The 144,179-nt window shown below is 42.1% G+C and overlaps 1 protein-coding gene across 4 annotated transcripts; it reads right to left on the bottom strand.

The window, feature by feature from the left end:
* Positions 1–2,045: 2,045 nt before the first annotated feature.
* Positions 2,046–91,600, bottom strand: TAPT1 (transmembrane anterior posterior transformation 1). Of its 4 annotated transcripts, none has more exons than XM_090035637.1 (15): positions 91,309–91,600; positions 87,400–87,530; positions 64,775–64,893; positions 36,529–36,691; positions 34,419–34,526; positions 29,800–29,935; positions 27,900–27,997; positions 27,576–27,645; positions 20,928–21,008; positions 19,344–19,453; positions 15,882–15,941; positions 14,466–14,534; positions 11,241–11,317; positions 9,301–9,461; positions 2,046–4,726 (listed from the first exon to the last, which is right to left on the bottom strand). In XM_090035637.1, the coding sequence occupies exons 1-15, from the start codon at positions 91,550–91,552 to the stop codon at positions 4,497–4,499; spliced, it is 1,857 nt and encodes a 618-aa protein (XP_089891763.1). In that variant the 5' UTR covers positions 91,553–91,600; the 3' UTR covers positions 2,046–4,496. The 4 variants fall into 4 exon arrangements, with proteins under 4 accessions (XP_089891763.1, XP_089891760.1, XP_089891761.1 ...); XM_090035634.1 differs by lacking the exon at positions 34,419–34,526 and adding an exon at positions 59,636–59,659; XM_090035635.1 differs by lacking the exon at positions 34,419–34,526.
* Positions 91,601–144,179: the final 52,579 nt, after the last annotated feature.

Consider the following 144,179-nt stretch of genomic DNA (forward strand, 5'->3'; position numbering starts at 1 on the left):
CAATAAACTTTATGGTCTGTAACTGAGAGGTAGAACTGCTGTGCTCTTTTGTTGTTCACTTTAATCATTATCTGTGCTTATATATATATATATATATATATATATATATATAAAAAGCATGAGACCCATAGGTTAGAAAAATGCTCTTCTAGGAGCAAAATACCTGAAGCAAGAAAAGCAGAAGGAGAGGAAGAGACAATGAAGAAAAAATAGAAGCTGCAACTAGAATACAAAGTTACCAGGAGGTTTTCGGTAAAGAAAAGGAGCAAAGATAGAATTAAAAAATGAACGCTCGAGTAAAAGGGAGGGTGAGGCAGGTAACAGGGGAGGAACAGAGAAAAAGTCCTACAAGTAACACTTTGTAACAATAGCTGACCTTTTCTACTAGTTTTTAAAAAACACAAAGGAATGTGATGGGAGGGATGTCAGGAACAATCTACACCCACCTCCAGAATCATCTCCTTTTCTCTTCATCATGTAGGGTATAAACCCACCCTATTCAATACAGGCCAATTCACCTAAGCACAGATGTTAACTCAAGCCTCAATACCAGGGATCATGCACTGAAACCTTCACTTGGTCTCATTTTCGCCTGTCTACACCGTGGCGCTCAGGCTATACAGTCCCCAAGTCTAGTAATATTGAGTGATCTGATGCGTTTGGAAAGGACAACTTGATAAAGGGTTGTGTAGAAGTGTAGCTAAGGTCAACTGCAGCAGGGCAGTTAAAAGGGGTTGAGGGATCACAGAGGGATGTTCAAGTTGTAGAGCACTGCCTGTAGTACACAGTAGAATGAGGTGTACTTGTGGGTGGAGAAGAGTTATGTCCAATTCCTACTTCCTGTTAGCTTATTCTGGTGGGGGAGGTTGAAAAACATACCGTATCTATAGCAACCGTAACTGCTTTGCAAGGGAGCTTTAATGCGTTAATTTCCTAGGTTTCTAGGGAATACTTGGGAGTGGGGATATACCAATGGGGGAGCAGATCTTTCAGCCAGCATGCTGTTGTAGGATAAAATCTAACATAAAAGGGTATGTTTTGACAGCGATTTGACACATGGCTCCTATCTGATTTGCATGTGTACCACAGCTACTCAGCATACACCTCTCAAAGGTTTGCATGGAGAGAGAATATCTGATAGAATCAGTCCGCAGGATCAACCAGCCCTCTTTCAAAGGTTTTCTAGTAAAAGTAAATTTGAGAATTCAAACAGATAATTCAGACATCAGAACAACTACATGAAAAGTCACCAGCAATCATCCAGCCACTTGAGCAGAACAAAGGACTATATGTATACCTTAGTGGTGCCCATGTTGTGGGCTGCAAAGTCACTTAAAAGTGCTTCACAGCCAGTTGTGAATTGTACCACATCCCTCACCATCTTTTCAATTAGAAGTATAATGATATGGGTGGATGTGGATGGTTGACTGTGAGAATTGTTTAGATCTGCCTGTTGTTTGCAAGTCCAAGAGGTTTGGTAACCAGTGGTATACAGGTTTCCCTCACTTTACGTGGGTTCTGTATGTGCAAATTCACTCTTATGCGATGTCCCTTTTTATACCAAAAATTCATAACATGCAAGGTAAATTCACTCTTATGCCATCTGTGCGCTGGAAGTCTGCAGTCAGCTGCTTTGTACGGTGCATTGTGGGAGTGACGTGCACCAAAATATTGTCTCCTGTATAAATCTACGCTCCTCACTTGTTGTCTGCAATGTGTTTCTATAACTGCCATCCCCATTTATGGTAACATTCACCATCACCCTGTGCTTGTGTGTACTGTCTGCTGTTGGCGAGTACGAAAACTGTCTTGTAAAAGTGGTAGAAATGGGTCTGGGAGTCAGTACAGTCAAGGTCTTGGAATGTATCCCTATTTGTTACATTGTAAAGTGGGTTCCCTTTATGCGAATTCGAGTTATGAACCGTTTGCCAGGAACACATGTATCGCATAAAGCAAGGAAAACCTGTACTTGACTTCAGGCATACCTCTCTATATATAGACACACACACAGACACAGAATAAAGGAGCTAGAGTAAGTTAAACAGTTTGACATTATTACAGGTTGGTAGGTTTATTGAACTGGCATATATCTGCAATCTGTCATTCTATATGACTTTTTAAAAATTCTATTATTGCATAAAAGATTTTTTTCAATTAAGAGTTGGGGAAAACAGTATTTTTGTTTACTTTTTACACTTGACACTTTGTATATGTGGTTAGATCCATTTGTTTTTGTGGGTCTGTCATGTATTAGGGGAGAAGAAACATTGCTTATGGCAAAACACAAGAATAAAACTACAAAAATTAATACGATTTCAGTACACACGAAGCAAAAACCTATTTTTTCCCTAAACCGAGCGAATGTCAAGTGATTGCCTCTAAACAACTACAGGAATCAGGCTTCAGCATTTCCTCTAGCTTTTCTTCCATAGGTGAAAGCTAGTTGCCATTAAAAGCAATGTCATGAACACAAGATATCAGTTGTACTATGGGTTGCTTGTCCTTTGCTTGAAAATGTTAGTCCTTCAGAATAAACCAAAATTAACAGGTAGATGTCACATTACTCAAAACCAGCAACATTAACAAAGAAATCCAGTCTATTCTTTTCCTTTTTTAAACAAAGATTACAAAATTGAATTTTATTGAGTTTCACACAAGATGCACTTATAAAATTGGTACAGAATGTCATTTAACAGAAGAAAAGAAAAAAAATTCCAAGCTTCCTTTAGCAACTGCTAAATAACTGAAAAAATTTACACCAAATTCACAGATAATCTGAATTTAAGTTTAATGTTTAAATTGCTCAATGAATATAAAATACATCCAAAATAAAAGAATTTTATAGTTTATTCCCCCATACAATCCTCCCTTAATAGTCTCCAGTGATTTTGGCCATTACTTCAGGTGCTGTTGGTGGGAGCAAAAGATGGAGAGTGCAGCAACAAGCTCCTTTTAAAGCAGAGAAAGTTGCCCTGTATGATAAACCCACCTTGCACTGCAACTTCTGCTCAGCCTCATAACACTCCTGTACATTCATTTCCACACTGTCATAGTAATAGTTTTAGGAAGTAGGTACATATTCTGAACTTCCACGTCCTTTTCATAAACCAGCCTTTAAACTCTGGCTTTTCCACTCTGTGACGATTCTAAATTAGACCACTTCTGTCATTTGTTCAGTACTGAAATATTTGCATTGTTTCCAAAAACCAAAATAAATCCCAGTCGCTATAATTTAACTGGAATTTACTTAAATCTTTGAAAGATTTGTGAGGAGATGTTAATGTTGTATTTTAATAACGTATGCATGTTTCATTAGAAGATAAAGATTGTCTTGGGATGCTGTTCTCTAGCTCAGTTGTTGAGCTGAAACGTAATTCATTCTTAATTTAAGGACAAAATGTGTTCTAGATTTCACCCCCCAACCCTGCCCCCACACCAGAAATTAAGATGCATTTAAGCACTTCATAACAAATGCTATTCAAATCCATTTAATTTTGCTTAACATTCCTCAGTTAGAATGGGCATGTCTGATTTTCCATACAACTATATCTATTGGCATTTTTCCAGCCAAGTTAATACATATCAAAGTTTAAACCAAAGGCAGTGTAGATCTTCTGTACTAATTCCAGATAGCTCCAGTGCACCAGCAGCAGAAGTTGCTGCAAAATTAACACTGCCTTTCCTTTCAATGACATGCCACTTTGAAACTTTTCTTAAGTGCAATGAAAACCCTCAGCTTATATAAAAGCCTTTGTATAATGTTTATAAAAACACACGGAGTTTGCTTTGCAGAACACACCATAACTGAACAGAAAAATGATAATGCTATTTGCCCAGTTATGCAGAACCTTCACTTTTTTATATTTGTGATCCATTTTCCTCATTGGTTTAGTATTTATATAAAATGCTATGCAGTAGAGGTCTCTTCATTTAAAGATAGTATTTTATTCTGATTAGTTCAGATACATCTTCAAAGATTTTTCCGGTGACAAGAATAATCATCTTGACTTACTGTTTAAACCTGCCAGTGCTGCTTTATGCATTGGCTTTTAAGTATACTGTTTGCAGCTGTTTAAGAAAATAACATGACTGGAAAGATAAGCTTCCTGTTAGAGCCGTCATACATTTCTTGGTGTATCCTTATACTGGAAAGACCTTCAAGAAAAGCAATACGTTCTGGAAGCACGGTGTCACAATGCAAATGGGATTTTGATTTTTTTCAGTCTATATCCAGGAAAGGGATACTGTAACTGTCAAATTGACAAGAGGCTCTCATGATCCATCACATTTTCCACAGAGCCAAGTTAAATATTTGTTACTTGATCTGACCCAGCTACCAAGCCAGGTTACGTGCAGAAAGAAGTTACTATCTGTTTGCCATTAATAATTTAAGTTTTTTAATAAATATTTAAGTGCCTTTTTTGGCAACTGTCCATAGTCTGGTAGCATCTGCAGCCCCAGTCACTCAGTATCCATGGAACATCTATCCATAAAATCTAGTCAATTCTGTTTCCACAAATGGTAAACCTGTCTATCTCCAACAAATCTTTCTTTGAAGATCTCTGTTTCAATTCTGAACTGTCTTGGCTTATATCTTTTTCTTCTCCATCAGGAGTTGTCAGGAATTGATCAGAATTGCTTGTGACAAGTAAAGATGTAGTATTTTCTTTCTGATGTACAGGTTGATTGGTAACTGATGTAGATAAACTTTCGTCTGTAGAAATTCCTGTTGGAACAACAACAACAACAACCAGCATTTAAAAAATCTATTAGTTAATGGTATAGGCAGGTCAACACACTCAAAACAGATATATCTTTTATCAAAGATGTGTTGAGGGCTGATGAAGTTAGGCACAGACTATGTAAAGCAACAGAAAAGCAAATTAATCATTTTTGGAAATCAGGTAATTTTACACGGTCAACCTATTTCATTTTGTTACCACCGATACAGATTCTTAAGCCTCTCCTAGATGTTACATTTCTGAAACGTGTTCACTGTGTAATGAACACAAAAATGCAGAAGTCCTCATGGGTGTTTTGCATCATTCTTTAATTTCAGTGTGGCACTAACAATTGGATATCTGGGAGTTCCCAGCTTCCCACATCCTAGATGTAGTAGGCAGCTGCACAACTGAAACCAGACAAATTTATCCCCAAAACTGCACTTCATGTCATGCACATCACTCATGGCAGGACACTCAATTTTTGGAATCCAGGATAAAATTTGTCAGGTCTCAATCAGGTGACTAAATTAAAAATTTGCTTGGGCTCTTAACTGTCATTAGGGCCCATGGCTCTTTAAATGCCCTCTATCCAGCAAGACATCCATATCACTAATGCAAGAAATAATTTGCACATTAATTTAATAGAAGCTCAGGTAGGGCAAAGTGAATCAGCAAAGTGATCTACTTTTAAAAGTATATCATATCAAGGTACCATAAGAGACTATAAAAAGCACCTGCTTTTTAGAGTCAGCCACTGCAAGTGGTACTGGAAACCATATGCTCATTTGTTTGGTTTTGCTGATTTGTATAGTACTTTGTCACTCCACCAACTGCATGGTAAAAGTCTGTTTCTAGTAAACATTAGCATCAGATCCAATTTCTATAGAAAAATCTAGATGCATGGATGCATTTAAATCCTAGATATCTGTACTGACAGCTGGATGGCTGAGCTTTATCCAGCAGAGAAAACAACATGGTAAATAGGAACAAATACATTGAGTTGTATAACATTTGCTCTCAAAATAACTCTATGAAAGCCCCCGATTCGCTAGGATTTCTAACCGCTGAATAGTGGCTTTATTAATGCAATTCTTAACACACGCCATTTGGATACTTATATTGTATTTATTAAAATATATTTTTGAAAACAGGAAGTTGGCAAAGAGAATGTCAAGCTTTTTTGGCTTTTAGAAACAAGATAATTGATGTATTTTCGGGGAATTTTTGGAAAACATCTGGCATAGATTGAAAAGATGCATCAAACCCAGCCAAGAGAACATTATCCGACAGAAGCAATAAACATCAAACTAGGAGTTTGCAGCTGAAATGTTGCAAGCAATGTATAAATTACTAGTACCAGAGGCATTATAAAGCATTTCTTCATCATATTGCCTCTTATGGTCATTTGTAATATGCTGTCTACTGCTTTTAGTCCAAATGTTTGAAGTAATCTATTCAATTCCTATATAAATAAAACAGTGTACACACATCAAGGAAAAATACATGCATAAAAATATTTTTCCTGAAAGGTTTCAATGTGAAGGTTAGTATCTTCCTTCAAATTGTTTCTCTGTGGAAACTGTTTACCAGTTTTTACCAATGCAGTTAGTGACATGATTTAGGGATAGCTGACAGACTACTTAAGGCATCTACATACCATATTGACTCAAATACAAGATGAGCCCCTCTTCTCCTCCCACCCCAAATGGCATGGGGAAAAAAGCTCTTCATCTTGCAATTGCATTCAAGGACATTTCAATAAATACAACGTCTATCATTAAACTGCTTCCAAAAGCAGCACGTGCTCAGCATTGAAAACTAACCGTAAAGTTAATTAAATGCAGCACTGGGTATGACTATAAAACACGCATGGCCCACGTTATGCAAACATGCTGACTGGAACCTACCATAATGATAGGTTAGTGCAACCCATCTGAATAAGATGTATGGTAGCACCCATTAAGTGCAGTCATCCTCTTGGCTAACACTTTTTCAAGTCATGGCAAGCCACAATATTGCACACCCAGAAATCCTGTCGGCCCCTTTCCCGGGCTGGTTCATATTAGTGTGGCCCTGCCCTCCACAAACTGAAGCCAGACAAGGTTGCCCTACACCTCATCTGCACATACATTTTTGGGGCATCCCAGGACTTTTAACAAGAACACTGGTTTCAATCATGAGTGGGGTCTAACTACATGAATCCTCAGCACTGAGCAATGCTGAGCTGCGGGGTCACTGCAGAGGGCAGGGCCACATTAATCAAATTAGTCAGAGAGAGGCTTGACAGAGGGATTTTGGGTGCACAGTATGCAATGTCATGGCTCACCATGGCTTAAAATGCTGTTGACCCTAATGAGGCCCAGCCCAATGAACTATATGGTAAATCATGAACCTTTTTGCCTTTGGACTAATACAATACACAATTTATATTACATCTAAGTAGGTGTCAAACTGCTGTTGAAAAGTGTTTATGGAGTACCTATGCCAGAACTTGAAGTGGTTTGAAAAAAGGTAACAGGCAATTTTGGATGAAGTGTATGGGTACTATATGCAAATTGCTATAGCCATGTTTAATTTCAGGGTTATTGTTTTCAAATGTGCTCCTCACTTCCATGTGCTCAGGGAGAGCAAGGTCTGACAGTAAGGGGAGGGGGAAAGGGCTGTCGGGGGAAGGGGTTGGGGGGAGGGAGAGGGCGGGGGAGTGGAGAGCGAGGGGCTACTTGATCTGCCAGATTTATTTTCCTGGCTCTTTCAGAGAGACTAATTCAAGGCAAACCTTTAATAATTAGATTCTATACCTTGAAAATTATAACAGAATTATAAATTTTCCATATACAGAATCCAATTACTGGGGGGCAGGGAGGAGGGTTGTCTTATAATCCGGGCTGTCTTCTATTCAAGTAAATATATATGTTCCTATGAGAAAAGTGAAGACAAAAATAGGATGCCCTTATACAATAATTTAGCCTCATTTCCATCAGCCTAATTTCTTGACACTAATTTTGCTGACAATTGTTCACAACAGATGCTGTGCAGTTAAAAATGTTATAAACATGCATAGGGATTAATCAATACTGCAGAATCTAGTAGTAATAGTGGAGGGAGACTGGAAAACTGAAGAAATTGTTTATAAAAGTCATTGTATTTATAAAATGAAGTCATGGGTTTTACAAAAAATAAAGCTTCTCTTTCACCTTTGAGTATGTGACAGAAGTTGGGGATATTTTGAGAGAAATTTGCAGGCCTATAAAGATCTTTGCTTCTTACGAAACTGTGTCATTTGAGGCAGAAGCCCTTTGCTGACTGACCTGCTAAGCCTGCTAGTGCTTCAGCTAAAAATAGTTTTCAAGATTTATTTACCCCAGTAAAGCTACTTGTAATCTTTAAGGCCAATTTTAAGTAAGAATTATCAAGTCCTACATCCAAATGTAGAATTACAATGTTCTATTATTAAAAAGCTAGCCCAGGTATTATGCTAACATTTCCTTGTGTGATTTTGGCAAAAGACATCCAGGAGAACTATATATATATAAACAAACAAAAATGTTATGGATTTGAACCATTTTACAATAAATGTGGGCACAGAGTTTCAGCCCAATGTGATTTGACACAGCTGAGATGCAGGGTTTTATAATTGAAATGCTGACAGATTCTTAACTCTAGTATTGCTGGCGAGACACTGTGACGACTAATAAGCACCTTAAATTTCATGCTGTTCAAGACTTTGGCAAGCCACAAAGTAACACAATAAAACCTCACTGTTAAATTCTCAGGGGCTTTCATTGAATTCTTTACAGAAAAGATAAACAATCCAACTCTGTTGATCAGAACAGTGCAGGTTTGTTTCTCCACCTCCCAAGGGTCAATGGGGATATAAAATGTAACACCATTGCAATTATTTATTAATGAAACAGTATAGTTCTTTTTATAACCCCTGATATTAATGTGCTACGAAACAGACTACAAACTAAGAAAGCTAAAAACAGGGAGAGGAACAATTTTAATTCCTGTTAGACTTCAGATACCTTTTTAGTACCAACACTCATGCCAATTTCAAGTAACTGTACTTGTTGCATGCCTTACTTTACCTGTATTCTTGTAAAAACGTGAAACATTTCTTTATAAAATGTCAATACGGTCAGTGCAAAGCCAAATGTGAAACAACATTTTACTTCTCTAAATGACTGCATTTGACAGCCACAGACGGTATAGTAAGTGTTCCCATTTTTATGTTCCTACCTCCTCTCCATGCCAGGATAAAAAACTTATTGTGGTGGAGAATATTTACGTTTAAAAGGATAAAGCACTGAGCAATGGAAAACAAATTCCAAAACTGTGATCCCTTTTGTTAGATGGCTGCTTCAAGGCCTAAGGTGTGAATCAAAGCATAGATATGGTGTTGTATAGGTAATGCCACAGTTACTGTGTGGTATAGGTGTGCAGTAAACATATTGACTAACAGCTGAGAAGAGAACAGATGATTAAATATTCAAAGTTTAATCTGGAAACAAAATTTCCTTTTCACTGATAAGCAAGGGAGGGGGGCAGGGGGGAGGAAGAGAGGAAGAACACTCACCTTGAGTAGATTTAAATTTGCCTTGGGGTTTACTGAGTGGTTTGCCTGGGGTGCTAGCTGGGGGTGGGTTGAACAATTTCTCTTCCATTTTTGCCTCTTTTACATATTGACATGATTTTCCCAGTAACACAATGCTATTAAGCACTTTGAGTGATATTAATCTGGAAAATTAAAAGGGTACACCTTACACATTTTGCATTACTGAATGCTCATATTACAACAGTTTGGGATACGGCTGCTGTTCTCTTCAAGAACTGTTATTTTTTAGCTACCCCTTTCAACTGTAAGATTACATGTAGCTTCCTTTTCTTACAGTTGGCAGACAAAAAACGCACACTAAGATGGTTGCAGTGCTCCTACAAGTCACTTAGACCCAGATAAGAATATTTTAGTTAGTTACATTTGTTTAGGCATTTAACATTGTTTGCTTAATAAAAAAGCATCGGCCTAAATTTAATATATTAAGTATTTAAACACATAATAGGGAAGGGATATTGAAACTAACAGTAAATCCATAAAATACATTTTACATGACACCTTCAAGTTTTCTCAACTAGGGGTGATCTTGGCAACTTGCCAGGAACTCAAAAGAGCTCACTCAGATTATGGTAGCCTCCAGTTTCACAAGTGATGGTCCATGGACTCTACAAGTCCTACTTGTAGTAATTCACCTCCAACATGTTGGGAGTAGTGTGGTCCAGCAGAGATCGAAGACCTGGGTTCCTTTCCTACATCTGTCATTGATTTGTTGTGAGACCTTTAGCAAATGATGACTCTAGTTTCATCTTACCTGCAACACGGAATTAAGCTTACCCACCTTTGTAAAGGGCTTTGAAACGTAAGCATTAAGTACTACTACTTGCAACAGAATATTACATATTCGTTTCTGTAACATTTTCAGACCAAAACCTCCAGGATGAACACAGCTGAAGACTACAAAATAGGAACACAATGGTATAAGGAAGTCTGATTTTCTCTAGATAAAACCTAAGCAATTGTCTACGTTCATTTTAACCTGCAGGACAAGCCAAGTGAACTTTTAAAACAGATTCTAAAATCTATTCATTTTTCAGCCCTAAATCAGGTTGACTTTGATTTTTACAAAGCCAATTCCAACCAGCCTGAATGTGGGTCCGGCATTTCATATAAAGGAACTGTAGTACCCTGGTAGAGGCTAGATGGAACCTTTCACCACAGTTGAACATTAAGATTCTTGTAATAGCAAACAGGTAGGGAAGAATGTGGGTACAACTAATGAGGCCCTGAAAATCTATTTCTTTAGGAAATCTTAAAACATTAAGACAGTCTAAACACAGAAACCTTACTGAGGAAAAAATGTTTTCAGCAACTCAACTATATCACAATGCCTCAATACACTTTGACATCCTCTAAGGAACAAGTAAATCGCAAAAAGTTAAACCACATGTAAATACAAAATAATAAATATTTTGTCATTTTTATAAAAAAAGTATTCTTTTCATTCTGATATGAAGGAAATTCAACAATGATACTCTGAATGCTTGCTCCCTTTGTCTGAAAGCATCAGTCACACCCTCTACGCCCACTTACTCATCCTTCCCAGTCACAGCAAGTGATTGCTAACTGAACAGAAAGGCCCTGTAGGAGATGCAAATGTTCACCTGCAGACTGCTGAGTGCTGGACACAGACTGCAAGAATTACTGTTATACTATTATTCTTTCATACTCGAGGAAAAATTCAAAGTCTGAATGGAGGTATGCACACATTTAATTGCATACCACAGCCACCTAGGATGGTATTACAATACATTTTATGCAAACTGCACCCATGTTAAGCATCACCAAAGGGCACCTGCCTTCCTTTTGGTCACTTTTTTTTAACCTTAAAGCATCAAACAAGCAAGTTATTTTTTACAAAAAACAACAGCAAATGCTTTTCAGTAATTGCTTCTCATGCTTACCCACAATAGAAGAGCACAACGCAGGCATAAGCCAAGACACCCTGGACTTTTATTGAGCTTGTTACGACTCTGATGAGCTGTTTTGAAAATAAACATTAAACAGTTAAAGCACATTTCATACAAATTAATAGGAAAAAAACTGCGTTTTTCATATCTGAGCAGGTTTGTGACAAAAATGGGAAGGTTTCTACTGAAAACACTACTCTGTATTCCTCTTGGTATTGCTAAGTATTCAAAATTTTGTATTTGAATACACTAGCATCTGTTCATGTATGATTTTGCAATGCGGTCGCATCTGCCAGCATGACAATCTGTTAATATATTAACAACTGGTATCAAGTTCAGTGTTATGACTTCACTGAAGAATTGTAAGAGAAACAATGGCTGGAAGTGGATGCCAGTTGTTGACACACGTCTGAGGGGAAAAAAGAGAGTTTCATAAAAGAGTGATAAAACAGAAGTGTAATGTTTCATTTTGAAAAGAAAGCTAGAATATTGAATTGTTTGATGGACTCAGTTGTATAAACTGTGAAATTTCTCCGTGTAGAATCTGTACAAAAGGAAATTTTAGGTTTGCTTTCAATTTGTAGCAGCTAATGTCACAATTCAGAAAAGCATTTAAAAGGTGGTGTTTAAGACTCTCCAAACTCAGGACAGCATTTAAGCACTTGCTTAAATTTAGAAATATATGCTGGAATGCACGTTTTCCCATTTCAAGGACAAAGCAAATAACTGTTGTGAGCATAGTAATTTCTGCTCCTGGATAAAAACTCTATTAAACATAAGTCAGTATTTTGTTCCAGCTAGTGGGGTAACACCATAATAAAAATCACACTATTTCACATTACTATTATGAAAGTCTGCTGGCAGAATTGGTGCTTCTTCCCAATGTCATTGGCTAGGGACAGAATTTACACATAAACCAGTATAAGTGATCAGAAACTGGTTTAAACCTATAACAGAACAGAAGTTCAGTGCACTTAAACTGCTTTCAAAATGGCCAAAACTGTTTTAAGATAAACCTGGTTGGATGAAGTACAAGACTGAACTGATTTAGGTCAAAGAAGTTTATGGAGCTTCTGTCCTAGACCCCCCTCCAGGTGTGGCCTGGCTTCCCATTCAAGGTTAAGGCAGGGGGTGGGGTAAATCCCTGCCCTGGCCCACATGGGACTGTAGTTGGAGTCTGCATGGCTGGTGGGGGGGGAAGGGGGGAGGAGCAGCCCTTCACAGGCTTTTCCCCCACCTCCCCGCTCAAGCAGGTGGAATGGCCAGGCCCTAGCCCAGCCCTGCAGGCTGAGGCGGGGGGGGGGGAGGGCGGGTGGAATTAAACCCCCTCCCTGGCCAACACCAGACTGCAACTGGAGTATGCCTGGCTGTGGGAAGGCAAACCCTCCCAGGATTTTTCCCTCCCACTCTCTGCTTGAGCAGCATGGCCAGGACCTGGCTTTGGGCCAGTACACTGAGGTGGAGAGGGGTTTAAACTCCCTCCCTAGTCCATATGGGACACCCAGCTGGGGTCTGCTGGGGGGAAGGGAAGGGAGGGGGAAGAGAAGCCCCTTCCAGGCTCTCCCACTGCTCAAGGGGGGTTTCAACCCCCTCCCTAGCCTGCACAAGAGATGCTGCCAGGAAGTGGCATCCTGACTCAAGGAAAGCCTGGGAGGGGCTGCTTCCCCCTCCTGGCAGACCCCAGCTGGGGACCCGCACAGGCCAGGCAGAGGGCTGGAAACCCCACCTCGCCCTCTGCCTCAGCTGCCAGCCTCAAGTTGGGGCCTGGCCACATCCCCCATTCTCTGTTCCAGTGGGGTGCGGGGGAGGCTACCCCCCTCCCTCCCTCAGCTTGCTAGCCATGGCCAGGGCCTGGCCATAGCCCTCACTTGTGGGGGGAGGAGGGGTTGGCTCCCCTGACAGGAAAGACTCTGGCTGGATTCTGGTGAGGGCTAGGGAGTTGGTTCCAACCTCCCATCCTGCCTCAGCCTGTGGGGCCAGGCCAGGTCCCTGGTCTAGCAGGGGAAAAGCCTGGGAGGGGTTGCCTCCTCCTCTCCTGCCAGGCAGACCCTGGCTAGGCTCAGTGCGGGCCAGGGTGGAGGTTTAAACCCCTCCCCTCTAGTCATGGGGCCTTATCAGGCCCCCGCCCCCACCTGGCCAGGCCCACCTCTGCTCAAGGTGGGGAAACCTCAGAGGGCTGCTCTCCCAGCTTCCCTCCTTTCCCTTTGGCAGTGGCCAACAGGCTGGGAGGCATGCTTTAGTGCCCCTCCCCCAACTTCTGGCTTGGGCCACTGCAGGTGTGTGGTTGCATTTCTAGAATCAAAAGTGAATGTCTGTTCACTTGCTTCTCAGTTCAATCTATGCACCTTAGACTAACCTGGAAAGACTGAATAGATTCAGCCTCAGGCTTTTTGACCGTCTGTATTTAGCCATCATAACTAAGTCTCATCTACGCATGGAAATTCACCATGATAGATATGACAGAAACAACTATACTGCAAGTTATTGCAGAATAGTTCTGAAAAGCAGTTACAGAATCAATCATAAAGGAGGATCCAGTGGAAGCAATTTGGGAATGGCTTTATTTTGCAATAGTTATGTTGGTCAATTTTCGCATACGGACAAGTCCGAAGTTACTGAATGCACCACTGCATTGAAGACAAAGGAACCTGTAGATTTTTTTAAAAAGCTTTCCTACCAAGATTTTTAAAAAGACTTCATTACTAATAACCATCTGGTAGCTAGCTGCTTTTACTGTTCTGACTGAACAAACAAGATGCTTGCCAAAAGCAATAAAAAAGTTTAATCAACATGGTGGTGGCCTATTCCACTAAAATGGTCCAAGCACTAATGGATCTATACATTAGTGCTATGGAATTTACCCCTTTGTATTGGGATGGTAATCATTAACATTTGCATTATCTCATTTTTTTTTAATCAGGTAGTTAAACTCAGACTTGTAACTAAACCTTACAAATTACAAAGAGGTGCTTGCTCATTTAACACACGTTATCACAATAAGCTACTTCATCTCACAAACACAGGCATATTAAAAATAATTAGTTCTTCTGTACAAGAGTCCTAGTCAAATCTTTTATTAACCTAGTGTCCACCTTCTTCCCAAGTATTCTTACGTGTGGAAAAAAGCCCCAAAGAAGCAAATTAAAGATATTTTCGATGGAGTGGAAAAAATTCTGGAACTGAGGAACCTTATGAAGCAGGGCTGTAAAAGATACTTACTAAAACAGCCAATGGGAGAGGAATAAACCCCATTCTCCTGGAAACAGAATCACTATAATCTGTGTATGCCTGGGACAGAGGGAGGTAAGGGGGAAAAAAAAAAAAAATAAAGCCTTAGTTCTTCTCCCTGGTATATGAATCATCAATCAACAAAACAGAACAAGTTTACCTTACTTTACATATACTAGGAAGGTATTAATCACTTAACAAATATTATAATAATAAATTACACAGCTAGCTTGATTTAGTAAACAAGTGTTGTCAGAGAAATTTGCAGGGTCCCAAAAATACAGATCCCCATTTGTGCATGAATACTATTAGCATTAATATGACTAGCAAAATTAGCCAGAGAGTTCTAAATCAAGACCAGCTAGGTCTTTGTATTTGAACAGGCCAAGGCACTTCATCTGTGCTCTACTGTCAGTGTTTAGGGAGAGACTTCTGTTATCAACTTAGTCTTGATTCCCCAAATATCACATACAAAAATTCAGAAAAGAATAAAGATGTGATTATCCAAAGCACCAGAGAGGCAATTTAAAGTAATTGTAAATGCTTCTGTAATTAGGGTCTAGACAACCCTTTTCATTATTAACTATTTAAAGCCTATATATTCCTGCTTGCAATCCCTCATAAAATAGGCCTATTATTATGAATAAGAATTCTCATATACTGTTGACACATCTTTCTTGCTGAAGAAGGGTAATAGCAGATAATCTCCTTTTTTCTCAAACTGCCATCACTCAAAGAAATAAAAGTTTCAAGATAATCCAATGCATTCCTAAGAGTACAAATATTGAGATTCCATTAGTAATTCCAGTAACTTAACTCTCTGCTCTATGAGAAGGTTTGCTTATGATCTTTTGTTCACAACCTCAGGTAAAGGAAGATTCCAAGTTCTTGGAATACACTGCTTTTACACATGTATATCGTAGGAGTAACAAGCAAGGCATACGACTGCAAAAGTAATTAATGAAATGACAGTATAAATTACCAACAATCACTGTACAAGTAATTGATCTAGCATGGGTAAAACTGAAAGGAAAGAAAGCTAGCTCAAAATTATTTTAAGAGAATCCGGAAAAATCTAGTTTAGCCAGCTTACTACCAACATACCACAGACAAGATTGTAATTAGGGAAACTGTTATAATGCTTTCTGTTATAACAACTTTCTCCATGTATGTAACACAATTTACTTTTAAAGAACAAAGGCAACTGACTGCAAATTACCTGAAGGACTAAATGACCTGAAGAAAAGAATTAAAATTATGTGACCAGATTATAGGACACTATAATCTTTCTTTTCATCTCATGACACACTATTTTGCACATACAGTTTCAACACCGTAGGAATAAAACCAATTTTAGAACATCTGCTGGCTTTAACACAAGAAAATAGTCTTCACTTTCTCACTTACATTTTTCTGCCGACTGCTAACAAGGTCAAAAGCAAGACTTGCCCTGTACTCGCTGTAGACCTGGAAAAAATCCAGCACATTGAATATGCGATTAATGTGTTTTGAAAACGTATAGAAAGCAACATAATTTTAACAATACAGTGTTTCTGTAAAAAAGGAGTTTTAGAAGGCTTGTGCACCAGCTGATGGATTCAGCCCTATTGTGTAGCATACACTGCTGTATAACCAGGAATAGATATTGTACAAATTGGGACAACTACGGTAACTGGTTTTCTAAAGATATACAAGAATGCATTGATACAAATTAGGGGTGCAGCGATAAAGATCTTCTTTGGACAAAAATGATGACTCATTATTAACCAGCCATGATACCAATCTCACAGCCAACATGCAGCCTGGCAGCTTGGAGATCAGCGTTGGACTGGTAAATTGCGGGGGGATGGAACAGATTGAGGCCCCCACAGTGAGGAAGAGAGTGGAGCTGGGGAAGGGGTAGTTGGTGGTCAGCCAGGGTGAGGCAGGGCACAGGACAAGAGCCATGAATGGCTCACCCAGAGCATGTGGGGAAGGGTAGGATGGGAAGGGGGAATGGCTCCCCAGTGCTGCATGCACCCATGGGGAAGGCATGAGGGGCATATTTCCCTCAGATTTCATAGTGCTTAGGGTCAGAAGGGACCTAAACAGATCATCAGGTCCAACCCCAAAGCCTGGGCAGGAACGAGTGCCAGGGTCATAACACCCCAGCCAATATCTGTCCAGCCTTCTCTTGAAGGCCCCCAATTTGTGCACGGGGCAAGGACAAGCTGCCCACTGTGGGCTCAGGGGCTGTGCTAGCCTCTTCCAGGGTGGGGGGCAGCAGCGCTGGCAGGGAGGCTAGAGAATTCTGGGGTGGCTACAGCCCACCCCGTAGCACCCCCCTCTCCCCACAATGCCAATGCCTCCTGCCCCGAGTACAGCCCCAGCCCAGCCTCTACACTAGGAAGAGGCAGACACAGCCCCTGGCCCCAAGCCCACAGCGGGCAGCTCGTCTCTGCCCTGCACACAAATCTGGGGCATACATGCCCCCATCTCCCCCAGGGGTGCACACAGCAGTGGGGCGCCACCCCCCTCTCTCCTCTTCACACTCCCTGAATGACCTGTCTGTGCCTCCATCCCTGCCCTGGCTGGACAGTGCCTTTCCCTAACTCAGTCCCTCTCTCATCATGGGGGCCTCCATCTTCTCTGCCCCATGCCCTCCCTCTCCACAGACTTACTGGCTGCTCTCCAAGCCGTCTGGCTAGATTCCGGGCTGTGTGCATGCTGTGGCTGCGTGCATGCTCATGGCATTTATTAGTGACATTATTGGCTATACCAGCTAAAAAAAGCCAAACGCCAATAACGTCATTTTTCCTTTTATCAGTGCCGATCCGATATAGACTGATATATCAGTGCACCTCTAATACAAATGATATCTTGTCTTGTATGTTTTTCCAGAATTGCATGTTTGAGATTGTTGGTGACAAGGTATTTGGCAGAATTTATCAGATCTGTTGGAATCTGACAGGGGTTGCAACATGAATGCTTCTATTATGGCCACTACGACAGTTATATACAAATTTATATGACGGTGTTGAAATGCAAACCTATATAATTCAGTGTTTGTATTTCAGTTTCACCAACTGGGGACTAACATCCAGTTTAAGCAAACTGGCCTCCTAAACTTCACTAGGATTCTGATCACTGTAAAACTGTAAGTGCGACATCTGTAAGATGCAACATCTGCAATTTTATCTTCCTCACTTCTCTCCTCCATTATCCTGACACAATTCCAAATAGGCAGATTAATTCCACTTAACAACTCTTCAAAGTCAATCTGATATTGTATTCTTCATGTATATTTTTTAAAGTTGTTATAATGTTTTATCCTGCTTAATGATCATGTCTTTTTATGTAAGTAAAATCAGTGCTCCACAAGTAACTTTTGAGTTTTGGGGTCTTCCATGAATGACATTACATGTCATGCACAACAAAATGTTTTGCATTCAAAAGCTTGTCTACCTTTATTCCAACTATACAGTCAATCCAATAAAAGATATCACCCTAAGAAATCTTTGCCTTTAGTAAATCCAGCATTAGCACAATGAAGATTAAAAGTATATCATCTTTATGGTACATAACATTTATTCGAACCGCAAACCTGGATCAAGATTGCCAGAACAAAAGTATGAACCTGCTGTATGTGGAAGGCAAATTATTTTTAAAATTTATTTAGTAACTGGAATTAGAAGTTATATCAAATCATAACACTCAAAAGGAACAAATAATCAAACCCCTGGTTTTATATTAAGCAAACAAAAAAATTGTAACAGGAAAATGGGAGAAAAAGTTTAAGAAAGCTACTTAAAATGTATTTGTTATGAATGGGGAATGGTATCTATTTTGAGGATAATGAGATTGAAAACTGCAGCTCTGACTTTAACTTGCACCCCAGGTGGTCAGCCCCTCCAAAAAGTCAGGCTCAATAGAAGGCTACATAATAATAAAGGAATTCCTTAAACAAAAATCTCACAGGGAACTGTCCACCTCCCCCAACTGATTTGGCACACTGAAGCATGTTGTATTTCTGGCTATCTTCATTTCACTATTCCTCTTTTCTATACTCTTTTACACAAAACTAGGGCATGCATAAAATGCCTCTGGCATAAGGGACCTTATTAAGTGTATCTATTAAAGTTGTTTCTAGACCACACAATCTAGTTACTTCATGGAGATACTGAAAATGATAGCACTTTCAAAGTTTTGACCTCATTTCCTGAAAAGGGGATTTTAGTAGCTACAAAGAAATGCTAACCCATCTCTTCTCAAATTTATAAAGTGCATTTGAATACACAATATTTTTAAAAGACAAATAAAGAAAACATCTGTGTCACATTAATATACAATAAACAATTCCTTCCAGTGCCTTAAAGGACTACATACTTTATATGCCCCAGGAAATTACAGGAATGGGAAACTAACAGCCAACCTACTTAATATTCAGTGCTGCAGGGACGGGAGGAATAACTAAAATATTCTGACTCCAGATTCCATCTTTAAAACTGTACTCAATGCAAAGATCCAATAGATTTGAAAAGAAATAGATTTTTCTGAAACTTTCATTGCATCTCATACCTACTTTGTTTAGGAAGAGGACTTTTTCAATAAATGATCTACTACTGTGAACTGTGACTGTTACACAAGAGTCTCACCTCTAATTTATGGATCTAGAACTATTAATTTAGAAGCGGAAGTATTCATTCTCAGAAGTCTATTAACAGGAAAATAATTACAAATTTACAAAATGACACTCATTATTCTTAAACAACAAAAGGATTACAACACTTCCTGCATTAAAATCAATCTTATTTAACATTCTGTAACACTTTTTAGGAGAGTAAACTACTACAACTTAAAAATTATTCAGCAGTTCAAACATATACCTACATCTGCTGTGATGTCATTAAATTTTGTTATAAAGGCATGTTTCACAATATCTACTGCAATTTCTGATCCAATCACCATGCAAACATCTGGCAACAATACCCAAAGGTGATCTGAAGGGCAGAAAAATATTGAAGTCAGTTATACTGTCGAAGTAGATATCATATAGACAAAAACAACCATATAGTAATTCTGCTCAGTGAAGCAGCTTTAACAAAGTATAGGTCAATCAGCTATCATGTACTAAAAATACTTCTTCCCACTGAAAACAAGGCCGTGGAATCTAGCCTGATATCACTACATGCATTGCCAACCCGCTACATTAAAAGAAAAGCTAGTGTAAATTCAGTAAGAAATTGCCGAAGTAAGAAGTAAAAATGATACTACAGTCAGAAGAGACGTATTTGCACTCTTACAGTGGGTTACAATGAATGATTTTGGGGTTCACTGCACTTGTTGGATCTGGAGCTGAGGCCTGCAGGACAAGGAGTTGTTCTAGGGCAAGCCCTGGTTTGTTCCTCAAGACAAACAGTGGGACAGTAAGGAAAAACTTGGTACTCTGCAGACATGTTTGTGACACCCACCTTGCCAGTTATAGAAATATCTATTTCCTAGCATGACCTCAACGTGATTTATCTAGTGCTATCTTTACAATTATTTGCCAACAGATCTGCCTGTAGGAGTACAACAGAACCTGGGTCATTCATACTGGGGCTGTCTGTAATCTTAGGTAACAGTACTATTATGTCAAAAAGTGCTGCTTCCCAGTTCAGCTGGAGCTCACCCATTTCCACATAGGTGCTAAGATAAATCCACAGCCATAAGCTGGAACACTTCAGCAGTCTCACAGAGCTGTTTGCTCCAACTCTATACACCCACAGTTAGTTTGTAACCCCTATTTTAGCAGAGGACAAGGAACCTAAAGCCATTATGGAATGTAAGCCGTAGCCTGTCAGTACACAGTATATACTGATATATCCTACTGTATAACTGGATTTGATTTAAGCCTGCCTGCTACTTTGTGAGGGAAGAGCCTGAGTGAACCTCATTAAGGCTCTTTATCTTCTTAGTCATAGCATCTACTCAGCCTCTGCTCAGATGTTTGCACCCCGTCACCCTTATTCAGAGAGGCTTGCTTCTAAAGCTAGGAATAGACATTGCATTTGTCTCTGGACAAGTTGTACCTGTGTGTGTCCAGGATCGGCATGTACACACATCTCCTGTCTAATCAGGGTTTAGTGAGGAGGAACTGAATGCATTGCTGGTTTTCTGTTTGCTTCAATGATGCGATCCTGGGATAACTCCTCAGATGCATTTTGTGATGTCCCAGGATAAACCGTTAGCATCTCTTATCTTGTGAAATGTTTAGGATTTATCCCAAGACAAATGTGATGTCTGTTTGTAGACTAACAGAAGCCTTCAAAATGCAGGACCCAGTCAGTTAGGTAGCCTCAGGGCTACAAACAGCCAGCACTGACATTAGCTGATTTTTTGACTGTCAAATCATCCTGCTACATACGGCTTAGACTATACAAACAGTTATACCATTTTTAAAATCTCTCACATTTTTTCCACTGTCTTAATTACCTGGATTCCATGAGAACTGTTCCATGTTTCTTAGACACACTATTAGTAATAATACATAGTTGGTGAATCTTTCCTTTATATCTGGGGGGAAGGAAAAAAATTAAAGGTAAATTCCAAAGAAATGGCTTATTTATTTATATTACAGTAGCATCATTATAGACAAAGACAAAATCCTTCGCTTATTCAATCAGAGTCAAAGAAAACAGTATTAAAAGAAAACTGGAAGAAACTATCAGTTCTTCTGTCAGAAAGGTAAAAGAGGCATCTCCAGAGCAGTCAACCTTGATATAGAACCCTATAATTTGCCCTACCAAACAAGACCATTTGTCCTTTAGCTTGGTGTCCTCCCAAGAGCAACAGACAATAGCACTGACTTAAGCAGCAGCAAATTCCCCCAAATTTAACCTCCAATGAAAAAGTACAGGCGATTTGGAGAGCTGATTTTATTTCTTTCATAAGAAAGCATATTTATTTTTGCTGCATGCAATGCTGACCAATCTTGTAAGCTGTAAATCAACTCCAAAATTTCAGGGAATGGTTTGAGACTTCAATAAGCAGAACCCTTCTAAATTTGGTGAGAAACAGGAATTTGAAAGGTGAAATAGGAGAAGGGAAGAAAGAGGACAGAGCTTCTGTCATCTATTTAGTATAACTGACATCTTCAACAGTATCCACAATGATTTCTTAATTAATGACACTGCTGACAGCAGCCATTAATATTTTCTACCACAAGACCTCTCATTTTAGCTCTTCCCATCCTCAGTGAAAGAGCTATCATAGGTTACTTTCATTTACTGTGGGAGCATGCACATGCATTCGGACAGCTACTTGGACAGCTGACACATGGACCTTTCCTTGCTTTACCTTTGTTAACTTATTATACACTTGCCCTAACTTTCCACCCTTGCTTACATATACCACTGATCTGAAACCTGGTCACACAGAATACCAGTGACTCCACTATGATATTTTTAACTAGTTGCTTTGAATGGTTGAAGTACCACTGCTGAATCTACTTTTGAATCTATATTGTTCTGTGCAAACTCACAAACCCATGCAACTATACTGCTGTGGGGACATCAATTCTTTTTTCCTTCAACACCTAAACTTTTACGTATTGGCACCCACAGGAAGTATCATATATTCCAAAATTTGGTGCATCATGATATCATCTGGCTCAGTGATTCTCAACCAGGGTACTGGGGCAGCCTGGGCTGCCAAGATATCTTTTGAAGAGTGCCACAATGTGTGAGGAGATAAACAGGTAAGTGCAGGCTTAGGCTTGTCCCTGCATGGACATTCCCCTGTCCCCACTGCAAGGAGGTAAGCAATGTAATCAGTAAGTTTGTTTTCAATTCATAGGTTATGGAGGGGTGCCTTGAATTTAAAAAAAATTGAGAACCACTTATCTAGTTAATCATCACCAATGCTGAGATAATGAATTTAAAGCATGCTGGCTCCAAGGACTGCACTTGTTATGTATTTCAAAGCACTGGGTATTTTTCCTATTCTCAATGTAGTAGAGAAAGAAAGCAAGAAATACAACCATTTGTTGTTTCTAAAAACTGTAAGTGGCTGTATTGACCGTATTGCCTCTAAAGCCAAAGTGCAACAGTGCTAAACAATGTTCCCAAGTTGGTCAGAACAATGAAGCATGAGCCTTAGAAGGTCAACCACCTTTAAAAAGAACAGAATCAAAGTGCTCAAAGTACAACTTCTATATTTACTACTTTGTAACATATTCCTTGAACCAGAGAATAGTGTGCAAATGGGACTGAAATTTCCAGCCATGCAGAGATCCCCCTAGTTTGACTTATGAGAATTTCCAGCATTAGGCCTAAGCACAGGTGCAAACCCCAGGACTGGTACTTCTTTCAGATAACTATCTTTAGCAAAATAATCTCTCAGGACGTTCTGTGTAATGCATCAAGCAAGCCAATAGAAAATCATCAGAATAGAGAACGAGAAAAACAAACCAAACCAAACCCATGCTTGTTGAAGTAAAGGCAAAAAGGTGACGTTTGCAGCATTAGAAAGAAGTAACAAATATCAGAATAGGGGTCCTTTGGATTTAGCTAAGCTAGTTATTAACAACCCCACTGAGGGCTGTCACATTAGAATGACCAGGAAAAAAAAAACAGCTTAGAAAGGATCAAGAACAGAATAAGGAATGAAATGAAATATCAGACAACAAGCAGCCATTTCAAGTCTTTTCATAAGAATGAAAGTAGTATGGTGTCTGGAATGAACAACAGGATTAGAAGAACGCCGTGAAAAAGGGGAGCAGAAAAAAGTGGGAAATTACTTTTTCAGAAATGGAAAATACAGAATCCACACTAAAAGGGCTCTTCACGTATTATAACGAGACAGAGAGACAGAGAAAAGAATGGAGCAGTGAAAGTAAAAATCAACAAAAAAAGTGAAAGAATGATAAAGAAAAATGAAAACAGTAGTTAAAAAGTGGTAAAGAACAGACTGAGGTGTTTTTGAAATAACAGCTTTTTTCTAATAAATACTGGACACATCTGAAAGAAGAGATTTAACATGGAAGAATTTGGAATTCAGTGAGCTAAAAGAAAGAAGCTACAGATTCATATAAGCTTCACGTTACATAGATGTAAAGCTTTTCATGAAGAAACCAGTTTAACAGAGCAGAGCTCAAAAAGAAGATAAAGCAGATTTAAAAGTATATGAGAAACTACCATTCTGAGTTTCACTAGTGGTGAACCATCTTCTCTTTACAGACAGTTTTCTTCTCATTTACTAACTCCTGAACTGTATAAATGCAGTGATCATTTACCCATTTCTATAACAGAACATATTCTTTAGATTTACTACTTTTTCTTTTACAGCAAAAGCTGTGTTAACCGGCACTCTATTAGCTAGAAAATTCTACTAACTGGCATCCGAGGGATGTGGCAAAAACGAAACTGGAAGTACCACTTCTGGTTTACTCTCCATGAACCAAACTTTTCTTTGCCACTTCTTCAGCCCACGGCTCAGGGCAAAGCAGCCTGTGCAGGCCCCCCGTGCAGGCCCCCCCTCAGTGGTCCCCTGGCACACTGAAGCTGGGGAATGCACCAGATGGTGCACATTTGAGATACTGGCATATCTGATTAACCAGCATCCCCCATTCCCAGGTGATTTACTGTAATTAATTTTTACTTAATTCTTAACCTTTTTTTATACAATTGTAACTACAGCCAAAGTAACTACAGTCCAGATTCACTGGGGAATGGTCCTTGAGAAACTCTTATTCCTCAGAGAGAAGTACAATAGTTGCTCTAGAGGCACAGAACAACAGTCACACTATGACTCTCCATATGCTTTTATGGAAATGGGAACAAGTTTGATGCCAGAAACATGATTCTCTGGTTGTAGATGACAACTCAGGACTGCAGTAGATCCCATGGCATCAGAAAATGTAATTACAGATCCATTAACTCCAACTGCAAGGCCCTGACTAGCTGCAATACGTTGAGCTGCAATGTTTTACTGCTAGCAGATCTTTGTATGTCTGGAGGGGTGAGCAGGATTTGGTGCAAGTTAAATTTTCTGAAGCATCCAATTCTTTTTTTATGCAAGACATGGTATATCCATCTTAAAGGACCTATCCTTTCAGATTACTGTTTCAAAACAAATGTCCTAATATAGTATTTGAAATACAAGACATACCATATACACTCAAATCCAAGACAGTTTTCCCCCACCATTCAACACTGGGGGGAGTGGAAGCCTCAGCTTGGATTCAAGTACCAGGGCAGAACAGGCAGCTGCTGGCCAAAGCTGCCACCTATCTTGGGCTAGGGCCAGAGCTGCTGTTGCCACCTGGAGTCAGTGGCCACTGAATCAGCTGCAACTATGGTGGGTCTCAGACCAGCTAAAGGTGCAGGTTGGGGGATCAGTAGGGGTAGGTAAGCAGCAGGGGCGTAGACACTGGGGAGTCATAGGCATCAGGCCTCCTGGTCTCCGATCCCCCCACCCAGCTCCCCTTATTGCCTGCCCTCTGCTGCTGCTAGCTGACAATCAACTGATTGTCAAGCACCTTGCCAGCGCAGGTGGAGCCCAGGATTATGATTTTAGGCTCTCTCTGCACTGGCAAGTATGGCGTGATTTGGATCTGAATCACAAACCCCAAAATTCTGCCTTTTGCCATGCATCTGTGGCACATCAAGGAGATGCGATTGTTGGAACAGTTCTAGCTGTTCTGTTTTGAAAACTGAAATTTCAGTGGATCATCTGAAGGCCAGGAGCACACTGCTAGCAGCATGATTGCCCTCAGAAAGATTAAGCTTGCTTCGTAGAACATCAAAACCATTGAAATGAAGAGACTACCTTAGAGTGAAGAATGATGGGCAATTAAGTAAATTGATTCCCTCAGCTGCCTGAATATTAATGCAATGGCTAATACACTGTGGAGCAGGAATCAAAGCACAGTAATTTATTCTGGGGGGGGAAAAAAAAAAAATCAGTTTCCTCACTTAATACATGTACTTGAATTCTGTGGGGTTGATTTCTGGAGGAAAGGTGTATGTTGTATGTGAGAAAATATGGTATCTTAAATTTCCCTCAAGATTTCATAAAAACTCTCCCTTATTTCTAGAACTAGTGTTGATCTTCTACCATTTTAGTACTACAGGACCCTGATTTTACAGTATGCCAATGCATTTTTGTATACTACATGCAAAGGAAGTATGAAACCAGTAGAAAGGGGTTACTACTGTATATATAAACAATCATGCCATATTTGCAAGTCACAGTGCTTATCTTCATGTTATCTTTAATGCTGGAATAGTATTATTATACCTCAAATTTAAAAAAACCCATGAAAAAATCCCAATTAAATATTGCTATATTCTATGCCTAAAAAGATAAAATATTGTGATTTGTGAGTATTCTATAAATTGTTCTAGCAAGAGTTAGTTACTAAACAAACTAACTTGCTTTGTGCATTCTTGCATGTGCTCATATTTTCATAACCATCTGGTATAATGCATGGTCTCACGTTGCCCCACAGCAAGGATGGAAAGTTTACATTAGAGACTACAACTAAGAATACCAAAGAATAAAAGGTAGAAAATATAAATTTGCCCTCTTTTATCATGGTACTGTTGGTCATTAATCACAAAAGAAATGAGAAGTGACTGATAATCATAGCCTCCAGTCATTTTAAGAACTAAATTAACCCATGAACTAGAATTAGCCTTATGATTTTATATGGTACAAAAAAGTAACTGAATGAATATTGCAAATATTTACAGTGAATGTTCCCTCAAATTTAAGAGTCTGCTTTAGCCTCTCAAACCCTTTCTGTGAACTTTCAGGTAACCAAATTTTACCTGTACCAATGTGATTACATTAATTATCATTATATCCCACATTCTACTGTTTAAAAATTTAACATTTAAGGTAAAACATCAGAAATTATCCCAGTTTCAACTAATTAAAAGTTGCATTTAGTATACTGATAGTATTAATTTTCTGGCTCTTGCAGACTTCTATAAAAAGATAAGATTAATATAGCATACTGTAAAAGGATACGTATTTTTAAAAAAAACTTGTGCTCAAATATGCACCATGAAAACACTGATCCCTTCAGTTATATGCAGCAGCATCACACCAAATTTATAGAAGAGTAAAGTGAAGTAGATAGAAACAATAGCTTTGTCCAACAAATGCAAGCCAGATGTTCAAGCACTAAAAAAGTTTGCTTTAGAATCTGGCTTTAGAAACTATCAAAACTATTTCTTTATATACAATACATTTCTATAGGTAATTATTGGCCTAATTTAGATGGAACTGCCTGTTCTTTAAGTAGAGTCCCAGTGAGAAAATGAGAGCTTATTTAATATTTATACACTCCCGTGAAAATTAAGTAATTTTTGCCTATGATGTCATATACCCCATAATATTTCAGCCCGTTTTTTTTTTTGCGCCAAAGGTCTGATAAGAAACCAGGCATAAAGAACCTTCGCTGTTGTCTCAACACAGTTCTATAGCTCAAGGCATCAAAACATTAAATAACAAGGTACTGGAGCCATTATCTTCTAATATTTAGTATAAACAAAATATTCCAGCCAGAGGCTATTTAAAGCATCTTTTCCTAGAGGAGCAATTAATCTAGCTGATAATTTTTCCAAATTTCTATACTAATATTCCACAAAATGGCCATGAGAACCAAAAGCACAAACTTTGTATCTTAAAGCCTCTTGAAGTTTTAAGTTTGTCTAATTTGTAAATAATTTCTCTGTAACATGTTCTAAAAAATGGCAATAACCAACTTTTCTCCAAGACTATTTATTGGACTACATTGTTTTATTTTTGTGAGCAAACATGCTATTTTAACATTCATATATGCCCTCAAAGTTCACTAACATAACAATGACCCTACGACTTCTGCCAACGTCATTGTTAAACAGTGTGGAAGGATATTCTGAATAGTCACTCAAGCAAATACAATATTTCTGACCCAAAGCCCTATTTTAGCCCTGTTAAACAATGCAGTTGCAGAAATACAGAATTTGGGGCAGAGTGCTCACACTTCAATATAAAGCTTATACATTTACAACTATAAACATAATGGAACAATTTTCTAAAAACAGTAAATTTTAAATTACTACTTTGTCCAAACCATGCAAATATACATACCACTATTTGACATTTGAAAAAGATTGTTCTTCTCAAATTTCTTGAAAACACTTCCTTTTATTTCAACAAACTGTAATTTTAAATACCGACAGTTAGTTTCTTTACATGTATGGAATTGATATTTAATATATACTTTAATTAAAAACGCCAATCAAGTCTTTATACACTCTGTGTCTTGGGTTATTTAGGATACATAAGTGAAGTTAGTCTACTCTATAAACATCAATTTCCATGGAACAATAACACTAAACTGTCATCTATTATAGTCACTCAACATTTGAATATTTGTCTGAAGTACATATTCAATTTACTCCATTTACTTACATTATTAGACATCATGATAGTAAGCAGTGACTTGTTGTGGGAGTTGAAAGCTACATTAAGGGTAGTTGCTTGCACCATTATAAGAATGGCATGCAAGACTGAAGACAACAATGTTAAGGTAAATGACATTTGAAAAGTGCACTTTTGTAATTAAGAAATACCAGTATTACCCCAAATGTCAAAAATATTCTGCTTCACTTGTCCTGGACTACATCAAGGTTTCCTGTTAAAGGAAGAATTATTTGAGAGAAGAGAGAGATTATTGTCATTCAATGTTACGGGTACCTAGTAATTCTAGGACCATTACTTTAGCTGCTAGTTTTTGCATCCTTTCCCAATCAATATTGAACTATTAGGGGCAGTATTCTTGCTAGAGAGAGAAAAAGTTACTTATCAAATGGAGGGTCTTTGGAATATGCTGTCCCTGTGTACAGTCTGTTACAGGACATGCATAAGCTCCATCTGCTGAAGATCAAAGGTTCTGCTAACTGCTGTGTGTGTGTGTATGGTCTACACAGATACCCCTGAACACCCTTACACACACCACACCAAGGCACATTGAGAGAAGTGCAAGACCCATCACTACTTCAGTTCATTCTTTGCCACACGCATCAATGTAAATGACACAGGAATGCAAGCAGAGGAAGAAGCAGGACACAGGGAAATATGCAGGCACAAAATCGCAAATAATTCTTTGTGTACTCGCCCCTGGGTATTTTCCATTGTGGGAACCTTTTAACCTGCATATCAAGTAATAGGTGGGTGGATGCTCAGAGCCTTGCTGTAGAACTGACCACAGTACTGCCCAAATACATGACTCAACAAAAGCAGATGCCTGTATTGTACACTGAAAGCAGGAATAGAGCCCCACTTCGCTATCCTAACAATGGGGATATTTTTAAAAGGGAAACTGCCTTGGACCTTAGTTTAATTATGAAGAAACATTCATATTTTTAGGAGTCAAGAGTATCAGAAAGACCACAAGAATTCAAAACAGCTCAAGAACCAATTCAGAAGCTGTAAGAGGAAAAGACATGCAAATAATCTAGGAAAATTACCTGAAGGGGATCTGTTCTGTACAAGTAAAAAAATGAAATAAATTTTAAAGACTCTTAACAGCCAAGTAATGAAGTACTGCCTTTTCCCAGCTGGCATGAGGTTTCAGAAAAATGAGCAACTAAATAACTTAAAGGTGAAATTCCAAAACTATACTAAACTAGTCTCCCAGGCATTGATGTTAATATCACATTTCTTCAGATTGGCCTTCAAGGTGTCCTTGAATCTCTTCTTTTGTCCACCCCTAGAGCTGTGTTTATTGGCGAGCTGGAATATAGGACCTGTTTCAGGAACTGGCTGACAGGCATCCTTATGACGTCCTGTCCAACAGAACTGGTACTGTATATAACACAGCTTCTGGTGGTGTCTGCTTGGGCCAGAATGCTGGCATTTGTTCTTCTGTCCTTCCAATTGATATGGAGGATTTTCTAAAGACACTGGAATGCTACCATCAGCCAGGCTTTCAGGTGTTTCCAGTATGTTGTCCAGGCTGCACACCCATACAACAGGGTCAGGATGACAACAGCCTGGTAGATGAGAAGTCTGGTTTGGGTCCTAAGGTCATGATCAAAGACACGATATGTAAGATGTGTAAAGGCAGCACAGGTAGATTTTATTTATGAATATTACAACCCTGAATTTATATTCTGACAGGTTAAAAGCTTTTCAGTCAGCCATTAAAATATGAAGCACTGGAAATGTTTTTTTTGTTTGTTTGTTTTTTTATAGTGTTAATACATAATTTTAGGAAAGCTGACATCTTGAAATATAAACTATATAGTAGTTGTGCTTTAAAGTAATCAACGTGAATATATTGCGAATATTTTGTAACTTGAAAGGATACAGACATACAGCACTGCCATGAAGAAGTGAGGAATCACACCTATATGAGCTCTTTTTCTCTCCTTAGGTTCTGTAGCCGTCCAGTAAAGAGCATCCAAAATATCTTGTCCAAAGGAGGAAAACAGACGATCAGCCACCTAAAGACAGAGAACTTTTAATATTTCTAAATAATATTGTTCTGGCAAAGTTATTTGCATACATTGCCATAATTAATGTCCAACTCACAAAACAGTCTTTAAAATTTATTTTTCATAGCTCATCTCCTCTCCTCATTTTGACTCTATGATTCTATTTCCATTAAAAAAAGTTTCCCAAGTCTATTGTAGTTGTGGATAACATATAACTAACAGTGTTCTTTCCTCTCAAGTCAACTACCACTATCTCAGCAGGACCTGGACGTGAAATCCTGGACCCTGGATAGCATGCTCAGCTATGACAGCCTATGTAAAAGTACATCAGATTGAGTTTCAAACTTTAGTCTTTCATGAAGCAAAGTATATCGGCATGCGTCACCTTTTATACCCCAAATGATTTAAAAAGGTCATGATAAATAGCAAACTGTAAGAAAGAAGGAAGTATCTAATAGGGTGCTGCAAGGATTAGTGTTTGGTTTGGTTGTTTAACACCATTGCTAAAGATCTGGAAAAAGGAACACAAATTAAAATTAAATTCACCAAAAAACATCTAATTGACAGAAACAAAAAACCCCAAACCCACAAAACAAACAAACAAAAAACCCAGAAAGGAAAATGACACACTGACCTAGGCAGATTAGAAACATAGCACAGAAAATGAGAACCGATTTCAAAAACTACAAATATCTGAGGAATTGTAATCCAAAATACACATGCAATGAGGCAGAAATCAAGAAACTGATAATGCTGAAAGGAACATAAAATAGTAGTGGTTAGCAAATTCTGACTGTCTGTAAATTCAATACAGCAGCAAAAGAGTCAGTGGGACTATATGCCCTATGTACTCAAATCCAAGATAAGGTTTCCCCTTACCCCCAAAGTCAGCATGGGGGGTGGGGTGGAACCTCATCTTGGAGTTGAGTACCAGCCAGGGGAAGGCAGTTGCTCAGCTCCAGCTTTGGCCCTGGGCTCAGGGCTGAAACCAGAGCTGAGCTGTTGCCTATCCTGGGCTGGAATGGCTCATCTGACAGGGAAGAGGGCATGCAGTGGGGTGGGGGGAACAAGAGGGAGACCACAGAGCGGTGGTGCGGAAAGGAACCTGCAACCTTCCCTCCTCCACCTCCTCCCCCCCTTTGCCTGTGCCTGCCTGCTTCCTCCCCCCACCCTCTGCTCCCTCTTACCTTCCGTTCCAGGTCAGATCCCTCCAGGCCAGACTTGACCTAGGCTAGGAGCTGACAAAGCTTCTCTCTGGCAGAGCTGAGCTGGGCCTGGGTTGGATCCACTGCTGCAGCTAACTGCGCCAGAGGATCAGAGCTACAGCACATGGTAAAGGGAGTTTGGCAAGCAGCAGGGGGCAGTGAGCAGGCACAGGGATAGAAGGGCAAGCAGCACGGTGGGGATCAAGGATAAGAGATCTGGCCCCTTACTACCCCCACTGCTGCTTTCCCTGCCACAGCAGTGGAGGAAGGAAGAGAGAAGGGCACTTCCACTAATTATATACATGGAAAATTAAAACAAATGATTAGGAAAGTGTTGTCTTAAATTCAAAGTTTTCTTGTATTCTGGTAAATATGGTATGTAATTCTCAGGACTGCATAATTAAATATCTTGCCCAGCAAGAGGAAGATCAGAGGAAGAGCAACGGAACCCTGAATTCTTGATGAATTTTCCTCTTACTTATGAATCTGACCAAAGTAAAGAGATGCATATGATAAAACTATTAGCATCACTTATTAACCTGTAGTAATTAACTTTCCCTTTAATGCTTATTTTGTAAATTAAGTTAGACGCAAAAGCACTATGCAATGGATATCAGAGCAGAATAGAAGATACAAGCAAATACCGCACCATTTCACATTAACTAAAAAGCTTTCTGCTTCACAACAGTTATTCTGTCATCAGTGCTAAATTTTACCTGCTGCTAGTTAAAGGGTCTAAATTTTCAAGTTATTGAAGAGCAATTTCAAACAGAAATGATGAAATTAAGCAAAACTCACTCAAGCCAACATCCACTCAATTATAAAAGCTTTAAAAGGTACATAATTGACAAAAACAACAGAAACAGGAAAGTTAAATACTGAATGCCCAAGTATGCTGCCTAAGAATAGCATTTAGCACACCATCAGCCGCTTTTATAGCATTATAGGAAATTTTACCATTTCCCTATTATAACTTCTAAACTTTATATTAAGAAGAGTAGTACTTGAAAAGCATATTTACAATGGCATTGTTTTCGGCTATTCACTTGTCAAACAGAAGATAGTTACCACCCATTGGCTCCTGCTCAGTGATACCCTACCATGCCTGGTGACGCACACCCTTTATATAATGCTTAGAGAGTCAGGTAAGTTTGGTTTTCTCCACAATATTGCGAGGATTTTAAAAAGCTTTTTTTTTTGTGGTTATTTTAAAATAAGTGCTGAGATTGGAATGATTAAAAACACCACGCAATATTGTTGGTTGTTTTCTCAAGTCGACTTACCTGACCCCTATATGCCGGCTCCAGGCTCCAGCAGAGTTCCGTGGTGAGTGAGGTGTCACCAGCATAACGCACGCTGGGTGTTCCTAAGGAGCAGGAGCCGGTGGGTCTGAATCTAAAAAAAGAAGAGTGCCATTTTAAGCCAATGGTGCTGAATGCGTCCCTCAGCATAGTTACTTGGGGCATTCAGCACACAAATGGAAAGTTTTTGCATTTTTAGCATATCCATTTTTCTCTGACTCAGAGATAGCCGAAAACATCAAGACATTGTAAACATCTTTGTCAGTTTAATCATTTTTCCATATTAAACACTCCAACTTCTGAGTTTGAAATTAAACAATTAGGATGCATTTGTGAGGCTAGTTATTCCTTTCTTTTAAACTGAAAAATACTGAATTGACTACAGTCTGGAAGGCATCTTTACCCAGACTACAGTGGTACAAGTGTTTAGATGTCCTGAAAGCAACTATTTTATAGGACTGAAGCATTGTGTTTTCTGCCGACATTATGGATGTGACGATGTGCAAAAGGTGCTGCAAGAAGTACTCTGCTCTGCTACTAGACACTAAAGCTTTTATGACAGATCAAGCAAATCAAACGGATTTTAGCTCGATCCCGCTGCACTGATCTCAAATAGATTTTTGACAGTGGTTATGAGTAGTATGAGACCTGCATTTTTTGTCCAAAAAGCTGAACAGAGAATTCCAGGCAGCAGACACCTTCATTGCTCTGCAATATTCAGTTAGAAAATGGTCATTGGTTCTGCTTGGTCCTGGATGAAGGCAAATCTCAAATGCTTCCCCCAGTGATTCACATGCCTTTTAGTCCACCAAGATAAAATTTTGTAGATTCTTTAAGACTGCTAGAAAAATTCCTTACTGCATTTGCTCTGCACTTGGAAATGGTTACAGACAGAAGGGCTATTCTGAGTAGCATTAAGCTGTATGGCTTTAAGCATTACTCATTATGTGATAATCATCCTTATCATCATAGTTTAAAAATGGCATAGGAACGAATTACCCCTAAACCAGGGGTCAGACTCATCAGGCCCTGGGGCTTCATGAATGGCACAAGGGCAGTCCAGGATGTTGGCCCCAGCGAGTGCTTTGTGGTGTAGGGCCATCTGGCACAGCATGTGGGTCAAAGGGGCAGAGCAGGGACTGGATTATGGGGCTCCACATACCAGATCTGGCCCATGGGATATAGGTTGGAAACCCCTGTCCTAGATCTTTAAAATGCACAAGATCTTGCCATTCTAATTCAGCAAGCTGATTTCTCAGTTCACTGGAAAATGTATTAAAAAAATAAATCGGACGCAAAAAACTAAGCCTTCACCATTACATATCTGGAAGTGGCTCAAATGCAACACATTTCAGGAAGTGCATTAACTTAGTATGGTCATAAGGTATGATCCTTATATTCCATGTTTTCAAACAACATGAGAGAATAACTAGTGTTTAGAATCAAAAATCTCCATATTATAGACAAACCATAGCCTACCCAAAAGAGCCTAACCTATGGTAAAATATTCACAGCTCTCCTCCTTAACACACAAACAGAAGCACTGTAGTAACCTGGCTTCATAAAAGATTAAAGGAGTTGGGATAAAATTAGAGAGGAGACAGAATGACAGAAAAGGGAGTTCCAGCTCTCCAGTTCAGGTGTATGTTTTGGTTCCTAGGTTGCAGTGCAAAGTGCAGGTTGTTTATCCCAGGCAACTAGTTCCCACAAGGCCAAGCAAGATTTTTTCCCCCCTCCTGTTACTACAGATGTCAGTTTTTTCCTTCCCTTCCCTGCACCCCACTCAAAAATATTGAACGCTGGTTGCAGCCAAGGCTGAGGATTTTGACTGGGGTGTGTCAATGCTTCTGCTGGAATCCAGATATTGCTGACTGGGGCAGGCAGCAGTATTGGGGGGAAGGCTTAACTCCTCTCAGAGTCAAACCAATCCCCATATCAGGATTTTGGAAGGAATTTTAACCCCCGCCCCATCAAATTGACATTGACTGGGGGGTTTTGTCTTCCTGTGTAGCTGGGCACATGGTTCTCTTCCTGGACCTCTTGAGGGTTGTTGGTTGTAGCTGTGTTGGTCAAAGGACAGAGGCAGACAAGGCTCTTTGGGGAAATGTGATACAGTATCATATCATAGCTAGGGTCAGAAGGGACCTAAACAGATCATCAAGTCTGACCCCTGCCTTGGGCAGGAACGGATTCTGCAGTCATATGACCCCAGTCAGGTATCTATCCAGCCTCCTCTTAAAGACCCCAAAGACAGGAGTGAGCACCACTTCCCTTGGAAGTTGATTCCAGGTCCTAGCCACCCTAACCGTAAAGTAATTCCTCCTGACGTCTAGCCTGAACCTGCTCTCTATCAACTTGTGGCCATTATTCCTAGTTACCCCGTGTGATGCCTAGGGAAACAGGACATCTCCTATTCTCTGCTGATCCCCCCTGGTGAATTTGAAGATGGCCACCAGATAACCCCCCCCCAGCCTTCTCTTGTGGAGGCTGAATAGATTTAGGCCCTCTAGTCTCTCTTCATATGGCCTGCCCTACTGCCCCCTGATCATGTGAGTTGACCTCCTCTGGATCCTCTCAATGCTAGCCACATCTCTCTTGAAGTGCAGCACCCAAAGCTGGATGCAGTACTCCAACTGCAGGCTAACCAATGATGCATAGAGGGGGAGGATCATCTCCCTGGACCCACTTGTGATGCATCTGTGAATGCATGACAAGGTGCGGATAGCCTTACTGACAGCTTCCTCGCATTGGTGGCTCGTTCATCCTGGAGTCAACAATGACACCAAGATCCCTTTCCACCTCTGTGCCAACGAGAAGGGTGCTCTCCAGCCTATAGGTATGCTGCTGGTTTCTTCTCCCTACATGCAGTGCCCTGCACTTGTCTGCATTGATTTCCATCCTATTCTCATCTGCTCCTCTCTTTATTAGACCATATCTTTTATTAGACCAAGTAACTAGTTGGAAAAGATTGTTCTTTGCAAGCTTTTGGGTACAAACACCTTTCTCCAGGCACAGGGAGAGTTTATTGTTCTTGAAAAAGTGTGTTTGTACTCAAAATCTTGCAAAGAACAATTTTTCCAGCTATTTTGTTGATCTAATAAAAGATGGACTTCGAGTACATTTTTAACAACTACTTCCTGTTCTTGCAATGGCAAAACATTGACAGTGCCCTCACTCCTTTTCTTTATCTGTGACAAGTTCAGGTGTTTTTATATTTTGGGGACTGTATCTGGTAGTTGTGCAAGAGGCTGTTCCTGAATTTTTTAAGAACACATTAGACAGCACTTGTCTAGGATAGTTTAAATAGGGATAATCCTGCCACGAGAGGGTAGACTAGAGCAGTGGTCTCCAAAGTGGGGTGTGCATACCCCAAGGGATGTGCAAGATGATCCATTGGGGTACGGGAAGAAAATATTAGAACTTCTATTTATGCACTGGTGCCCTCACTCGATCTGTATGTCAGACAGTCACACCTCGCGTACTGTACGTGACATATCCTGAGGGAAGGAGTGGGAGTTCCACAACGCGGAGGGGTTGACAGTGGCGCCCTCAATCGTATACTGGGGGCGGATGCTCAAATTTTTTTTTACTGATAGGGGTGCACAATCAAAAAAGTTTGGAGACCACTGGACTAGAGGATGATCCGAGATCCCTTTCAGTCTACTTTTCTGTTTTTTTCCTATGAATTTCTTGACTCTTCCAAAGACCCTTTATTGCTATTTAAGCAAAATGTCTCTTTGCAGCTCTTATCTGGATTTCCCCCTCTCCCAACTATCACATTCTGACTGGCAGTTAAGATTTCAGGAAAGGAATTATTTTAAATGATCTCTCTCAATTTAACTTAATTAACTGAACTTTCTACAGAAAACAGACTGTATATTAAGGTATTTGTGCTATTTTAATGGAAGCAGCAATTAAAAGATATACATATGAAAATATCTTGAACAACTTATTACACTTCTAGGTGTATATTAATTTTTTTTACACCGATTTCATTAAAGAAATGTACCAGACTCAAAATACAAAAAGCAGACTAATACTAGAAAACCCAGAGGAAACATGGTTTGACATTTAATTTTGATAAAAATGCCCTTACCTCTAGCATGTTGTAGATGATGTATAGCTTTATGACAGACTGTCCTCTTATCAGATGGTACATCATAGAGTAGTCAACATAGTGCATCATGAAGTAGCAGATGACCAATATAACTCCTTTGAAAATGTCACATACCTGAGCAGGTTGCAGCAAACGCCTATCACTGAAATATAAAGTATAAAATCAATTCTATCATACGTTATGCAGCCACAAAATACAAAAGCCATTAAGTTGATAAGCACTGACACAGACAGTTGGCTAAGAATAAGTATTGTTTAAAAATCTGGTTTACTTAAAAGCCAAAAAGTGTACCAGGAATAATTATACAAAATTATAGATCATAGGCTTGCAAGAGCTCTTTTCTCTCAGAGCTGTCAAGGCACCAGACATTAAGGTAAGAATCTAGCCACATTTGCTTTTACTTAGCCTTTTATTCTAGACTACTCCACATGTTAATTTGATCTCTTCCATTACAGAAGTAGCCATTCTTGTTTGACTATATGAAAAGGAAATGAAACAGCTTTCAGACTGCACTATGAAGCAGATGCTGGGAGAATGGAGCAAATCTTACTCCTATTATACCTACCTAATTCCATCCCTTCTTTTGGTATTAGGATTCTATAGCAGTCTCAAATGCACACAAAACCCAAGAGCCCTGAGGCTGCTGCTGCTCCTGGATATACGTAGGCTCATACATACAGAGCACAGCAACTTTCTTGCCATCTTCTAGCTTACAAGTATCAACCATTTAGTCTAACTGTACAAACTAAAGCTATACGATATACATCAATTTCCCTGAAGCTCAAGCCACAGAAACTTTGTGTTTAGCATGATGAAGTTAAGAAACTGGAATGTAGTAAGTACTTTAGTCGGTACTTACAGTAACTATTTAACACCAATTGGGTACTAAAGATTTAAGGATTTTTACAAACTGAGCTATAAGTTATGCATTAGAGTGCCAAATACATTTAGGAATATATTTAGGAATATATAGTGCCAAATATATTTAGAAATAATTGCTGCCCTAAAATTAAATAAGCCTATTTTTAATAAGTCAGGAAAACTTGAGGGATTTGCATTCCATTTCTCAAGTTAAAAAAAAAAAAAGCTAAAATTGATTTGAAGGATAAAATAAATTTTCTTGAGGTTGATTTTTCTGCACTGATTTAAAAATGGTTCTGGAACAGAGCTGGAGCTAACAGACTTAATACTGGAATGAAGAGTCAGGTTTTGTCTACATTAAAGAAGTTTAAAATAACATGCCCTTTTCCAAATGAATTAAACTGAAATCAGAAAAGGCACTCTTGATTCCAGTCCAGTAAGGACCTTTGTCAGGCATAATAATTCTGGAAGAACTATTCTGGTAGATTTCCAAGCATATACCAGCCTTTGCATACTGACTTTAGAGTTTAACTGGAAGTAATGAAAATACCAGGAAGAGAGAAACCAATTAGTAAAATGCATATTCGTGCATAGATAAGTCATTCTGTGCCAAAATAACAGAGAAACTATGATTGATACATTAAAAAAACCCAGCTAGAATGAACTGGTACCTTATTATACTCAATTACACAGTGCAAACAAACACTCCCCCTTTGAATTTGCATGTTTGACTTTGAATAAATTAAGGGAAAGAGTTGCAGCTGCTTTTGTTAACAAACCTAAGCAAATTTGGTATATTCCTACAAAGGTTAAGGAATGATGAACCAGTTAAACTATGAGGCTCCTCTCTGTTCTCATGTCATGTCTACACCAGACTTAAAATTGGATAATATTATAGCTCATTTGGATTTGTTAAAGACTGTTATATGTCTCAGAATATTCACAAGTTAAACTGAAAAAAAAAAGTGTATAGTGAGACAAACTCAGAAACGGTCTTTTTTTTAAATAAGGCATTTATAAAAGCACACGCAGTCTGCTATTATTTACCGATGGATTAACAACCTAGTAAATTGCTCAGCAATGTATGTCAGCTTATTCAAACTCATATTTCCATTTCTGTTACTATCCTTTCTTTCCCCTCTACTATTGTCCCTCACCTGTTACACCTTGTACTGAAGTAGCCTGTGAGCTCCTAGGAGTTTGACCATTAGTCAATACCATTAGTAGTGCCAGTACAGAATCTAGTGGAAAATAACTCCAAACCTCATTTGTGCTTTTGGATGCTACTGTAACATAAAATAAGGTCACAATGAACATCAATTCAATTTTAAAATAAGATACCCTGCTTTTGTAGAAAAGCACTACTTACCACAGCTTTAATATATTACATGCATGAGGCAAGGCATTGGCACCTTATAGACTAAACAATTCAGAGAGACAACAGCTTTTGTAAGCAACAGCTTACTTCATCAAATGCTATGAACGACCTGCAGGGAACAGAGGGTTTGAAATATACATAGTATGTATAAGATAATGCATATTTTATATAAAGCTCTGTCCTCCTCAAAACCCCCCTATAATTATTGCTGTTTCTGCTGAGTGTTCCCATGGATTCACGTTCTCAAGCATGCACTAAGGCTGCATGCACTTGGCAGCTTTAATGAAGCAGTGGTTAACTGGAACCACTTGTCCTTTTTCATGACCTTCTACTTCTCCAGTCTGACAGCCTATGACAGTTACACTAAAACTGCATTAACACAAGATTTTGAAGATGTGTAAGCAGTGGGTGGCCTTAAATAAATAAATAAATCCAAGAAAAACTCTGTACTGTCTGTACTATTCTTCACCAATTGTTGATATCTATTATTGATATCTATATCTGTCTATAGGTATATCTATCTATATTTATATATATTCCCTGTTTCGGGGCATTAAAAGACAGGATTACCAGTGAGCAACTTGAAGGATCGCTCTTAAATTAGGCTTTAAACCTGGAGACCAAATCCAGGGCTGTAAGGAGCTGTATGCAGCATCTCTGGCCATGTAGAAATATTCAGTTTCTCCTAGTGCATCAGTTGGACTGGATTCTACTACTCCAGCCAAGAAGGGAGCAGAGTAAGTTCCCTTTACAATCCTTCACTGTACAATGGACTGAATGAGCAGTCTGGGTCAGCTAATCAGGGATGCTCTGTGCAGTTGCTACCTGTCACCAGGCAGACTTAGGAAGCCTGCAAGACATGCTGAGATGTACCCACAGGGGCCACCTGGCTGTACAGCATTAGCACTACAAGCTCTCTGCCTTTTAAAGGCTTAGCACTTGAATGTCTGTTGAGGCATCTCCTGGTACATTTTTCCACCAGGAGAACAAAATAAGGAGAATTCTCTCCCAGGTCATTTCAACATATATATGCAGCCTGCATGTCTACTTCAATGACACAAATATTGTGAGGATGTATGGTAAAAGACTAAGGAAGCATCAGTCCAGCTCAATGCAAAAGCTGTCCAAAAGTCTCAAAGTAAATACATTTGACTGCTTTGACTTGGCAGGAATTCAGTTGCATCTAATACTAGGAGTATATTCAACTAATATATTCAGGAGATTAAGTCCCTTTTTGTTCATAGTAATTCATAGGTTCATGAATCTGGTTTTCATAAATTTGTAACTAACTAGTATCTGGAAAGTTGCTTATATAAACAATTAATGGTTTGTGAATGATCCACTAGGAACACCTGCTATTCCAAATGTTCTATTCAAGTTGTGAGACTAGTCATCACAAAATAATACAGCATTTCTGTCTTGGCACTGAAATACCTGGGGCTTTATAAAAAAAGAAATCATGCAAAGAAATTATGATGGCTATAAATTGTCTCAGGATTTTTCTTGATTCAGATTTAAAGGTGTCCCAAAAGCCTCAGCACTCCCAATATACCCTTAAACCCTAGTCAATTCAAACTGGGTACACTGGTGAACTTCAGAAGAGCACCTTTTTAAAAGACCCAACAATAGCAGTCATTCCAGGGCATTAGAAATGTATTCCAATGTTCTATAACCAAGAAATAACTTAACTGGTTACATACACTGACCCCAGATTTATAAATAGTTGGATTTCATACCGAGACAAGACTATCTGCTTTGCACCCAACAATAGTGTGTATGCTCATATGCAGTCACAGATGCAAATATTACAGCAGACCACCCATTTAGTTCATTTTAATCAGTTCTGGAAAGTGAGTTTGGCGAGTGGTTGTATATTCAATGTGGGACATGGAAAAAATTTAAATTCTTCTGTTACTTTCAGGGGAAAGCATGGCAGACTAAGCTTACTGTGGAGAGCTGGCTGTTCTGCAATAAGCAGGCAAGTGGCAGTCCCCAGGCAGGGAAGGACTAAAGACTGCAAGCAGATGGGCTAAGCTTCAGCACAGGAGGCTGGCCATCAAGCCAAAGCAGAAACCCCTCACAGCCACATGACAGGAAGGGGTGAGGCTTTGGGACACACAAGAATAGTGCCTTCTGAGACCAAGTAGGCTCTGCAGTCTGAGGGAGATGGCTACAGGAGATAGGCTGGCAGGCACCCAAGTTGTTCCATAGCAGAAGGAGAGCCAAGGGGAATTTCTGGTTTGCCGTGAGGCAATAGCTCAGTGTGGGAATAACTTTAGTTGTGAAGCAGTTTGCTTGTATTTATTTCTAATCAAGTTTGACAGGACAACCAGGTTGTAGGTTTAGGGGAGGAGTAGATGCTACCCATGGATGCCTGGAAGGCACTTCAGGTTCTGTGTTCCAAGAGCAAGACAGGGACAGGCTAAGGGACTGCACACCTGAAGGGCAAGATGGGGAAGGCTAAGGGGCGAGAGGGCCAGAGCCTGCATCCCAAGTAAGCAACAGGGGAGCAGGCAAGAGCCAAAATGGCCAGAGCCTGCACCTTGTGAGAGTGAAGCACAACCAAGAATGGGCTCGGATTGAGAAGCTAGACCAGTGCAAGTGGGCTGAGGCTTAGGAGTTCATGGCTTTAGCTTCCTGGTTGTTTTAGCCAAGAGAGCTGAAGCCCATACAAGTGGGGTTTTGAATTGACAGCAACACCTGTGAGGCATGGGTGTGGCTATAGGGTAGATCAGAGGCCACAATACCATCCACAAGGCTACTGGTGCATCGAGGCAGTAATAAGACTAGAATAGCCACAATGTAGTGGCTGAAGGGCAGGCTAAGCTGAACTGGGGACTCACTCTGGGACAGCCTCCCTAAACTCTATAGAAGTTGCATCAAAGGTGTGGCAGTTGAGGTGAAAGGGAAGGTACCCAAAGGACCCAGAGTGGGACAGGAGTCACATGCCACCAGGAGGCATCACAACTGTGCCTGGAGCCTGCTACAGTATTTACATAAGGAAGTACATGAACTGAACCCATTAATTCCCATTTATAACTGCTCTATCACCATGCAACACACACAAATGCACAAAGCTTGCAGACATAAATTTCTCAGCTTGTGTTCAGCAAATTTGTTACTTTTATTATAAAATAATGATTCATGCATTTACCAACTGCAAATATTTCCACCGCCATTTTGTCCCAATTCACAGATTGTAAGGCTGGAAGGCACCTTGCAAGATCATCGGGTCCAGTCCCCCTGCACTAGGCAGGAAAGATAACTGGGGGTCAGGTGACCCTCACCAAAGTGACCATCTAGTTCAGGGGCAGGCAACGTTTTTTGGCCAGAGTGCCAAAAAAGCCACAATGTCTACCCCGGAAGATGCTGGAGTGCCAGCATGCCAGAAAAACAAAATGAGGGTAGGGGGTACATGGCAGGATGCACAGCATATTAGTATAATTCATAATCATAAATGTTGCCTTTTTATGGTAAAATACGAGATTATCTAAAAATTGTAAGCCTGGTGACAATAACTAAAACTTCAGTGTGCTGCTACTCCGGGTCACAGAGACTGCACTCCCAGCCCTGCTGCCCTCCCTTGGACCCTCTGGAGCGCAGCGTGTGCAACCGAGAGTGGCAGCGCACAGAAACCGCCTGCCGCTGTACTGGTCACACTTCTCCTGTGTGCAAGGGGGCAGCAGCACAGGGTCATGCCCCTCGCTGCTGCCCCCACCTTCAGGGGATGTGTGGCCAGAGCAACAGGCAGCTTTTACGCGCCTCCTCAGTGCCCTGCCATGCCAGGTTCCACATGCTGCTCTGCACAGGTGGTGGGGGAGGGCAGCATGGTGGGGAGCATTGCCAGCACCTGCTGCCTGCCCTGGGCTGTGAGGCTGCTGGGGCAGGGGAGGCAGCAGCTGTTTGCAGCCTCTCAGCTGAGGCTGGACCAGGCTCTGGGTAGCTGCTGCCAGCCATGGATCCTGGGCTGCTTGCAGCAGGGCTTGCATCCTCCCAGCTGCTTGCTGGGAGCAACACAGGCCTCATGGCTATCAGCAGCTACCCAGAATCTGGGTAGGCTCCAGCCAGGAGGCTGCAAACAGCTTCTGCCTCCCTGCCCTGGCCCCAGCTGTCTCCCACCCTGGGCTCTAGAAAGGCAGCAGGTGCTGGCACTGTGCCCGTTGTCCAAGGCAGGGAGGCAGCAGCTGTTTGCAGCCTCCACGGTGCAGCCGGCCCAGGCTCTAGGGTTGCTGCTGCCAGCCGTGGGAGCAGCCCAGGCTCCGTGGCTGGCAGCAGCTGCCTACAGCCCAGGCTGGCAGACACATGCTGGGCAAAATGGCCTCACATGCCATGCTCAGCAAAGTGCCAGGGGTTGCTGACCCCGGATCTAGTCTCTCCTTGAAGATTTCTAGGGTAGGCAATTGCACTGCCTCTGCAGGGAGCCTATTCCACAGTCTGGACACCCTAACTAAAGAAGTTTTTCCTAGTGTTAAGCCTGAAGTGGTCTTCCAGGAGTCTGTGGCCATTACTCCTGGTTTTCCCCTAGGGTGCCTTGGTGAACAGTTGCTTGCTGAGCCCTGATATAGTGGTAAGGTGCTACCAAGTCGCCTCTCAAGCCTTCTCTTTTTTTGGCTGAAGAGTCCTGGGTTCCTCAGCCTTTCCTTGTATTGCTTGCTGTTCAAGTCTCTGATTCTCTGGGTGGCTCTTCTCTAGGCTCTCTCAAGCTCTTTCATATCCTTGTTGAGTGTGGTGCCCAGATTCATCCATTTCCTTACTAATTCATTCCCATCCTTACAAATCAAAAACTTTAAGGAGTTATAAAAACAACTGACTACAAGCTTGTGTTGCGTCAGGCAATTAGCTGTCTCAATATGAAGTCTGACAAGGTAATTTGCAGTTCATGGAAAAATCCTGTCCTAAATCTCACTAATATGTATGCAACATTATTTCATACCTGCTACACTCATTTATTCAGTATACTTGCTTTGTCTTCTGTCACCACTATATCATTGCCATGTTATTGGCAGTAATTTAATAATGGCATTCAAACCAAACTCCAGTTTTGAACATTTTTTTCAGACTTTAAAATATTCTGTGTGCAAACAGTTTTTGAGAACTGGATCCCTTGGTATATGAATAGCGCATGATAAATTACAAATTAATAAATGCCTATTCAATACCACACTGAATACATTAAACACTCCTAGAGGTGGAAGGAAAAAAGGGGCCGTTGCCTTCTAAACCTATTTAATGACAAAGACGACGGTAGGGGTTAGACACTCACACCAAACAATGTAAGAAATGTAACCTGACAGCCTTATACACCGCCAGGATAGACTGACTCTGTCTGCTACTTGAAATTGCGCAAATAAACTGATATTTCTATGTCACCAGTACACAAAAGAAAAACTGAAAGAGCTTTTTGAAAAATAAGCCCCCCTTGCCCCCAACCACGATCCCCACCATGGAAAACAGCACTTCTGTAGCAATGGACTGTAACTACTAGCTGAGTAAGAAACTTAAAATTTTTCTTCTGGCTTTTTTGAGGAAAAGAGCTGGAAACTGGATAGGCAGTGCTCTGAAATGATCGGTTACTTGTTTTTCCTCCTTATACCACATTTTAACAATATATGTGGTTTCCTAGATTTTATAATCACCTAAAAACCATGACAAAGACATTTTTTTAAAACTATAAAATAACACACTAAAAAGATGACTTGAGAAAGGAATTAGCTGTGCAGAATTCTGTCATTCTAAACATAATTGGATAGGCCACTTTCAAATCGAGACATTTTTCTTCAACTGTAGGAATAGTTATCAGTAGCAGAGGAACACAAATACTAAAAAGTGAACCAGCTGTAAAAATGAACCCTCACAAAGCATCTATACCACACATGCATGCTGGCTGTTATAGTCTATGTTCAGCTAAGAGCAAGCTAATTATGTCTAACTCCTAAAAGGTAATAATCCAAACTGCTTGTTGCCTAAGGTTTGTTTCTCACTGAATTCCAGAAATAGCTTGTTTTATGTGAAGTACATTTCTACTAGTATTTGACATAAGATTTAAATAGAGTTTTAAGTCCTACATCTGACAAGTTAGTAGAGATCTAATTTATTGCATTTATAACTGTCCTTCAAACGATCTTCATAACAGAGGGAAGATTACAAAACACTGCCTTTTAATCTGTTTACTCTCTTCATTATTATTTAGAGCATCAACAACATTTCTGGAATGTCTTCCTCTCTGAAGGTGATCATTTTACAGTTTTATGACTGATTTGATTAGAATGAATTTAAGCTATTTACTTGTAATCTTATTTATAGGCAGAATTAATTAGAAAAGTTTTATTCCAAAGTGATTAAAAACATCAATAACTCCCTTTCAGCATCAAGAATAGCCATCTGTTCTCTCTATAATCCACTGTAAAAAGGGTCATATTACTTTATTATTGCTAATGCTAAAAATATTGAGCTCTTATCAAGATGAAATCTGTTTGAAACTATTAATTCAAGTCAGAAACCTGAGCGTTTGCTTAATGAGCTTAATGAACTTGCTAACTAACCCTTTTGATACTAACTTTAGTAAGCAAATAAGGTCAATATGGAAAAACGGATGCAGGAAACAGTGTACTGCAGCAGATAGCTATTTAACTAGATGTTTAAAAGGCTCAAATGTTTGGGGAGTTATGCCTGTTTAAATGATAACAAAATCATGGTCACCATATATTGTACATCACACACAACACACATGCTATAAAACTTACTCTATTTGTTAAATAGCTACTTAGCACCACTCTTACCAAAACAGGATGATGTGGAAGCATTTTGATCACACCTCAGTCCTAATTTTGATCCTGGTACAGCTCTTTCATGCCAAGGCCCAGCCAATTACAGGAAACAAGATACATCAATTTGATGTTAATCAAGCAGTCCTTAGAACAGCCAATTGTACTAAACTGTGAAACTGTATGGTTGCTTTGTACTATGCTTTGATTCACTTCACATCAGGAATTCAGACCAAACTTATTTTGCTTGCGACCAGTTGTAATTTAAGATCTGCAGAGCACAAGGTAAAGCACCTTATTTTTTTTTGCCAAACTTTTCAATCTGTACGCTCTCCTTCCCCAAAACTATTTGGACAACTGAGTCCAGCCCTCTGCCCCACGGGCAGGACGTCAGCAAGGATCATAGGATCCCAACAAGATAAACATCTGAATTTCTCTCGAAGGCATTCAGAGTAGGGACTTGAACCACCACTGGAGGCAGTCTATTCCAGACCTTGGGGGCTTGGACAGTAAAGAAGTTCTTCCTTATGTCTAGCCTGAAACGGTCATGGAGGAGTTTGTGACCATTAGACCTTATCATCCCTTGGGGCAATCCGCTGAACAGACGTTCCCCCAGATCCTGGTGAGCACCCCCGATAAACTTATAGGCAGCCACCAGATCACCCGTGAGCCTGTGCTTTTCCAGGCTGAAGAGTCCCATGGCTCTCAGCCTCTCTTCATAAGGTCTGTTTTCCTGACCTCCGATCATGTGTGTGGTTCTCCTCTGAGCTCTCTCAAGCTTCTCTACATCCTTTTTGATGTATGGAGCCCAAAACTGGACGCAGTACTCCTAGTTGCAGCCTCACCAAGGCCGAGTACAATGGCAGAATGACATCCTGGGATTTGCTTGAGAAGCATCTATGGATGCAAGCCAGTGTTTTGCTTGCTTTACCCGCCGCAGCATCACATTGAAAGCTCATGTTCATCTTGTGTTCAATCTTGACCCCCAAGTTCTTTTCATCCATAAGACCAGCCAGCGTTGCACTGCTGAGCCTATAAGCATGCTGCGTATTTTTGTTCCCAAGGTAGCAAACCTTGCATTTTTGGTGTTAAACGCCATCAGGTTCTCATCCATCCATTTCCTGAGCCTGTCAAGGTCAGCCTGGATTGCCTTCCTGTCCTCAGGTGTGGACGCTTTACCCCAAAGTTTGGTGGCATCAGCAAAGTTAGCCAGTCCACTTCTTCATTAATGATGTGGACATTGGTATCAGATGCTGAATAGTGTTGGCCCAAGGACAAGCCTTGAGGGACCCCACTGGTCACAGGGCACCACGACGATTAACTTCTGTCAAGCATCACCCTCTGGGTCCGACCACAGAGCCAATTCCCCAGCAAGCCGATCGTGTGAAGCCAAGGCTGCAGTTAGCCAGTTTTGTTAAGGGGTGATCATGGGATACCACATCAAAGGCTTTTCTGAAGTCAAGATATGCAACATCCATCTCTTCTCCCTTGTCCAGGTGATTGATCACCTGGTCGTAAAAGGAAATAAGATTGGTTAAGCAAGACCTATTCGCAACAAGCGCGTGCTGGCTATCCCTCAGGATGCTGCCATCGGCCAGTTTGTTAAGAATGGTCTCTTGGGTCTTTTCTAAGACCTTCCCCGGGATAGAGGTCAGGCTGATGGGCCTGTAGTTTGCCAGATCCACTTTCCTCCCTTTCTTGGAGATAGGCACCACACTGGCCTTCTTCTAGTTTTCGGGCACTACACCAGAGCGCTAGGAGTTTTCAAAGATCTGTGCCAGGGGCTGGGCTATGTGCTCGCCAGCTCCTTGAGTACCCTGGGGTGTAAACTGTTAGGGCCAGCTGACTTGAAGGTGTCCAGCCTCTTGAGGTGTTCCTTCATGAGGTCAGCACTGATGGGGGGGGGGGGGGGGGGGGGGGGAAGGAATCATCCTCACCCAGGCGTTCCCATCCTGTAAGGGGCAGGGGCATCCCTTTGGACTGGTGAAAAACCGATGGAAAGTACCCATTTAGCAAGTTGGCTTTTCCCTGGGCATCGGCTGTTAGTTGTCCCATCTGGTTTAACAGGGGTCCAATGTTGCCCTTGCTTTTCCTCTGGCTCTCTACATATCTAAAAAAGGACTTTTTATTGTCCTTGATACTTGTAGCTAGTTGGTGTTTGGTCGCAGCCTTGGCTTTTCTAGTTCGCTCCCTGCAGGCCCAAACCAGTGCCGAATATTCCTCTTTGGAGGTGGATCCAGTCCTCCATCCTTTTCCGGTCTTTCTTTTTAGACACAGGAGGTCCGTTAGTTCCCTGGAGGGCCGAAGGGGCTGTTGTGCCCTTTTGCTGCCTTTCCTCTGAGATGGAATAGACTTTGCTTGTGCATCCAGGATCGCTCCCTTGAAGAGTAACCAGTCATCATGAACGCCTCTTCTTTGGGTCATGGTCCCTTAGGGCCTCACTGCCAAGCCTCCTGAGCTTGTCAAAGTCAGCTTTCCTGAAGTTGCGGACTTCGACCGTAAAGCTGGCAAGTCAGTCAGCAATACAGATGGTTTCATAGTTTCTAGGGTCAGAAGGGACCTGAGCAGATCATGGAGTGTGACCCCTGCCATGGCAGGAAAGAGTACTAGGGTCAAACGACCCCAGCAAGGTGTACATCTAGCCTCCTCTTAAAGACCCCCAGGGTAGGAGCCAGCACCACTTCTCTTGCAAGTTGGTTCCAGATCCTAGCCGCCCTGACTGTGAAGTAGCGCCTCCTGATGTCTAGCCTAAATCTACGCTCTGCCAGCTTGTGACCATTATTCCTAGTCATTCCTGGTAGTGCTTGAGGGAACAGGGACTCCCCCAATGCCTGCTGGTCCCCTCTGACTAGTTTGTAACAGGCCACTAGATCTCCCTGCAGCTTTCTCTTGTGGAGGCTGAACAGGTTCAGGTCCCACAGCCTCTCCTTGTAGGGCCTGCCCTGCTGCCCCCTGATTAAGTGAGTGGCCCTCCTCTGGACCCTCTCCATGCTGTCCACATCCCTCTTGAAGTGCGGCACCCAGAACTGGACGCAGTACTCCAGCTGCGGCCTGACCAGTGCCACATAGAAGGGGAGGATCACCTCCTTGGACCTGCTACAGATGCATCTGTGGATGCATGACAAGGCGTGGTTGGCCTTCCTGACTGCACCCCCACTGACTGCCGACTTGTGTTCATCTTGGCATCAATGATGACTCCATGATTCTTTTCTGCCTCTGTACGGACAAGAAGTTGTTCCCCAACCTGTAGGTATGGTTCCAGTTGTTCCTCCCCAGGTGCATCTCTATGCACTTGTCGGTATTGAATCCCATCCTATTCTCATCCACCCACCCCTGTAACCCGTCTACATCCTATTGCTGCCTATTCCTCCCTTCTAGCGTGCCCACATCCCCCCACATCTTAGTGTCATCAGCATATTTGAACAGGGTGCTATTTACCCCCTCGTTCAAGTCACTGATGAAGATGTTGAACAGTGCGGGCCCGAGGACTGAGCTCTGCGGAACCCCACTGTCCACATCCCTCCAGATCAAAAATGACCCATCCACTACTACTCTCTGGGTGGATCCCTCCAGCCAGTTGGCGACCTATTTGACTATGTGGGTGTCAACACCACAGTCCCTCAGTTTCTTAATGAGAATGGAGTAAAAGAGTGTCGAAGGCCTTCTGAAAGTCCAGAAAGACTATGTCCACTGCTACTCTTGCGTCGCATGATTGGGGCAGCAGGGCAGGCCCTACAAGGAGAGGCTACGGGACCTGCACCTGTTCAGCCTCCACAAGAGAAGGCCGAGGGGAGAGCTAGTGGCCTGTTACAAACTAGTCAGAGACAACCAGGAGGCACTGGGGAAGTCTCTGTTTCCCTGTGCACTACAAGGAGTGACTAGGAATAACGGTCACAAGCTGGTAGAGGGTATATTTAGGCTAGATGTCAGGAGGTGCTACTTGACGGTCAGGACAGCTAAGATCTGGAACCAACTTGCAAGAGAAGTGGTGCTGGCTCCTACTCTGTGGGTCTTTAAGAGGAGGCTAGATGTATACCTTGCTGGGGTCGTTTGACCCTAGTACTCTTTCCTGCCATGGCAGGGGGTCAGACTAGATGATCTGTTCAGGTCCCTTCCGACTCTACTAAGTATGAAATTATGAAACTAAGGATTTGGTGATCTGGTCATAGAAGGCCACCAGGTTGGTCTGACAGGACCTACCGTTAATGAACCCGTGTTGATTGCCCCTAAGTATAATCTCGCCTGCTGGCCCCACGTGGATATGTGCCAGAAAAATTCTCAAAAAGCTTACCCAGGATTGAGGTAAGACTAACTGGCCTGTAGTTTCCCACGTCCTCCCCTTTTTGAATATGGGAACCATGATGGCCTTCTTCCAGTCCTCTGGCACCACACCAGAGAACCACGAGTGCTCGTAAAGCCGTGCCAGGGGTCCTGCAATGACCTCAGCCAATTCCCTCAGTACTCTAGGGTGGAGATCGTCCGGACCAGATGATTTGAATACATCCAGTCCTTCCAGAAGTTCCCTAACTAGTTCCTCACTAACCCTTGGCCTAGGTGCGCCTCCCTTCGGGTGTAAGGGGGGCCCGGGGAGGGGGATGACTGTTCCGGTCCCTGCTCAGGAAAATGGAAGCAAAGAAATCATTAAATATGTTGGCTTTGTCGTCTGGTGTGACGACCAAATTTCCTAGCGTGTTCTGCACGGTCCCCCCATTACCCGGAACCTTCTTTTTGCCCCCTATGTATTTAAAAAAGGACTTCCTGTTGTCCTTGATCCGGGAAGCTAGTCCCAGTTCCATTTCCATCCTGGCTTTCCTGACTGCCCCCCCTGCATCCCAGAGCAACCACAGTATAATCCTCCCTGGTGATGGCCCCTCCCTTCCATTGGGTGTGCGCCTCCCTTTTAGCTAGAAGACATTCCCGGATGCTTTTGGTGAGCCATGGGGGCTTGTGTGCCCGCCTGCTCCCTTTGATTCATGTTGGGATTACCTCCCTTTGGGCTTGGAGGATCATCTCCTTAAGGAGCGACCACTCTTCTTGGACACCTGGCTCTCCTCCCCTCCAGGACCTCCGTGCCTCCCCAACTATTCTACTTAGCTCACTGAAGTCCACCCTCCTGAAATCTAGGGCTGCTGCCTTGCTGTAGGCCTTTGCCACCTTGCGCTGGATGGTGAATTCCGGCAGGCGATGATTACTGTCGCCCAGGTGATCGAGCACCCTCAGCCCCATCACCAGGTTGTCACCTGTGGCCAGCACCAGGTCCAACAAGGCCTCTCCCCTGGTAGGGCTGTGCACCTCCTGGGTTAGATGGAGGTCTTGCATTCTGGCTAGGAACCTACGTGAGTGGTCAGAGCTGGCTGACTGCTCTTCCCAGCAGATGTCTGGAAAGTTCAGGTCACCCATCCTTTGACCCAACTACCTCTGTGAGCTGACTTAAGAATTCCTGGTCTAGCTCTTCCCCTTGGTTGAGTGGTCTATAGTAGACCCCCACCGTTAAATCTCTTTCCCTTCAACTGCCCTGTATTCTAACCCAGAACACTTCAGAGTGCCCCTCCTCTGATTCTTTGCTAATTGATGAGGATATGTATTCCTCCTTAATATAGAGTGCCACACCCCTACCTTTTCTCCCTGTCTTATCCCTCCTGTACAGCCTATAGCCCTTGAATAGAAAATTTGCTTCTTGTTATCTCACTCACCCCAAGTCACCTCAGCTGAGACAGCTCTGTCCCCTTCAGGACAAACACTTTGCGTTTTGTCTTAGGGAGAGCAGGGGTGGTAGCGGCAGTTGAGCCTGTGCTGCCTATCAAAGCTAGCAACTTAGCAGGCTCTGCTGGGGCTGCAAGAGGTTCCTACCTCCAGCAGGGCAGGGACCTTGGTGTGGTGGGTCTTGGGGCCCTTGACCATCTTGGTCCAACCCCTTGGCTGGACAGCGTGGGAGGTCCCCGAGTCTCTCCTTGTCCTGGAAGGCAACCTTGGTCTACCCTCCACCTCCAGGGAGTGGAGGGCCTGGTAGTAAGAGTCTATCTCCCTCTCACCATCCCTGATGGCACATAGTCTCTGGACTGTGGCCTGGGGCTCCTCCAGCTGGCGCTCCAGAGACCCCAAAAGGGAACAGATCTCACAAGGGGAGGTGGCAATGCTCCCAGTCCCCAGAGCCTGAAAAAGTGTCAGGCAGCCCGCACAGCCAAGAGGCAGAGGTTCCGTCTACATGGAGCCTGGAACCATAGGTTCTGTCTGGGTAGACGCCTCTGAGAAGCCAGAAGCAGGGGGCTGCAGACCCTGAGGAGACCCTTGGGTTGCAGTGTGTGCCCAACTATATTTTACTGGTGGTGGTCTGGCTTACTGTGACTACCTACCCTGGGGGCTCACAGGCAGGGCCATGGGCCCTCCTAAGCAAACTCTGTGCTAACTCTCGCACTGGGCAGACAAGTGCACCTGTTTGCGAAGCTCCGGTCACATAGCTCCCTGGGGGCTGGGCAAAGTAGGAGCCTGAGGGGAGGGCAGAAATTAAAATGGAATATAAAAAATTAACAGATAGAGAAAAGAAACAATATTGAATGAAGTTATGGGTAGCCACAGGGGAAAATAACGACAAACAATTTATTTATTTTTGGCCAACTAGAGCCAATATTTTAGCTACACTTTGCCAAAGGGAGCTTTTGATTCTACTGACGTTAAAATTATGGAAAAAACTGGCAATAACATCAATGTACAACGTTCTCTTACAATTTGTCGTCACTTACTACTCAAACACAGCATCTAGGGGGTTATGGGACTGGTGGTGACCTGACCACAGAAAGTTTGGGTTGGAAGGGACCTCAGGTGGTCATTTAATCCAATCCCCTGCTCAAAGGAGGACTATCCCCAACTAGATCATCCCAGCCAAAGTTTTGTCTAGTCAGGTTTTGAAAACCTCCAAGGATGGAGGTTCCACCACCTCTCTGGATATCCTGTTCCAGTGTTTTATTACCCTCCTACTGAGAAAATTCTTTCTAATATTGAACCTAAACTTCCCTTGTTGCAACTGGAGACCATTGCTCCTTGTTCCATCATCTGCTACTACTGAGAACAGTCTAGCTCCAACCTCTTCTGAATCCCCCTTCAGGTAGTTAGAGGGGATTTAATAGCAGCCTTCATCTCCTCTTTTCTAGACTAAATAAGCCCAGGTCACTCGGTTTTTCCTCACAAGTCTTGTCCCCCAGCTCCCTCACCATTTCTGTTGCCCTCCACTGGACTCACTCCAATTTGTAATGGGAGACCCAAAGTGAACATAGTATTCCAGATGTGGCCTGATCAGTGCTAAATAGAGGGAACAATCACTTTTCTTGACCTACTAACAAAACACTTAACAGTGCAGCCCAGTATTGCCATCAGTCTTCTTGGCAACAAGGACACGCTGCTGGCTCATTCAGCATAATTGTCCACATAACTCACAGGCCCTTTTCTGCAGAGTTCCTGCCCAGCCAGTCAGCCCCCAGCCTGCACTGGTGTATAGGACTGTTCTGTCCTAAGTGCAGGACTTTGCACTTGTCCTTGTTGAATCTCATGAGATTTCTTTTGGCCCAATCCTCCAATTTGCCTAGGTCACTCTGAATCCTAGCCCTATCCTCCAATGCATCTACTACTCCAGTTTAGTGTCATTTACAAACTTTCAGAGGGTGCACTCTATGCCATCATCCCTGTTGCTGATGAAGACACTGCCCAATAGTTTCCAGACTAGGAAAGGAATACATCAAGTATGCCTGCTTGCTCTGCTAGTCTTCAACTTATTCCTAAATAATTTAAATCAGGTGCTAACATGGAATCAATGCCATGCACTCATGATTTTGAAGGCCAATATCCCTCTTGCTTTCTGCAGATGAAGCACTAGTTGTCACAAGGTTACAGGATGCCTTTCAACAGTACTTTGCCTCAAATAACTGAAAAATCAACAAAAAATGAAGGAATTGGTCTTTGGAAATATATCCAAGGTAGAATACATTTTATTGTAGGGAACAGAACTCTGGGTTGACCTTATTGTCTACCCAAAAAGATTTCTAATTATTTTAAGGTGGCTTCTATTTCTACCTAATTCTATATGCAGGGGGTAAGGAGAGGGAGCCCTCAGGCATGCTAAAACCAGAGTGATAAATGTGAGCACCTTACCTCAATAACACACTCAAAAGTACTAGATGAAAATTAGATATTTTACACCTACCATATACCCCAACAAGTGCATTCTAGAAGCCTCTCCTTTGCCAAATAAACCCTGGTTTAAATGATTAAACAGTATCTATATTGTGCTACAGACAAAGTGGCCTGGGAAACATATGGAGAGCCACTGATCCAGTATTTCCCCATATTTAAAACAAGACATAAATTTAAGAATTAAAGATGCCAGCATCCAGACAGATATGATGGCAGTGAGGCTGTCTTCAACTTCTCCTTTTTTAAGATCTATAAAACACTCCTTTGGCCCAGAAACCTCTGTCTGGGGCGCAAAACTAAAAACAACAAGGGACCTTTACTAAATTGAGATCCACTCTGATCTACAGCTGTCATGGGTGGCTGGTGTCAGATTCCATATCTAGACAGAATATGCTCTCGTAGGAAAAATGAGACAGATGACTTAAAAATCATGTGTGGTCAGTCCTGTTTAGTTTTTGAAGAAATGAGGGAAATTGCTCTCTCCATTAATGGAAAATATTAAATTCTGGGCTAATGAAGAAAAAAATTTTGGCTTTTTCTTTAGAGCCTGGTCTTATACTCCTTAAGTGTATTTATGCAACTTGCACAAAGAGTAAAGCACCAAAATCAAATAGAATTTCCCCATTTTGTTTCATCATGCACTGCTTTATTTTACCTTTTCTTTGATATCATCATACATTATGCTCTTTAATCTTGTGTAAACTGGTAGAACCGATAATCTTGCTGCATTCTTTTCATAAAAATTATAATAAATATAAATGTTTTTATTTTATTTGTAAATATTTTTATTGCTCATTTTATTGTACTATTTTGGTGAAAGCTGTAAATAAAGTAATACATGATGGGAATATATATATAAGTTCAGGGTGCATTTAAGTTTTCCACTTCCCTCCACCCTTCTTAAAAATGTTGAGTTAATTGAGCATATAATAAATTCATGCTATCTTAAAATTATTACATTCATGACAATAATAAGAAAATCCATGTCAACTAGTATCCTCAGTTAAACAACCACACATTTCAGTATACGTTAAACAGACGTGTTCAGTGAAAACACTGATGAGAAAAACTGTTTTAGAACATTGTTTACAAGAATGAAGAGTTAACAAATAAATCAATTAAGGCATGCAAATTGATGCAAATGTTATTCTAAACATGTCTTAAGTACCTCTCACATGGTAGTAAGAGTTGCATCTCCATCTGCTGGCTGGAAAAAAACTAAACTCAAGCATCTAGACTCATACTAGTTTAAGAACACCAAAATGGTGCAATGAAGAAAATTACAAATCCACACACTTCAACAGTACAGGCACTGACCAGATTTATATAAATATTTTTCTTTTTGATAACATTTGTACTATATTTTAGGAACAAAGAAAAATAGCTCCAGGCACACTGTGTACTGCCATTTGTCCTTGCCAAACTAGTCTTTGTTCTAACAGCTGGATCATTAAAGCTATTTAACATTTACTAGTGCATAAGTAAAGCAGACTACAATAACGCCTCAATTTACTGGTGTCCAGCACAAAATTAACTCTAAATCACCAGAAGTCACTGTAGTATAAAAGCCTTTCAGACAGGGGTGGGCAATTATTTCGGGTGGAGGGTCAGTTACCGAGTTTTGGCAAGCCATCAACGACTGCATAACAGGCAGCCAGGGGGAAGATAACGGTTAATTTTCTAATTTTTTTAGGGGCCCCATAGGCCGGATAGAATGGCAGCATTTTGCCCACCCCTGCCTTAACTGGCTTTAGATGCTCATATCTCTTATCTGGCTAGTACTGGTATTGATGCCACAAAAAAAGAGATGCAGTATCTACCTGCTTTTCTATAACTTTCGTGCGTGCGTGCACACAAACACACACATTTTAAAAGAGGTCAAGCTATTGGTCTCTACCAAATGTATCACAAGAAGGATCAATGACAGTATTTCTTCTATAGCCCCTCTCTACAGCAATTAGATAGCAAAAAGCAGGTAACCAACTTTCCCTTTGCCCAAGAATATTGAGGAGTGTTTTGCAATGATAGTTCACAATACCTCACAAGGTTCTTATACATAGATATTCCCTTGGCCACCCCAATAAAAAGCCATCCAACTGGGTCTGACTGATCTTCTACAGAAAATTAGAAAATTTCTTGCAAAAATAAAAGGAAAAGCAACAAAATAAAAGTAATCATTATAATTCTAATGCTGTATATTTTAGTTTTAAATTGCCACGTCTAGGTACTGTTAATAAACTTTAAAAAAAATATCAATTCAAAATGCAGCATGAGTCTATAAAGTTCACATAGGAGCAGATATCAAAGTAAAGCTCATCAAATGGTCCATCTACCTTAACAGCTACTCTCTCTACTACAGATCAGTGCTTTGGAGGTATAAAAATCAAGAATAGACATTGTATAATAATGCACCCTGGACAGATGTTTAATACACACTCTCTAATTCAAGCTAAGCACCTAATGTTTGATTTTTATTCTGAAAGTTATTATGCTTTATTAATTTTTATTTAAAGTAAACTTATTTACTAGAGATGCACCAATATAATTGGTCCATATTGTATCGGCACCAATAAACGAAAAATTTACATTATTGGAAATTGGCTTTTTTGGGCTGATGTGGCCAAGAATGTCATTGATAAAATGCCATGTGCATGCATACAGCTAGGAATGCAGCCTGGCAGCTTGGAGAGCAGCATCCTGCTGGTACGTTAGGCGAAATGGGGGGGAAAAGGGGTGCAGGAAGGGACAGATCGAGGACCCTATGATGAGGGAGTGGGGCTGGGGCAGAGAATGGAGCCACAGGAGACTTGTCTGCATGGAAGGCAGCTCTGTGTGCACCCTCACGGGAGGCACATGCCCCCTGGATCAGTGTATGGGATGAAGGAAGGCTGCCTGCTGCAGGCTTGGGGCATCAGCCTCTTCCTGGTGGGGGGCTGGGCTGGGGTGTGTGTGTGTGTGTGTGTGTGTGTGTGTGTGTGTGTGTGTGTGTGTGTGTGTGTGTGTGTGTGTGTGTGTGTGTGTGTGTGTGTGTGTGTGTGTGTGTGTGTGTGGGGTGTGTGTGTGTGTGTGTGTGTGTGGTGGGGGATAATAGCAAATTTTGGAGTGGCTGCAGCCCCCCCTCCCAGAACTGCTGATGCCAGCCCCACTGCTCGGAAGAGGCTGGTGCAGTCCCAGGCCCACAGTGGGCAGCCTCCCTTTCTCCCTGCACAGATTCAGAGGTCACATAACCCCCATGCCTCCCCCAGTGTAAGCGCAGCAACAGTAGCTGCCCCCCTCTGCCCAGACAAGCAGCCCGTGGCTGTCCCATGCCCTGCTTCACTCCTTCCCTGACCACGGGGGCCTCTAACTGCAACCCCCCCCCACACCTCTTTCCCCCAGCAGACTTACCAGCCACATGCTGCTCTCTGAGCTGCCAGGCTGCATATTAGCAATCGGATCAGTACTGGCTGATACTGCTGGTTAATTGACTATTTCAGTACTGGGCAAAAAAAATCTTTATCACTGCACCCCTATTATTCACATATATAATAATCTTTTGGAGATGTATTTAACCCTTAGGATCAGTCTTTTGGCAAGTTGCAGTAGTTAATTATGAATCATAAAAATATTTCCTTTAAATATTTTTTAATTGATTCTCTTTAATGCAATAGCTTATAATTTTGCTGGGCTTTTCTATTTGCTGAAGGGATAAGAGTAGCACCCATTACATGTAAGTTGTTATTGGATGCTAATATACTGTTTTATACTCACTGCCCAACTACATAATCTTAAAATTCTCTTTATATGGAATTTGGCTGCTTATAGTATTTTTGCTCTCCTCTGGACCTTTCCTACTTTAATCTTTTTGAGATGAGGAACCAGAACTGATGGTATACCTTTCATTTGTGACATATCTGGGACTACTATAGTCCATTTCATCTTTATTTTGCACACTCACTCAGTAGGAGTCTTTGTTGAACTGTCTTTCATCATCTTTATTTTCCAAGTGGTTATAGTTTATTTAGAATTGTATATCAATGTGTACTAACTTGTATTTGTCTACAGATTCTGATCTGCTCTCATGTGATCAGAAGAGAATGTCTAGATAGATATTCCAGTGGGAAATCAGAAAAATGTCTTTGAGTGATGAACTATCTTCCTACCAAAATTCAATGTATGGTTCCAACCCCCCACCCCAAAAGGTATTAGAACTAGAGAGTCACTGTTTTTAAAACACTGACAAAGCTAATTATTTTGCTAACCTCTCTCAAAACGGATTCAGATTATTTTCACTGAAGCTTACAAAAAAATTCAGCCAGAGACCAAAATGCAAAATTTCAACTGAAGTTACTAAAACTCAATTAAATTATAGCAACTGAATTTTAAGTACACTGCTATAGTTGCCTAGCATTTCTTACATGACAATAAAATTTCTACTTTTGCAAAGACAACTTTCAACTCTGACTGAATATTATAGTTGCTGTAATTCTGACTGTAGTTTAGATATATTTTCTTATGCCAATTAAATCATTTTTTTAAAGTTAAAATATTTATTAATATATAACCTGTATTAATACCTTAGATAAAATTGATTTTATTATAAAATGTTCTTATTTAAAGATTACTTTGCTGCTGCATTTTCCCCAGCAGAGACAGCGCTACAAACGAGTTAGTTTTGCAGTCTGGCTTACACATTAAAATACCTTAGTGTTAACGGTTGTAAAACTAAATGAGGAGTTTAAACAAGAAGATTTGCTTTTGTTTTCCTACTCAGTATCAAATGCTGTGCATTCTGTGGCGAGTCAATTATTAATACATTACTTAACTAAGATTACTCAACTAATGTCATATTGTTCCCCTTTAAAAAAAAAAAAAAAAGGAGTTAATTTTGTTTTCACAAAGTTTCTCTTACGCATTTATATTAATATAAAGCCACCGGTTTCAATTCTCACCCAGGTCACATTGATACAAAAAGAGTGCTAATTCATTCAAATCTTTTAAAAACCTGGACACTATTTCACAAGACGAAGTGCCAACCTGCATGATATTTGGCACAAATAAGAACAATGGGAAGTGAAAAAGCTGTTTAGTACAGAAAAAATTAAATTTAAAAACTGAAAACAGTGTGTATGTATTACAAATATTAGACATATTTATATTCATTAAATCCACATGTCATTAAATAAAACATTTGAATTTATAACTGGGTTTGGTCCAATCTATTCAGAGAATTTATTCTCTCTCGTATAATAGCAGACATAATTCTATAAAAGGTTCTCTCAAAATTATTTAAAAGTTTACTTGGAGAAATAATTGTGTTTATAAATAGTTGTATTATTTCAAGAAGTATAATCAGTTTTCCTTCTCCATTTTTACTGTTACTAACGACATTTATAGGAAACTAGACTGTTAGACAAACTCCACAGCATAACTTTTTCCTCATCAGAAGTCTTGTACATCATAATTATATCTACATGAATGAACTATGATTTAAAAGAGGATTGTGACTTGAAATGAGGCATGAACAAGTTAATATTTAAGATGCCTTGTTTTCAGAAGTCTCTCTAGCAATTAAAATGTCAAGGAAAACACCACCAGAATGAATCTGATGAAGAGGCATGGTTACTTACAAGAGGGAACTTGTCCAAGTTTTTCAAAAGGTATAAGGAGAATCTGCTAAAAATAATCTTCTAAAACTGTTCCTGACTTCACAATTAAGACGACTTAGAAATAAAATCCATTTTGACCAGCTTTAATAGGGTTCATTGATGTCAGTGATTGCTAACAGACATCTACCACAAGTAAAGATTTAAGACAAACGAAGGGATAAATTTACCATTATCAAATTGCACTTTAAACAACAAAAGCTACATACACACAACACAGCACAAAACCATGTTAAGAATTAAATAAAACCAACCTTATTCTTAGACCTCTGTGAGGGCTGTTTCAAAATAAATGCAAAATAAGACTATGTAAATTTTAGTCAAAAAAGCTGTCAGTTCATTAATTTACTTTTAAAAAAGAAAATTAACTACCATATTAAAAACTAGCAAATGAGTAGAGAATGTTTCAAAAGATGACTGTATTTTCGTATGCAGAGAAAGGCCTAAAAGTTTTCCAAATCTTCCCTTCCCAAAACCCAACAAAATTAGTCCTTTAATTTCACATGATGAAACACGGTCAGTTAAAAAAAAACAAAACATATCTATCTATCTATCTATCAAGAGACAAGTTGTATCGTTCAATCGAGTAAAAAAACAACACAACACAACAAAAACAAAGCCTCCTACACACAAAATAAGATCTCTTTGGCTGAAATACATCATGTTTGATACACAACTATGATGGTTTATGCAAGAGTTAGTTAGAATATTATATAACGTGAAGTAAAACTAGGCTGGATACAATCACCAATAATCAAAACTACATCAGGAGCTATGATTTTAAATGCTGGTCAAGTAGCGCACATACACTCAATATACAAACTAGTTAAAATCACCATATAGTCAATGGCCCCAATAAGGTGACATGAGAAAAGTAAACCTATTCTACATAGTAAGAAATTAGTCTTTATGCGTTCCTGTACAGTGTGATGAATAATTGTGGGCATTGTATACAAAGTGTCAAGTTTCTCTATACAGGAATGCTGTTTTATCTACCTACGCTGTCCAGCTGTACAAGTAATCAGTTCATTCACACACAAGATGTGAATTTGCCTGATAGCATGGAAGGAAAAAAAATCAGAATTTACTCACCATGGAGGAGTCCCTGTGACACCACATTCCATCCTATAAAGGAAGTGAAAGTGCTCTTCCCTTCGGTCTGATTTACAAGAAAGAGAGAGAAAGAGAAGGTTGTAATGTTGCTACGCTACGAACTATTATGGAAAGAGGGACACCTGTTCTGAGACTAATACAGCACATACAGAACGAAACTGGGATTTTTTTTTTTTAAGCGATAAATCAGAATACATTCTGCTAGAAAGAGACATGTGTTTTCTCACTGAACTTAATTAGACAATTAAGGATTTGTGTATATTAAACAGCTGAAACTAGTCCTTAGCAAAAAATAAGGCTTGGGACCAAGTCTACAAAGTGAACTGAAATTTACTTTTAAGCAAGTCTGGCAACATGAACAAAGGAATAAGATCTGTAAAAGAAAAGTGAGCAAGCTTTTTTTCCCCCATAGAAAGTTCTCTGCTATAATTCTTTCCTTCAAGTAATGCAACAGATATATTTAAGGAAGAGACTAAAGCCCTGTGGTCTTTGATGAGGAGGATGGGGTATGTTACAGTTACTTTGAGGTGCATCTGTAGTAGAAGTAAGCTAAATTAGTCATAACTAGACAAAAATCTACTCATTTTTCAGAGGAAATGAAACAGAGCAGTAAGATACCCTGTATGACAAGCATGTTTAGAGAAAGTCTGTTTATTTGCTCTCAAAAAACAAAACGAGTCACACTCTTCATGAAGCATTTCAAGGGCATGCTAGTTGGGTGTTAACATTTCCTATTTATATGTATGTATTGCCTAAATAAGTATTTTCTTGTCATTTTTTAAAGGTGTAGGTCAGTAGGAACAAGAAAGCCCTTCTTTCAAGAAAGAACAAAGATGTAACTTGAGCTGGTCCTTACTGATTTCATGACTAAATTACAGGCTTCATTTTCTTTAGGGGCAAAGAGCACCCGATTTAGTATCCAAAATGTCTTGTAGAAAACAGGCAATTTTAAGATTTCACTTTTAACACTTTGCACAACATTCTTGTGAGCAGTAGTGGCCCGTGTCATTTCTTCAAGGGACTGTAGCTATATTAGGTTAAAAGGTCAAGGAAAAAAAAAAAATCAACATTTCTAGAAAATGCATAGCCTGGCAGAAGATGCATTATGCCTGGAACAACTTATGTGTTGAGCCAGATCTTGCTAGTCCGAAGTGTAAAAAAGTACTTTTTATTACAGGACTATTACAAGGAAACTGTCCTCAAGCAATGTAAATATTTTAAAAGATGTTTCCATCAAATTTCTGGAAACCTTTACATTAAATGGTTTCTGGTTCTAACACATGCTCAAGCAGCTGAAGAATATCTTGGTTAATTATCCAGAGCTTAATTTATGATAAAGACTAGCAAAGAAGGATTTTTTTTTGATTTAGGAAAATAGGAAATATATATATAATAAAGTTATTTGAATTGTGTTAAAGGGTTGATTCACCAATTTTCCTCAACTTCCTGTGCAGTTCTGTCAAATATTTGGAGGAGATTACAGAAGATGTACATATGGAAGAAAGACCTAAGGAAGTTAAGTTTGCCAGGCTATGCAAACATGGAGGTTTGGAAAGTCCAGCAGTACCCCAAGTCTGACTATAAAAGAGATAAAAAAGACAGTTCGCATTTTTCTCAATGACAAACTTGAATTGTTCTAGCAACACATGCTTTGTGGTTTAAGCAATTCTGAGCATCTCTGAAGGTACTGTACTGACAAATACACAGAACTGGAATTTTCTCAAAGAACCAAAATCTAGACCAAGGAAGTAAGTTGCAATGATGATTTGATCATTAAGTGCAAAAGAATTTGCATTCTCTACCAGATAAAGGAAGAATGTCAGACCTGAAGAAAGAGATAGAAATGAGATTGGAAACTTTTTTAAAATATGGTAAATCTTCCTGTCCATCTCAGATAGCTTTAAGTGAATGAATGTTAGAAAAAACAGAAAAGACTACTACATGCAGTTCCTTTTTTTTTCTCATTTAAGTACCTTACATAGTACCATGAATAGACTGATACTAAAAAACCCAGATCTTTATTCCTTCAAAAACAGAGCAATATAATCTTTTTCTATTTTAGAAAGAACATTAAAAATTTCAAGGAAAAATAAAAGAGTAAAATGGACACAGAATGTTAGCCAATCTCTTTACCAAGTTCTCAATGAAAAAGAAGGGAGGAGCACTTTTATTTACTACACAGAATGGAATATGATGTTACAGCTATAAAGAAGTTAATTTGTTTGAAATAAGGGTGAGAGAACCCACTTGAATTTGAGGAAGAGAAAGTTAAAGATATCAAGTCATCTGCTTTGTAATCAATAACTTTAGTAATTGTAGATGTGTTTCACATACCTAAATGTTATTTAGATACAAATCATAGCCTGGTAATTTTTAAAATTAAAGCCCAAATCTTATTTTTTGCTATAGCAAACTGAACCAGTGTGCTTAAGTATCAAACGTGTAAAACAGAACTATGTCTAGAAACAAACTTACTGTATAATTACAGATAAAGTTACAGTGTATGGTAAACTTTAATTAAGCGTGAACCAATTTAAAATATCCATGAATTAGACAAAGCACGAGACAGTGAACTATTGTGGCATACAAAGTATTAGCAAGCTTGTCTAATGAAGAGTTTAACTAAATGCATTTGGACCTATGTTTTAAAGTGAGGCTCACTGGGAAAGTGTTTGCACATAACTGAACTTTTTTACTGAAAGGATCCACTCCTTTAAGGACAGTGAGAATCATAGCTGCTGACGTAAGTAATAAAAATAAAAAGTTTTCCTCCTACTTATTTCCTTTAGTCCCAAAAAGTGAACAGTTAATTTCAGCAGAATAAGGTGGATTCTACTGACTCTTACAGATAATAGTTAAAATGTATAAAAAGTTGGACTGTGGACATTTGTATAACCTTATTGAAGGCAATGGAGTTGTTAAGGTGTAAATATAGTTGTCTGTCTGTTATGTTTTTATTCCAGATTATGACAAACAAATAGAAAAAATGTGTTTCCAAACTACGCTGAACCTGCAAGTCCAGCAGTAAGGTGTGAATCGAGTAAGAGTCAATAAGAATAAATCTTGACAATGCCATTTTTAAGCCACTTGAGAGTTTAACTACATTTTAATAACATCATTACAAGTTTTATATTTTAAAACATAATTTAATTGGTAATAAAAAATAAAATTGATACTTTGCTGTACATGGCGATAAAATCCATATCTGCATTATGAAAACTCTCCTAGGTTGAAGCTTGAATTTAAGGAGAAAGATAAGATGTTGAAGGCTGCCATCTAGTGATCATTTTAATAGTTTTAAAATTATCTCCAAATAGGCACACAAAATTTCCATGCATATAAAAGATGCTTCAAAAGCCATGGCTTTTTTGTGAAATCATCAAACTAATTTCATTTTGTTTTACAAGATTGGTTCTAAAATAATATATTTCAAATAACGTGTTTTGTAAAACACTACATGAATGTATTACAACTGTAAATTGCCCACAATTATCAGGTTGAAGTACAGCTTGTGGAAACACAATCCAATTAGCTTCACACACCTATTTATCCAAATAAAAATTCAACATGGGCACCAGCCCTGGAAATTCTCACCAATCATATACAGTATATTCCAAATCTTGTATAAAGCCCAACTAGAGATAGATCCCTTTTCAGAATGAGATTAATAGCTTCCTAAAACTTTTAATACTGATCTAACCTAACAGCCTTGGAATGAAAGCCTGTATATTCATTACCAATCCCACAAAAGCCAGTTCCTTAAAAATCCCATTAATGAACTACCACTCCATTTCCTTAAATAAATATCATGCATCTTATATTGCTACCCTTTTTTAAAAAAGGGTTAATTTTATTTTCACAAAATTCTCTTAAGTATGTATATTAACACAGAGCCACAGGTCTCAATTCTCATCCAGGTCACATTGGTACAAAGAGTGCCAGTTCATTCGCAAGAAAGATAGTTTAACAGAATAAACCCAGAGATAAGGCTGTCTGCTGTGTCTTTTACTCATCTCAATGTACTTAAGAATAATTATGAACTTGATATAATGCAGTCAGTGAAGCAAATTGACTGAATGGACAGCACACCTAGCATCACTTCCCTGTGTTGTTTGGGGGTAAGAAACTCTTTTACAGTTCTTGAATTAATAATGGGCTGCAAAAGTCTAAGACTGAGGGCCATAAAATTAAACAAACTAATTACAAAAACTTAACTATTAGTATTCTTTAAACACTAACCATATTTTCTTTAGAAAAAAACGAAAGCAAAACCTACTTACCGTAAGCCATAGCAAGGCAGAGTGATGAACCGGAACATTGCCAAAAAAACTCTCAGAGGAAGCAGGGTGAACACATAGAGAAAAGCATCCAGGCACAAAAAGATTCCAAAAAACATCAGCTAGATCATAAAAGAATAGAACAGGTATAAACATGTCAATCCTTTTTGAACAACTTTTCATTCTGTCATAGGTTCACATAAGACCTTGATTAATCAAAACTATATATAGTTATGCTCACTTACACTTCTTTAGCCTGCTGAACTGTAACAAACAACATGCTGAACACTTGGAAGTCTGTTCAGAATAAATTCTGCTCTTGGAGGCCCAAAGAGCAGAAACTTTGGAGATTAATAGATGAAGCGTCCATGGATGTAGCTGCTGATCACCTGTTCCAATCCTCTGGTCAAGTTACAAAAGTTGAAGTTTAAAATAACGAGCCACCTTTTGCACCCCTTTTAAAGAGTCTCATCTTCATCTATAAAATTGGATTTCCTATCCTTACAAAAATCTACACCTTTACATGATGAAAGGGTTTTAAATAGTTTTCCACTGGTTTTCTCCAGACCATATGCAAGGATCCAAAAATGTTACAGGGTGTGGGCGTGTTCGAAGTTATTTTCAATTTCAGAATACTAACACACATACTGAGTGAAAGTTAGCATTTCACATAATTAGATTTGCAAGATATCTTTCATTATAGCCAAGGTACCAAGTCCTCTATGATAATTAGACTGGAACTAGACTCTGTTAGGAAGGCAGCCTGGAAATTTTGTGACAAATTGCAGTTATATTTCCACATTCACTATAACACTGATTTTTTCAATTCAGCTAATTTGCACACTCTCTCTTAGATTACTGGATATTTTATACAGATATTAAATTATATACAGAACTTTGAGCTGACACTGCATACTTGTACTACAGCTGTTGTCAAGGTGAAAGCTAAAGGTCCTCACAGATGAGCAAGGAACCAGAACAGCTTGTGGGAATGCAAAATAAACCCATTGTGTAAAATGCTGAAGACCCAGCTCCCCCTTTTGCAGGCACTATTAAACAAATACGATTAGCACTTGAGTAGAAAGGTCAAACTGTCATGCAACTTCTAAACACTGCAGTTTTAAGACACCTGACAGTTTGAGAAGCTTTCCCCCCACCTCAAAAAAACCCCACTCCTTCAGTAAAGTAGCTATAAATTAATACATGTTATACCTTACTAGTAATTAAATAACTACCAATTCATGCAGGAGACAGTGAGATTGTATTTTGGTTTTCTCCCTTTAGTTGGTTCTTTCACCTCTTCACAATTCCCACTTGGAAGAAGCAAGCTTTGACCTTAGCATGACAATAGATAAGCTGCCATTTGGTCTGCATGTGCTGTGCAAGGCTTGAGGCACACAGCTGGCAAAAACTAAGAGGCTAAGCAGACCCTCTCTTCTGTCTTTCAAAGAGCACAAAATCTGATTCAAAAGGTTTCAAGAGCTCTAGCCAAATTAAACCGTTATCACTAACAGAATTGTGCCAAACCTTGTCTTGTTTTGCTGTGGTGAATACAAACCTCTGATTTTACATTAAAAAAAAAAAAGTGCCAAACCTTACCCAAGAAGGCATGCAATATAAAGAAGCCTAGTTTTCTCCCTCTGGCTGAGGTCGTCTACTAAAAATAGCTAACTTAAGACTTTAGCATACAGGATTTATATTAAATAAAGGCCCCTGGAACACATTAAATTAAAAGCACAATAGCATCTGATCCCAAATCCTAACAATCACACGTCCTAGCATGTGTACAGGCCAGGACATGCAATTCTGCCATTTCAACTTGTCACCGTATATGGAGTCCTCCACCTGCAATAGCACATTGAAAGCGTGCATGGTGCAGGCCAGCGTGGGGTTGCCAAGTGAGCCAGTTCTTAAGTGCTGGAGAGAGGAATTCAGTCAACACTCTTCATGTGGCAAGTTTGAAGCCATGCACAAGCAAGCGGACCCCTGGAAATCCACAGCCCAATTCGAGACTACAGGCTGCCCTATCTCCAAGAAAGATGCACAGTTTTCAACTTGTCAAGCAGAGGAAACAATCAGCTCTCCCTGCCCAGCACTTGCAACCCCCTGGACAACCCCAGCCTGGTTCAAGACCCTCGGGTACCCTGATCCCTATGCCAACAATCAGATGAAGACTGTCGGCATGGGAATGCTGCACACAAAGGCCTGATTTAAGGTACCTCACAAACCAGCCACAAAGATGTTCTATGTTATATGTGGAGTATCTTTGTGATTAGTTTGCCATTTTATGGGGTTGTAAGTTGGCTAAACATGTGGTATGTTGCCATTTATGGCATGATATTAACATGTTAATATGTCTGCTAGGGGCCTGACATATAATTCTGTACCCAGTTCAGGAACACAGGAGCACTTAAGACTAACCTGCCTCATCAGTTTACTATTCCATCTTGGAGAATAGGAATCACCCAGATAAAGACAGGAAGAAATAGGAGCAAAAGCAGAGAAGCATTGGATCTATTCACTGGGGGGAAAAAGATCCAAGAAAGCAGAATAAAGGGCAGAATTCCAGTCATCCTTGCTATCCAGCACCTACATAGCACTCCTATGCTTTTCCATCAACCTTGAATAGCTATAGTTAGGGCTCTACCCAAATTGAGGAGGCAGGCAGCTGATTTCACAGGCAGATCAGAGGGTCAGCCACCATATTCATGCACTTAACATGACAACCTCCCCCTCCCTCCCCGCCCCCCCCCACACTCCTACCCCTGACTGGTTGAAAAGTCTGTTAGTCATATGGCCCCTGCACCTCACCATTGACTGACCCTGTGTTCCAAGGCTATTATTCATGCAGCCCCAGCCCTCCCCAACGATTGGTGGAGATGGACACGGATGTATAACAGGCAGCCTTCTTAGTCAATCAGTGGCAAGGGGCAGGGGCAGCTCTCCTTTGTGCTAGCAGCTCCTCTACCCTCTTCACAGACTGTGTAGCCAGGCACAGTGGCCATGAGAACTGCTGGCTCTCACTGGGGCACTAACAATTTATTTTTTACTAAGTCCCCACCTCCACCCACAGTTTTTACGTACCTATTTCACCAATAATGCCAGATTTCATGATTTTTGCAAAATTGCATAGCTCCATAGCTATAGAGTTCAGATATATTGAAGCCAGATGCCAACATGAAAAAAAAAAAAAAACACAGAATATTCCAGAGAAGGTTCAAGGGATAACCACACTGTTGCAATTCCCAACTCTGATCCTGAAAACTACAACAGGGGTGACTTCTCACCCAGGCATTCTGGGGTGCATGATATGCCTTGATGACCAAGTTTTTGTATCATTCTTTGGATAGCAGTCTGGTATATTAAATAAATCCTCTGGATATCAGGCCTTCAGCAATTGCTTCAGAATTTTATGTGAGAGTGGACACAGGTGCTCAGATGTGTGGCAGCTGAGTAGGTGAGGGTATAAGAAACTGGGAGAAATTAGTTAATTGAAAATTACTATACTGAAGGGGGAGGGAGAGAAAAAAAAATAAAAAACCAAAAAACGGTTTAAGAAATGAGTCACCATAAGCTAAAACAGGAAGTCCATTTTTATTCTTTTAAAAATTGCACAAACGTAGTAACAGGTATTTCCACAGTGACTTGCAGGTTTAGTTCATGGGCTAGTGTTAGAATTCCAGAAATGGGCTAACCCAGGAAGATGCCTCAGCTCTTTGTAACCGTTAGCCCTGCAGTAAATTATCTATACACCAACTGAAAAACTAAAACATGATTACACCTTTCTGTCGCTAAGCAACAGAGTATTAAAGCTAAATATGTTTATCACTAAAATGCCTCAAAAATAAGTCATCCTAGATAAAAGTGCAACAGCACTAACAGCACTAATTTATATATTTTTGATATATAATATATATACAATTATATTCTGAAGTCAGACAGAAGGCAGGGCACAAGTTAGTCTCTGAGATGCCACCCTGCCCTGCCTCTATAATTATATTCTAATACACAGCTAAGATGTACAAATAAACAGGGATTAGAAGAATAGGGTTATTGCAGCTTCTCTCACACTGATACACTTTTTACACTGGGCATTTTCCAATGTTTTATTTAAGAAATATACACTATACAATTCACTTTTGTATATATATTTTCAAAGGCATTCTCCAAAATGGAAAACAGTGTTTAATTTTAAATGCAACGGATAACTAAATCTTCAATTTCATAGCAGTTTGGCCTACTACTTCTATATCTGCTCTTGGAAATTAACAGGCCAGCTGGAACAGACTACTCAGCTAATATTACCAATCCATTTCATTAGTATTCAGAATAATTTCTTAAATAGAGAACACTTCCATTTCTTCCAAAAAATTTTAATTTTAGACATATATAGTACAAGTTCTTTTATCTAAATGAATTAAACCAGAATTCCATATAACCGAGACAGTTGTACTAGCCCTGTTCACTCAAAGTCTACTACAGACCTCCCACCCAAAGTCAAGAGCTTGACCAGGAGTTCACCCGGGAACTGGGTATGGCAGCATGCTCCAGACCATGGTTCTCATGGGTGACTTCAATTACCCAGACAACTCGTGGGAGGATCACTCAGCAAAATCTGAGGGGTCGCAAAACTTCCTATCGTGCATGGATGACCTCTATCTGACTCAAGATGTCTACAGGCCAACGAGAGGTAAAGCCCTGCTCGACCTCATACTGGCTACTGGGGGCGACCTAATTGGCGACCTAGTGACCGATTGGAAGCTGGGTGACAGCGACCACGAGCTGATCACCTTCACCATCTGCTGTAAAGCTGTCAAGTCAGTCAGCAACACAGAAGTCCTTGATTTCAGGAAAGCCGACTCTGACAAGCTCAGAAGGCTTGCCAGTGAGGCCCTAAGAGACCACGACCCCAGGGGAAGGGGAGTTCAGGAAGAGTGGTTGCTCCTTAAGGGAACGATCCTCAGTGCACAAGCTAATTCTATTTCATCTTGAAGGAAAGGTAGCAAGAGGGCACAGCAGCCCCCCTGGCTCTCCAGGGACCTAGCAGACCTCCTGAGGCTAAAAAGAAAGGCCTACAAAGGATGAAGGATGGGATTCACTTCCAAGGAGGAATATTCTGCAGTGGTCCAGTCCTGCAGGAAGCAAATCATGAAAGACAAGGCTGCAACTGAACTCCAACTATCTTCCAGCATCCAGGACAATAAAAAGTCCTTTTTTCAGCTATGTGGGGAGCTGGAAGAAAAGCAAGGGCAACATTGGACCCTTGCTGAACCAGATGGGACAACAGACAACTGACGCCCAGGAAAAAGGCAGCCTATTAAATGGTTACTTTGCTGCGGTCTTTCATCAGTCCCATGGGACGCCCATGCCCACTATGGGACAGGGAAGTCCGGGTGCGGGTGACCCCTGCTCTCCATAAATGCCGACCTCGTGAAGGAACAGCTCGAGAGGCTGGATACCTTCAGGTCAGCTGGCCCTGAAAATCCATATTCCAGGGTACTCAAGGAGTTGGCTAACATTATATCCCAGCCTCTGGCACGGATCTTGGAAAACTCCTGGCACTCTGGTGTAGTGCCCGAAGACCAGAAGGCGGCCAATGTGGTGCCTATCTTGAAGAAAGGGAGGAAAGTGGATCCGGCAAACTATCGGCCCATCAGCCTGACTTCTATCTCGGGGAAGATCTTAGAAAAGTTTATTAAAGAGGCCATCCTTAGAGGACTGGCCGACACCAACATCCTGAGGGATAGCCAGCACGGGTTTGTGCAGGTAGGTCCTGCTTGACCAATCTCATTTCCTTTTACGGCCAGGTAACCTATCACCTGGACAAGGGAAAGGAAATTGATGTCATATCTTGACTTCAAAAAAGCTTTTGATCTGGTATCCCATGATCACCTCTTGGCAAAACTGGCCAATTGTGGCCTTAGGTCCACCACGATCTGCTGACTGGGAAATTGGCTCCGTGGTCGGACACAGAGGGTAGTAATTGATGGAAGTCACTCATCATAGTGGACTGGGACCAGCAGGGTCCCCCAAGGCTCTGTCCTTGGACCCATATTGTTCAACATCTTCATTAATGATGTGGACGTTGGAGTCAGAAGCGGACTGGCCAAGTTCACCGATGACACCAAACTTTGGGGCAAAGCATCCACTCCAGAAGACAAGCGGGTGATCCAGGCTGACTTAGACAGGCTCAGCAAATGGGCGGACGAGAACCTGATGGTGTTTAACACCAAAAAATGCAAGGTTCTCCAGCTTGGGAGGAAAAACCTGCAGCATCCTTACAGGCTCGGTAGTGCTATACTAACTAGCACTACAGACGAGAGGGACTTGGGGATCAGGATTGACCACAAGATGAACATAAGCCTGCAATGTGATGCTGCAGCCAATAAAGCGAGCAAAATGCCGGCGTGCTCCCATAGATGCTTCTCAAGCAAATCCCAGGACGTCATTCTCCTCTTGTACTCAGCCTTGGTGAGGCTGCAGTTGGAGTACTGTGTCCAGTTTTGGGCTCCACAATTCAAAAAGGATGTGGAGAAGCTTGAGAGAGTCCAGAGAAGTGCCACACACATAATCAGAGGTCAGGACACCAGACCTTACGACAACAGGCTGAGAGCCATGGGGCTCTTTAGCCTGGAAATGAGCAGGTTCAGGAGTGATCTGATGGCCACCTGTAAGTTAATCTGGGGTGACCACCAGGATCTGGGGGAACGTTTGTTCACCAGAGCGCCCCAAGAGATGAAGAGGTCGAATGGTCATAAACTACTGCAAGACCATTTCAGGCTGGACATAAGGAAGAATTTCTTTACTGTCCAAGCCCCCAAGGTCTGGAACAGCCTGCCATCGGACATGGTTCAAGCACCTACATTGAACACCTTCAAGAGCAAACTGGATGCTTATCTTGCTGGGATCCTATGACCCCAGCTGACTTCCTGCCCTTTGGGTGGGGGGCTGGACCTGATGATCTTCTGAGGTCTCTTCCAGCTCTAATGTCTATGAAATTTATGAAATCTTTCCATTATTTTTAAAGTTTACCAATGCCCTTTAGGTATTTTTCCTTTTACAGGTCACTCTTCCAGGGACTGTCAGCTCAACAAATATGGAAAATTACCTAGGGGTTTACCTTAAAATTAGCACTCACTGACTTACAGCCAAACCAGAACTTTGGAAAACCAAATTTTTTCCCTGTGCCCTTCCAACAGACAATATGTGCCCCTCACAAACACTGAGTAAAGTATAAAACCATGAAAAGATTATTATAGGAAAAGAAATACAGGACTGATTTGGGAAAACAGCATCACCAATGGTAGTGTTAGAGTGACGCAACAGCCATGATGGTCCAGGGATTATGCAAGGATTTTTTTAGGATGACATTTCAAATGAAATGCATTCTTCAATAGGTCACCAAATTATTTTTAAACAAATACAAAGTAAACACAGAGTGCTTGGCACTGCAGTCCTTTGCCTTCATTTCTCAACTCCCTAACGTTAACATCCACTGGATAAATTTCTTTGATACCTTGCTTCCCTGCTTTTCTCTCTCACTGCACCTTTCTCAGTTTGTTAATGATTACCAGAGCCAAGAGTTCCAGACCCATTTCCAGGCCCTAGGGAAGTGATTTTAGGTCCTGGGGTGCTATATAATCCTCTTAAGGATCCAATGGAGTATGATGCAGTATTAGCACCAGTACATGTGGAAACGCCTACATACGGGAAGGGTCAGGCTTCCTACCTCCCCACCACTGCTTTTACTGTCATTTACCTTCCCTTCCTGTCAGTGATCACGAGTATAAATTTAAGATGATTTCCCAATAATTAGATTATATTAATAGAAAATTATTATTTCTTAAATTATAACAAATTATACATGTATAAGTTTTCCATGTATAGAAGGTAATTATTGGGTGGTTGTTTTAAATTCCAAGTTACCTTGGATTTAAGTAAATACGGTATATTTCTGCTGTTAAAAAAGGAGCAAAACTGAAGGTATTTTCCTGAGGGGTGCCTGGAATCTAAGAAGGCTAAGAACCACTAGCATCAAAGGAAGCCATAGCTTTCTTCTCAAGTTAAGATTTTTTCCTTTCAGCTTTCATGACATCCCCCTAGATTGATTTTTTTCCTGTGTCAAAAACTGACAGGCTTCTCCAAAGCGATCTGATGTTGAAGAGTTGATGGAAAACTTGTATAGGAACTAACATTATCAAATACATTTTAATGAAAACAGCACTTATAGACTCACTTTTCCAGTTTAATCAAATCTTCAGCTTCAATCCATTATTAAGCTACTGCATCAATCCATTAAGTTACCTGGGAAAAGAACTATTTTTAATTTTGTGTATGGTGCCTAGCACAACAAAGCCACAGCACCTCATTTTAGTCTCCAAGCACTACCACAGCACAAATTGAGACATTTAATTTTAAATCAAAAACGTGTTTTCAGCACTTAGAATGAGTATTTATCCTTTCCATCTTGATTCTGAATCTGACAAGAACTTGACTACTTCATTGCATTTAATTACTTGTTTTCAACAATCACTATGGAACATGCCACGTAAAAAAACCCAATACTATAAATACTGAAAAGTAAAGGAGCTGCCCATATGAGATGCCCTGTCAATCTTCTGAAGGTTCCAAATCTAGCTGGCAAATCCCATGATTTCACCAGGAGTCACCTCTCTCTAAATCATTCATTATTTCATCTTCTCTCTCCCCATCCCAGTTTTCAGACAGCAAATTAAAGCAGCACTGGGTAAAACATGAACTCTCCGTCTTTTTAATATTATTTCCATTACTACCCCAAAGTTAAATCTTACTTTTTCTGACACATTATACACTCATTTACCTACTTCCAGGTGATAGTATTCAAAGCCTGGAAGTCTTGATGCAACCTACTTAATGTAAGTTAGAAAAAAAAAAAACCCAAACCTTTTCTTTGCAACCTTGTAGGAGGAGCCACTCTGGCAGCCATATGATGAAGGAATGAACTTCCCAACACAATGTTATTTCATTTTGTTTTAGAAGTCTTTTCTATAACTATCCTTAGAGGATAATTTGCAGCAGTACTTATGAGAGGCCTGTTTATATTCTACTTATTCCAACTGAAACTCACTGCTAATGGTTAAGAAAACTTATATTTTACTTGAGGTAACTAACTGAGTTTAGACATGGCAAATAAGGGATTACTAATGGATCTTCAGAGAGGCACACCAAACTGAGTTCAAAAGGTGTGAGAGTCAGCACAAAGGAAGGAACACATCATCTATGGATAGTGGTCACCTACACAAAACACTGAAAGGCACCTAGTTGAGGTCAACGTTGACACGAGAATGGCTAAGAGAGCTGAAGGAGGCTAGATTTCAGGTAAAATAAATATAAAGCAATAATAGCACAACAGTTCAAACAAACTAGTCATGTTATGAATGCTTCTAACAAAATGACATTACCACAGAAATAGACTAGCTTTTATAAAAACAATTTTTAACTTAACTAAACCTATAAAAACACAGTAAGACATAAGTACTGATTAACAGTAAAATGAAACGTACACACTGAATCCAATGGTGAACAAATGCATAGTGCAGAAGCTAATCCTACTTTTGCCAGCTCAACCCTTTGAGGAAGAATTTCAGACTTAACAGGGGTTCTGAAGTTCTTACTTTCCTCTTTAAATTGTGGAAACCCCTGAAAACAGTTCTACTCCTTAGTCAACAAAAGAATCCCCTTAAAGTCATAGATCACAGCTGCTGACGCTAGTAACAGAAGTTTTACTGCTTTTATTATCTCTGCAGAACCAGTGACACCATAGACAAATGAATGAAACTGTGAAGTTACTTATTTTTTTCTTTTTCAATGACAGACAAATTCTGTCTCCAGAGAGATCCCTGTGAAGGAGATTATGGCAAGTTTAACACCATACAATACATAAAGGCAAACACTCTGAAGATGGAAATATTACCAACTCAGAGAGCAGCATTTTCTGCCAATACTTCTGTAACAATCCATGTTTCTAGTTCTCTCAAAACAGCAGTTCACCTACACACCTCTTCTCAAAGTAAAGAGGTGGTGTGAAACAGTCAGTGGTTGATTCTCACAGATCATTTGCTATAACCACATAAATATTATCTGCAAGCCTATTATACTTCCCACTCATCAAGGAAGCAAATGATTATTTCTAGAAAGGGGTTGAGCCACTAGCAGATGGAAGGTGTCAGGAAATTAAGATTGTTCTCTGTTTCTAAATCTTGACACCAACAGAAGTTGATGAAATTTTCTCCCATCGTCCTCTATGCCTATTTTCTGTTGTGATTCCTTCTCACAGGTTTATTTGTTTCTACAGAAATATCTTCCAAGTTAATCTTTCACATCCCCTCATTATCATAAAAAGGTAGGTTCATTTAGAAAAGACTTTTTTGTACATATTTCTATTTTTCCTAGTCAGTATTATTTCTACCAAACTGCAGCATGAAGCCAACTCCCTTTAAGGTGTATTAGTTTTCCAGTGTTGCTAAGCACACTCTTCTACTCTGATCAATATTGCCACACTCTTCAACTCAGCTCTGAACACTGTTCTGGTTAGAACCAGCTAGACTTTTCCCCCCAGGTGTCCAAACAGGTTTGCAGAGCTAATGATTCTGCTTTACACTGAAGGTTTTTATAGAAATGCCAACTCATGCAGCTTGAGAAACACAGAGCAAAGTTTGGCCCCAACAATACAACAGTAGTTTTTATCCAGTTGCTTGTACATTATTTTATGGCAACTGGTTTGGTGAAGTTCTTACAACGAATATTACACACTCTTTGTAAACAAAGTTTACAGTCCATTGATGCTTCCAGTTTGTTTATACAAGTGAAGAGACTTCCACTTCCCTTTTGGAAGGCTATATTTTATGAGCCAATCTGCATTTGAAACTGTTTTCTGATAGCAGTTTTTGCTCTCTTATTCTTGTGTTCCCGCTTTACTAAATAACTTTTTCCTTTAATGTAACTTCACTAATTTTTCACACTATTACACAGTCCCAGAATCATAGAAAGACAGGGCTGACAGGGACCTTAGGAGGTCATCTAGTCCAACCCCTGCGCAAAGCAAGATCACCCCCGAGTAGATCATCCCAGCGATGGCTTTGACCAGCCAGGTCTTAAACTCCAAGGACGGAGATTCCATCACCTCACTGGGTAACTTGCTCCAGTGCCTTACTGTCCTCCTAGCGAGAAAGTTTTTCCACAATATCTAAACCTAAACTTCTGTTGCTGCCACTTGAGAGCACTGCTCCTTGTTATGTTATCTGCCACCATGGAGAAACAGTTCATCCTCTTTGGAACCACCCTTTAACTAGTTGAAGGCTGTTATTAAATCCTCCCCACCCAGACTTCTCTTCTCCAGATTCAGTAATCCCAGTTCCCTCAGCCTCTCCTCATAAGTCATGTTCCCCAGCCCCCTAACCATTTTGGGGGGCAAAAGCAGACAGTCTTCTCTTCCCCAAGCTAAATAACCCTAGCTCTTTCAGCCTTTCCTCCAAATCCTCTAATAATTTGTGTTGCCCTGTGCTGGACTCTTTCTAAACTGTTCACATTTTTCTTAAAGAATGGGGCCCAAAAACACAAATGGTACTCCAGGCGAGACCTCACTAGTGCTGAATTCAGTGGAAGAATCGCTTTCCTTGATTTGCAAGTGACAATCCTGTTAATACAACCTAGAATGCTGCTGGCCTTTTTTACAGCAAGAGGAGCTGTCGGCTTACAGCCAGCTTATGATCCATCATAACCCACAGGTCCTTCTCTGCAGTACTGCAGCCTAGCCAGTTGTTGCTCAGTCTGTATTTGTGCATGCATGTGGTTATTCCGCCCAAAGTGTAGGACTTTCCACTTGTTCTTACTGAATTTTATCTGATTGATTGTGGACCATTTCTCCAGTTGATCAGGTTATTCTGGATATTAGCCCTGCCCTCCAGAGAATCTGCAATTCCACCCAACTTGGTGTCATTTGCATATTTTTTAGGTGTGCAGTTAATCCCTTCATCCAAATAGTTAATGAGGATGTTGAATAATACCAGACTCAGAACAGACCCCTGCAGAAGCCCACTTGATACTTCCTGCCAGCTAGACATTGAGCCATTGAGGACAACACACCAAGTATGATGATCTAACCCGTTTTGTATCCACCTTACAATACTTCCATCTAGTCTGCATTTCCTTAGCTTACTAATGACAATGTAGTGGGAGACAGTGTCAAAAACCTTATTAAAGCAGGGTGGATAACAATCAACAATTAAAAAAAAAAATAAAAAAGTTAGATTTTATAATTTAAATCAGATTTGTTTTATTTAATCAGGTTTTAAAAAATGTTTTTGTAAAGATGCTTTTTTTAAATAAATCTATCTAGTTTTAATTTAAGATACGTTTAAACTCAAAGATATCATCACGGAATAGGGATTATTATTTTTAATCATATACTGTTTGAGACAATATATTCATGTAACCTTTTTAGAAACCTTTTATAAATAGGTCACAACAGGCCATGGATTATATTAGGGGCCCAATTTTATGGGGTTCTCAGAGGCTCCTCTATAGATTAATAAAGATTAAAGAAAATGACTCTACCCAATAGGATTCAGTGCTCAGTCTAGAAGATCCCATTAACCATCTCTGTGATGCTTTGTTTTAGTTCTCAAATTGTGGATTTGTCCCTCCAGAGATAACATCCTTGTTAAAAGCAGTATATGGAGATGAGAAATAACAGACCTGACTATGTACCCATCAACACTATTGTCTCTCTACAAATTACACGTACACAGAGTGAAGCCTTTATCTCTCTCTAAAAGTGCAAAGTTTCAAGAAGTTAAATGAAAAGAGGACTGTTGAAGGTGGAATAGATTCAGGCAAGGAGGAGTCTGGAGACAAGTGCAAGGAAGAGGGGCAGAAGAAACAGAGAAATATTATAGCAGAATTTTGTTGAAATTGCAAAATACTTCCGTAAGAACCACTGTGCAGCAGCTGCTCCAAAGAAAGCAGGAAGAACCAAACTAAATCTCACACAAAATGCATGATGGAACTCAGTAGTGGACTGTTTTGAGTATATTGAGAACCGACCTAATCTGATGACAATTTGTGAACAAAATTGTGACAAAAATAGATGGAATTGTCATAGTCAAAGTTTTCAACATTGGGCTAAAGAGTAATGTAGAACATATGCTGGCCGTCCTGAAGCCTATTTCTATAGCCCTGAACAGAGGTTATATCAAACAAGAATGTACTTTTTAGAGAAAACAATGATTTAACTAACGCTTCCCTCCCAGTGATTTAAATCAAATCCACCCTGTACTAAAGTCAAGGTATACCACATCTACTGCTTTGGCCTCCTCATCAATAGACCCTGTCACCTGAACACAGAAGGAACTGACTTCTATCCTGGGGAAGATCTTAGAAAAGTTTATTAAGGAGGCCATCCCTGAGGGACTGGCCCAGGCTAACATCTTAAGGGATAGCCAGCACGGGTTTGTTGCAGGTAGGTCTTGTTTGACCAATCTCATTTCCTTCTACGACCAGGTGACCTATCACCTGAACGAGGGAGAAGAGATTGCTGTCATATATCTTGACTTCAAAAAAGCTTTTGATCTGGTATCCCATGATACTTGGCCAAACTGGCCAGTTGTGGCCTTGGCTCCACCACGATCCGCTGGCTGGGAAATTGGCTCCATGGTCGGACCCAGAGGGTTGTAATTGATGGCAGTCACTCATCGTGGTGCCCTGTAACCAGTGGGGTCCCTCAAGGCTTTGTCCTTGGACCCATACTGTTCAACATACTGTTTAATGATGTGGACATTGGAGTCAGGAACAGACTGGCCAAGTTCGCCGATGACACCAAACTTTGGGGCAAAGCATCCACACCAGAAGATAGGCGGGTGATCCAGGCTGACATGGACAAGCTCAGCAAATGGGCAGACGAGAACCTGATGGTGTTTAACACCAAAAAATGCAGGGTTCTCCACCTTGGGAGGAAAAACCTGCAGCATCCTTATAGGCTCGGCAGTGCTACGTTGGATAGCACCACAGAAGAAAGAGACTTGGGGGTCATCATTGACCACAAGATGAACATAAGCCTGCAATGCAATGCCGCGGCTAATAAAGCGACCAAAACGCTGGCTTGCATCCATAGATGCTTCTCGAGCAAATCCTGGGACATCATTCTCCCCTTGTACTCGGCCTTGGTGAGGCCGCAGCTAGAGTACTGCGTCCAGTTTTGGGCTCCACAATTCAAAAAGGATGTAGAAAAGTTTGAGAGAGTCCAGAGGAGAGCCACACGCATGATCAGAGGTCGGGAAAACAGATCTTACGATGACAGGCTGAGAGACATGGGACTCTTTAGCCTGGAAAAGCGTAGGCTCAGGGGTGATCTGATGGCCACCTATAAGTTTATCAGGGGTGACCACCAGGATCTGGGGGAACGTTTGTTCACCAGAGCGCCCCAAGGGATGACGAGGTCGAACGGTCACAAACTCCTGCAAGACTGTTTCAGGCTGGACATAAGGAAGAATTTCTTTACTGTCCGAGTCCCCAAGGTCTGGAACAGTCTGCCATCGGAGGTGGTTCAAGCACCTACACGTAAGCATGCAAGTACTCCAACTGAAGCACGTCTCCACCTGCAGGTTAAAACTTGGCAAGTGGGCTAAATAAAGTTAAATGGGTCTCAAAATGCTTCCCAGATTTCTTTACCCTTCTTGCTATTTCAGATTCTGTTTCCTAGATGCACTCTCTTGAGACTACCTGGGCTCAGCATTGTCATTTTCTGTCCATGCTTCTATCCACGGTAAGGCCCAGTGTATTATTTTGGTACGTGCCAGAGTGGGGGCAAAATACAGCCTGTGAGGATAAATTGGCAGACCAGATATAACCATTTGGCCTGCTGGCCACTGCTGAGTGCCTGAGGAGGAAGGGCTGCGCCATGTGCCACTCTGGTCTGCCGCAGCCAAGGCTGGGCTGGACCAGGCAGCACGCAGACTCCTCTGCCCCTCCCTCCCTGCCCCACATCCATCCTCCCTCCCACCGCTTGGCTTCCTGTTGGCACTGCACAGTCCTGACACTGTGGCCACTGGCAGCCAAGCCCACTCAGGACTGGGCACCATGCAGTGCACTGGATAACCAACCTTGCCCACCTGCTATGATGAGAAGCTGCCACCGCAGTGCCACTGGGAGGTAAGTGTGCTGGCCATAGAGGGGCTAAGACTGGGGCAGCTGCCCCCAACTTTCGCAATGTGACTTGCCAGTAGGAACTCATTGCAGCAGATGGGTGGGACAGCTACTCAACACACTGCATCGCAGGCCATCCCATGCAGACCCAGCTGCCAACGGCTGCTGTGCCAGGACTGTGCAGCGCCAATAGGAAGTTGAGCAGGGGAAATGGATGTGGTGGGGCACAGGACTCTGTGTGCTGCACAGCCTAGCCTGGCCCTGGCTGTGGCAGAACAAAATAGCACACAGACCTCCCTCCTCAGGCTTGTGGCAGTGCCTGGCGGGCCAGATAGGATCAACTGGTATTTCTCCCTCCACCCTCACAGCTGACCAAAACTTAAGTGGCCCTTCAGCCCAAATAACTGCCCAACCTTGGTCTATACCAATGCTCACCAACTTCAAATTCTGAGATTATACTAAATGTTACTTGTTACTACTTCCAAATCTATGCATTTCAAAAATCAAAAAAAAAACCCAAAGCAGGCCAACAATAAACCCTCCAGCATGTCACTGGATATTTGTAAATTAAAAAAAAAAAATCTAGTTTCTCATGATCGATCGTCCACTGTTTGCAATCTCTCTGCCAGTTTTCTGTTTGACAAATGTGTGGATCCACAACAATCTGGACTTTTCTAGCAAGACTTAAATTCATCCCATTATCCCCCTATTTTTTAAATATATCTGTGTAGAACAACAAGCAACACACAGTGGTCCATCTGCTTTCAAATTAGAGATTGCAGTTTGATTTCCTGGGGCCTGGTTCATATTACAAAGTTTTGCCAATGCAGCCATGTTAGCTAGTAATGAAAAAAGATAACAAGCCCTAGATGAGATACCACATTCTCTCACATACAATGTAATCTAAATAAGACATGCCTCTTTTTGAAATGCAGAAGGAAGAGGAAAACACAAAAACCTTCCTTGAAAATACTGGTAAGTAGCATATTTTCCCTGGGAAAGTATAAGCAGCAGCAGCTTGGGTGGGGGGGGGTGAAACAGGAGTGAAACCAAAACGTTGTGGCTGCTCTATTAACTCCATAGCCACAGGTGTTGTGAGCTGAGTCAAACTGCCTGACCCCTCATGAGTTGAACTGGCTGGGCAGCCAACAGCACCTGCCAGGTCAGCTGAGGGCCCAGTCATAGCCAGCAGCTTCTGGTGAGTCAATTGAGGCCCCTGGCTCTTCATTAGGAATACAAAGAAGTTATACCCCAGGTGCCCAGACAGAGGCTTCTGCTAAGTCAACCTCTGCCAAGGAAAGAGAAGAACAGGAAGCAATATTCCCCTCCCCGCTCCCCTCCACACCAGAAGCTCCCATGTCATAGTCTGTTGTTACTGTATTTCCCTGCTTAAAACCCCAATTTCTAGCAGCTGATTTTGAGGGAAAAGGTGCATGTAAATTATGCAAGAAAATATGGCAACTATGCTAGCAAAACTCTTGGGGAGAACAGAAATGCATTAATAGAACAGGCCTTACAGCAACTTAGCTCATCTCTGCTGGGGACATGATATGCCTATACAAACAGAAAAATACCTTCTCTCAGCTTAAAACATTAACTAGGGGCACTTGTGTACACTATGAAGTCCTGCTTCTCTAGTGTATCAAGCCATGAGTAGTAGAGAAGTAGGATCTCTTCATTCCTACCTTGATGCCTTCATTTTAAAAAGCTGGCATCTTCACTTAGTTTTTCTTATGTCTTATTTAAGATCATTGTGGATCAGCCTTTATTCATTTTGCTTCTATTCTTCAGTTTATTTTCCTCCTGTAGTATCCTCAACAACCTTCCCTTAGCTTAATGCTTCCTATTTGACCCTTCTTTGACAGATTCATTTCCTCTTATTTAACTAAACCAGAAATTCTCAAACATAGCCCACAGGCCAGATACAGCCCAGATGACCATGTTATCTGGCCTGCGGAACTTGCAGCAGCACTGGGATTTCAGTACAGAACCCACTACCAAAATCCAAGGTCCAGAGATCCACAGGAGATATGTCAGTGATAGGGCAAGTAGTGGCATAAATCCCTGGACTGCTTGCCAGTGAACAAGATCTAGCCCACAAGGAACCCTACTGGCCAGATTTCTGCTTTTTAATTATTTTTCTCCCCCAGACTAAACTAAATAGTAGGGTCTTCAGCTGCAAATATTCCAGGTGTGATGGCACTAAGATTACAGTGAACTGCTGCCTTCAAACAGCTTCAATGAGATTCCATAACAAACAGTTCTTGCTTTTTTTGTGCACACAAATATCATTGTTGATCTCACTAGTATGCTAAGTCTTGAGATATTTATTCAGCTATTTGCCCCCAAACTAGTGACCTCATAAAAGATGTATATAATTATTATACCCAACCACCCATGGTGATACAAATCTAAAGGAATTTAACTTTTGCCCTGTTTACTGTGTTATGTATTTAACTGAAGTGGTTTTTTTTTCATTTTCAGAAAACTAACTAACTTTGTTTCCTCTTGCCTTATTAGACCTTATGGCCTCTAACCCATTTTTACTTTTTCCATGGCAGTCTTTAATATTATTTTCATTGTCTTTTCTCTTTCAAACCAATTTTAATCCTCTCTCAACTCTGTTGTCCACTACCAAATGACTCCTGGCTGTCATGAAAAGACATTGCATTGTTTCAACCTTCCCACTCTGATTTGTATGTTTCTACTAGCATAGGTCTTTCAGCTTTCTGACTTCTGCAATGGTAACCGCTGTTTCACTTCTAGGCATTCTTATGTCCAGATTTCAAATCCCAATGAGTATTTCCAGGACTACTTCAGTAGCTCTTTATAGCTTTCTTTGCTAATATTTGGAAAGGCCTTTTTTTTTTTTGGTCAGTTTCACTGTATTCTTTAGGGCTCCAGGCAGCAAAAGTGAAAGTTGAAAAGTCTCTGAGGAGAAATGACTCCGCACTCACAGAAGCACCAGAACTACTTGTAACAAATGCCATCAGCATTGCTCAGGTTCCACTCAGCTCATGTTTGGAAGGCTGTCTCCACAACTAATAAGGGAAACATGCTGCTTCTGCCAGCAAGGGAAGGCACTAACTCCCAGAACAACTCCATGCCCAATCACTGAGGAGTCTCCCTTTTACAGATCAGTATGATGTCATTTAAATTGGGGCAGTTTTCAACAAAGCTCTCTGCTCACTGTAGGTGTGACCATTGGGTATTTCTGGATACGGGAATATCAATCCCCCTCAGGGCCTACTTTTATGCTTAAATTAAACTACTACTAGGCTGAAAACAACACGTGGGGCACTGACCAGTATTTTCTTATTGTATTCTTGTACAAATCAAAAGGTGAGTGTTCATTTGATGTCTCACATATTATAAACCATCTGGGATATGAATGGTCTTCTGCTTTGTCCTTTTGCAATGAGATCCTAATTCATAACTAATGACTGAAGTGTTGGTATGAGGTTCACCCCAAAAGAAGTGTACAGCTATTCAAGTCAATGTGGGAAGAGAGAATGCTTTAGCAGAAATGCTCTCATTTTCTTGTGGAAGACCCAGTGCTCTTCTGCAAGAAGCCCCCTTGAATATTTGTATGGGGTTTTTTTTTTGCCAGGAGAAAGGCTTTTATCTTGATACATATGTAATGCCCATCTATAGACATTATTTGCAGGCAGAGCTTTTCTAGCAATGAGGCTTTTTGTTAAGCATATCAGCAAATGCTCTATTTTGCTAATATGTAAGCTCTGCCAAAAAAAGCTTTGGCGTGCGGTAATGGCAAGAGTTTGAACCAAAAACCTGATCAAAGCAGGGCAAAACAGACCTACTGGGATACAACAAATAATGGAGTTTTTAAAGCAGCAATGCTATTTGACAAACTCTTAAAATATCATTTTAGTCAGGTGCAATACAAGACTATGACTTTTGTCAGGAGTAAAATGCAAATACTCACTGTTCCAACACCAAAATCCCTTTAGAGCAAAAGACAGCTGCTAAGAGGCATCATAATTTAGTCTAAAGATAGAAAGCTATAGGTAGCTCTCTTCTTCAGATCTAACCTAGCCTTGCAAAATCAAATATATGATCACAGAAAAATAGGGGGCCAAAAGAGTAATATAAAAAAAAAAATTGTTGAACGTGGTAGCAACAGCCATGAGTGCAGTTTCTGGACATGTATGCTACCATTTCTTTGGTGAACACCGTAGGTCAGAAGTTTTAAACTTTTTTCAACCATTGTACACCCAGGTGGCCAGACACAGAGCAGTGTACCCCCTGGCCACCAAGTGGGGGGTGGAGGGGAGTGTTGGCACATGGCCAGACACGGAGTGGAGGGGACAGGGGGCCATGGCACGCAACCAGATGCACAGTGGCAGTAGCCACTGGCTCAAGCTTCCCCCGCCTCCCTTGTTTGGTTGGGTGGGCGGCAGCAGCATGGGATGGTGTGTGGCAGAGCTCCGTCCCTGCCCGCCTGCGCATACCCCTGGTTGACAACCCCTGCCCTAGGTTACAGAGTCTATAAAATAGAAAACATTTAGATACAAGTAGCAGGCAGCTTCTTAAAGACATTAGAGGAAAAAGCCCTAAAAAAAAAAATTGTGTCACTTTATGAAATAGCTATGAAAGGAACTCATCAGAGAATATGGCAGGTTGGCATTATTAGGCAGGCAGTTTACATACCTAAAATGTGAATTTCCATACTTTCAAGTGTCTGGATTTCATGTTTAACCTTAGCACTAATATTTCCTCTCCTTTTCCTTGTTCTAATAATTATCACTGCTAAACAATGTTAGAAGTTTTGCCATTAAACTTACTGATATATTATCAGAACACTAATTATGTTTTATGACAGATCCATAAAGAATTCGGGGAAAAAAAATCAGGTATCCATGAAAACAAAGAAGTGTTGAATAGTGGAGCAAAATAAAAAGGGAATCTTGTCTTTCACTCTGGTAGCTCTTATTAATGTCACCTCTTCATGAGGTCTCACTGCAAATATTCTACCCTACAGTTCTTAAATCTAAGGTCTAAAGGAACAGGGCCTCTACACCTGTAGTTCCAATATCTTCAGAAAAGGCAGGCAAGGAAGAAAAGAGAAGAGACTGAGTGCACAGCATCTCAGGGGGGCATTCCTCCTTCTCATCCCACACACATTTTTAAATCCTGATGAGGCAACTGCTATTCTGAATGGTGCAGTGCAAGAGTGGTCATCAAATGCATTTTCCACCTTTAAAGGAAGAAAAGGAAAGCTATCATACGAAATGTTAGTACTCTCAAGAACTCCTAAGTCAACCTTTTTCAAACTCAAACAGGTTTAAAAACCAACAAGTCTATAAAATCCACTGGGTCAAAAGTGATACCCATTAAGACTAAGTCAAACAAGAAAAGGCTTGGCAGTTGGCTCTTCCCACTGACATATCTTGGGCGACTGACAAATTAACAAGTTTTTGATACCTCTCACTCCTCTTTATGGAGGTTGTCATGAGCTACTGCTAATAAGAAAATAGAGATAACAAAGGTTTAGCAGCAAAAAAAAAAAAAGAAAAATCCCTTTCACTGAATTCCACACTTACTCTTCAGGTCCCCTGCAATTTTTCATTGGTCCATCTCTGTTTCCCAGCTCTCTCTCAGGCTACCTACAAATTACAGTGTAAACTTACCTTACTATTCTAAAAGTGCAAGTTTTTAAAATCAAAGTCTCATCAACAGACATTTGATCCTGTATGCTAGATCTTAACTAGATATAATGTGAAGAAGTAATTTTAACCTCTTTCATTTTAGATCTTTCAGATATCAAAAGTTAGACTTTCTAAACATACCACTTGACAAATCAGGAATCCTTCCACTCCCCAAACAAAATCTATATTTTGTTTAATAAAACCTCTAGAAGACAGGTGAATTCTGAGGATCATGTTCTTTTCTATGAAGATTCTTCTGAGGGATGTGGGAGAAATTTATCAAAAATTAAGTTGCAATCTTACAGGGAGGGAACAGTACAACAGCATAATTTTACAGAGCCGCTGCCATTTTATTCCTCCAAACAACTTTTAGATTAAGACAGGCTTTACTGCAAGAGCAAATTCTGGGATCAAAAATGCTATTTTTCTTCAACTTCTGCCTTTAGAAGGGAAAAATTCTGATCCATTTGTTGGTACCCTGGACTTTTAATTGAGTCACAAGATCTCAACAGCCTCCTCCCTTCTGCCAACCGTATCAATAGTATTAGGGGTGTACCAACAGAGATTTTTGGGGCTGATACAGATAGCTGATTTTTAAAGTGGCATATCGGCCAATACCAATCTGATTTCTGATACCAGCATGGCACCTTGAAGAGCAGTGTCCAGCTAGTAAGTCTGTTGTGGTAGAAGGGAAAGGGGGAGGGGAGGGGCAGATTGAGACCTCCCACGTTGAGGGAGGGAGTGAAGCTGGGGCTGGGCCAGAGGCTGGGGAAAGCAGTGCCTAGTTACGGTTGGGCAGGCACAGGATGGAGCCCTGGCTCATCTGGGGGGCATGGGGCAAAGGGGGAAGGGGAGAGTAGGGCAGGTGGCTTCCACTACTGCGTTGCTCGTCTGGAAGCTGCTCATCCAGGAGGGTGGGAGGAAGGGTCATGTCCATGGATCTACGCCAGGCCAGGGCTCTGCCAAAGGTGGGCAGCCATGACACTGAGGGGGCTACAACAAATTTTAGGGTGGCTGCAGCCCACCCCCATAGCCCCACCCCAAGCGCAGCCCCAGCCCTGCCCCGATCCAGAAGCACCCCACCCCACCATGCCCTCCTGGATAAGCGGTGCACAGCAGCAGGAACCACCTCCCTGCTCCCCCCCCCCGGCAACAAGTCATGGCTCCGTCCTACACCTACTCTGCCCCAGCTGGGCAATACTTGTCCCAGCCGGGCAATACTTGTCCCAGCCCATCCCAGGCCCAGCCCCACTCACCGAGAGGGACCTTGATCTGCCCCCTCAAACCCCTTCTCTTCCCCTCTCCCCTTCCACCACGATAGGAAGCTGCTCCTGCTGCTCATCCGGGAGGGTTGGAGGGCAGGGCTCCCTGTACCACCTGGACACTGCTGTTCAAGCTGATGGGCTGTGCTCCTCGCTGCCTATATGTTGCGCTGTGGCTGCGCATTCACAGGCCATTTATCAGCCAAATTAAAAAGCCATATCAGGCCGATTTCCAATGGAAATAAGTTTCTTTATATCAGTACCAAGCCAATATCACATCTATGTATGGGTACGCCTCTAAAAAAAAAACATGCAATCATCCACTGCTGCTTGAACCATAAAAGAAAAGCAAAATATACATTTTTTTCTGAATCTGCAACCAAGCTATCACTGATTGCAACTGATTTATAGAAAAACCTTTTCCTTTAAAAAAAAGGAAAATGGAAGAATTAAATGGCTTTAACATTATGGTCACAGACAAAGTATAAACCAATATAGACAACTTAAAGAAAAATACCTTTTCCAATTCTCTTGGTATTCGCATACACGTATATACTCTCTCTCTCCGTTCTGTGTACTTTGCTTCATTATGTTCAAGGAAGTAACCTCTTGTTAGCTCACCACTGATGAACCTCAGCAACGACAGATCTGCATAGAGAAAAATAGATACAAACAAGTCAAATCTATACTGAACGCATATCAAACATGAGCTCCAAATACGAAACTTAACTGTGCTTTCACTTTTTTATTACAAAAAAGGTCTTCATGTAGAAAAGAAAGCTACCTATAACCTCCAATCTGGGCCACTAGAATCATATTGACAAAACAGTCTCAGCAGCAACGCAGCTTCAGTTAGCAGAACTGGACTTTTGCTACTGTAGCTTATTCACCACGGCTCTATTAAGTGAAATAAGTTATACCAGCGCAGCTCACATTGTCAACGATCTTTTCTCTTCACATCCTAACACAGCTACGCTGAATAAAGTTTGTAAATTGGACTCAGCCTCATTATAAGAAAATTCTAAAATATATTTAGCTTTGAGGGATTTGAAACATCCTGCTTAAGGGGTTCTTTCAACTCCAGCTAGCTAGTGCATCTTTGGGCTGCAAGCCTGAACCCAGGCACTGCTTTCATTCAAGGTAACTCATCAATCCTGTGCTGTGGACATAGGCTAAGCTACCTAAGTGTCGGCAGTCCTTCAATACTTTCACATAATTCCCCCAATCTGCCCAAAGGAACACACAAGTTCTCCAGTAAATCACTGGGAAAGAATTAGAGCAGCTCAGCTCAGGTAATAGTCATTCAAAACAATTTTGCAATGTGGCTATTCCTGGGGAGAGAACCAAATATCTTGATTTATCAATTTGTGGAGCAATCACCACCAGTATTAAAAAAAAGTCAAACAAACCACAAACCCTTTGTGAAATATTCATAATTTCTCCAAGGAAAAGGAACAGTTTCTTCAGTGAGTAACAGAAACCCAGTTGGTTAATTTTTAAGAGTCAGTCCATTTAGACAAAATTTTCCTTTCTACGTGGACTTAAGAGTTTTTAATCTTCACAGACAGATGCTCATGTTTGTTAATCTACACTAAAAGAAGTCAATGTAAAAGTGCATCACAACCCCCCCCAACCAAAACAAAAAACTAGGCAACTCAGGCTATTTTAAGCAACAGCTTTCTGAATTAGCTTATACATGCTAATTGCTTTTATAATAAAAATACATATCACTATCATACTGTCATTTTTTAACATTTATAACTAGCAATTTCCCCCATAATTTAACTGCAAACATTTTATCTTGTAAATTAAACTTTGGTCAAATCTTAGGTTATTTCTTTCAAATAATTCCCAGAAGAATTTAATTTAGCTTTTATTATGTTTTTAAAATACTAACTTTCAAAAGGACTAACTGGATTAGGAAATGGATGATGAACTGACACTTGTCCCTACTTCATGCATAATTCAACTCTAAACTCAGTGATGTCCATTCAGGCTGCTAAAAAAATGCAACCTCCCCCAGAAGTAAGACGTTTTGAACAATTTATTAAAACAACAAAATCAATTTACACAGAGTACACTTAACAGTCAAGTACCTATATGTTAAAAACCACTAAACAGAAAAGGGGAAAAAACATGTTGAGAGTGCAGAAAACAACTCATCACCACTGCTCTTGACAGAACAATTTATGCATAATTCCAGAGTGGCAAGCTGCTCATCTCCCTGAACCCAAAAACACCCCCCCACCCAACACCCTTTTTTCATAATGCGCCAAGAGTGAATCAATTCAAACTTAAAAAGTAGAAAAAGTATTTCACTTTCTGACTTCCACGAAGCATCTTTGTCCAAACTGTCTTGCTTACATTATAAAGGAAAATATATATTCATTTAGTGACTTCTTCTGTACTCAGCACAATGTAAGAAGCAACTCTAAAAGTCCTCTTAGCTGTTAAACTTTCAGCTAAGGGAATGTTGACAACTGAGGTTTTTAGCCTTTGTTCTTTACAAAAAAAGAATAAAAGACTATGAATCTGTTGGTTCTTACCCTTTTCAATTCATACGTCAAGTTATCAAAATTAATGTTAAGAAAATGAAGTTCATCTTACAGAATAATGTATCCAGTATGGAAACTATAGGATTTATTATTTAATTATTATTCAACTTTGAGGACAACAGTGTGCATCTTAAAACACTTTGCTTTCCTTTCACTGTAAGTCAATTCATAATATTGTAATCAAGGTAATTCATTAGCATTATAGGATTTAAATCTTAATGCAGTTTCATCAATATCACAAAGTACAATCAATGGCACTGTAAATTTTATGATATAATGCATTTATCTGGAATGCAGGAGAATCAGAGGCTGACATTTGGTTAACGGAGGGAGACCACAGGTAGATTGTGATACACAGTTATATTTCTGGGAGCTTAACACACGTTTTTCTCCTGGTCAAGAAAATTATCTAATTTTCTACTTCTGATAAGTTTGTTGCTTGGTATCAGAAGCTTTCTAGTCAAAGTGTTTCTTTCCTTTCAAGGAAAGAAAAACAGACTGAAAAAAGGAAGTTAAACAGTTCATAACACAAGACAGAGGAAACCAAAAACCCAGCCTGATCTGAATTGCCATACAGTTAGCTTGGAAAATAGTTACTTTGTGGCAAGATTTAATTAGCTTATGTGAAAGCTACAATCTAATTCCCCAACACTGCTTTATAACATCCACCAGCCACAGGCAACCTTTATAAAACAGTGATTCTCACCCAGGTTGCCCTGGTACCCTACAGTGCTTTGAGATCCTTTTAAGGGCGCGTGGGGTGCTGCACAGTATTATCACCGTTAGTTGTGTGAACTCCGTGATTTACAAGATAAACCCAGGGATTTCAAACAGGAATCCATAAAGTCAAAAACATTTTGACAAGCTGCAACAAAAGACTCTCTGTGATTTTTCCACCACGAGAAACTAGCAAGAGCTAAGAGCTGACATTTTCTCAAGCCTAAAAAGCTTGAGACCCACAGTCCTGAGACTGTGATGCTCAAGCAGGGGGAAGGTGACACCCTGGGGTGCCTAGAGATCCTTCCACAGGAGCTGCAGGGTGCCAAGCAGCATTACTACTGTGCCAACCCTGTTCGCAAGACAGACTTGGAGATTTTGGCCAGGACTCCAGAAAGTTAAGACCGCTTTGTCCTGCTGTGGCCTCTCAGAGCAGGAGAACGGCTGTTACTTTGCTACAGTCAAAAAACAAGCAAGCGCTGAGAGCAGTCCTGTACCTAGACTGTCTCCTCTTGAAGATTTCCAGGGTAGGTGATTGCACCACCTCTGGAGGGAGCTTATTCCACAGCCTGGGCACGCTAACTGTGAAGAAGTTTTTCCTAGTATTAAACTTGAAACAGTCTTCCAAGAGTTTGTGGCCATTACTCCTGGTTTTCCCCAAGGGCGCCCTGGTGAACAGTTGTTCACCGAGCCTTTGACATACTCCCCAAGCGAGGCTGAACTGTCACCTTGCTGGGGCCAACTCAGCCAACTTCCCTGCCTAGTGCAGGGGGCTGGACACGATGATCTTGCAGCCCCTGACATAAACGTTCACCCGGGGCCACCAGGATTCGTAGATCATCAGCCCCCACCCCTCTCTGCCAGAGTAATGACGATAATAATAATCAAAACATTACCATTTTCAGACCCCCTTTCTGTCCACCCAGGTGGCCACCTATACCCGTGTCTGGCTCTGGTTGAGAGGCAGCCCCGAAGGGGCCCCCAGCTAGAGGCGGCCTCCAGCCCATTGCACAACAGCCCGCGGGAGCCGCGCGACTCCCGCCCGTCCCCGACGCGGGGCCAAACCGAGGACAGGAGCGAAAACCGCCTCGGGGCCGAAGTTTCCAGGGAGGGGAGGAGGGGGGAAGGGAGCGCAGCCCCGGCCCGGCGCTCACCCGAGAGACTCTGCTTCTTCCTCCGGCCGCGGTCGCTCTCGTAGAAGCCCAGCGTCTCGGTGCGCTGCGGCGGCGGCAGTTGGCCGGGCTCGGCAGGCGGCGGCCGCGTCTCGCCGCTCGCCCAGCTGCCCTTCGCCTCCCCCCAGCCTACGCCGAGCGGCGCTGGCTGCTCCTGGGCGCCTCCGCGCCTGCCATCCCCACCACTGCCCGGAGCTCCGGCGGCGGCGTCCGCAACACCCGCCATGTTCGCCGCCCGCAGCGCCACAGACGCGCTCAACACCGCAGGCCCCGCCCCCGCCTCGCGTCATCACCCCGCGGGCCCCGCCCCCGCCTCGCGTCATCGCCGCGCGACCCATGACGCTTGCCTCCTCCTGGGGACCCGCTGGGCGTCATCTTGGCAGAGGCGGGGCGGGGTTGAGCCTGGGTATGGCGCAGGGCTCAGCCCGTCCTGGCTGCGAGCGAGGCTGTACAGCCACTGCCTCGAGGCTACAAGGCAGGGACAGAGAAGAAACAGCGCCTGTGCCCTAACTCGGGCCCGTGTCACACGTTACATGTACAATGCTACTGACTGCTGAATCGTGCCATAAGTTTAGACCAGGTTGGGGAAAGTAATGATCAGGTCGCAGAAAGGTCCATCCGGCTTGAAAAGGAGGCAGCCAAAGTTGAAAATATGCAACGGCTTCAGAGCTGGTTTCTCTCCATCTTAAATTTGGAGGCACAGCAGGGCATCGTGTCACACCGTGTCCTACGGCAGCCAGAGGCTGGGCAGTGTTGCAGTGCCAAGGGCAAAGGATTGAAGGGAACCAGCTATACCCTGCTCAATCAAATGGCCTGACCATGGGAGAAGGCTTTGAAGAGTCGATCATTAACTATAAAGCCAACAGTGGCGAACCCAAAATACAGCCTGCCTTGCACGAGTGTGTCAAGTCTCCAGGCAGCGACTAGCTCTTACTCTGGGCTTGTGTAGTGAGCCATCTAGCCCTACCCAAGCTTCTGCAATGAGGACAAGTGGCTCCATTCACATGCATGCCCTGCGTGCAACCAGGAAGAGATTTAAAACCCCAAGAATGAGATTTTATTTAATATTTCATTCATCTCTTTTCATTTCTTTAACATTTTATTTAAAAGTTGTGGTTGGTGAACTGTTATTTATCTGTATTGTGGTACCACCTAAAGGCCTTCATCAAGAATCAGAGTCCCACGGTGTACCCCCCCCACACACACGTGCAACAAGAAATGTTCCGAGCCCCATGCTGCTATTTTAAAGTAGAAAAGCAGGTACAATCATGGTGATATACTCTTCCCCAATTAGAGTGAGACAGTTACTTGGAAATTCTGGCCATCAGGAATCCATGGAGAAGTTAAAACTAAAAGACAACTTGGACATTTTTCTGAGACATCGCCATTTGCGTGTTCATCTCTGATGGCGTGTAATGTACAGTCTTTCAGGACTCCTAACGCATACCAGGATTTTGCAAAACTGCTACAGAAAAAAATTGAGTCTTGAGGAATAGCTTTTGTTTAAAGTTTAATTTAGGGAAGTAGATTTAGCACTTGCAAAAGTGCCATGGGATCTATAATGACAAGAACTTGCTGTGATCCTCTTGTTCGTTTTCATCTACTATAGCGAAAAGGAGGCACCCCTGGCACAAGGGTGCTACCTAACGCTGCTGGGTTTTCTGTCTTAGCTGACTCAAATGCTATCTAATGAATCATCTCCACCAGTGCAGGTGGCACATAAATTCCCTAAGGTCTGACTAAACCGAACCTGCTTATTTATGAGACCTGACAGTTTTCCTGTTTGAAGTCATATGACTACAGTCATAATAGCAATATAATATAACTTGACAACTCTTTCACACTTCTGCGTGCCTGAGGCATATTGAGTAGTTATCCTCATTTTACTGCCCACAACAGTGCATCTTTTCCCTAGAGTTTGCAACTAATGTCAAGACAGTACTTGGTTGCTTAACTTGCCCCCTTGCATATGCAAAGAGTTTTGTGTTTGATACTTGAGATTATTAAGACCAATGGGTTACAACTAGAATTTCAACCCTACTAACTGTATTGAAACCAACTTCAGTGTTCAGAGCCCTTTGATGAAAAAAATTTAGATTTAAGTATTCTGAAGAGAAAAAAAATATCTGCTCAGAAGTTCCATTAGTGTTTATGGATGATGCCAAAGGAAATTATACCAGAATTATTATCTTGTTACATAACCCTTGTTGGAAGCTATTTGCTCTTTAAGCTATCTGCTACTGCTTCTTGCTACATCCTGCAGCTTATCTGGACTGAACAGGACTGCTGAATGCCACTGACCAGAAGAGTCAGAGTTCAATGTGAAACAGTTACCCAGTATCATGATTGTCTAATGATATTTTTGTTGTGGCATTAGGTCAACATGCTGCTGCTGCTATGCTTCCCCGACTGTGCCAAGATGTTAAAGTAAAATAAGCTGTTGCCTCAGTTCCTAAATAACATACGGAATAATTTCCCTCCTCTCTATTGCTGTTCACAGCAGGAAGCAAAGTGGAGCAATGCCTTTTCTATAAGATAAGGAGAAGGAATGGAGTACTGGGAGTTCCCACAGCAGTTTGAAATGACAATTTTCTCTTCATGCTATATAAGAACCTTGCTGGAACAATGGTATGATTCAATAGAGCTAGAATTTCAGTTTATTTCTTTCCTACGGACAAATGACAATGATGGAAAGGAGAAAAAAACAGAGATATGGATTATCTGTATAAATAATGAAACTGTTAGGATGCCCATGGTGTGAATCCAGACCTGGGAATGAAGGCCAATGCACATAATCACTTGGAAGAGTAGACTATTATCTGTATTCAACAATAAAATTCTTGTAGAAATACTGGAAATGTTCTGTCAGTAAAAGAAGCCTAGATAGTCTGTCAAGGACAATGAACTCACAATAATCTAAACCAATCGATTCTGTTCAAAGCTGGAGAAAAACAAAATTGGAACAGGAAACAATTCATACAATGATAACTCAGAAATTGGAAAAATAGTTATGGACAGAAATGCTAAAGGTAAAATGAGAGAGGAAAATCTAGGGACAAGCATGGAAAAAAATTGCAGTAAAAGCCAGTGAAATTAGAGGATGCGTTAACTTAACAACAAATTCACAGATGTTGAAAATGAGACAATGATGATGTGATAAACATTAAGTAAACAAAACAGATTGTATGTGAGAAAACATCTGGCACCTGTCCTTCATAACACGTTTTTGCTCTTCAGGCTTGAATTTTTATGGTCAATGCAACATTGTTCAGAAAGCTTAGGTACTGAAAATATCTAAGTTTAACTGTTTAGTTAACTGGGTCTTCTGTGAATTAATTAAAAATGCAAGTCTCTGATTTTGTTTTGTATCATTTTCTTTCTCTAATATAACACATTATAACTGCATGCTATTTTGAGGAATCAAAGGACGTAATGTCAATAAAGTCATGAGCAGGTGAGTGCAGTGGTGCTGAATTTTTGCCACAGGCAAGATCTCTTCAAGGCCTTTTATAATACAAACAGAACATTCTTTTACATTGGTATGGTGACTTTTTAGCTCTTCCATCTATTTAGTTCATGTAGGCGCATTCTCATTTTTCCACTGAAGCAATGCATCTCTTAGCAACAACAAAAAAGATATTAGCAAACAATCTTTCCAAGGCACAGCTGTCGTATATTTGTAAAATACAAAAGGCTTGGATGGAAAGCAAAATCTAACTCTGTTTCAGTCAATACTGTTTAGTAGTTTGAGTTAAAAATATCCTCATACAGCCACAAGGAAAAAATCATAAAGAGCTTTTTTCCATCATCTTCTATCTCTGACATTTGAGTGGTGTATCAATTTTATATGCCATAATCTTTGCATTTTAAAAACCTTCCAAAAAATCGCCAATGCAGAAATTAACCAGCATTTTATCCATTGTTCTAATTAAGCTTTTTTCACTAAATAGTTCAAAGTGATAGTATAAAATTTAAGTAGATTCCATACCATTGTTTACAATAAATTTTGCTAATTTGTAGGCTCAGAAAAAATTAAGATAACTCTTAGGTATAGATACATGGGTATTACATAGTATAAGTTCATCTCAGAATAGCATCACTATAAACAGTATTAGTACAATTCTACAATAACTGAAAGTCAGATTTGATGTCTGGCTGGTGTGTCTCCATTATTTATTGTATTTTAATGCTGTATTATAAAGCACAATAGCTGTCCCACAATTAAATTTAATGCCAGCTTCTACTACAAGCCTGACTTCCACACCTACCACCTTTGACAACCTTACAAAAAAAAAATCTTGTGAGATGTTGGCATGTCACATCTTATTTGGACATAGAGCATAGACATTGGAGGTGTGGGGAAACAGAAATGAAGACTTTAGAATTGCAGGTTTCTTAAATAATAACTTGTCAGAAACTGTTCTTAAAAACAAAATTCCAAACTTCTTGTTGTTTGGTCTTCCAGTACTTCTGCACTGGGGGGGAATTGAGGAGAGTAAGGGAAAGGTATAAAAATTACTTAAAGGAAATTATAACAGGATGTACAAGCTCCATGATAAGATGAGTAAAAAGAAGATGGCTATGGCTTATTAGAACAGACATATAAAGAAGAAGAAGTTTTGTTTTGTTTTAAATTATAGAATGATGGATGTCTCCCTCCCCTAGCTGAAGCAAGCAACCTTCACTGTTTCTTTGTAGATTTTTTTAAAATTAGTTTGAACCCTCGTCCTGATTCTCATAATATTGCTGTGGTAAGAGAAATGCTCAGTGGTCTGTGAGACAAAACTCAACGGCAGTGGTTATTTTTGAGGCTTACTACTCTGAACTCAGCTAGTAACTCTTGTCTAAAAAGGAGCTTTAAACAGCCTTAAGGAACTTTACACATAATTTTAAATTCCATAGAAAAATAAAAAATATATAAAACTGTGGTCCAAATCTTAAGAGCTTAGCAAGAGTCAAATACCACTTCAAAGAGCCATACTTTTTAAACATATGTTTTGTACACAGCCAGGTATATATTCCCCCACACTTGGCATACTATTAAGAAATCTAAAAACTTCTCAGTCCAGCACATCCGATAACTCTTTCCCAATCTGAAATCCTGAATTTACCTAATAAATTACAACTTCCTATCTCTCTCTCTAATCCAGACCTTTCCCCGTTTGAATACCCTAAGGTGCTCTGTTTCTTAATGCAAGGATTTCTTTTTTAGCTCTGCTATCAAAATCCCATGACCCTTTAAAAAAATCCCTACGCTTACTGGGTCAGACACCTGAAGAATGAAACTGTGTTACTTAAAGTGTCCCCTCTGCAAGAAATACCAAGCTTTCATGTGCCTCAGCCTAGATTTGCTGAGAACACTCAAGTCAATTTCTAGATTATCAAACTAGAGCTAGTCAGTCATAGTCTGTGGCTAGAGACAGACATTACACATAAACCAGTTCAAGTGATTAGAAACTTGTTTAAACCTGTAACAGAACTGGAGGAGCACCAATACAGTGGTCTGATATTGTACTGGCACCAATATAAAAAAAATGAAATGCCTGTGTGTAGGTACAGCTGCAGCTACAGTGCAGCACGTAAGCAGTGAGGAGCCCAATCCAGCAGCTTGAAGAGTAGCGTCCAGCTGGTAAATCTGTTGTAGGGGAAGGGAAAGGGCATGGGGGACAGATCAAGGCCCTTGCAGTGTGGGAGTGAGTGGGGCTGGGGCAGGTACTGCTCAGCTGGGGCAGGGTGGAGTGCAAGACAGAGCCATGGGTCGTCCAGGGAGCGCAGCAATGCGGGTGCAGCTTCCACAGCTGCACACACCCTGGGAGGGCATGGTGGGGGTGCTCCCAGATCTGTGCTAGGCATGGGCAGGGTGGGCTGCTGCTATGGGCTGGGACTGGGGCTGCATCGGGTCCTTGCCGGCACATGGTGGGGGGATGGGGTTGGGCCAGGGCTGCACTCGCAGTGGGCAGTGGTGGTGCTGGGAGGGGGTTAATGTGGGGGCTGTGGTGAATTTTAACCCCCTCCCAGCACCACTGCTGCCCACCCTGAGCACAGCACAGACCCCCTGCCGGGAAGAACCAGCCTGTCCCACACCCCCTGGACAAGCCATGGCTCCATCCCATACCCTGCCCCAGCCCCACTCCTTCACCACCGGGGCCTTGATCTGCCCACCCATTCCCCTTCCCTCCCCCCTCCTCTTCCACCACAACAGACATTGGTATCGGCCTCTAAAACCTCTGTTGGTGCACCCCTAAATAGAACATAAGTTCAGTGCACATAAACCAGTTTCAAAATTGCCAAAACCAATTTAAGATAAACCTGGTTAAGTGTAGTATTAGACTTAACTGATTGAGCTCAAAATGGTTTATGCAACTTCTGTTCCAGACACCTTCCTGGTTTAAGTTAGACCAGAGTTACACAAGCGAGCCAGCTCTGGGCTAACCAGAGCAGGGACAGAGGCTGGCCCCGGAAGGGAAGAAGTTCATTTCAGTTGAACAAAGCATTCTCAGCACCTCTGAAAACCAGCCTTAGATGTCTCAAATTGGACACTGAAAGCCTGACACCCTACACATTGTGGGCGTTTCAAAATATTGATCTGACTTGCCTAAATTGAATTAGTGGCTTCCATTGGCGGCCTCTTGACCTTCATTTCTATGCTCTCCCTGAGGAAATGTGCATCTTCTAAAATGCTAATGAAAGACTTGAGCCGGCAAATTTGTATATGAGCTCAAGGTGTTAATGTTTGCAGAATCAGATCCTAGGTTAGAACCTACAATTATGAAGCAAGAATCTTGAAAGCCCAATCATTGTTTTAAGCATGGTAATGCCAACCCATGGCTTAAGGGTAGTTGCATCTTTTTTTTATTTCCTTACCATTTTCTTTTTCATGACATCTTTTGTATGTTTATGGATGTTACTGTGATTCTTAATATTGGCACATGAGGAATGAATGCTGTTCATATTACCCAGAGCTGACAGTTCCATGGACAGAGAAGATTATATGCTATAAATACAATGGGTTCTCTCTCACATGCAAAGGGGAAATGATTTATATTTCTATAACATTTCTGTCAACCTCTACATGCCAGGGAGTCAAGGGGGCTTTTGCCATTGGGCAAAAATCACTTAAGAACAAAAATGGTAGTACATTCTCAACCAGTCTATATACTGAACCTCAAAATATTTTACAAAACAAACACAAAATCTACCTTTTCTTACACTCCAACATAAATTCTATTTCCAGAAACTTTAAAGCCCCTACAGTCCTACAACTTCAACAAAGAACCATAATAGAACCAAAGGGAGAACATGAAATAAATATTTTAACATATACAGTTACAATAATGATGTAGATATAAGCACTGTGAAGTTGGAGTGTGCATATCATAAACCATTGGGTGTTATTGGGCACTGACCTATAATTTATTAAATTCTTGCAAAGAAGGAAAAAAATCATGATACACTTCCTGTATTGGATACTGATCTAATGTTTTTGACTCTCACCAATTTTGGATCAGCACCTGTGTAAATCTAGAGGCTAAAGGTAATTCTATTCATAGAACATACATTATAAATTATTCTTACTAACATGAACATCAATGCTGTTATGAATATTCATGCATAAAATGAATCTCAAAAATCCAGAGACAGATCAGTTCAAAATAAGTCCCCAGTTCAGGAAGCATTCCTTTCAGAAGAAGGCTTTAGAATGTCTGTAAACTTACCCCCAGCTGAAATTATTTCCCAAATCTGAGCATAAATTACACATTTTGAAAAAATCCTAAGCACTGAGCATCTCTGACTAAAATAAATTTAGAAGATTGAGAGGCCTAACTTTAGATTCATATTTTTGAAAATCTTAGCTTAATTGTGTAATCATAGCCACACAGAATATTTAAACACTTACATAGGAAGAGGCAAAACTTACGCTGATATGTATCAAGGAACCGGCAATTAAGAAATTTTGGGATTGGTCCTTAGCAGGTTAATCAACATCATTTCATTGCATTTAATGAATTGATGCCAATTTTCATCAAATAAGGCTCTAGCTAAGCCGTTTCGGAATTACAGGAAACCCTCACTATTCACGGGTTCGGCATTCACGGTTTCAAATATTCGCAAATACCAAACCCGCTTCTTAAATACACTTAAAGGAGCTCCTCAAGAGCTCTGCACTTGCTGCTGGCAAGCTCCTGCCACCACCGCCACACTCCCACCGTCGCCAGAGCTGCCGTGCCTCCCCCCACAGCTGCCGGGGGCACTGAGTTCATGAATGCAGATGGTGTTCGTGAATGCAGTTCCTTATTCGTGGATTTCCCCATTCACAGAGGATACAAGAACGTATCCCCCAGGAATGGCAAAGGTTGCCTGTATTCAAAATTCAGCACAACAAAGTTTTTTTCCTCTTGAATTGGTAATTACTTTTTAACAATATTATAATGGAAGTAGATTATCCAATCCATTGTGCATACTACTAAAGTCTCAGTTCCTTGCAAAACAGAATTAAAATCAGGAGGAAAGCTAAGGGGAAAATTATACTTTCAGAATCATATGACAGATCTTGACTCAACTATATTCTGCTGGTACTCCATGAATGGAACTTAAAGATACACTGGTACATATGAAAGACAGCAGAATATTAGTATCAGGATCAAATCTGAAAGTTGACTACTATCTTAAGATAATCTAAATTTTGGTAAATTTCTAGAGGCCAAAGTTTCCTGGAGGTATTTTCGTTCTATTAAAATGTACAATGTATGATATAGTAAGATTCATATTGTTCACAACATGATTTTGATCAAATTCAATCCTGGTTTTAACTCCATTGGCTGTGTCCACATACTGCACATTCAGGTGTTCTCCATGCTGCAAGGTAGCAGCATGGGGGAGTTTCTGACCCTGGAGCATCTAGGGGTAAAAAAAAAACAGAGCAAAAAAAGGGAGATTGGCCAACATGGGGGCAGCGTGTGCCTCCCAAAACTGGAGCTTGGCCAGCTGGAGCCACACTCTGGCTGCCAGCCACGCTCCAAGTGGCAGGATCATCACTGCTGCAGCCCCAGGAGGCCCCCAGGATCCCAGGTAAGTCTGCTGGTGCTAGCCTACTACTGGCCATAGCCTCCCCTACCCCATCAGAGGTAACCTGCTGTCCACCAGAGGACCTGTGGCACAGGCGTTCCCAGTGAACAAGTAGCAGAAGCACAAGGTGTGCTGCTGCTTCTTGTCCCTGGGGAAACAAACCTCCACAATCATGTGGACATAGCCACTGAGTCCAAAGTCCATATATGCTATATTTTATAGAATAATAGATTTAGATTTTTTAAAAATGTACTCCCCTCAAACATTCCTGTTGTTTGCAGTTGTAGACATTTTGGAAAATCTGGGTGCTTTGTGGTGTCCCAAAATGGGATCTGTTGGGTGCTAATTTTTTTAAAAACCCAATCCTCCATGCACCTACCTACAACAGTACAACCACAGGATCAAGGTAGTCCTTTATTAATCATTACAATTAATCATTACACTTTTTCCTAAGGCTGTCTTCACCAGTGTAGTGAGGTAGAGATAGAGTGTAAAACTTCATGCAGGATTTCTTCTCTTTTGCCCATTTAAGTCAGAACTTTATTATTTTGGTGCAAGCGATTTTACTTTGGCAGTCTTTGGATAATTTCAATTAGCATCTGGATCTTCAGGCAGACTTCTACATAATGATAGGTGCAATGGATCGTGTTTGGACTTACACTTTAGCCCTGGCAGACTATAAAGGAAGGCACTTAGGATGAAATATTTTATATTCTTGAGAAGTAACCCTTCCTGCCCTTCCTTTGTATCCACTAGGACAGCACTACTTAACATGCTTTCCATTTTCATTTTCAATTTGTTATTTGTTGTTAGATTCTATAACCTACAAGAAATAACATAATGCTAAAATCACATTAGGGATTGACAAACCTATACAAGGGCATTCAGAATGAAGCCTGAGATTCCATCTTTAATTAATTCAGTTGAGCTTATGTATTGCAGCACCTAGGTTTTGGGGAACCACTGTCTAAGTAGCCTTGCAGTTTAGTTTTAAAAGGTGTCCCTGTATAAAACACATTTTCAAACACTGGAAGCTGACTAAGGAAAAGTCTTACAAATGATCCCTGCTAACACTGTTCTGCTTAAGGTACTGTCAGCATTTCTATTACAGGGATTTATAATAGGGCAATAGATTCTAACTAATGACCCAGTCATAAAAATTGTTTCTTTAAAGTCTGGTGATGGACTTTCTCCTGTAACAAATGTACATTTATATAATTGCATCCATTTGTCTATTTAGAACAATGGCATGAGCAACCACTATGGAAATGCCTTTGTATAAATAAAAGTAACATTACACAAGCAATTACCTAACATGCATGTATGAACATTAATTCCTGTGTGCACACCCATTTTTTTGAATATTAGCTGTTGGGTTATAAAAATTGTCCCAAAGTGTCATTCTGTATCTATTTTTATGATTGAGGTGTAAGTTATTTTAGTTCCCCTTTATACCCGAAATACAGTATTGCTGACAGAACCTTTAGCACAGCAGTGCTAGCATGGTCCGCTTACCATAAGTGTATATTCATTCAATACACAATTAGATGCTAGATATACAGTGTGGCTCTAAATTTCAAGGAGTTGCAGTTCTGCCTGGCCACAAGAACCCTTTTGCTGAGGACTGGTAATATTCATAGAGATGTTATGACTTACTACTTCTGTCAGATACTTGCTATTTAAATACCTGGCTGTTCTTACCTCTGTTTTTCCTGTTTTTAGGTATGGGTAGTTGCACTGAATTTACAATAACTGCTAATTAAAATGAAACACAATTGAATGTTTGAAGCCTGCAGTTCTGTTTTTGGTAATAGGACACATCCTTGCATTTTCCTGTTTCATTGTGCGATACAGGGAGACTCATTTTGGTTTGGACTAATAAAGTAGTCCAGCAAACTAATGATGTCTTTGTATCTCTTAAAACAATGCCTATGCATTACAACTGTAGTTCTCAACTTTTTTAAACTGAGAGCACCCCATCATATTTTTTTGAACAACCAACTGGTTTAGAACCCCTTTTGTACTGCCTCAGTTTACCTCAGTGGCCCTCTTGCTGTCACCCTGCCAGGTAAAGCTGCCCTGCACACATCAAGCCCAGCTAGGAAAAATGTGATCCTGCCTGCATACAGCTTATCTGAAAAACCTAAAGCAAACTGGAGAATGGCCCTCTTGCTGTTGCCTTTTCCAGCCCCACATGCTCCTCCTGGAAACAGAGGTACATGAGACAGTTCCACTTGTCCCATGTGCCTCTGTTTCAGAGACATGTGCAAGGTCAGACCACGAAGGGCTGCAGAAGAGTGGGTGCACCTACCTGCTTTAAGCTTATAGATAGCCCCACTGCAGGAAGTAGCATGTGCTTATACTGCAGCCCTTCCCAGCCTGGCTGTGCACAAGGTACATGAGGCCATTCCACCTGGCTGTGGTGGCAGCAGCACCCATGCTGCAGCCAGGGTCTCATGGCACCCAGCTGAAAACCACTGCAGTAGAAGTTATAATAATAAGGATTTCTAGAACTATTAATCCTTTGGTCCTGGTCAGTTTTGACTGCTAGAAAAGTTTTCTGGTTACTAGCTGTCTCCACTGTAGATTTGTACTCTTTTACTTAGCCATGTTTGGGATTATTTAGCAGGTTTCAACTAGAGGCTGGAGGAAAATGTGGACTACATAACACTTTCAAACTTGTATTTTGTCAGCTGGTATAGCTCTTATATTGCTGAACATTGCAGTGGTCAGCATATTAAATGTCAATGATGAAACAGCCACCAGTTGCATATTATCCACTGGAAAAAAGTACATACTGTGTTCATAGTGGCAGTTCAAATACCTTATCTGCATTGGTCATCAGTAGTGAAAGAGGAAGAACGAATTATGAGGAAGCTAGGCTAAGTCTTTCTATGCATTAAAGTCCAATTTCAACAAAGTTACAAGCATGCAACTGAGTGGGTAGTCTGTGCTTAAGAAGAAAGAGGACTCAAATTCATGAAAACAATGGGAGTTGCAGGTGAACTTCAGCTTCAAAATGAAAACACTTTTGTTTAGGAGTACAAATATGAGTTTAGGAACATAACTTGAGGCACTGAGCCTTAAAAAGTTGGCCATGGTTATGAGTTGGAATGTGGCATAATACAAGAATGGAATAAGACCCTTTTGTAAGGCGTTCACACACTAGTTTTCAGTACAGGCCCATCTCTATCTCTTTGGTATATTTCTCATTTTAAAAAATACAGTCATTCATTTTAATTTGCATAAATAACTTGGATATGTAAGTATCCAATTACTTTAAAAGCAGCATATCAACTGATATGCAGTGAAGTTATTAGCTTGATGAGGAAATGCAATTAAATAGTTCAAATGTTTGGATTTGCCAAGAAGCCTTGTTGGATGTTAAGCATCTTTGGGAATTAAACATTTAAAACAAAAAGAAAATTAGATTGCTTTTTGATGGAACAATCTCAGCAGGTTTGAATAAATCAAAAGTGCATCTGTTCTCCCAAACTAAGTGAGGCAAATGTAAATGGGTATAAAAGAACAAGTATTATATTTTAATGCACACATTTTGCATATTATTATTACTATTGATACAGTGCCTTAAACATATACAAGTCCTATGCATGTGAGACCTAACAAAGCAGCCAGGCACTCAGGGAAACAGGACATATGGGGGCAACAGCCCCTGTACCATCAGCATGATCATGCAGCAGTGGTAGCAACTGATTTTTTTTTCTATCCCTCCATCCTCCCCGCAGTTGGTGCCCAGGGCTGCTGCCCCATTCTAGTTACATTCCTGCTTGTGGACACTACTGTGTGGGGACACATTCATAATTATCTACCTTATAGCACTACAAATTTTGTAACATTATAAAAATAATGTGTGCCTAGAGCCATAGTGTCATATATATAAAGACAGGAGCCTCATCCAAGGATTATGCGTGTTAAATTAGACATAATTTAGATTGCTGGCTGATCATGAGCACCCAGCATAGATTTACTCTAAACAAATTTTGCCAAACAAACCTGATCTACTGTTTCAAGAAGATAACTAGTGGGTGGATGAAGGGAATGCAGTGGATATAATGTATCTGAACTTCAGCAAAGCTTTTGACAGTCTCACAGGATCCCATACACAAAACTACTGTAAGACAACTCGTACAGTAATCTCAAGCAAAGGGCAATTATAAATGGATTTTTTTTCTTAGAGCAAAAGTGGCTGTTCTTGGAGTAAAATAACCCTAGAACAAACAGGGTTAAATCACTCCCAGGAGAACTTCCTCTGGGACAGTGAACATCTGTACACATTCTCTTCCGAGAGAAGCCATAACATAGTCCTTCAGCAACGATGTGTACTTTACTGCTACCCTCCCAGCCTCTCTCCCCAACCCAGGAGGCAGTGTGTTGTTCACTGAATTTTATTCATCTAGCCAGACAGGGAGGAGAACACACTTACTTCACAATCCCCATATTGCACTGCAGGGAGACCCTGGCTGCCCTTCAGCAGTATGGGTCAACCAGTGAGGGTCAGCCTGTGCACTGCTGTCATTTGTTACCAGGCAGACTGAGGGAGCCTGCTAAGATGTGTACCCAGGGACCCCCTAGCTGTGCAGCATCAGCACTGCAAGCTCTCTGATCTTCAAGGGCTCAACATTCAAATGTCTGTTCAGGGGTATAGGTTCTAGCCAACTGCAGATGCTTCCTCAGCCTGATGAAGGATGTTTGGGCCTGAAAGCTTGCAAAAGAGATTTTTTTTCCCCAACTATTTTAGTTGGTCTAATAAAAGGTATCAGATTTACCTAATGAATCTTAAATGTCTATTCAGGCATCTTTGGGGAAGTGTTTTCTATCAGGGAAACAAACCCAGGAGAATTTTCCCAGATCATTTGAATGTGTGTACACAGCCTTAGTAATAGGTTACGCAATGATTTCTATAGGATGGTTTGGATAGGGATCATACTGCCTCAGGCAGGCAGTTGAACTAGATGATCTTTAGAGGTCCCATCCAGTCCTACTTTCTATAATTCTATACAACTATAAAACAAAGGATAGTAATAGAAAGATGAAACTGTGAGGGTTATGACAGTAAAAGATAGTGAGATAAATATGTAACACACACAAAATGTACAAGCAATTTTTACTGCAAAGTTTGTTTTAGTTTAGTGTTGTTTAGTTGAATATGATCATATATAATATGTCTGCTTTGCTGTATATAATTATGTTTCTGTATTTGCTGATATCTTGCCTCTTCTCTGCTTGTTGATCAGAAGAGAAATGGGCTGTCTGCGCACCTAGGCAGGAAAGCCTCCTGCAGTATCCTGATACCTTTGGCCCTTTATTTTAGGACTCCCTGCTGTGTGATGATTAAACCAGAAAGTCTAGTCTTCTGTTATGTACAGTATGTTAACCAGATCCCTAGCCTTATTGGCTAAACTGAGCAGTGTTCTTTTTAAATGAATTGGTTAAGAGAAGGGCATGGAAGCATGGCAAACTCTGATTGGGGAAACTAGGGTGATGTCATGCCAGGTACACAGGAAGAGAAGATAGCTAGAAGGGAATCTGGAGCTGAGGAGTGGACCCCATTGAGAGAAGTTAAGGTGGAAGGGGAAGCCTCAGGTAAAGGGAGAGAGAATCTCTCTGTTTGGGACTCCTCTTTTTCTCTTCCTTTCCTCCTCTGTTTTCTGGGTTTTGAGTGGGATAATACCGCCAGGGTATTAATTCCTGGAGGAAAGTGAGGAGGATTGAAACCTGGCACAGTTTTTTTGGCCAGGATTGAAACCTGGCTCTTTGTTGTAATTGCAGCTTCTTTGTCCCAGCTGAATGATATGGTTGGGCCCTAGCTGTAGTCCAGGCCCCAGAGGAGATTGCAGTGGCCCTCTGAGTTTGTTTTGCAGTTTCTGTGTCCCAGCAGAGTTGTGTAATTAGGCCTAGAAATTTTGGGTGTGTGATATGCTGATTAGAGCCACGCTTACCGCATCACAGCCGCCACATGGAAGTGGAGATCAGCGCCTACAGCTTCCCAGGGAACAATAAGGGGTCTCTTGCATTGCAGAAGCACCTACATTCACTAGCCACTCACTGTGGCACAGCGGACCACAAGGAACAGCTTTTAGGACTCTCTGGCATCCCCCCGCCCTCCAGACTGTTGCTGAGCAGCAGGTATAGGGGTACAGGCCCCTGGAAATAACCCTTTGGGTGAGCCCCCACATCCCAGACTGCCTAGGCATGGGTGGAATCTCCCCAAAAGTGATGCAAACTAGAGACTATATTTTGCAGTCAAGAGTGTTTGAACTGCATTTGGTGTTTCCTTTGTTTTCTGTAGTAAATTTGTCCTTTTGTGTTTACACTGCTTGCAAGGAGGGAATTTTGTTTGAGTGGGACGCCAAATTCAGTGATCCCAGAATTCTGGCTAGGGGCTTGAGTTACAGTGAACACTTATTGTGTACCCTGAAATTTGAGGGTGTACCCTGCCCTTGTTGCCAGCTAGTGCCAGCAGCAGGGTTACATATTCATCATTAGGTATATAGCAGATAGGTTAACATGAGCAACATAGAAAGAATAGGGTAATTTCTACAAAAAAGGTGGCTTCCCTTCTCAACACTAGGTGGGTATGAGGGCTTGCTAAGGCAGTTTTTCAAAGATAAAGTTTTAGAGACTTGAAAATTTTACCATAGGTATTAAACGTTTACCAAACAAAAGTAAATTTCTTACATAATTAAACCAGGGAAAGTGTTAAGATGCTGAATGTTTAAAAATAGCTTGGGTTTAAACACTGCTTAGGTTACAAATGAAAATGTTATTCTATTTTTTGTCCTAGAGTAGGATTTGTAGCACTATATGAAGTAGCTGAAATTAAAAAGTCAGAATTTGCTGACAGATTTAAATTATTTCATTTTCTAATTATCAGAAAACCTTGTGATATAAAACTGTGGAAAAATATTTAACAATTTGCTGAAGGAATCCATCCATCCCTTTGATCAGTGACGTGCAATAAAATACTTCTGAAGAACATTTAGAAAAGACTTGAGGAATGTATAGGATTACATCCACCACTGTCATATAGCCAACTCTGGGGTTAAGTCAGAAAGGCTGACACAAAATTAACTAATTAATTAATTTTAACTAAATTTAACTAGAATTAACTCATTGCGTTAATTAATTAAAATGGATTAACTTTAATACAAGATTACAATGCTGTTACAGCCCAGGATGTGACATGAAGAGGAACTGAGTATCTGCAATTACATTACTAAGGATTAAAATTGTTTGGAAAGGATATAAATCTTCATGCTTTAGTGAACAAGCTAATTTTAAGTGATGAGAGAAAGAAACTGCCTTTATTCCATACTTGCCTAATGCATAGATTTTTGCACTTCCACTTGAAGTAGCTACTAGCTACTTGAATTTGTTACTCTTAGAGACAGAAACTGGTCTAGACAGACTGATGGTCTGATCAATTATGGAAATTCCTATATTTTAGTACAACAAAGAAACATATTGCTATTACCTAAGTACAATAGAGCTTTTAGGGCAAAAGCCAGAAAAGCATATCAGGTGCCTCTTATTTAGACATCTCTGTATATAAAAATTAAATGCCAGTGGGGTGATTCCATCTACCTAATTCAGTTTCCAAACACAGCAAGATGAATTCTCCATTTTAATCAGTCTTTGCTGGACACACAAATGGAGGAGATAGGAGGCTGGAAGTTGCTTAATGGGACCTTTGTGCTCTTGTAGTCATAATCGGGTCCCAGGTAATTTACAGCAGCCACAGGACTGCTCTAATTTACTCAGTTGCAAGTCCACGTGGTATAGAACTATTTCTCTGTTCTTGATGAATCCTTTTATATGGGAACATTTTTGTCAGATTTAAAATCTCTTTATGTCATTGGCATCAGAACATAGTGGTTCAGTGCTTACTTAGTGACATTTCCAGGTCACCAAGCAGTAACTAGACATTACTCAGAGGCCTCTTACTCAAGCACTCACAGGTCTACATTTGTGAGATCTGATAGCATCCAAGTAGAAGCTGATCATGTATTTGAAGAAATATGAGGTAAAATAAAGAGACAGAAACCATTATTTTGTTGAAGATGATATTGTGAATGAGAGTAGATATGTACTTGTATTTTAAGTATAACTGATTTGACATCTATATATTTAGCAATAAACATTCTGGAAACGAACTCTATTAGAATCATAGAAAAGGGCTAGTCCTACTCCTTGCTCAAGGCAGGATCATCCCTGTCTAAACCATCCTAGACAAGTGTTTATCTAACCCAGGGGTGGGCAAAATGCAGCCCACAGACCGGATCCAGCCTGCCAGGTCATTCAATCCAGACTGCAGGGCCCTTAAAAAATTTAGAAAATTGATATTTATCTGCTCCTGGCTGCCTGTCAAAGATGACAGGAGCCAGCAGCAGTAGAACCCAGGAGGAGCCGGTGGCAGGCCCCAGCAGCTGCAGCAGCAAAGCTGGTCCAGCCCCACCCTCCCCACCAACTGGAAGCCTTTGCCTAAGAAGAGGCTTCTGGACTGGGACCCTGGGGCTGTCCTGCAAAGGAGGACTGCAGGTGATCGCCCCAGTCTTCGGGGCCAGGCCAGCTCCTGCTGAGTCCTGCAGTCACGGCCATGCAGCCAGGAGCCATGTGATCCAGAGTTCCATAGAGCCCCTGCCGGCCCATGCCGTGCTCCTGCTGCCCCACTCCGGGCCCTACCAGTGCTGACCCTGGGGCACTGATACAGGCCCTGCGCTCCCAGATAGTTGTCACTGTGCGCCTGCTCACTGCCATTTCCCCACTTTTCTGCCCACCTCCACTGCACTCTGGCACCACATTGTTCCTGGCTGCATCACCGGACTGCAGGAGAATGGGGCCCGTGCTAGTACCCCAGGGCCAGGAGTGGGAGTGGGTTGGGGGGGGGGGGTGCATGTGTGCACGCGCATGTCCATGCTATGAGAGAGAGGGAGGGACAGACAGATAAAGAGACAAAGAAAGCAATGAGGGAGGGACAGAGTGTGTGTGTGTGTGTGTGTGTGTGTGTGCGTGTGCGTGTGCGCGTGTGTGTGCGCGTGTGCGCACACACACACACACACACCCACAATGAGGGAGGGGCAGACTGTGTGTCTTTGTGTCTCTGCGTGTGTGTGCGCGCACAATGAAAGAGGGACAGAGTGTGTGTGTAAGTATTCATAGTGTGAGTCCCATACGCATACCCCACCATACACATGCACCCACACTGCCATACACTCAGACCTCCATACCCATGCCCCCCCACACACTCCAGCCTCCCTCCTTCTCCACACATGCCCCAATCCTCCCCAGTGACCCCTCCCTCCACACAGAGCCCCCAACATCCCCACAATATACAAAAGTAAGATTTCATTTTCAGCTATTGTGCAATCACTTCTATGTACACTACGAAAACACATGTAAACAGGACAAAAATAATTTTGAAAACAAATTAATGAATATTGTAGATTTTGATTTTTAGAATATAATTTAGTATTTTTTGGTTCTGAGATGGCAAAACCCCTTACTGAAAGGAGCACTTCTGCGGGGCAAGGGGAGGGACTTCTGGAATTTCCAGCCCCCACAATCATGACCAGGGAGCAGGGCACCTGTCAAGGGGCGGGGCTACCTACGCGGCCCTCAACAGCTTGCCAAAACTCAGTAAGTGGCCCAAGTGAAATAATTGCCTGCCCCTGATCTAACCTGCTCTTAACTTCCAAGGATGGAGATTCAATAACCTCTTTAGGCAATCTGTTCTAATGCTTTACCATGCCCATAGTGGGAAATTTCTTCCTAATACTCAACCTGTTTTCCTTGCTTCATTTAAGACTATTGCTCTTTGTTCTGTCCCCTGCATCCACAGAGAATAGTGTATCACCATCTTCTTTATACCCACCCTCACTTTTTGAAGACCACTAGTTTTTAGGGCAAAGGCCAGAAAAGCACCTCTGTTTTTCTCTACTTCAGACTAAATAATCCCAGTTCTTCTAACGTTTCCTTGTAAGTCATCTTTCCTAGACCTAGAGTAATTTTTGTTGCTCTTTGCCAGTCTCTAAGGTCACTGGTAGACACTGTATTTATTGCATAATTAATGTGTTAATCATGCATTAAATTGCAATATACCATGCTTGCAATAAATCTGTTGCATGATAAAAGCAGCAAACCACTCACAAAGATGTTTCACATCCCCTCATCCCCAGGTGAACGCGCATGCATGTTGTTGATGGGTTACTAGCATCAGCAGTTGGGGATCTGGAACTCCCTGATCCCCAGAAGCCTGTGAACTGGTTAGCTGGCAGCTAGTTGCAGGCACACCTTCGAAATGTCCAGGCAGCCCAGACTTTTTTTCCCCTGTTTTTTTTAAACTTGTTGAATACAGTACTCAAATCCAAGATGACCCTAAATTTAAGGCACCCCCTCCCACCCCCCATAATTAGATTCATGGACATGTTATACATTTGTTATAATTTTCCATGGATAGAAACTAATTATTGGATTTGGAGGACCATCTTCAAATTCTTCCCTCCTCCCACTCCCCCACCCCCAATTGCTGCAGCAGGGAAAGCCGTAGCAAGGGGAAAAGGCAGTAGAGGGACAGGAAGTGGGGGAGGCAGTAAAAGGGCAGGCAGTAGAGGGCAGTAGATGGGGAGGCAGGTGGTGGAGGCAGTACAAGGGACAAGCAGATCATCTACTCCAGCAGTTCACTGGATGACATGTGTATTCTGCCAGCACTGTTCTAATAAGAAGAGACCGAGTCAACCATTGCCATTTGAATCAGCCAATACAATACACAAGGTTGCAGAGAAGAATGAAGTGTTGCATTGCTAAATTGGTGCCAGAGGTGTAATAGCTGCTGAGGAATGTTACCAACCTGCATGCAGACAGGACGAACAATGGAAGTAACACATCTCTCATTCCCATTTGCATGTGGAGGTTGTGCAAGAAGATATTCTTTCTCCTGAAGCAAGAGCATGGCATCAAGTGATTGATGAACTAGATGCTGATTTCAGACAGAAAGATGTGTACATTATAAAAGCTATACTTGAAATATATTATGATTTAGTAGAAGATGAAGGCGGTGAACGTCCTCTCACCACACCGAAGCAAATGAAGCAAGAATTTCAGGCTTACTACAAGACAGCCATTCAGTTTCAGCACCAAAAAATCCAAATATTCCACTCCTTATCTTCTGAACTGTGACAACAGGTACAGCCATACAAGTAGCTTTAACTTTATATACAAACAAGGAAGAAGCCATTGGCTTGCAGTTCAGAGAAGAGTTTTTGGACACAGAAAACTTTCGCTATGCTGCTCTCAAAATCAAAGTGGATTTGAAAGTTATAGCTAGCATGAAGGAATCCAGCAATCTGAATGAAGAACAAAGCCAAAAATGTGTTCCTGACATCCTTTACACATTGATCCATTGGATTTTGGAAGATGACATTGATGACTTAGATGCAGAAAGTCGTGCACAAGATAAGAGTCTAGGTAGAGGTGTACTGAATATATGTCAGGATTTGCTTTATCTACAATCAACGGACAAAAAGCTAATGCCAAAACAAGTTGGATTAGGCTTGCTGAGACATCATGCAACTAGATCTAAGGAGCTGGTACAAAGTCTGCACATTGCTGGATGCAGCATACCATGACACAGTATGTCACATTGAGACCACCATTGCTGAAAATATATTAAAGGTCTTTCAGGAAGATGGACTTATCCCAAGGAATCTCATTCCCAGTAGTTTTGTTCAGTTTTTAATCAGACAAGATCGACATCTTGGAGGAGACATTGGATGGAAAACAAACATTTCATGCAATGCAAATTGTAGCATTTCACCACTTCAAGACTTTAAGATTATTGGACAGAAAGGGGATTTTTTTTTTTCCCCAGAAAATGGCCCCACCAACATAATAAAGGAAAACTGTATAACCATGCTATCAGAGCACACGCAATAACATTCAGAGCAATGTGGCATGCTTTGATAAACACATTCATTGTTCAAGTGAAGGATTAGATTATGATATCATTGACCAAGTTTCCAGTAGCATAGCTGTTTGCATTCAGAAACGATGACTGAAAAGTGAGAAAGAAGGCAGTAAAAGAACTATTAGTGCATCTGCCAATGACTGTTACTCTACTTCAAGAATTTGTAGAAGAACACTCCTCTCAAGGTACATTCAAGTACTGGATGAACTAATTGGAAGTAGTCAATACTCCTCTTGTGCTTCATCAGGGCTGAATGTGAAGGAAATCAGAGAAGTTAACCTGTGGCTCCGGAGTTGGTGTCATCAAGTGGGTTTTGGCTTTTTCAACCACTGTCTGCATTTCCATGAAAGAAGCACCCTGGAACGTGATGGTCTTCATCTCTCTTCAAAAGGTAAAAGTCTATTCTCTTACAGGGTGGCTGACCTCCTATGCAGGGCTTTAAACTAGGTTTGTTGGGGGACGGGGATGCAGATGACAGTGAGCACATAGGATCAACAAACCACAAGCTATGAGCTGGAACAGCCCACGTATGTACTAAGGGACTCAATGGGCATCAGGATGGGGGGGGCACCAAGGACACCCATTGTGGGGATCAAATGTCTCTATACTAATACTAGGAGCATGGGGAACAAGCAGGAGGAACTCACACTCCTGCTTGCAAACTAAAACTTCAGCATAGTTGGGCTACCTGAAACTTGGTGGGACCCTACCCATGATTGGGCAGTAAGCACTGAGGGCTATAGGCTGTACAGATGAGACAAAGCAGGGAGAAAAGGGAGAGGTGTTGCTCTGTATATGAAGGAGCAATATATATCTTCCATAATCAAGATGGGATCAGAGGAGGGTCAAATTGAGGTATTGTGGGTCAGAATACAAAGGGGTCGGGGGGGGAAAGGGACTTGGTAATGGGGGTCTATTATAGGCCACCACATCAGGAAGAAGAGTTGGACCTTGAATGCTACAGACAGCAATCAGAGGCTGCATTGTCAAGGGACATGGTTGTCATGGGTAACCTAAACTACATGGACATCTGGGAGGAGCAGTGAGGAAGATCTAGCCATTCACATAGTGAGGGTCCTGTATGCAGGTTAAGAACCTAACACAGGAGGTATATGGTCCCACTAGGGGAAATGCCTACTGGACTTGGTCCTGGCTACAAGTGATGATTTGGTGGGTGATCTACTGATACAGAGTAACCTAGGGGACAGTGATCATCACTTGATTGAATTCACTATCTAGTGTAGGGTGGGAAAGATAAGCAGTAGGGCAGAAGTGCTAGAATTTAGAAAGGCTAACTTTAGTGTGCTCAGGAGATTAGTTAGCAAGGCACTGAAGAACAGGAGAATTGGCGAGATGGGAGTCCAGGAAGAGTGGTTGTTCCTAAAGGGAGCAATCCTACAGGCACAGAAAGAGACAAATCGCCTTGTGCAGGAAAGGGGGCAAGTGGGCCAAGAAACCCACTTGCCTGAACAGGGAAATCCAGGGAAGTCTAGGGGCAAAAAAGAAGCATATAAGCTGTGGAAGCAGGGGGTAGCTACCAAGGCAGTGTATACCAACTTGGCCCACACTTGCAGGGAGGCAGTTAGAAAGGCCAAAGCAGAAATGAAACTTAGGTTGGCAACAAACATTAAAGACAGCAAAGAGCCCCTCTTCAGAGAGCAAAAAGAAGGTGCAGGGTAGCTTAGGCCCCCTAGAAGACAAACAAGGGCAATTAGTGACAGATAGGGGGGACAAAGCTGAGCTCTTCAATGAGGTTTTTTGCCTGTATATTCCTGAACTTGGATCAGGACAAATCTCCCAATTGGATCATAGACAAGCATAAAAGGGAAACTAGCCCACCAACTAAAAATGAGGCATACTCCCGATGGAAGGAAGGGGCCATCACCAAGGAGGATTATACCTCCATTGCTTGGGACTGTAGTGGGGGGTTGTTAGGAAGGCTAAAGCAGAGACAGAACTAGAACTAGCGACCAGGATCAAGGATAACAAGAAGTCCTTTTTTAAATACATAGGGAGCAAAAAGAAAGCACCAGGTAGTGCGGGGTCCCTGCAGGACACACTAGGAAATCTGGTGGTTGCACCAGATGATAAAGCTGACCTCTTTAACAAATTCTTTTCCTCCATTTTTCTGAGCAGGGACCTGGGACATCCCCCCTACCGGGATCCTGGATGGACTCAGAGGCACCGCCAGGCTTAGGGTCAGTGAGGACCTAGTTAGGGAACGTCTGGTGGGGCTGGACGTGTTGAAATCAGCAGGTCCAGATGATCTCCATCCCAGGGTGCTGAGGAAATTGGCAGAGGTCATTGCAGGACCCCTGGCACAGCTTTACGAGCCCTCATGATGTTCTGGCCACGTGCCAGAGGACTGGAAAAGGGCAATGTGGTCCCCATTTTCAAAAAGGGGAAGAAGGCGGACCTGGGTAACTATAGGCCCGTTAGTCTTACCTTGCTCCTGGGGAAGCTTTTTGAGAAATTATCCAGGAACATATCTGCAAGGGACCAGCAGGGGAGATTATGCTTAGGGGCAACCAACATGGGTTCATTAGGGGCAGGTCCTGTCAGACCAACCTGGTTTCTTCCTATGACCAAGTCACAAAGTCCTTAGATGTAGGTGATGCGGTGGACATAGTCTTTCTGGAGTTTAGGAAGGCCTTCGACACTCTCACCCCAATCTCATTAAAAAATTAGGCGACTGTGGCATCAATGCCTACACAGTCAGATGGGTCACAAATTGGCTGGAGGGCCACACCCAGAGAGTGGGGGTGGATGGGTCATTTTCAACCTGGAGGGACGTGGGCAGTGGGGTCCCGCAGGGCTCGGTCCTCGGAACCACACTGTTTAACATCTTCATCAGCAACTTGGACGAGGAAGTGAAAAACACCTTGTTTAAATTCACGGATGACACTAAGATGTGGGGAGAGGTGGGCACACTAGAAGGGAGGGACAGGCTACAACTAGATCTGGACAGGTTACAGGGGTGGGCGGATGAGAATAGGATGGGATTCAATACTGACAAGTGCAAGATACTGCACCTAGGGAGGAAGAACCAGCAGCATACCTACAGGCTGGAGAGCTCCCTTCTCACTGGCACAGAGGCAGAGAAGGATCTTGGAGTCATTGATTCCAAGATGAACATGGACCACCAATGTGAGGACGTGGTCAGCAAGGCTAACTGCACCTTGTCATGCATCCATAGATGCACAATGAGCAGGTTCAAGGAGGTGATCCTCCTCCTCTATGTGACACTGGTCAGACCGCATGGAGTACTGTGTCCATTTCTGGATGCCGCACTTCAGGAGGGGTGTGGCCAGTGTTGAGAGGATCCAGAGGAGGGCCACTTGCATGATCAGGGGGCCGCAGGGCAGACCGTACGAGGAGGGGCTACGGGACCTGAACCTGTTCAGCCTTCCTGAGAGGGGATCTTGTGGCCATCTATAAACTTAGCAGAGGGGACCAGTGGGGAACAAGAGAGTCCCTGCTCCCCTGAGCACCACCAGGAGTAAGTAGGAATAATGGCCACAAGTTGACTGAGAGTAGATTTAGGCTAGACATCAGGAGGCGCTTCTTCACAGTCAGAGTGGCTAGGAGCTGGAACCAACTTCCAAGTGAAGTGGTGCTTGCTCCTACCCTGGGGGTCTTCAAAAGGAGGCTAGATAATCATCTAGCCGGGGTCGTTTGACCCCAGTATTCTTTCCTGCCATGGCAGGGGGTCAGACTCAATGATCTGCTCAGGTCCCTTCCGACCCTACCAACTATGAAACTATAAAACTTTTAGCACTGACTTAGTGAAGAGATGCTTGGAGGGGCTGGATGTGTTTAAGTAAGCAGGCCTAGATGCTCTTTATCCAAGGGTGCTGAAAAAATTGGCCAGTGTCATAGCAGAGCCACTGGCATGGCTGTTTGAGCACTCTTGGTGCTCAGCTCAGGTCCCAGGGGACTGGAAAAGGGCCAGTGTGGTCCCTATTTTCAAGAGGAGGAGGAACAAGGATCTGGGTAATTATAGACCAGTTAGTCTAACCTCTATCCTCAGGAAAACCTTGGAAAAAATTGTTAAGGATCACATTGTTGGGAGTCCAGCGGGGAAAGCAATGCTAAAGGGCAAGCAGCACGGATTCATAGCAGGTAGATCCTGCCTGACTAACCTTGTTTCTTTTTATGACCAGGTCACAAAATGCTTAGATGCAGGAATTGTGGTGGATGTCATCTACTTGGATTTTAAGAAGGCCTTCCATACAGTATCTCATTATATTCTTATAGATAAACTGAGCGACTGATGTAAATGATTACACAGTCTGGTGGGTGACAAACTGGCTTAGGGGTTGCACCCAGAGAGTGGTGGTGAATGGGTCGGTATCAACCTGGAAAGATGTGGGCAGTGGAGTCCCACAAGGTTTAGTCCTTGGAGTGGTGCCGTTCAATGTCTTCATCAGTGACCTGGATGAAGACGTGGAAATCACTCTGTCCAAATTCGCAGATGATACCCAATTATGGGGTAAAGTTAATACCCCAGAAGGTAGGGAATGAATCCAGGTGGATCTGGATGGGTTGGAAAAGTGGATGGAACAGAGTAGGATGCAATTCAACAAGGACAAATGCAAGGTGCTGCACTTAGGAAGAAGGAATCATGAGCACACTGACAGGCTGGGGGAAGACCTCCTCAGCAGCACAACAGCAGAAAGGGATCTTGGAGTCACTGTTGACTCCAAGATGAACATGAGTCATCAATGTGACGAAGTGATCAGTAAAGCTAATCACACTTTATCATGCATTAGCAGGTGCATGACAAACAAGTCCAAGGAAGTGATACTTCCCCATTATGCAGCATTGATCAGGCTGCATTTGGAGTACTGCATCTAGTTTTGGGTGCTTCACTTCAAGAGGGATGTGGACAACCTTGAGAAGGTTCAGAGGAGGGCCACTTGTATGCTTAGGGGCCTGCAGGCAAAGCCCTATAAGGAGTGATTGAGGGCCCTGGATCTCTTCAGCCTCTGCAAGAGAAGACTGAGAGGTGATCTTGTGGCCTTCTACAAATTCATCAGGGAGGGACAGCAAGGAATATGAGATGCTCTGTTTGCCAGGGCACCCCTTGGGGCAACTAGGAACAACAGCCACAAACTGATGGAGAACAGATTTAAGTTAGACATCAGGAAGTCCTTCTTTACAGTAAGGGTTGCCAAAATCTGGAATGGGCTTCCAAGGGAAGTGGTGCTCTCCCTTACCTTGGGGATCTTTAAGAGAAGGCTAGACATGCGCCTGCCTGGGGTTGTCTGACCCCAGCACTCTTTCTTGCCCAGGACAGGGGGTCGGACTCGATGATGTGCTAAGATCCCTTCTAACCCAAACATCTATGAACCTGTGAAACTATCATGAGCATTTATGCACCTTTGAAGAAATGCTTCCGCTGATAGCTGTGCATGACAGTGGCAGTGTCCTGGCTGCCATTCTTGGAGCTGGGGGCGGCGGGGAAACAGAGCTCCCCACTTCGTAGACCTGGCCCAGCTCCCCGCAAGACTCCAGCAGGGGTAGCCAGGCCAGGCCCAACCCCTGTTGCTCAGGGGCTCCATTCCCCCACCCTCCACCCCAGCCTCTTGACAGCAGCAGGACGCAGCTGCTGGCTTAGGTTTCCCACAGACAAAACTAGAGCAGGAGGTGGGGACAGAGCCCCCCTATCTTGAACTCCCCCCAGCTACCTCTGTTGGGGGTCTTGGGGGGAGATGTGTTGGGCTTGTGAGATGGCGGTACTTCATTCCCCTCTCCTCCAGCCCTGCTCCAGCTATGGCAAAGCTGAGCTGGCAGCTACGTGCTGCTGCTATCAAGAGGCTGGAGTGGCAGGGATGGGGAAATGGACCACCCCTGCTGCAAGGGCCCAGCTTGGCTTCCTCCAATACCTCAACAGGGGTAGCTGGGGGGCAGAGGGAGCTGCAGTGTTGGGAGGGGGGGGTCCCTCCCTCCCAACCTGCTGTGCAGGGCAGAGACAGAGATTTTTGTCTCCTCTCTGACAGCCCTGCAAAGGCCCCTGGGATTCAGGCAGAATTGCCCCAAATAAACCCTCAATGCAACCCTGTGCACAGGTTCATTAAGGTGCTGTGCCCTAAAGCCCTTTTATCTGATACTACATCTGATCTAATTCTATAATCAGATGAGGGTTAACTTTTTGTGCGATTTTTAAATGTTCAGTTATATTACAGGCACAGAATGCTATTGGCACTTTATCATGAGAAAAGTGTAACTCCTGTACACACCTGTGGAGTAGTTTCATATACTTACCAGCAAACAGAGGACACCTAGTTAATTTTCCAAGTGAGGAACTTCATAAGGAATCACGTCAATGTTTCTGAAGTGAAAGAGTGCTCATTTTGTTAGTAATTTCACTGATGGAAAAGCAGAACACTGGCTTATGTGACATTTTGCAATTACTTTCACAGCAAGAGGCAGCAAACACAAAAATGCTCTTACATGTCAAACATGCAGTGAGTCAGGGATACTTCTCTCTAGTATTCTTCTGCAATGACAGAGAAGTGCTGGTCCTTCTTCTGTGGCATAATCTTGTACCAAAGGTTTGGATGAAGAGAAGAAAACTGGTAAGATACATTCCAGTTCATGATATTGTGTCAGAACTGCCTGAGCCAGTCCATACATCTCTAATTGGACTCCACACTGTCACTGGTTGTGACATCACCAGCAGCTCAGTGGTCATGCTAAGAAAACTCTCTGGAAATTGCTCATTCAACATGCACATTTGTTGGTAGATCTAGGCAATTGGCCTGATATTGATAAGGATTTGTACAGTTGTGTAGAAAAGTTTGCGTTGTTATATCAGCTGCCAAGGGGCAAGGTACATCCTTGACTACCCTTCTGGATGTTCGGGTGAAATTATCCCATCAAGGAAAAGCTCTGGATAAACTTCCACCTATACAACTTCCTTATGCACTATGTATGTAGAAATAATTATCAAAGTCTCATTTGGTGATGTGCACTTGAACTTAATCCACCATTGCCATCACATAACCAGTGTGCTTGGCAAGCTGAAAATGACAGTTATATTGTGACAATGTGTCATATATGCCCCTTAAATACCCCAAGACCCCTGGCCAACCTTAAATGGGCCAAGCAAAAAACCCTGGAGAACAGGGAAAACTTATCTTTAGATCAGGAAGAATCAGAGCCACAGCGGCATGCAGTACTGCCAGCAGTTTAAAAGCTCTGTCAAAATCATCAATCCGCAATTACCAATTAATGTTATGTTATGTATGTTGCAAGGAAAATCGAATCTGGTCATGTCAAGTTGACCAAACTACCAGAAGTCTTTTTGAGATGACTCAAAATTGGCCGTGATTGTGGCCTAATGTTAATCCCAGTAAAATGCCAGGGAAAGTGGACCATTTAAAACAATGAAACAATAGAACCATAAAATAAAATGATAACATGGTAATTTTTGGCAGTAATTAATTTGGGAATGGGAAAACAACAAGAAAATCTTCTCAAGGTGCAAAGATGTGCTATTGTATTTTTAGGATCTATGAGCCAAAATATTATATAACAAGCTTGGCTAGCATTGATAATGATGATGTCACTAAAGGGTTAAATAGCCTAAGTGAGTGAAGTCACTGTTCACTGTTTGCTGTATGCTATATGAACTATTTGCATGAGTTTCTGAGGGAAACATTTGCACAATAGTGCAACCCAGGAAGCTTTCCCAGAACAGCCAGCTGAGGGAAGTAACTCCTGCAACAGCTCTAGACAGACTGTGAACTGGTGAAGAGTCATGTTAACGTTCTCAGTCTTTGGTAACTGTCTGTTTATTCTGGCAATCCCAGTAAAGTTGACTATTTGTATTCTGGCAACCCCAGTTGATGAATTGCTTTGTGCTTAGTAGATGTTTTGTAGTCAATAAAGCTTCTGACTGTTTGTTGGATGAGAGCCAGTGGTTAATCACAGAGTTCTCCTTGCCCACAGAGAAGAAGGGCTTGGATGAGTTTCCACCCAACAATGTATACTGTTATGTTACCATTGGGTTAAACTATTACATTTTCCTATTGCCTCAAGCTGAACATATGTCTGTGTGTTCATTGCCATTGAGTTATGTATTATTAATATCTGACTTAAACCACATTCTTTGATGAAAAATAGTATTGTCTTATTCAATATAACTTAATTCAAGCTACTTGTTCATAATATTTTCAGTACTGTAAGCTAGCTATAACATTTGTAGTGATAAAATTTGTGAGGTTTTAGTATTAGACTATTGTTTACTAGGCTTTTTAATTACAGCCATCAGCCATCTTGGATCAAATATGGCTACCATGACGGAAATATTACAATTGATCTCCTTAGTTCATACAACGTTGGTTTTGTCATTGGAATGAGCTTTCTTACCCTAGGTGGGGCTGAAATATTTACCAAAATGTGAATGTATGGCAGCCATCTTGGATTCCAATACAGCAGTTCCACACACTATTTGCCAGATTGGCAACATGGGTTTTCTGATGCAGGTAGACAACCTCTCCTGGAAACACACTGTTACCACTTGTAGCAATGAGTTTCCTATGACAATAAAATCTAGAGACCTTATTTGCCATTTATAGCCTACTATTACCTTGGCCCAGAGGTTTTCTGCAGGTCTACCTTCTACTTTATACCAAGTCATGGAGCAAGTAAGTGTACATCTCTTATATAAAAAAGAGACACCACCATATCCTTTTCCTTGCCTGTCCTTCCTGAAGGAATTATATCTATCCATGACAGTATTCCAGTCATGTGAACTCTCCCACCAAGTCTGTTTTCTCAATTAAATCATACTTCCCTAATGATCCTAGGACTCCCAGTTCCTGCTTATTCTCCATGCTTCTTGCATTAACGCTTCAACAGCTCAAACTCATTTTAACCACTTATTATGGAGATCAAAGTGGTGCCACTCCAGGGCAGGATGATCTCTGATCTGTTCTACCCAGCTTATGTTGCAGTAAGGTATAGCTACTCAAGGCTACATCTTGGTGTAAAAACCCCACCTGTCTTCCTCCCCCACTGGCTGGATTGGGCCCAGTCCCCCTGCCCCAGCACCCCAGATCCCTGTTTACTGTCCTTCCACTCCTCCCACCACTTATTTGTGGCTGACTGTGCCATCTGTCCTGGGAGAGTAGGCAAGGAAGGATTAAACTGCCTGCCCAGCCACTGCCACTGCTGCTTCTCTCTGGGCCAAAGAAGGAGAAGCCTGGCAGCAGTGGTGGCTAGGTGCAGGTTAACCCTTCCTTCCCTACTCCACCAGGATAGATGGTGTGGGCAGCCCATGTAAGTAATTCCACAGGACAGGAAGGGATAGGGGGGAACCCAGAGGGGCAAGCGGAGAGCCCCTGGGATGGGGTGGAGGAACTGAGAGTCCCAGGGGGCAGGGGGAAGCCTAGAATGGGAAAGGAAGAATCCTTAACTTTTCAGTCCTCCAGGCCCCTGCTGGCCTAAAGTGTGACTACTTCAAACTTGACCTAGCACTAACACACATCGACATTTGTGCTGTTTGTAGCGTAAGGTTTAACAAGGCCCTTAGTGTATAAGCTTCTAAGATAAGTACCCACTTGCCCTAACTTCTCTCTACATTGCCTCCTTTTTCTTGGTTTTTATTCAAGCTCTTTACATCTTTACTGGATGTGTATGGATTAATATGCATCTATAAGCATGACAGGAAACTTAAGGTAAATACTTTTCTTGTATTCCCAAAGAACCAACCATCAACATCATTAAAAATTCTTCACTCTCCCAGTCTCTTTGTTCCACCTGTAGTGGTGGAAGAACTCCCTCCATGCCTTTTCCTGGGGGATACCCTCTGATGGCAAGAGACTCCCTAAGAGACAGAATCAGGACACTGTCCTTTGGAGCATCTTTCAGTGCACCATTGCCTGCATCATGACCCTTCCAAGAGGGCACTGAGTCGCACCAGATTGACTGTTATTGTATGTACAGTGAAAAATACGATCTGACCAGAGCAACAGCCTATCTATTCTTTGACTGTGTTGCAACATCTATCAGAGCCTTAGGGTTGCCTCAACCTGCCCCACAAGCATTTACCTGGCACCTAGCAGTCTCAGAATAGACAACTTTCTTCTTAGGCCTGATCCAAAGCCCACTCGATGATAATCTATATCTGGGCAGTGAAGATTTCAGGTCTGTATTTACTAATTTATTTTTGTCTAAGCAGACTTTTTAAAGGTACTGTCCACTCCATTGTAATTTGCATAAGGACAGTCTGCTTAGTAACTGATCTATATAATTAGCAATTAACAGCACTTTCCAGGTGCTGAATTGTTCCAAATTGTACTATTCACACAATAATTAATTGTCTGTACTTAGCTGTTTTCATTCTAATTTGTAAATCTTCTCTGTGATTTTCTATAGCAAGTGAATGCAATAACAATGAATGAAAAATGCAAGAACAGTCCAGAAACATATAGGGAAACAATATAAACACATAATTCTACTGTTGAAAAATATTTCATTCACATAGTAGCAAAAATAGAAGTAGAAGATAGTAGTAGGAAAAGGGTTTTGCACTATTCAACTTAACATTTCTAATTAAGGGTCTGAATCAGAGTATAATCTATCATTCTAAAGCACCATTACTCAGGAATGCACACAAAACAATGCACTTATTTTATATTCCATGCTGCCATCTTATGCCTGCAAACATGTATTGCATTAACACAATAACTAGTACTACCATGATAATCAGGTTGCTTAAATACAGTTGCTAGGCAATTGGAGTAGATATCATATTGAAAAGCTCTTCTTTTTTGTATGACCACCGTCTACTGAATTCATGACAGGAAAAGAATAGAAGCAAATGTTGCAAGAGGATATTGCTGATGCAGTCATCAGCGAGGCTGACCTAAGCATAGTCATTATGCATGGAATATATTGGCTAAAAGCTTCATTGAACAATTCACAGGAAAATACCATTGCCCATTAGAGTTTCTGAGAAGCAGATTTCTGCAGCGGTCCATTACATTAACTTCTTTCTGTCTCTGAAAATCAGAGCCAAGCGAGTAAATGTTTCTAGGACCCCTAGTGGCACCTCAGGATTTGTTTATATGGCAAAGCTGCTCCTCGGAGTGCTCATACAGCTACTTTTATTATAAAGAAAGTTTAAAAATAGAATAATTAATTTAATTGAAATAAAAATCTATCATTATTGCCACAGAAAAGTAAGGAGGCTTATTTAAACTTGTTAGTAATTTATAGTATGTTCCAATCAAAAGGAAGTTATGCACCTGACTGAGATTTGTTATGTGGCTGGTGTTCCAAAGACACAGTAGTATGTTATTAGCACAACTTTCAGTGTCTTACAAAGCAGACAGAGAAAATCCAGTGTTGTAAAATTGACCAGCCAGAAATCAGCCCTGATGCACCTCTTGAATAAAGATGACAGATTCAGTCAGGGCCCTATTTAACAAGACACTACTCAGAAGGACACAACACCTGAAAGAATTCATCAAAGTAGAAACTGAAACTAAATAAAGGTCCCCATGAAATACCTAAAATAGAGTGCATCAAATTCTCTTTTCTGGTTGAGAGCCAGGAAGAGTAGTGACAGACCAGACCCAGACACTAGGTAGAAAAGATCCCGGTCATGCTACTAAAAACAGTCAAGTGCCATGGTTTAGGTTAACCAAGATAGATCACATCCACTAGTGCTGACCTTAGTGTGACATGGCTTTTGCTATACCACATAGTCTATGCAGAGTATTGAGACTGAGTGGCAGTACTTCACATCACAGAGGGCACCCCCAACCTTATTTGACAGTAGAGCAAAGTTCACTTGCATGCAGGGGGAGCAACCTTTTCACCACACAGTTAGCAAAGACTTTTGACCTTCATCTTTCTTTCCCTTCATTTGCCGTCTGTAAAAAGGGGATAATATGGGCGACCTCACTTCACATGGGTAAACTAAAAGTAAATAAATTAGTGTTTGACAAGTCCTCAGACACTGTAGTGATAAGCATCACAAAAACCACCAAAGGAATTTCATACCTCTTTTCAAAATGAGGTTTGAATAGCAAAAAGAAGATATGAAGCCACATACTGAATGGAGAAAAAACAAAGCTTTGCATAGCTATTTATGAAATGAGCACTATTCATTTTGTGTACTGAGCAATTCAAGAGTCCTATAGCAAAACTGGTACAGGATCACACAATTAAAAACATTATTATACTGCACAGGCACATAGGGACTCAAAAGTTGCACAGAATACAAAGATTTACTAAGATGATATTTAGATATCGGGAAAAACAGCAGAACATGCCCAGAGGCTCTTGATAGATCTGAAAAAGCAAGAGCTAAATCTGAAATAAGCCAAACCAAAATTTAGAATCCATGTAACAAAAAATAACATGTTCAGGCAGCAAGGTGTACAGGCAGACTTTGACCTTACTGTGATCATTGCCAATGTACCTCTTCAGGACCAGATGAACGCATATGGAAACTAGGAACATGCTTAGGGCCCTAAGTGAAGAAGGGGCCCAGTTGTACTTATTTTACATATTGCAATTATTGAGTGAAAGAAAGTAATATAAATATACAGTATTAAGTAGGGGCCCATTAGTTTGTTTGCCTAGTGCCCACTAAAGAGTTAATCTGGCCTTGCCTGTCCCAAAGAAGAAATAAGAGGTACCTGATCTAGCTACCCATGCTAGCTACCACAAGTGCTAATATGCAACAAAGTTCTAATGTGCATAAGATACAAATCTTATAGGAATCTTGAGAAACTAAAGAGGCTCCAATCCTATATATTAAGGGAGTAAACCCAAAATGAAGTGGCCCAAGACCACCTCCAGGGACAGGGGAGATCTGGTAGAATCATAGGAGCATACTGGGCACACCTACATGAGATGTTTACTGCAGAGTGGACTGATTAGCTCCACAGTAAACATTTTGCACTTACACATGCAGTGCTATTAGGCAGGAATAAACTAATTAACTCCAGTGCAGGATAGTACTTGTCTCTATAAGTACTATCCCACTGTGGAGCATTTTACTCTTCAACACAATACATGTTGATGGTGATGGGGCTGCCTGCTGGCTAGCCCTGCATGGAGCACCCTCATGTTACATCCAGCTCCTACGCAGCATGTTAGACCAGGCAGGAGCAGCTCCAGGCTGGCAGGCTGAGCCCTGGGGCCCCCTGCCAGCTGGGGCTGCTCTGACCTAGCTCAACATGCTGCAGTCCTGGGCACACGATCAATCAGCACTCCCAGGAGCAGTAAACTCAGGTACAATAGGCACTGGAATTTATTGATTCACATTTAGAAGTAGATGTGCTCACTGAGTATAAATATGCTCAAACAGAGAAGCTGATGCTGGTTATAAGAAGATTCAGATCTCTGTCCGTTAGGTGGTAGGGACTCAACCCCACAATGTATAGGTACTCATTCTAGAAGTGGCTTAAACAAAAACAGAAAAAGATATTTTGCTTCTAGAATAAAGTTATCTACACATGGAGTTATTCAGGAATAGATACTGCACTTTAAATTCACACTATAATACAAGTTGGCTAATGATTGGAACCAGGTGTCAATAATTTTTTCATTGTGCCACTAGCCTCATTGAAGAGGATGACACTTGATTAATTGAAGATTATTTCAAATTAGCTGTCAAGTGTAGGTAAGCTTTTAAATTGAAAAAAAACAAAACAAAACACACAAATGGCAGGTAAGCCTAAATAAAACTGGAATTGTGGGATTTGGCAAATAACTAATGCCATCTGCGTAACAACTGCCTACCTGCCTGCCTTACTCAAGGGTGTCTTGAGCCACTCAGAATTGCTGGATTAGTTTTGACAGCATAGTCTCTCTCCCCAAACCACAAAAATACAATAATTATTTTTCAGAGTGCAAAAGATAGCAGTTTGGAAATTTGGCAGGAGGAAGTAGGAAATAGTCTTATAGCAGGTAGAGTCAGAAGGACCATGGCAGATCATAAAGTCCGACCTCCTGCCCTGGGCAGGAAAGAATATTGGGGTCAAACGACCCCGGCTAGGTGATTATCTAGCCTCTTTTTGAAGACCCCCAGCACCACCTCCCTTGGAAGTTGGTTCCAGATCCTAGCCACCCTGACTATGAAGTGGTGCCTCCTGATATCTAGCCTGAAAATACTCTTGGTCAGCTTATGGCCATTGTTCCTCCATCGTTACTCCTGGTAGCTCTCGGGGGAACAGGGACTCCCCCATAGCCTGCTGGCCCCCCTTGGTCAGTTTGTAGACAGCCACCAGATCCCCTCTCAGCCTTCTCTTGTGAAGGCTGAACAGGTTCAGGTCCCTTAGCCTCCACTCGTAGGGCCTGCCTTGCTGCCCCCTGATCATGCGAGTGGCCCTCCTCTGGGCCCTCTTGATGCTGGCCACATCCCTCCTGAAGTTCGGTGCCCAGAACTGGACGCAGTACTCCAACTGCGGCCTGACCAGTGTAGCATAGAGGGGGAGGATCACCTCCTTGGGCCTGCTCATGATGCATCTGTGGGTGCATGACAAGGAGTGGTTAGCCTTCCTGACTGCATCCCTTCATTGGCGGCCCATGTTCATCTTGGAATCAATAAATGACACCAAGATCCTTTTCTGCCTCTGTGCTGATGAGAAGGGAGCTCTCCAGCCTGTAGGTATGCTGCTTGTTCTTCCTCCCTAGGTGCAGTACCTTGTACCTGTCAGTATTGAATCCCATCCTTTTCTCATCCGCCCACCCCTGAAACTTGGACAGGCTGCAATTGGATCTGGACCTCTCCTCCAGCATGCCCACTTCTCCCCACATCTTAGTGTTATCTGCAAATTTGAACAAGGTGCTCTTCATCCCCTCATCCAAGTTTTTGATGAAGATGTTGAACAGTGCGGTTCCGAGGGCTGAGCCCCGGGGGACCCCACTGCCCACATGCCTCCAGGTCAAAAAAGACCCATCCACCACCACTCTCTGGGTGCAGCCCTCCAGCCAATTTGTGACCCATCTGACCGTGTAGGCGTTGACACCACAGTCGCCTAATTTCTTAATGAGAATGGGGTGAGAGACAGTGTCAAAGGCCTTCCTAAAGTCCAGGAAGACAATGCCCACTGCGGCACCTGCATCCAAAGACTTTGTGACCTGGTCATAGAAGGCCACCAAATGTCTGGATGACAGTGTTGATAGGCATTGTTGACTCAGACCAGGATTGAACTATCATATGGGAAAAACTGGAGGACTTCTAGGATCACAGAAATTAAGTTTAAGTGTTGGGGTGATATCTGGGGAATCTACTAATACTGTCTGCAGTGTGGTTATTATCATATATTGTAAGCTGCCCTGAGTCTCCTTCTATAGGGAGAGTTATACATCTGTGGCAGCAGAGCTCGATTAGATGCACGCAAGGTTGGGCCAAGGCACACAGGCCATGGCATGGAGGTACTGCAGGCGCTCCAGGGGATGCCAGCCCTAGGCCGAGCCTGTCTCACAAGTACTCACCACTCTTGATGGGAGGAGCGTAGTGCAGTGACACAGTTGGAAAAAAAAAAAAAAAAAAAAAAAAAAAACACACTCGGAGCAGGCAGTCAGGGGGACTGGAAGCAGCTGCAGCCACACAGTAGCGACTGTGTGCCTGAAGGACTGCCCCAGCAGGGATGAGTGATGGGAACCATGGCAACAAGCAGCTCACACTGCAACCGGCTTAGAGGAGCCAGACAACTTACATGAAGGTGGGAACTGGTTCTCAGTGGTGATGACGGCTGGAGGCAGGCTGGAACGACCTGCAAGACAGACAGAAAGCCACAAGTAAAAGAACCAAGTAAGGGGAAGGTGAACTGGGCACACAGACTGCGATTCTTCTATGGACTTTTTACCTCCTGATTGGAGGAGCCATACCAGTCCTGAGGGGTTTTTTTCTTTTATCCTTAATGCTGGAGAAGGACTTTGAGAATATTTTCTGATCATACTTTACCTGTGTTTGTCATCTGGGAGGTGCCAGGTGAGGTGTAGGGGAAGTACAGCCTTGAGATGCAGGACCCACGTCATCTGTGCAAAGGCTGTATGAAGGTGTTGAAGATCAGCTTCTCTGTTTTCAATAACAGTGAAGACACGGTAGGCAAAAACTTATAGCGCCCACACAGACACACAAACCGAGATGTCTATGCACCAGGGAACAAGTACACCATCTCTGAGTGAGAAGTCCCATCACACACCAAAGGACAAGCACAGGAGGTTACAACATCTATACACATGAACACCACATGCGCCCTGTGGCTGGGGGGCACGGCAGTGGCGGGAGTGCAGTGATGGGAGCGCGGCAATGGGAAGAGGGAACTCCTGCAGATGCCACTGACACTGTCAGCAGTGGGGGTGGTGAGCGCCCTCCAGGGGTTGGCAACCACCCACAGGCACCATCAGTAGCAGCGGTGGCATCCAATGGCGATCGCGGACAACCCACAGATACTGCCAGCAGTGTCGGCAGCAGGGTGGTGAGTGGCAACCATTGGCAGGCACCACTGACAGTGTCAGTGGCACCTTTTTGTAGGGGGTAGACCGCCACACTCAGGGGGTGCACATGCACCCATGTGCATCCCCTATGCATTGCCCATCTATATACTAAGCTGAACTAAACTAACTAAATGGGATTAATGTAATAGTACAAAGCACACGGTCATGGATTCAGTAAATAACAAGAATTTATACTATAGGCTGGGACCTCACCAGCTAAAAACAATTGAGGAAGAAAGAGACCAGCATGTATTAGTTAATCATAGTTGATTATTGTGATCCACCAATGTGATGTAGCCATGAAAAGGACAAATGCAGCGCTATGACTAGGGACCCACCTAACTTGTGGAGAAAGAAAGCAATTTTTGAAGCTTGGTCACAGCCAATATTGTGGTCATTTTGCAGTGCTCCCTCCACTCGGTTCTGCTTGGCAGAGAGGCTCTGCCTCTTGGTGCGGATTAGTGGAGAGGCCACGTGGGAGAAGAGGGATGAGGAGGCAGCCGCCATCTTGACTACTGGCTGCCCTCACAGTGCTGACTGGTGGAGGGGCAAGAAACAGCCACAATCTTAGCTGCTGTTCTTTTTGCCATGCTGCCAGCTGGCACTTTCCCCTCCCAAGCATACTGTGAGGCTGGACCACAGTGGCAGTGAGGATGGCTGGCTCCTACTAGAGAGCCAGCATTTTATTTTTATTAAGGTTTTTTGAGGGGGTTGATTTCCTGGGAAATCATGGCCAACGCCATTTTTTGCAGTTATCACAGAGATTGCTGTTGGTTTGTTTTTAAATAGGGAAGTGTTAATATCATTGTACAATGCACTGGTGCAACTTCATTTTGAACAGTACTATATATAATTCTGGCCACCGGTATTCAGCAGAGATGAATTCACAGAGAGGTGAATAGAAAAGCTGGAGAATGAACGACCTTCCAGAATATACAGTAGGGGCATAGGGTCTAACTACTTTTATGATGAAGCTTTAGACTTGACTCACAGTCTTATGCTCCTTTGCTTGTTAGAGAGTGGGAGCAGAGTAGAAGAGTAGACTGTCTCTGCTCTCTGTCTTTTCCTCAGACCAGGGTCCCAGGTCTGAGGTGTGGGAAGGAGGTTTGCCATGCTGTTTCTTCTATGGCTGTCATTTAAATCCACCAGGCTGGGAACCAGGACAGGGAGAGCTCTCGCTGTTGTGGTTGATGGCTCCACAGGTTTTAACAATACCCGTTGAAGAAGCAGGGTAAACCTCTTCCCTGCTCCTTAGATCATAGCAGGCACAGGCACAGGCAAAGTTTTCAAAGCCCATGGAGCTGGCAACAGTGACGGAGACCTTATTCCGCTCCAGTGTTTGGCCCTACTGGCTTTAAGGTGCTGTATGCGCTGCTCATCTGGGCACACAGGGCAATTTAAAAACCAGAGAGTCTGCCTCTTGACAGCCTGTCCTCTTTCCAGGCAGGATAGAGGACAGACTACCAAGTAATGGGCTATCCTAATGGCTGGGATGGCCCGAGGCGCTATTCTCTAGTGCCTCCCTGGCTGGAGAGCTCCCCTTTGCAGCCTTTTGGTTGGAGAGCTACAACACATTTATGCCCTGCATCAGGACTATTTTTCTACTGGTAAGAATTTCTCTGAAATGAATGCCTGTCCATGGCCAGAGAAATTGACTGAGCTGGTAACCGGGACAGAAGTAGATCTGAAAGTCGCAAGCATGAAGATGATGGCTGAATTTGTATTTACAAATGAAATTACCCAAATAAGGTGTAGGTGGTGGCCAAGGACAGAGTTTTGTGGAACACATATAAAAAGTTGGATGGCTGTTGAGGATAAGCATCTGAAGAATGCACTGAATGAACAATTGGAGGCAAGAGGAGAACCAGCAAGGACAAAGTAAGTTGGACTGTTTAACTATATTGTGAAGATTTGAGGTTTGAAAAATAAATTCCAGTTACAACAAAACTATCTAGCTTTTCAGTTGTTTTTCATATGTAACCTTGTATATTTTACCATAGCAACCAAACTGAGAATGATACAGGCAGTGCATTGCATCTGTGACTTACATTATAACACGATTTAGCAACTAGGTGGAGCTATTTGTTTTAGTGTTAACTACATCAGCTATTGTAAGAATCTGGTCAGACAGAAAAGGTTTTACTTTTTTGTTATAACAGCTTAAAAGAATAACTTTTCTTTTGACCCTTGATTCCCCATCTTAATACATAGCTACCAATTTGTGTGCAAATCTATTTATATTAATTTAGGTAAATTTTTTGGAAACATGCAAATCTATGCAAGTATATCGGCATAAAACCCTATGTATTAGGTTTGTGGGCAGTATTCTGTCCCCCAAACAGTGACAGAATAGGACAATTGTGGTGGATGGGTGCTGAAGGAGGCCATACAAGTAATGGGGCAATGGGTAGAGGTTACCAGAGGGCTAGGAAAAGCCCAGCTGAGGGCTTTTGGGATAGCTGGAGGAAGTAGTGTTTGTGGGGATGTTTGGGAATGAGTTAAGAGATAGCTAAGGCTATCTATGGCGAACTGCCAAGGAAAGCTGGGTTTATGGTCACATCCATGGACAAAGATGCCCAACCTTCAATGAGCAAAATTCTAATATTATAAAAGCTGTACTCTGTCTATAACACTTTATTTGCACTCTGATTGGCTGACAAACAACTAAATCGGAGGCAAATACAGTATTTGGACAGCAGGTGGCGGCGCAGTGGAGAGCCACCATGATGGTGGGGACACTGGGGATAGAACCAGGGGGTGGGTCCTTGCCCCCCAGCCCTGCTCCCTGGATGCAGTGACAATGGAACAGATGGAATGGAGGGGGCGAGGTCAGTGGACCTGGCCTCACTCTCCCCCACCCCTTGGAGGTGGCAGTGGTGGCAGGGAGGAGGGCACACTGGGCCAGGTCCCAAAATGGAGGGTATAGGGGGTTGGGCCATGTAACAGCAGCCGAGAGGGCAGAGTGGGGGAAATGCCACTCTTATCTCCTCCATGGAATGGCGGGGACATCAGGGGAGAGAATGGGGTCAGGACCACTGTGGCAAGGTGGGGGACAAAGGGAGCAGCTTTGAACTTGAACTCCTGGGAAGGGAAGAACAGGGTCAAGCCTGAAGCAATGGGGAAGGGAACAGGGTTAAGCCCGAAATGGGGGGGGGGTGGAAATGGAGCCAGATGAGTGAGGAGAGCAGGGCCAGATGCTGGGCTCTGTCCCCACTAGCCACCCAGGTGGACGTGGGGGGGAAGTGGCCTTGGCCCCAAAGCAGTGGGGGAAGAGGGTCAGGGGACCAAGCCTGGCTCCGGGCCTCTGTCCCCACCCCTACTGGCAGGTGATGGAGTGGATGGACCAACAACTCCTCCCCACTGCTGACCCTGGCCCCACAGACCCTGCAGGAGGCAGTGACTGAGCAGATGGAGGGGGGGGGGGCAGGGCCAACAGCACCCTGGGCTGCAAAAATGGAGAGAATGGGGGGGCAAGGCCACTGCCACTGGCTCCATTCCCTTACAGACAGCTGCAATGGAGCAGGTGGGAAGGTGGGGCCCCAAAGTGGTGGGGGGGGGAGAAAGGGGGAGCAGGGCCAGACAGAGGCTGCTGTCCCCAGTCGCTTCCCCCCCCCCCCCCCCCGTCATTTTTGACAGGCAATTGGCTAGTCTAAGATATGGTTCTGTTGCTCCCAAGCACAAGATGTGGAGGTGGTTCACTCCCCTGCAAGTTTTGGTTAGTTTAGCCACCTGAATGTGGTTTTGCAGGTGAGATAATTAGCTTAGAGTGTAATTACCTTAGAAGTAGAGCTAATTTTCCTGGACACAATACCTTGTAAAATGCAATTATACAGCTTGCAGTTCATGAGGTAGCCTGTGGCCATATCCAAATCCATGATTCTGGGAAAAAAAGGTTGTGGGAGCAGTGACTAGCACTGCACGAGTAGCTTCTACCTTTAGACCTTCCCCTTCCCACAGCACCCCGGGGGGGGGGCAGAACAGCCTTTTTTAAAATTCACGGAATCAGAACCTCTTTCTTCTGCTCCCAGGTCTTGGCCCCTCCCTTCCCTTCTGTGCTGAGTGGCACTTCTCTCCTCCCATTCAGCCCCTCACCTTCTCTTCTTATGCCTCTGGGCAGAGGAAAGGGGAAACCCACCTCTCATTGCTACTATCCTGGCTAACCCTGCCCTGTTTCAGCCAGGGCTGTGGGAGCAGCTGCATGGGAGGCTGGGATTAGCTGAGTACAGCAGTGGTGGTAGGCAGTTTCCCTTCCCTGGGCCTGTTCCCAGGCTGGCAGGGAACACCCAAGAGGACTGAGCAGGGAAAGGGAACCAACCCACTGCTGCCATTGCTGCTGTTTCTAACTGAGTGTGGCTTTGTAGACAGATGTTCCCCATAGCCCCAGGCTGGAGCAAGGCAAGAGGATCTCTGAGATGCCTCCAGATCCTAGGCCATCCAGGGACAGTGGCAGATGAGTCTTCCCTTCCTGTACCCAGAGGCCTGGGTGAACCTAGTTGACTGTGGGGCTACTTTCCTTTCATTCTGTGACAGGGGGCTGTCATGAGGCCAGTCCTAATGTCAGCTTGCCCATCTGTCTCACCCGCCATGACCTGGTGTATAACAGAAGATGTAATAGTGTGGGAGGCTGTCTATTTATGCCCCGATGCCTAGGGCATTATACAAGACACTGACCTACCCTATACCACGTCCCATGCCTCGCAGATATCATCTAAAATCATCAAATTTACCCTGGCCCCCTTGCTGTGCTTTACTCCTCAGCCTCTAGCCATTAAGCTTCAGGCATCTATAGACTTGCCTTAGCCATTACACCCCCCTCCATGGCATCCACTCATGCCTCCTTTTTGGGGCCTAAACTCATGCCCCCTCACGGGGGCTTACTCATCGAACTACTGGGGCTGGCCTAGGCACAGTCCTTTAGGCCCTGCTCAGACCCAATTCTGCATGCCCCCACACAGCCCTTCAGACCTGCCTACTCAGACCCTACTTTACAGTCATTCAGGTTTCCATACATACCTTACTCTGCACAGCCTACTACTTATCATTATACCTCCCTCACTAGGGCCTCAGGGCCTTATGCCCCTCAGGTGCTAGACCTGATGATAATGCCTGGACCCGTGCCTGTCCCTACTCTGGGGTTACCCACCAGATTGTGGGGGCTGAGGCTATAAAACACCCCATACTTGCTTTTCACTAGGGAGGCAACTGGTGTGGCATTTCCTGCACATCACCCCACTACTGGCAGCCCCATCATGCTATTCATTCCTAGCAAGATATAGTTTTAGGTCATGCCCCAGGACCAGGGACCTCCTGCCATCCCCATAGCTTCTGCCTTGTACCTCCAAGATGTTATGTGAGCAGCAGCTCCAGCCAGGTGATGTTCTCTCTCCGACTGCTCACAGCAAACTGTGGGCCCCACTACTTAAAGCCTGCTCTTATATCTAGCAGCTGGTCCCACTTCCCAATCAGGGGGCCTCCTGCTGGCCATGTGACTCCTGATTGGGAGTGCAGCCACCTGTAGGCTGCTCTGTTGTTTATTCTAGCCCTTAAACCTTTGACCTTCAGTCCTGTCCCTTTGTCTCTTACGTTGTCCCAAAAAATCTGTCACTGTGAATTTAGTTTGGTTAAGATAAACTTACAGTTTTCTGGCTGCCCCCAACTCCAACTGTAAAGTAAATAGGCCTGGGCCCAGAAACTTAAGTTGAGACTGGAGGGGAGGTACTGTTGAGCATGGAAGGGCAGGAGTAGGGGCTGAGGGTGGAGAATTCTTACCTGCTTTTGGGACTTAAGGTCCCTGACTGCTGTTCCCATGGCATGGTTCTTTCCTCAGGGGACCCAGGCATCTGGGGCTGTGGGGACCCAGAGCTGCCAAACTACAGCTGTGGAAAGGGAGGTGTGACCACACCCCTGCAATGCTTGCCCTGGATCTGCCCCTGCCTGAGACTATGTCCCAAACTGAAAGAAGACTAGCCCCATTCCCATTGTGCTGGGTAGTGTTTTGCTGAATCATCTCAGCAGATGTTGTGTGATACCGCTGGTGCCAGATTTGGGATGTACATCAAAACATTCAGGACTGTCCCAGAAAATCTGAGGTGGGGAGTTGTTTTGCTAATGGAAGTAGCTGAGGGTAGAAGATGGTTTGTGATTGTGTCCATGCTGGTTAGATGTGGAAAACGGGACATCTTAGCGATCATCTGCTGTGACAATGCATCCTGGCATGGTGGGACCACTTCATGGCCCTTCCACCCATGCCTGCAGACATACTTCAAACCTCAGAAGATTAGCAGTGAGGATGCTCAAGAACATAAGAACAAGCATAGACAGATAAGCCCAGAGTGGCCCCACTAATATTTTCAGGTCTGAAATGTGCCTGAAGTTGTGGGTGGGCAAGGGCATGGCTTGGGTCCACAGTGCCAGAACTTGTAGATACCAGGGTGCTGACCAGCTCTTAGTGTCAGAGAAGTAGAAGTCTGGGGAGAGCAGCTGGTGAGGATGAATTAATCTAATGGGCAGTTAAGTAACTGGAGGGTAGTTTTAGGTAACTAGGTTTGGAGGGCATTCCTGGGGGTTTCTACATAGCTTCAGAAGAAGCCAGTGCCAAGATGGGGACTGCTGAATTAACTAGTGGAAGAAGACTTTGTGGAACTGAAAGCCACAATAGCAGGTATTTTACAATCCAGTTATTGGTGATATTCAGAAAGGAATATGTGAGGGGCTGTCTGCATGCATGAGCACTGTATCAGATATACAGCACTTGGCAGCTCTGTTAATTATTCCACTGGGCAATTCAGACAACAAAGCTAGATCAGCTCATGCTTGGCGTTTCCTCTCCTAGGACCAACAAGAAATGAAATGAAGACTGGTTGCCTGATTAGGTCTTAAAACAAAACTGATTTGTAATCATCATTGAATGGGATTTCCCATGGAGATGGCAGAGGATTTTTCTTCATCCCACACTATTTGATATTTTTATTAGTGACCTGGAAGGCAATACATTTGCAGATGACACAAAGATAAGGGAACTGGTAAATAATGAAGATAGATCAGAAACACAGAATGATCTGGATCTTTCAATAAGCTAGATATAAGCAATCATTAAACAAAATTTGTTTCAACTTGGCCAAAGGTGGAGTCATGCACCTAGGAACAAAGAATACAGATTACATTCACAGGGTGAGAGAAAATTTGGGGGGGATCATAATGGATAATCGGTTGAGCATTATCTTGCTGTGGCTTAAAGGCTAATTCAGTCTTGTGATATATAAACAGGGTATGTGATACCGCTTCTACATTTGGCACAGGTGTAACCACTAATGGTTGCTAGTGAAAGAACTCTGTCCAGCTCTGCCATTAGGATGTTAAATAACTGGGAAGAGGTCATAAAAGAGAAATCAGAATCATTAAGTTTGGAAAATACAGTTCATCATGAAAGACTTAAGAAGGTCAATTTATTTCTTTTATCAAAGAAAGCTCAGAGATGATTTGATCTTACTATACAAGGACTTAAATGAGGAACAGCATTTGGTAACATAGGGCTCTGATGATACAGTTGCTCAAATTAGAAGCTAGATATATTCAGACTAAAAATATAGTGCAAAATTTTAAACAGGCTTGGGCGATTGGGTGGGGAATGCAGGCAGAGTCACAAGAACACTCTGTGTTCTAGTTATACTTAGCTGGTGGATGGTCTCTTAGGGATCACTGTCACCCTGTGCTATTTAGAACAGCTTCCAGCCTAACCCAGGCCAGAGGCATGGTTTGGGCTACAGCAAAGAACCAGGAGACTTACTTTTGCTATTGCCATAAGACGCTGAGTGCTCAGCTGAAAATCTGGCCTATACTTGGCTTATTCAATACAGCTGCTGCCTTTAAACAAACAAACAAATAAAAATCTCCTAGCTAATTTTGACTGCAGAACTGGATAGCAAATTCAGCCACCAGATGGGGCTCCACTAACTGATTAAATGAGCTCCTGTTTCAGTCACCCAATTGGCAGACAGAGTAGTTACTTTGTCAGTGTTTTTGGATGCCATAGGGCTGCAAACAAATTGTGGGATTTACTAATATGTTGTACTACAATTTGTTGTTAGCTCTGAGTGACACGAACAGAGCAAGCCAAGTTTACCCCACATTTAAAAGACCACTAGCTTAAACTGCAGAGTTTAATAGGTGGATAGATACCCATAAATTTAGCTAGGGAATATACTGGCAACAGATCTGGGAAGTGGATTAAAAATAGAGCTAGCTAGTTGGGCCAAATAGTCTTTTCTGATCCAGAAGTTGTTTATTCTCTTGACATCATCACTGGGCATTATAATCTGTAACAGCTATCCATTACTAGTTCCCCTGAACTTTCTGGAAGTTTCTCTATTTGGAAAACTGTCTTAATTTTCCATCCAGCAGAAGATGCTACTTTCTTTGCACCTCTCACAAATTCAGAGCATCCTTTTGTATAAATTTGTCATATATTTTCTTCTGTCATTAAAAAAATATTAGTTGTACTCTCACTTCTTTTTCATGTGACCTCTTTTACCTTACTTTCTTTGCTAACCTTAAATTTGTCTGCAGTCTTTCATAAGTCTGTTTTTCTTTCAGTCTTTTCATATCTATTCAGTTCTCTCTCACTAGTCACTCTATGCATCTCCCTTACTTTTTAAAAACAATTACTTTACTCACAACTTAGTTCCCATTTTTCCTTTCTCTTTCTTCTTTATTGCTTTTTTGCCCTTGCTAAAATCTGTTTGTCAGAGTTTAGGACCTTAATGTTATTTCCCATACAATACAGCCCCTTCTACACTATTACCAGAGTCCAGGTGTCAGTGACCAGGTCAGTAATTCAGTACATTTTGTGAGGCTACCATCTTGTTCTCTAAACTCTCTGCTTTCATTTAGAAAACACATAGAAGTCCCTAACCATTAAGATGAAGAAGGAAATTATGGAAATAGGCATAGATTTGTTTCATATTTGGGGAAAAGTACCAGCATAATTATACCAGCAGAACTCTGCTGGTATAAAACAACTTATATGGACATACTTTCCCCCAACTGAGTGCTTTTACTAGTTTAGATTGTGTTGCCCTAAAAGAAGCATAAGCACAATCAGAACTAATGCAGTGATGTCTGCATGATTAATCTCAAAGGATTGTTACTGCAGATGTCCAACAATGCTAGTTAACAAAGCTGATGGTTTAAATTATTATGGTACTGATCTGCATGTAGGAAAGGAGACTGACAAGTATGCTATGAAGATCTGCTCAACTTCTAATGAATGACATTTCTCTTTGATGCCATGCATGAAGTATCCCTTTGGAAAGTAACCTGTGGTGCTGCAAAGTCCAAGGGACAAAAGGAGGTAAGGTGGACATCCAGGCTCCACCATGAGGAAATCATTTGCAACCCAGCAAGGTATCCAGGTCCCACTGAAAAGAACCACATAACCAAGCTTAAGCAACCTAGAGAAGCCACCTGAGCACACACAAACATGTTTTAAACATTTTTTGTATCTATGGTCAGTGGGATCTCATTTTATCATCTCACGTATTATTTCACTGCACACTCCAGTTCAGGGGCCCCTATCACTCTGAAATGCTTTCTAGTGTTTTCCATAATTAAATGGTTGAGACAGAACACTCTCAGCCAGTTTCTTTAACATGTCTAGATTTGATCAGGGCATGCATAATCCCTTAAATGCTTAAGGTAGTTTGTTGTTCCAAAAAATGTAGGTAAGTATCTGATCAATACCACAATCATGTTTCATGGTCATGATACCTACAGGCACAATATTTATTCGGTACTATATTTAAGCACTACATCTTGGATAACTGCTAAGAAACCAGAGAAGCTTCCTCTGACACCCTATTTTTCCAAATAACATATTCCATAATGGATAAGCTAAAAGTGTTTTCGATCTGGATTCTTTTTGAGAGACCCAAAGGCAAATCTTGGACTCCATTTTGAGATACAAACTTACAATTAGGCACCTAGGTCCATATTTTAGATGCCTCCTTAAATTAATGGATTTTTGGAGGTATTGAACATCTATGTTACTGGGGACTGAGATACTCAGCCTGTCTGGAACAAAAGCTTGGCTAAAGCCCATAGGTATATGGATCAAGCTATAAGGATGATGTAATTCAATATACTCAATATTCATTCTTTGTCTTACAAGCAGTGAACACTTTGGTTATAAATGAATCAAGCAACAGATTCATTTTTGGTGATAGACAGCAACTTCTTTTCAATTCCCCTTTCATGGGTTTTGGGGCACTGCAGATTATCTGTCTTCTACACTATTCTTTTGTGGTTTAACAACTCCTCTTGTTTGCAGAATTCCCTGTTACTTTTTCAGTGGCAAAATAGAACTTGGTGTTTCAGCAAATTTTTTAGCCTCCATGTGGGGCACTATTTCCCACATTGGCTGCCATCTATGCACCTGTGTCCTTATAGTCTGAGAGAATACAGGAAAAATATCAAGGTAATTGTTCTCTTCCTCCCATTACATTTATGTTATTCTGGTTTTGTACTCAAATCAAATCCATAGCTTGCACTACCCACCTGCCCAGAAGTTGGTGGTACTTCTGAATCTCAACTCTAAGTGTAATGCCATCATTGTTGGCAGTCCCTCAATCCAGTAGATAGGGAAGTCAACAGTGAGTATGGAGATAATGGTGAAATCTGATCTGAGATCCCCATGTTTGACTGCAGACATGGCAAATAATGCTGGGAAGAAGGAGTAGATGCTAGTGATCTTGAGTCACAGCTCTTTCCCTTTGTCTCTCTCAACTATCCACCTCTAGAGAGAGGCGAGTTTACTCAAAATGGTCAATTCCTTATCATACATGATAGTGCTATTGGGGATGATTCAGGGCTTGAGTTTCCCAGGTATTGATGTGAATATTGTATTTCTTTAGACTGGCCACCTCTAAAGCAATGCTTATCAATAAGCTGAGTGTATAGAACCTGTTTTGGGAGCTAGCTGTTGGGTATCTTTATGACCAGAGATTTGGGTTTTCCACTTGCTGCAGAACAATGCAGATTTTCCTCTTTAAAGGAGAAAAACTGAGGAAACCATGGATTTTCCCTTGTAGGATGGCAGAGTTTCATTCTGGAAGGTGCTACTTGGGGCTGAAGGGAGCAGGAGGAGGGTAATCAGAGGCAGATTTCTGTGCCCACAGCAGGACACGGGGCTGCAGCCTGTATGGACCTGCACTGAGCAGAACCTGCCCCCATAGCCCAGCAGACAGGACCCAACGCAGGAGGGCAGAGCAGGGCAGCGAGACTCATTGCTGCTGCCACCACCCCAAGCCCTGCATTAGCTGCACTGCCATGACCACCAAGGTGAGGCACCCCTGCAGGTGTAGATCCAGACAGGCTGAAGCTCTGTGCCGCACTGTGTGTGGAGTAATCTGGGGAGGTATGTGCCCCCAATTGCTCCCTGATGCACCACTTATGGTCAGGCACCCCCCTGCCCCCACCACCCCACAAACTGAGGGGACTGGTACATGGGGGCAAGAAGCAGCAGGTCAGGAGTGAGAGGAACCAGCAGGACTAGGAGGGGTAGGGGATGTGGGTTGGGGTGAAGGGCACTGGCATGGCCAGGGGGGTGCTGGTTGGGAATGAGGTGAACTGGCAGGGCTGGGGGTATGTGGCTTGCAAGTGAGGGGTACCAGGATATCAGGGTTACTTAGCATCACAGAACAGTGAGGAGAATAGCTGCAGCTGGACTTGTGTCTTGGTGAGTGAAGGGGGAAGGGGAAGGTAAGATTTTCCAAGATAAAAAAACCCAAAATCAAACACCAAAATATATAGGTATTTAGAATATATTTCTAAATTGCTTTAAAACTGTAAAAATATCAATAAAACATATAAACAAGTAAATGTAGTAGAAACAGTGGATTTTGAGGGGTTTTAATCAGGGAATTTTGGATTTTTTAACAGAGAAAGCCAGGATCCTTGTTTATGACATGTCTTGTCCAATGGAACTGGTGCAGTATAAATACAACGCCAATGCTGGTTGCCTTTATTTGAGCCAGAACACTGGCATTCATTCTTCTTACCTTCCAATTGATATGGAGGATTTTCTGAAGATACATATTTGATGGTAATGCTCTAAAACGTTGAGGTATTTTACCCATATAACAGGGTAGGAATGATAATAGCCTAATAGACAAGAAATTTGGTTTGGGTCCTGGTTGTTGGGGTGGAACTTACTCCCTCAGAGGTGTGAGTGGGCCAGGGAGGTTATGCAGATTGCACCATGGCACACCATGGCATGTCCAACTGAAGATCAAGCAAAGCTTTATTGGCTACACCCCCCACCCAAGCAGCAATGCTGCACAGGAGTTAAGGTCAATCTCACCGCACAGCAACAATCTTGGGTGGGTTTAACAAGAGTCTTCAGTTAGCCAACCATGCTTGGGGTTAGGATCCTGGATCCCTGCACTGATTTGATGTTTCTTGGGATGCAGTCCAGCAGAGACAAACAGACAGACAGCTGCTGAAAGACAGCTGCTGTTTTGTTGCTGTCTTCCTATATATCCTGGCGTGACGTCACTGTTGCTAGGTGGTTGCTACCCTACTTTATCTTTCCAGGCAGTTTTATCTTTCTAACAAATATTTATAGTTTCTTTACACTTGGTGCCAACTTTAGACATTAGAAACCTGTTTTGCTCCTTATTTTGAAGGTTGGTTTCTTGTTTTGCCTTTAAGGGACTTTTTGTTTTGACTGTTTTGCTGTGCTGGTCTCCAGAGCTAAGTGCAAACTGCACATAAGCTATTTGTGTCAAGCTGGGGTTCACCCAGAGGATTTTGGGAGTCTTGCCACTTATGTCAAGTAGCTACAATGAGCCTGTATTTTCCTCTTTACACTGGTGACATGATCATGGAAGACACAATTTTGGAGATGTCCAAAGGCAGCACTGGCAGATTATATCTTGTGTGTTGAATATTATCATGTAAGTTTACTTTTTGGGAAAGGTGGCTACCCAAGTAGGGGAAATTCTTAACATTCTCCAAGGGTTATCCTCTAATTATAACATGTGGAAGAATAGCTGGTTGGTTGGGGTGAGTTGGTAAAGTATCTCAATTTTCTAGAAGTTGACAGTGAGTCCAAACACTTCATCCACTTGGCAGAAGTGATCATGAGATTGCTCAGTTTAGCATCCATATTTTATAGATACTACATAGACTGTCTGTACTTTTTCACATCCTCTTTCTTGCTGCAAGTCTTCCAAAAACTGACTGATCCCACAGTATGCAGCACTATCACATGCAGTTTACCAACAACACATTCCATCTTTCTAAAACTAAATTGGTTCTTTATTAAACAAAGCTATATCTGGAGATACTTCAAGTGCACGTAATATTCCAACTGTATGAACATAGATTAGCTTCCTTATATTTCTTCCAAGCTCTTCATTTTTGCAATTTATGCCACTCCTTTTAAGTTCCCTGCATGCTGCTATGCTCTTTGTCCTATCCTCTTAATATTGTTGCATTATCTCTAGAGCTTGCCTGGCAGTGGCCCAGTCAGCAGAGGTGCAACGGGGCAGCTCTGTGTCTTGAGCAATGGTGGTGCATGGAGCAATACTAGCTGCTCAACTGGCTGTGGTGGTGGGGGCAGCCACCAGCTGCAGGAGTGGCTATTTTTGCATTCCCACCCCTCTCCACATCCCCAAGGTTGCTGCTTTGGTCACCCTTGCTCTCCGCACTTAGTTATGCTCCTGATCTCACAACTCTTCTCCTGAGTTACCTGGCATAACCGTCCGCACAGCTTCTGTGGAGCAAAAAAGGATATGTGCTACCAGAGTTGACCCTAGCAGGGTGCAGGGCCCAGGGCAAATCAGCCCATGTGAGGCCCCACCCCTGCTCTACTCCCGCATGCACTGGACCTGAAGAAGCTGCCACCACCAGGAGCAGTAGCAACAGTGGCATCGGTGCTGAGGGGTGGGGAGCAAGCAGTTGGATGTGAAGCCAGTGGTGGCAGCACAAAGTCACTGTGACCACTCTGCCCAGCTCCATGGGGTCCCCCAAAGTGTGGAGCCCAGGGTGGTCGCCCTGATTCACCCCCCTTAGGGTCAGCCCTGTGTACTACTGACAATTCCTTTAATGGGGCTGTATGATAAAAGTTATAATTTAGAGATGCTCCCTAATTTGGAAGAATTGAAAATTGGGATTTAGTCTCTGAGTTAAGTAGCAGCCAATTAAGAAGAGAGAGACAAAGGGTCTGCAGAAGCCTGTCCACTGCTCCACATTTAAAGTTATTTTAGTTCTTCTCATTTATGCCTGGCTGCATTTACTGAAGGTAGGGATCACTACAAGGGCTCTTCAGTGCGGATTAGTGTAACACGTTAGGGTCCTAGGACTGGCCGTGATGCCGCCTGGTTGTTCCGTGACCATGCCCTGCTACACCCCTACGGTACTCTCCTGTTTCAACTGCCATGCCTCAATGGAATAATGATAAAGAGGGAGGCTGCACATGGACCTTTGAGTAACCCTGGTTGCACTGAACTCCTGCTAGGATCCTTGGCACCCTACTGGTCCTCACTGGTCCCTAGGCCCCGACAGTCTTCTTCGCTGGACTACTATACTCAACTGTGCCCAACTGGGCACCCAAAGCCTTGAAGGGCTAATTGCACGGCTCCAAATCCTCCCCTTTTCCATGTCCCATGCCTCATGAGTGTTACAAGGAAGTTGTTCCTTCTGTTGGGGCCTCAGCCGCCACACCTTTAATCTAGCTAGGCCTTCTAGCCTGGGACCACTAAATCAGACCTGGCTTTGAGGCACTAACTCTCATTTGTCCCTTCTGTCACTGGGCCCTCTGGCCCTTGTCCAGCTGCACCCCCTCTGGCACCAGGCCCTCTGGCCCTTGTCTAGATGTGCCCCTCTAGGCACTAATGAGGCATTTGAACTTTGCCTTACAGCCTCATCCCAAACCTCCAGTATAAACACAACAGAAACACAAGCCCCTGGGCTATAACACAAATAACACTGAAAATTGCCCCCTGCTTCTTTAAGGCTAGAGGTAGACACTCAACAAGCTGGAGCCTGAATTGATTCAATCTTTGCAGGTTAGTCTAACCTGCCTAGGTTGAGCTGATTTGCAACAGCACAGACATTCCCTGTAGAGTGAAGAAATACAGGCACATGCCTGCAGTTGCTCAGGCCAGGAGCTGGGGGGGTGGGGGTGGTGCTAGAGCATGTCCTTGGCTGCAGGGAAGCTGTGCTGAGGAAGTGTGGCCAGCCCTGGAAGTAGCCTGGACTGAAATGGCCAGAGAGGGCTTTAATTCCCACCCTACACCAGTCCCATTGGCATGGACCTAAGCCAGATCTGCTA

The sequence above is a fragment of the Crocodylus siamensis genome, chromosome 2 (genome assembly GCF_052110815.1).
Source record: "Crocodylus siamensis isolate JL-2025a chromosome 2, ASM5211081v1, whole genome shotgun sequence".
Lineage (NCBI taxonomy): Eukaryota > Metazoa > Chordata > Crocodylia > Crocodylidae > Crocodylus > Crocodylus siamensis.

Coding starts and splice junctions, on each gene's coding strand:
- TAPT1 (XM_090035637.1), bottom strand. CDS start 91,552: ATGGCGGGTGTTGCGGACGCCGCCGCCGGAGCTCCGGGCAGTGGTGGG. Junction 64,894..87,399: donor TACCAAGAGAATTGGAAAAG/GTATTTTTCTTT, acceptor TTTATGATCTAG/CTGATGTTTTTTGGAATCTT. Junction 27,646..27,899: donor CTATCATGATGTCTAATAAT/GTAAGTAAATGG, acceptor TTAAAATTACAG/TTTGTTGAAATAAAAGGAAG.